General features: G+C 45.5%; 1 protein-coding gene, 2 long non-coding RNA genes and 3 pseudogenes across 6 annotated transcripts, besides 9 other annotated features; 5 read left to right on the top strand and 1 right to left on the bottom strand.

Moving 5' to 3' along the window:
• On the top strand, window positions 11,635-12,100 carry PPIAP88 (peptidylprolyl isomerase A pseudogene 88; annotated as a pseudogene).
• Window positions 13,546-13,715: an enhancer, noted in NCBI's record as "active region_28751". NCBI's record gives its function as "activates an Ori minimal core promoter by ATAC-STARR-seq in GM12878 lymphoblastoid cells {active_cell/tissue: GM12878}" and the evidence as "EXISTENCE:reporter gene assay evidence [ECO:0000049][PMID:35858748]".
• LOC105376206 (uncharacterized) lies at window positions 40,036-50,117 on the bottom strand. Of its 3 annotated transcripts, none has more exons than XR_930223.3 (3): window positions 50,082-50,117; window positions 43,829-43,960; window positions 40,036-40,587 (listed from the first exon to the last, which is right to left on the bottom strand). It is a non-coding gene; the product is annotated as an uncharacterized LOC105376206 (long non-coding RNA). The 3 variants fall into 3 exon arrangements; XR_007061718.1 differs by lacking the exon at window positions 50,082-50,117 and adding an exon at window positions 45,743-46,717; XR_930224.3 differs by lacking the exon at window positions 43,829-43,960.
• Window positions 65,201-65,410: a silencer, noted in NCBI's record as "silent region_20159". NCBI's record gives its function as "represses an Ori minimal core promoter by ATAC-STARR-seq in GM12878 lymphoblastoid cells {active_cell/tissue: GM12878}" and the evidence as "EXISTENCE:reporter gene assay evidence [ECO:0000049][PMID:35858748]".
• Window positions 65,482-70,399, top strand: KLF4 (KLF transcription factor 4). Of its 2 annotated transcripts, NM_004235.6 has the most exons (5): window positions 65,482-66,083; window positions 66,201-66,321; window positions 66,984-67,956; window positions 68,059-68,223; window positions 69,325-70,399. In NM_004235.6, exons 1-5 carry the CDS (start codon window positions 66,079-66,081, stop codon window positions 69,498-69,500), a joined length of 1,440 nt encoding a protein of 479 aa, NP_004226.3. In that variant the 5' UTR covers window positions 65,482-66,078; the 3' UTR covers window positions 69,501-70,399. The 2 variants fall into 2 exon arrangements, with proteins under 2 accessions (NP_004226.3, NP_001300981.1); NM_001314052.2 differs by having other exon boundaries at window positions 66,984-68,223.
• Window positions 65,770-65,969: a silencer, noted in NCBI's record as "fragment chr9:110251563-110251762 (GRCh37/hg19 assembly coordinates)". NCBI's record gives its function as "represses an EF-1alpha promoter that drives an FKBP-Casp9 reporter gene in an ReSE screen in both phorbol 12-myristate 13-acetate-treated (for megakaryocytic differentiation) and untreated K562 erythroleukemia cells {active_cell/tissue: K562 | K562(+PMA)}" and the evidence as "EXISTENCE:reporter gene assay evidence [ECO:0000049][PMID:32094911]".
• Window positions 66,621-66,670: a silencer, noted in NCBI's record as "silent region_20158". NCBI's record gives its function as "represses an Ori minimal core promoter by ATAC-STARR-seq in GM12878 lymphoblastoid cells {active_cell/tissue: GM12878}" and the evidence as "EXISTENCE:reporter gene assay evidence [ECO:0000049][PMID:35858748]".
• Window positions 80,113-80,214, top strand: RNU6-492P (RNA, U6 small nuclear 492, pseudogene; annotated as a pseudogene).
• Window positions 88,398-88,897: an enhancer, noted in NCBI's record as "H3K4me1 hESC enhancer chr9:110228635-110229134 (GRCh37/hg19 assembly coordinates)". NCBI's record gives its function as "activates a minimal SCP1, AML or CMV promoter by ChIP-STARR-seq in primed H9 embryonic stem cells {active_cell/tissue: H9 hESC(primed)}" and the evidence as "EXISTENCE:reporter gene assay evidence [ECO:0000049][PMID:30033119]".
• Window positions 88,666-134,967, top strand: LINC01509 (long intergenic non-protein coding RNA 1509). Its single transcript, NR_121581.1, has 8 exons — window positions 88,666-88,783; window positions 100,278-100,439; window positions 106,790-106,873; window positions 108,683-108,771; window positions 124,350-124,536; window positions 126,832-126,959; window positions 127,916-127,970; window positions 134,831-134,967. It is a non-coding gene; the product is annotated as a long intergenic non-protein coding RNA 1509 (long non-coding RNA).
• Window positions 89,400-89,579: a silencer, noted in NCBI's record as "silent region_20157". NCBI's record gives its function as "represses an Ori minimal core promoter by ATAC-STARR-seq in GM12878 lymphoblastoid cells {active_cell/tissue: GM12878}" and the evidence as "EXISTENCE:reporter gene assay evidence [ECO:0000049][PMID:35858748]".
• Window positions 94,784-95,285: an enhancer, noted in NCBI's record as "NANOG-H3K27ac hESC enhancer chr9:110222247-110222748 (GRCh37/hg19 assembly coordinates)". NCBI's record gives its function as "activates a minimal SCP1, AML or CMV promoter by ChIP-STARR-seq in naive H9 embryonic stem cells {active_cell/tissue: H9 hESC(naive)}" and the evidence as "EXISTENCE:reporter gene assay evidence [ECO:0000049][PMID:30033119]".
• Window positions 96,813-97,309, top strand: HMGN2P32 (high mobility group nucleosomal binding domain 2 pseudogene 32; annotated as a pseudogene).
• Window positions 116,382-117,052: an enhancer, noted in NCBI's record as "NANOG-H3K27ac hESC enhancer chr9:110200480-110201150 (GRCh37/hg19 assembly coordinates)". NCBI's record gives its function as "activates a minimal SCP1, AML or CMV promoter by ChIP-STARR-seq in naive H9 embryonic stem cells {active_cell/tissue: H9 hESC(naive)}" and the evidence as "EXISTENCE:reporter gene assay evidence [ECO:0000049][PMID:30033119]".
• Window positions 117,723-118,393: an enhancer, noted in NCBI's record as "H3K27ac hESC enhancer chr9:110199139-110199809 (GRCh37/hg19 assembly coordinates)". NCBI's record gives its function as "activates a minimal SCP1, AML or CMV promoter by ChIP-STARR-seq in primed H9 embryonic stem cells {active_cell/tissue: H9 hESC(primed)}" and the evidence as "EXISTENCE:reporter gene assay evidence [ECO:0000049][PMID:30033119]".
• Window positions 134,968-139,396: the final 4,429 nt, after the last annotated feature.

The raw sequence follows: 139,396 nt of genomic DNA, 5'->3' as shown, positions 1-139,396 counted from the left end.
TTCACATTAACCCCATCTCCTCTGTTACCCCACAATCTCCCTTTACCTCCCCTCATAGAGGGTGCTCATGGCTTGCAAATCCGTAGCTTCCAGAGGGCTGGGGAGAGCACTCTGATGACCAGACCAATGCTGCTTCACCCAGGAAAAGCCCTATTGTAAGTTATGACTAGGGTAGGGATGGATTTCCTTTGGAGCCAAAGATGAAGCATTAGCAAGAGTCTGCTTTCAATGAGAGTCTGCAGTGTAAGGGAATTTTTTTCTTTTTCTTTTTTTTAATTACAGAACTTACTTTTCTTTTAAAAAAGAATTCAGAGCTAGCACAGGAAAACAGTGAGGTTTCAAAAGTACTTCAGCCTTGACAAAGCCCTTCACATAGTTTTGATTTTTGTTTGTTTTTTGATATGCAGTTTTACTCTGCCTCCCAGGCTGAAGTGCAGTGGCGCAATCTCAGCTCACTGCAACCTCTGCCTCCCGGGTTCAAGGGATTCTTGTGCCTCAACCTCCCGAGTATCTGGGATTACAGCGCGTGCCACCACACTTGGCTAAATTTTGTATTTTTAGTAGAAACGGGGTTTCGCCATGTTGGCCAGACTGGTCTCGAACTCCTGACCTCAAGTGATCCACCCGCCTTGGTCTCCCAAAATGCTGAGATTACAGGCATGAGCCACCGTGCCTGGCCTTAGTTTTCTTTTTGAGCTCCACAAGACCCTTCTAAGAAGGGTTTCTACTTTGGCTGCACAATAGAATCACCTGGAGAGTTTTTAGAACTCTTGATTTCTAAAGCCGGATCCCAGAACAATTACATAAGAATCATGGGGATGAAGTGGGTCTGAGCCCCAGGTGATTCCAATATCAGCCCAGGTAAAAACAAGTGCTCCAAGGTCTTAGCCTCATTTTGCCAAGGCAGGAGGCTCCAGAGGGGTGAAATAAGTTGGCCCCAGATCTCAAGCTTGTGAAAGTGAATTTCAAAACCAGGTCCTCTCTTCACTCTCTGTGTTCTTCCAGATGTGGCTCTTATGGCCACTGTAAAAAGTAGTAACTAATATGTACAGTTGTTCCCTAGTATCTGAGAGGAATACATTTCAAGATCCCCAGTGGATGCCTGAAACCACGGATAGTACCTTATATAAAACCATGATTTTTCTTTTTAAAAAAATGTTTGCTGGGCAAGATGGCTCACGCCTGTAATCCCAACACTTTGGGAAGCTGAGGCAGGAGGACTGCTTGAGCCCAGGAGTTCAAGACCAGTCTGGGCAACACAGGGAGACCCTGTCTATATAAAAAGTTAAAAAATTAGCTGGGTGTGGTAGCTTATGCCTGTAGTCCCAGTTACTTGGGAGGCCAAGGTGGGAGGATCACTTGAGCCTGGGAGGTCAAGGCTGAAGTGGGCCATGATCACACCACTGCACTCCAGCTTGAGTGACAGAATGAGACCGTTTCAAAAAAAAAAAAATAGAGATAGGGTCTGTGTCATCCTGGCTGGAGTGCAGTGGCATGATCAGAGCTCACTATAACCTCAAATTCCTGGGCTAAACATTTCTCCTGCCTCAGCCTTCTAAGTAGCTAGAACCACAGGTGTGTGCTGCCATGCCCAGATAATTTTTTTTTTTTATAGACACGGGGTTTTGCTATATTGCCCAGGCTGATCTTGAACTCCGGGGCTCAAGTAGTCCTCCTGCCTTGGCCTCCCAAAGTGCTGCGATTACACACATCAGCCACTGTGTGGGCCCTATACTATGGCTTTTTGATCTGAAACCTCTATTATTATACCCATTTTACTAATACAGACCCAAAGCTCAGGGCAGTAAACACACCTAGGAATTGTTGGGGTTTGAACTCTGGTTTGTCTGAAAATATAGTCTATGTTCTTCATCATCATGCTGTACCTTCTCAATTTTTTTTTTTTTTTTTGAGACGGAGTCTTCCTCTGTGGTAGGCTGGAGTACAGTGGCCTGATCTCAGCTCACTGCAACCTCCGCCTCCTGGGTTCCAGTGATTCCCCAGTCTCAACCTCTAGAGTAGCTGGGATTACAGGCAACTACCAGCACATCCGGCTAATTTTTGTATGTTTTTTTTTTTAGTAGAGATGGGGTTTCGCCATGTTGGCCAGGCTGGTCTTGAACTCCTGACCTCAGGTGATCCACCTGCCTCGGCCTCCCAAAGTACTGGGATTACAGGCATGAGCCATGGCGCCCGGCCTCCTCAAATATTTTTGAATATCTGATAACATCCCTGTAACTTGATCATGTGTTCAGGCAATGAGTCTAAGAAGAGAATATTTAATCAAAAACAATTTTTTTTTTTAATTTTTAGAGATAAAGTTTCACTATGCTGCTCAAACTGGTCTTGAACTCCTGGCCTCCAGCAATCCTCTCATCTTAGCCTCCCAAAATGCTGGGATTACAGAGAAGAGAACATTTAAATATGACTTGTTTTTTTCACCTTCATCATTCCTTAGACAGCTTCTTCCATCTAGAAGTGGAAGAGCAGTATAGAGAAGAGGATATAGTTGTATATAATTTGTCATAAGTATATGACGTATAAGTTATTATTTATACTTATGGTATATATATATGTATCATAAACCACTGGACTCCTCATTCCATCATACATTCCTCTTCCCTTCCAAACATACCAAGCAATTTTTCACACTTATTATGTCATTTAATAGACATAATAGGCCTATAAAGTAGTTTCTAAAATGTCTGTTTCCCAGGTGAAGAAACTCAGCCCTAGAGGACCAAATGATACAACTAATGTCATCAGTGACGGAGCCTGGATGGCCTCAAGCCAATCTGCCTCCAGAGCTCAAGAGCTGAGATATGCCTTTCTCCCTGCACAACCGTGACCTTACACCCTCAACCTGTCATCAGAACTAAGGAAATTCTGTTTTAACCAGGAGAAACAATTATTTGGGTATAGGTTAAATGCATAATTATACATGTATTTTGAGTAGAAGTAGATGGTTTAGAGGTACAAAGATCAAGAATATTTTGGCATAGAGATGAACCAAAAGTTGAGCCTTCTACACTGGCTGATGTCAGCTGAAAGCTGAGCCTAAGGGGATAAAAGGAAGGAAAGACCTACACCTCAATGGCAACTTTTTTTTTTTTTTAAAGAAACAGAGTCTTGCTCTGTCACCCAGACTGGAGTGCAGTGGTTCAATCTTGGCTCACTGCAACCTCCGCCTCCCGGGTTCAGGTGAGTCTCCTGCCTCTCTGCCTCCCAAGTAGCTGGGATTACAGGAGTGCACCACCACACCCTGTTAAGTTTTGTATTTTTAGTAGAGATGGAGTTTCACCATGTTGGCCAGGCTGGTCTCAAACTCCTGACCTCAGGTGATCCACCTGCCTCAGCCTCCCAAAGTGCTGGGATTATAGGCATAAGCCACCACACCCGGCTTAATATTTTATAAACAACAAAAAAAGTTCCTTTGCTTGAATCCAAACATAGTTTTGAGACCATGCGTGGTGGCTCATACCTATAGTCCCACTTTGGGAAGCTGATAGGAAGATCACTTGAGGCCAGGAGCTGGGGACCAGCCTGGGCAACATGGCGAGACCCTGTCTCTACAAAAAGTTAAAAAATTAGCCAGGTGTGGTGTCATGTGCCTGTAGTCCTAGCTATCTGGGATGCTGAAGTGGGAGGATCACGTGGGGGTCGAGGCTGCAGTGAGCCATGATGGCACCACTGCACTCCAGCTTGGGCAACAGAGTAAGACCCTGTCTCAAAAAACAAAGAAATATGGCCAGGTGTGGTGGCTCACGCCTGTAATTCCAGCACTTAGGGAGGCCGAGGGCAATCGGATCACTTGAGGCCAGGAGTTCCATGGCCCATCCTGTTCCATGCCTCATGCAGCTGCATCTATCTGCAATGCCTTTTTTATTTTTTTTTTGTCTCGCTCTATCGCCCAGGCTGGAGTGCAGTGGTGTGATCTCGGCTCACTGCAAGCTCCGCCTCCCGGGTTCACACCATTCTCCTGCCTCAGCCTCCCGAGTAGCTGGGTCTACAGGCACCCACCACCATGCCCAGCTAAATTTTTGTATTTTTAGTGGAGACGGGGTTTCACTGTGTTAGCCAGGATGGTCTCAATCTCCTGACCTGGTGATCCGCCTGCCTCAGCCTCCCAAAGTGCTGGGATTACAGGCGTGAGCCACCGTGCCCGGCCTCTACCTGCAATGCCTTTCTTCCCTCCTCAGCCTCCAATGAGCCTGCTCAAAAGTCAGCTCTGGTCACACGGGAATCCCATCCCAAAACCAGAGTGCATCTTTTACCCCTCGCTCTCACAACACATATGGGTTGAGTATCCCTCATTTGAAATGCTTGAGACCAGAAGTGTTTTGGATTTAAGATTTGGGAATATTTGCATACACATAATGAGATATCTTGGGGATGAGACCCAAGTCTAAACACAAAATTCATTTATGTTTCATATACACCTTATACACATAGCCTATGGCAATTCTATACAAAATTTTTAACAATTTTGTGCAAGAAATAGTTTTGACTGCGACCTATCATATTAGGTCAGGTGTGGAATTTTCCACTTGTGGTGTTACGATGGCACTCAAAAAGTTTCTGATCTTGGCCAGGCATGGTCGCTCACACCTGTAATCCTAGCACTTCGGGAGGCCAAGACGGGTGGATCACCTGAGGTCAGGAGCTCGAGACCAGCCAGGCCAACGTGGCAAAACCCCATCTCTACGAAAAATACAAAAATTACAGGTGGCGCATGCCTGTAATCCCAGCTACTCAGGAGGCTGAGGCAGGAGAATTGCATGAATCCAGGAGGAAGAGGTTGCAGTGAGCTGAGATTGTGCCACTGCCCTGTACCCTGGGCGACAGAGCGAGCCTCCATCTCAAAAAAAAAAAAAAAAAAGTTTCAGATTTTGAATTTTTGAATTAAGGATGCTCAAATTATACTATATTTTATTGAGATCACTGCTTTCCACCTCCCCCAGTATGCTTGGCATTTTCAGGGCAGAGATTTATATCTTACTGTTTATGTATCCCAAGCATCTGGCATGGTACCTCCTACATACGGAGTGACATCAGAATTTTGAAGAATATGGCCAGCACAGTGGCTCACACCTGCAAACCCAGCACTTTGGGAGGCTGAGGCAGGCAGATCACCTGAGGTCAGGAGTTCGAGACCAGCCTGGCCAACATAGTGAAATTTCATCTCTACTAAAAATGCAAAAATTGGCCGGGCATGGTGGCGGGTGCCTGTAATCCCAACTACTCAGGAGGCTAAGGCAGGAGAATCACTTGAACCCAGGAGGCAGAGGTTGCAGTGAGCTGAGATCGGGCCACTACACTCCAGCCTGGGTGACAGAGCAAGACTCCATCTCCAAAAAAAAAAAAAAAAAAAAAAGTTTTAAGAATAAATGAATGTTGTCCACACCTCAATTCTTAAAAGCTTATACTTATGTGTAGCCTCTGCCTATAAGAATTAAGCCTGGGTGTGGTGGCTCACTCCTGTAATGCCAGTACTTTGGGAGGCCAAAGTGGGAGGATTGCTTGAGGCCAGGAGTATGTGACCAGCCTGGGTAATATAGTGAGACCCTGTCTCTACAAAAGAAAACAACAATAATGATAAAATAATACAGATTTTTTTCAAGAAAGTTAATGTTTGTAATGGGTCCCTTAATTTGCACAGAACTTCAAATTAAATTATTCCAATCTTTGGAGTGACCCTCAGGGTATTATTATGACCTTTCCCAGATGAGAGAAACAATAGCCAAAAGTTACACTGTCAAAACTGGTGGAACTGGGATCCTGGCATTTTGGCCCTCCCTTCTCCACTGCAATGCCAGCCCCCGAGATGGCATGTACAAATCTACGTTATCTGTTATTTTTCACATGCTGCCAGCATGTCACAAATCCAGTCTAAATAAAATGTACAACTTCCTCTTGCTACCACAGCTCACCCTCCAGCTAGGATTTCTAATTTGCTGTCACCAACAGTATCCATTCCTGGACTGTGCTCATGCCTTTTCCATAAACCAGGACCATCTCTGGGAATCTGCTCTCCTTCTACCCAAGCCCAAAGCAAGTCTTGGGAAGGGGAAGGTCACAAATCCACCTGTTAGAGAAGGGAGTTTCTAGTTCAAAAAAAGTTCTTCCTCTACATCTCTAGGCATAAGAACCCTATTCCAGTCTCAAGCTACCTCCAAGAAAAGTGGCTCATCCAATTGGCCCTGTTAATTATGCCCAGGAGATGATCCTGGAATTGTGTTTGTGAACATTAAAATCCTAATGAAACGCACTAGGAAGCTTGGCATTTAAAGGATTCCTGCTAGCAATGAGTAAGCCACAGTGAAGATTCCTTCTGGAAGGGGAGTAACTGACCCCAGAGTAATTGTCCTGTTCATCTTATTGATACCTAATGGGTTGACTTAAAGAAGCGCTCACCAGCTCCTACTTCCGGGCCTGGAATTCTTGGAAATGTGGTCTTTCCGGGCTCCCCAATGCTTGGCATTGGAGCCTCGTTTCCTCATTCTGCTTCCCTTTCCTCCTGAAACTGTTTATAGACCTGAGGTCCCGCTTGTGAGCTGAGGAAGGGCTGAGGGCCCTCAGTGAGTTGTCCACCTTTGGGAAAACGAAGACACAGGGTGAGCAAAGCAATGTGCTAAATGACAAATAGTTAAAGATTTGTCTAGATTTCACAATGGCTCTGTGTCTTATATCACTTTCATTTTTATGTCGGAAACAGGATTCAGTGCCTCTTACTCACGGTTGCATCATTGATGACAGAGAGACATTGTGTTTCTTGGCAGAGGCTGGCCCTTACAGATGAACTGGGGAGAGGGGGCTCATGCTGGGCCTGAAACGTACTTTAGGAAGCCTTTTTCTCTCCCCTGTTGGAGACACTTCCTCACATTTCTCTCAACAATGGGTTCTAAGCCCCTCCACCCCTTCCTCAAACTAACAGCCTCATGCACCCCAAACAGGCTCATTCACCCTGAGCAAAGAAGACCCCATCCTACAGTCCCAGTGTTCCTCATCCACACTTCTGGGCCTGCCTCCCTTCTTCCTTTCACCTAAGTCTGCCACCTCCCCATCCATCTGCCCAGGAGCATCACACTAACCAACAACTCCTCTCCCTAAGGTGTCTGCAATCAACTCTTTCCACCAGCCCTTCCTGTCAACATCCAAACATGCCCAGGTTTCTCACACTGAAAAATTAAAAAATAAGTAATCCTTTCACCCGACTTCCCCTCCAGTTATGGCCTTAGCTCTCCCTGCACAGCTTCAAAACTGGCATCAGGCCCATCCTACTCCCAAAACAGTTCTTAACAAGGTCACTGTGATCTTTGGTTGATCAAACCCAGTTGTCAGTCTGGTTTCCTTCCTCCTTCCTCCTTACAGCTGATGCTCACTTCGTCCTCCCGAGCTTTTCTTGCCCACTAACTGCTCCCACAGGTTCCCAGCTTCAGCAGGCTCCTGGCCCCCATGGGCAGGACTGGGAGAAGTTCTCCCTGTAGACAGACCGGCCCTTGAGAAGCCACATTACAGTCTTGAAGGGTCCTATGTTATGGTCATGTGATCTAAAAATTAGTACTTTAATAGAGAAAGACTCCAAGTCCCCATCAATAATAGTTCCTATTTTCCAAAATTCCAGGAATGACTCCAGCCTCCATTAGATGGACGCAATCTTTCTTTAGAAATGCTAAAATTGTGGAGGGCCTTGATCTAGTCAGCTGTTCTGTCTTTACCAGAGATTTGCATATCTCTGGTTTCATCCTAGTTGATAGTTCCTTTCTTAGAAGGCAACCTCATTTAAAGTGGCTAAAATATGCTGTTGCCCTTGGGTATCAACAACAAAGAGTCCTGTAACTGACATGAGACCATCCGCAAGAAGTTCCTGATTCTTCATCTACTGACTAACCCCTGCCCTTGCCCCCTCCTCTGGTTCCTCCTCAGAGGCCTCCTAAAAGCCTTCCCATCCTGTAAGCCCCCAACCCCATTATGCAGTCAGACAGAACTAATGGTTCCCCTCAGCAGTCCCTCCCAGGATTATAAATTTATCATACTCAAGTATTGATTAGTCTTGACATTCTATTAGGGCCATTTAGGGGCTTATTCTCACATTTATTTTCATTTCAAAACAGTGTTAAAAAGCAATCAATAACTGCCTGATACCTAAACAAACACCCAGACTCATTATGTCAATAACCTGGTAAATGTTTTACTTGCTGGTTTCCAGCTGCCATGAGGAAAGATCCTCCCATTTGCCAGATGCTCAAATGGTGCCTGGAAAACAGATCTATAAGGTGCATTATCCTAGGAGGGAGCACTACAGTAAATCAACAATTTCAGGGTTGCTGAATGTTTCATAGCTATTTTTTGTCAGGGAGGGGGGTAAAGGCATGGTGTACTGGAAAAAGCATGGATTAAACTTGGATTCATAATTCACGGTAAGACTGTAATTCTTACTGTGTCACTTACTAGCTCTGTGTAGTCTCTAGAACTCAGTTTCCTCATCTATACGCAATGGTTAATGCAAATAACAGGATGGAGTGGGCACAGTGGCTCACACCTGTAATCCGAGCACTTTGGAAGGCCAAGGCAGGCGGATCACCTGAGGTCAGGAGTTCGAGACCAGCCTGACCAACACGGTGAAATCCCATCTCTACTAAAAATACAAAAATTAGCCAGGCATGATGGTGGGATCCTGTAGTCCCAGCTACTTGGGAGGCTGAGGCAGGAGAATCGCTTGAACCCAGGAGGCAGAGGTTGCAGTGAGGCAAGATCGTGCCGTTGCACTCCAGCCTCAGTGACAAATAACAGGATGGCCTCCCCTGCTAGGGATTGTTAAGGTAAGAGATATGAAAGCCCTTTGTGTGCTGTTAACTTCATGAGCCTTTTGTGAGCTTCAATGCCCTTGCTCAAATGGGCAGCAGAGTTGCTTTTGGCTGGTATCATGGATGATCTGTGATAGAAGAAAAACTGGAACAGCCAATTAAGCAGCTCAACTTTGCCTTGACCCAGCTGGTCACTTTGGACATAGTATGCCTGCATTACTTCACAGGATTCTTTGGAAGACAGTGACATAGGAAACAGCAAATGGTTTCCAAGGGGCAAGCAAGTCTTGGAGCACTCAATAGTATAAGCCCTTTATGAAGAAGCAAATTAAGGACATTTGTTCTTCTTCTGCCTGGGTAATATCAGCCACAGCAACAAGCACTGACAGAAAAGGAAAAAAAGAAAAGAAAAAGAAAAAAAAAAGAGAGAAACAGTGGAGAAACCATGTCTCTACTAAAAATATAAAAATAAGCGGGGTATGGCGGCGCGCTCCTGTAATCCCAGCTACTTGGGAGGCTGAGGCAGGAGAACTGCTTGAACCCGGGAGGCGGAGGTTGCAGCGAGCCAAGATCCCGCCACTGCTCTCCAGCCTGGGCGACAGAGCAAGACTCCGTCTCAAAGGAAAAAAAACATTTAGTCATCTACTGATAATATGAGCCACCCAACCCAACCCTCATGTGCCCAGTCTGGCAGCAGAAGACCCCTGCAGTCTGACCTTGAACTGGTCACTTCAGTTTCCCGTCCTCTTCATCAGTTCAACTAGGGACACTAAGAGAGCCCTCCTTCGGTGGTTATCTTGTCAGCATCAAGTGAGGTAATACATTTGAAAGAATTTGGTAAATAGTATCTGTTTACAAAGCTGTATGCATGTGAATGATCAACATTATTTACAGTAAGTTTGTGAGATAAATACGAAGGAAACCCGATGATAGTCCATTTTTTGGCCCTACTAGGCAAAGGCAGAAATTTCTGTTTAAGCAGAACCGGGGTGGGTGGGGCCTTCCAGTAACTAATGCAGCCCCAGAGAGAGGGTCTTAGATCAGGATCTAGAGCACAACAGCTTTGGTATTTTGGATTTGAGTCCTGCCTACTGTCAGTGACAATTTACATAATCCTAGGCAATTTATTTAATCTGTTTAAGCCTCCGCGTATCTTCTGTAAAATGAGAATAATAATAGCACATACCTCACAGGGTTGTTATGTTGATTATTTGAGATAATGCACTTAAAACAATTTGCACAATGCCGGCTCAGTACAAAGTTAGATGTACTTTGGGTAGGCTGGAGGAGGAAAAAGGGAGTGGATGTATTAACTGGTAATTTAGTTCTGTTTTGCTCCCTGCCATGGCTTGTTCTCACCTAAGGAAGTATTTAAAAATTACACATATTTGCAAGTACTGGAACATCATATGGAAGATGAGAGTTGGTATTGCTACTTATGGTGGAGAGATAGGGAAGTGATTGCTTTTCCTTTATCTTTTGTCACAATGTTGTTTGCACAAAGGATACAGCTTTGTTTTGTTTTGTTTTAATTTAAAACTAAAATACAAGACTTGCCCTGAAATGTAGTAGCAGTTGGCTCTGAAAATGCCTTAAAGTGGGGAAGTCTTTGAAAGGTAGAGACAGAAATCTGTAGCTTGCAGGAAGAGAAGTCAGAAAGATAATATTAAAGTGATACATTCCCATTGCACTTGAAATATGGGCCAGGCACGGTGGCTTACGCCTGTATTACCAGCACTTTGGAAGGCCGAGGCGGGCGGATCACCTGAGGTCGGGAGTTCGAGACCAGCCTGACCACCATGAAGAAACCCCATCTCTACTAAAAATACAAAAATAGCCAGGTGTGGTGGCACATGCCTGTAATCCCAGCTACTTGGGAAGCTGAGGCAGGAGAATTGCTTAAACCCGGGAGGTGGAGGTTGCGGTGAGCCAAGATCGCGCCACTGCACTCCAGCCTGTGCAGCAAGAGTGAAACTCCATCTCAAAACAAAAGAAAAAAGAAAGAAAGAAAACCTATGAACCTCACTGAGGCCTAAAAGTAGTTCCATGAATATAGAAGATACTCAAGGTAGGACTGAGCTGTTGTTACCTTTCGCCTTCCAGTTGCCTTTCCCCCTGCCTCCTGGGCCAGCAAGCATTCTGGTGTCCAGCTCTCCTGGCCTCTCTCAACACTGCCTGCCATGCTCTGCCAGCTACTTCCGTGTTTGCAACTCAGGTCTCTGCTCATGTTATCTACTTCTAAAATACCTTGGCATTCTATCTCATTATCCTTTTTATTTTCTTTTATTTATTTATTTATTTTTTTTTGAGATGAAGTCTGACTCTTGTTGCCCAGGCTGGAGTGCAATGTCACAACCTCGGCTCACTGCAACCTCCGCCTCCTGGGTTCAAGCAATTCTCCTGCCTCAGCCTCCTGAGTACCTGGGATTACAGGCATGCGCCACCACACCCAGCTAATTTTGTATTTTTAGTAGAGACGGGGTTTTTCCATGTTGGTCAGGCTGGTCTCGAACTCCCAACCTCAGGTGATCTGCCCACTTCGGCCTCCCAAAGTGCTAGGATTACAAGTGTGAGCCACAGTGCCCAGCCCCTTTTTATTTTCTTCGTACGTATACACTGTCACACATTATCTCATTTGCTTACATTTTGCTGTGTTTACCCATTTATTTACGTGTTTGCTTTCTTTAGAATACAGTAGCTCCCCCTTATTGGAGGCTTTGCCTTCTTCAGTTTCAGCTACCGGAGGTCAGCAAAGGTCTGAAAATACTAAATGAAATATTCCAGCTTTGGAGACTTCAGTGCCATCCAGAGCCTCTTGCCACCAGCTATAGTCAACCCCACCATATTCTTTGACATCGTGGTCCACGGGCCACGTCTCCTTCAGGCTGTTTGCAGACAAAATTCCGAAAACAGCAGAAAACTTTCATGCTCTCAACACTGGAGAGAAAGGATTTGGTTATAAGGGTTCCTGAATTCATAGAATTATTCTACAGTTTATGAGTTAGGGTGGTGACTTCACATGCCATAATGACACTGGTGGCAAATTCATCTATGGGGAGAAATTTGATGATGAGAACCTCATCCGGAAGCACAAAGGTCCTGGTATCTTGTCCATGGCAAATGCTGGACCCAACACAAAAGGCTTCCAGTTTTTCATGTGCACCACCAAGACTGAGTGGTCGGATGGCAAGCACGTGGTCTTTGACAAGGTGAAGGACAGCATGGATATCATGGATGCCATGGAGCACTCTTAGTCTAGGAATGGCAAGACCAGCAAGAAGATCCCCATTGCTGGCTAATAAATTTGACTTGTGTTTTATCTTAACCACCAGACCATTCCTTCTGTATTTCAGGTGAGTACCCCTCCACCTCATTTGCTCACACTATCCTCTGATCTTTGTGCTCTCACTGCAGTTCCTGGGTTCCATATCTTCCTTATTGCCTTCCATGTCTAGCTGGATTGCAGAGTTAAGTTTATGATGGTGAAATCAAAGCTAAATAACATAAAAAAAAAAAAAAGGAGAAGAAATATTCAAAGGCCAGGCATGGTGGCTCATGCCTATGATACCAGCACTTTGGAAGGCTGAGGCAAGAGGATCATTTGAGCCCAGGAGTTTCAGACCAGCCTATGCAATAGAGCAAGACCTCATCTTTAAAAACGAACAATAAATAAGTAAATAAATATTTACTTTTTAAAAATAACAAAAAGAAACATTCTGGAAATAATTCATGTTTTAAATTGCACACAATTCTGAGTAGCGTGATGAAATCTCTCACTATCCCACTCTGTCCGGCGAGGACATGAATCATTCCTTTGTCCACTGCATTGACACAGGCTACACACCCATTAGCCACTTAGTAGCTGTCTGCATGATCCATTAGACTGCTGTGGTAACTCAGTGCTTGTGTTCAAGTCATCCTTAATTTACTTAACAATGTCCCCAAAGAGCAAGAATGGTGATGCTGACAGTCTAAATATGCCAAACATAAGCTGTAAAGTGCTTCCTTTAAGTTAGTCTCTTACTGTGCCTAATTTATAAATTACACTTTTATCTTTTTATTTATTTATTTATTTATTTTTGAGACAGAGTCTCACTATGTTGGTCAGGCTGGTCTCAAACTCCAGACTTCAAGTTATCCACCTGCCTCGCCCTCCCAAAGTGCTGGGATTACAGGCGTGAGCCACCACACTTGACCTAGAAGCCACTTAGATCTGATGCCTGGGCTTTAGAGTGGCAGCGGATATAAGAGCAATGGTCCATGTCTTTTCTAAATAAAAAACCAAAAGACAAAATTTAGCTTAAGGGAATGAAAATCTTAGGAAATCTCATAGCTCACTTTGATTTAACCCACATTTACTGGGCCAAGTCCCATAGCAAGATGAACAAGATTCAGAGTGTATTCCTCATAGGGTAAATATGACTAGAATGGGAATCATGAATAAAAAGCAGAATGGGAAAAGAGTAATAAGGTACCAGCAATAAATTCTTCGGGAGCATGGAGCAAAGATTCAGAAGCCCCATCTAAAGTGAACTCTAAGGAGACTTTGGCCTTCCCTTTCTGTCAAGGTGAAAGTGCAACCTGTGAAAAGTGAAATCCACAACAGAAACTGCCCGTGAGGTCATCTTACCAGCCTCCCCTGCTCTCACGGTCAAGATAGCTCCTTAATGTCTGACATCTTTTTCTCAGCATTGCAAACAGTGGCAGGCCTGGGGGCAGATGGGCAAACTGCCTTGCTGTTTGCAGAAAGGAGGACAAGATCTTGAACCACTTAGTTCTTCAAGAGGAACAAGTAGTTCTGACCACATCTTGGGTTGTTCTAGAGGCTGCTAGGAAAGAAATGAAACTTCTGCTTACACTGGCAGGTGAAGGTGAAGCACTGAACTCCAAGAGAAAATACCCTAGTGCCTCTTTTTATTTATTTTTATTTTTATTTGATTTTTATAGAGACAGGGAGTCTCACTACGTTGCTCAGGCTGGTCTTGAACTGCTAGGCTCAAAGGATCCTCCATCCTCGGCTGCCCAAAGTGCTGGAATTACAGGCCTGGGCCACTGTGCCTGGCCAAGTGTCTCCTTTTAGCAATGAGCCTGCTGTTGCAAGGGTTGTGTGCTTATGAGCTTTTGTGGACCCTTTTACAATTAAAAAAAAAAAAAGTCCCTTCTAACCTACCATGTTAGAAGTGCCACTGTTTACACAGCAGAACCTGGAGGTTCATCTCCATGAAGTGGTTTGTGGAAAAGCTAGAGCTGTGGGATCCACATGTCTCGGCTCAGTCCTGTGCCACTCGCTATTTTACTTAAGCAACTCTTTCCCCTTCTGAGCCTCAGTTTCCTCATCTTCCATCTGAGGAACTGGATGAGAGTAGTGTCTTTCAAACTGCAAATTTTGATCCATTCATAAATAATAAAATCAATCTAGTGGGTTGCAACCTTTTCTTTTTTTTGAGATGGAGTCTCGCTCTGTTGCCTAGACTAGAGTGTAATGCCGTGATCTCAGCTCACTGCAACCTCCGCCTGCCAGGTTCAAGTGATTTTCCTGCCTCAGCCTCCTGAGTAGCTGGGATTACAGGCACCCACCATCATGCCTAGCTAATTTTCGTATTTTGTAGAGATGGGGTTTCACCACGTTGGCCAGGCTGGTCTTGAACTCTTGACCTCAGGTGATCCACCTGTCTCGCCCTCCCAAAGTGCTGGGATCACAGGCGTGAGCCTCTGTGCCTGACCTGCAACCATTTTTTTTAAAATGGAGAAATAGAATAGTTTAGAATACAAAATGCCAGGGTGCATTACAGTTAATAAGTATTGTCTTGTGAAATGTTTGTTTTATCCATAAACACATATTACTAACATCAACACAAAATGTATTTTTCACTGTTAGTCATTCTGAAAAAAAAAAAGAAAAGAAAAGAAAAAAAGCTCAAAACATACCATATCGAGTTTTCAGGGCTCTTAAGCAGAGACAGACCAATCAATAGGTTGGCACTACTCCTTGCTTAATTGCCTATTTCCCATTGTTTGCCTGAGGACTGAGCCTGGCTCCAAGTGAACATGCCATTTGGCTTCTCTCTCTAACTGTGGACACAGTGACCTAGAAAAGGAGATGCTCAATGCTGCATTTATTGTCCAGCATGACATCAGCCAGAAAGCATTGTGAAAATAATAATATTATGATTATTGAGTGAAGGCCTGTTATGTGCCAGATTTTGTGTTAAGTGATTTAAATATAGTAAAGTTCATTCTTACAACAAGGTGTCTGTTGTTTAAGGTGTATGTGATTGTCCTCATTTTTCAGAAAAGGAAACTGAGGCACGGAGAAGTTTTGGTGTGGCATTCCAAGGTCATAGAATGGGTAAATGGCCAAGGTAGAATTGGAGCCCTTATCTGTCTGTCTCTAGAGTCCTTTCCATTACACACTTTTTCCAGGCTGAGATGCTTTGCAATAAAGTGGCTTTGAAATAGCAGTTCCCTTCACGTTGTGTAAGTAACCAAGTCCTCCCCTGACTGGCTGTGGCTCTGGCTGTGACCTACAGGTGGTGGAATGGAGTTGGTTTACATTTCTAAGGAAGTAATCAAATTACCTTTCCTGGGCTGGGGGCGTCTCAGAAGGACTGAATTAAACTGAAGGTCTAATCTGGGGACATTCTTTTTTTCTTTTTTGACATGGAGTCTTGCTCTGTCGCCCAGGCTGAAGTGCAGTTCAGCTGTCTCAGCTTACTGCAACCTCTGCCCCCCGGGTTCAAGCGATTCTTCTGCCTCAGCCTCTCAAGTAGCTGGGATTACAGGCATGAGCCACCACGCCCGGCCAGTTTGGGGACATTCTTATTGCACAAAATTTCTTCCAGAACATTTGGTCCTTTGGGATTTCCCCAGATTGCCAACAATTAGACAGAAAATTCCAACTCTCCTTCCCTGGTTGCTTCATAGTATCTACCATTTCCCCCGCCCCCCACCTTACCTATGAGTATACCTCTCTCGTGGGCTGCATTGGTAATACCTTACTATCCAGGGAATCCTGGGTTTTTGGAGTTTTTTAAATTGTTGTTTTAACAAATATAACTTCATTTCACTACTTCTTTGGTGAGGCCACGTCCAACCAATGACGTTGGTTAGTAACTTGTTCAGTGTCCCCAAGAACAGACGATAAAGAGATCAACATATCAACTTTTCTTATATTAGAGGTTTTAGAGATTTTTTAATTCAACATCCAGATTACAATACACCCACTATCCCAGTGTTCTAAGGAAATCAGTCAGGGCTTAAATTAAACTTAAATCTTGTTTCACATTTAAAATACAATTTAGCGCATTAGTTTCATATGTTTCTATTTTCTAGCCTAAAAAACACTAACAGCTCCTTGACCACAGTAGTTGAAATCCTACTTAGCACTCAATAACCAACACAACTTCTCCAACCCCCAGGCAAGGCAAATTCAGTGGTCCTTTGGCACCCACTATGCTTTGCAAAATGTTGAAGGCTTGACTCTCCATCCTTTTCCATCCCCCATTACCTACCCTCCATCCCTGAACTTACCCCAGGGCAGTAGCCACATTGTATTCTTACTTACCCTGATATCTGGCTCCCACACCAATGCAGGATGAGATTCCCTGCATATGTTAAGCCTTCAGTGTATGTTGTCACATTGAATTAATTTTTAAGTTAACTTTGTGTTGAAGTATAAGATGCCTATAGAAAGGCGCACACTGGTGTCTGAATCCTCACAAAGTGAAAGATAACATACATCCAGTACCCCAGAAGCCCTGCACCATAGCCCACCATCCTCAAATGTCATTACTTTCCTAACTTGTAATGCCATAGAGTAGCTTTACTAGTTTATGAACTTGTTATAAATGAAATTACAACATGAACTCTCTTGGTTTGGGTTTACTGCATTAAACACTATGTTGGCCAGCTTTAGCCATGGTTTTGTTTTGTTTTGTTTTGAGATGAAGTCTCGCTTGGTCTCCCAGACTAGAGTGCCGTGGCGCAATCTCTGCTCACTACAACCTCTGACTCCCGGGTTCAAGCAATCCTCCTGCCTCAGCCTCTGGAGTAGCTGGGATTACAGGTACACACCACCATGCCCGGCTAATTTTTGTATTTTTAGTAGAGATGGGATTTCACCATGTTGGCCAGGCTGGTCTCATCTGACCTCGGATGATCCGCCTGCCTCGGCCTCCCAAAGTGCTGGGATGACAGGCGTGAGCCACCGCGCCCGGCCTACACCAGTTATTTATGTATTCATTCTACTGTGGGTGGACATTTGGGTTGTTTCTAATTTGGGGCTCTTATGAATAGAGTTGCTATGAATATTCTTTGTATATTTCTTTCTGTTAGGTATTTACTTAAGAGTACAATTGTTCAGCTTTAGTGGATACTGCCAAATGGTTTTAAAGGTGATTGTGGAAGTTGACAAGCTGATTCTAAAATGTATATGAAAATAGAAAGGGCCAAAAAACATCCAGACAATCTTGAAGAACAAGGCTGCAAGTCTTACAGTACTATGTATTATAAAACTACAGTAATTACGACAGTGTGGTGTTGGCACAAATAAGCCAAAGGATTGGAAGAGAGAATCCGGAAGCAGATTCACAATTATAAGCTACCCGATTTACAATATAGGTGACATTGCAATGCAGACAAGAAAGGACGATGTTTTCAATAAATGGAGCCAGATCGATTGGATAAACAAATTTAAAAAAAAAAAAGCTTAACCACACATTAAAATCAATTCCAGATGGGTTACAGATCTGAATGTTAGAATGTTTAAAAGTAAAACAATAAGGCTTTGTAAATATGTCTATTAAATAGAACATAAAAAGTACTAACCATAAAGAGAAAACTTGATAAATTTAACTACTTTAGAAATGAGAACTGTTCATCAAAGGACACCACTAAGAAATTGAAAACAGCCACGTACGGTGGCTCCCGCCTGTAATCCCAGCACTTTGGGAGGCCGAGGCGGGCAGATCACGAGGTCAAGAAATCGAGGCCATCCTGGTCAACATGGTGAAACCCCGTCTCTACTAAAAAAATACAAACATTAGCTGGGCGTGGTGGCATGTGCCTGTAGTCCCAGCTGCTGGGGAGGCTGAGGCAGGAGAATCACTTGAACCCGGGAGGCAGAGGTTGCAGTGAGCAGAGATCATGCCACTGCACTCCAGCCTGGCGACAAGAGTGAGACTCCGTCTCAAAAAAAAAAAAAAAAAAAAAAAAAAAGATAGACAACCCAATAGAAAAAAAATGGGCAAAAAAGAAAAAGAAGAAAGAGGAGAACAGTGAATGAGCACTTTACACACATACACACACACAGTATATTCAAATGGCCAATAAACATATGAAAAGGTGCATGAGGGAAATGCAAATTAAAACTACCAGGAGATACCTGCACATTCAAGAGTTGAATAAAATGGAATACTCAGTGAGGTAGTGAGGTAGTACTCAGTGTTGGTGAGAATGTAACGTAACTCCTGCTCTCATTTGCTGTTTGGGGAATAAATATTGGTCTGTCCACTGGATTTCTTCTAAGCTGGATTGACTGAAGTCTAGAAAGCAAATTGACAGGATCTACCCAAATTTTCCTCTCTCCCCAGCTCCCAGGGGAGTTGACTGGTGCAGGAGGATAGTGGCTAGGAAGCTCCATAGTTTTTACTACCAAGCAAGTGTACCTCAAGCTATGGGCAGGCATCTCCTTGCTCTCCTAATAGAAACCTCTGTTTATGTCTTTTATTGCTTCTAATCATTTACCCAGGTGTCATCAAACACTCCCTGAGCGATATTCTCTGCTTGACCCTTTGTAAAATTTATGGGCATCATTGGGAGCAAGACTCATTTCTCAGCAGGCTGGGCTCCCGAACTCCTGGAGAGACAAGCAGGCACAGGTTACAAACAACATGTGGTTCTTATCTCATCCAAAGACTCGAAGTTCCTGACTATTAAATCTATCCTCAAAATACATTCCTAGTATTCAGGGTGACACTCATTTTTTTTTTTTTTTTTTACAGGTTCAAGTTCCACAATTGTCCTCCTAGCGGGGCACCATGTAACCCCAGCAGTTTGGGAGGCCAAGGTGGGAGGATCACTTGAGTCCAGGAGCTCAGGACCAGCCTCGGCAACATAGGGAGGCCCTGTCTCTATGTTTTTTTTAAAGGCTGGGGGTTGCCGGGGGAGGAGAAAAAAAATTGTCTTCCTCAAAGGGATCAGCTTACCACTAGAGGTATATGTTGGCACCATTTTTTGTCCACATGATTGGTGAAAAATGTGTCTTGCTTTACTTACGTCTTTGATGACTAACGAAACTAAACTTTCTTTTTTTTAGATGGAGTCTCGCTCTGTCACCAGGCTGGAGTGCAGTGACGCCATCTTGGCTACCTGCAACCTCCACCTCCCGGGTTCAAGCGATTCTCCCGCCTCAGCCTCCCCGGTAGCTGGGACTAGAGGCGCACACCACCACGCCCAGCTAATTTTTGTATTTTTAGTAGAGATGGGGTTTCACCGTGTTGGCCAGGATGGTGTTGATCTCTTGACCTCGTGATCCGCCCACCTCGGCCTCCCAAAGTGCTGGGATTACAGGCGTCAGCCACCGCACCCAGCCGAGACTAAATTTTTAAAATGTATTTGTTGGTCATTTTTATCTCTTTAATTGGTTTCACCTACTTTGTCCACTTTGCTGTTATGTTTTCCTTGTGATTTTGCAAGAATGCTCTATATAGCAAAGATATTAAATTTTCTTCTGTTACATCACAAATATTTTTCCAGTATTTGGTTTTACCCTTTTAACTTTACTTGTGGTGGGTTTTCTTTTTTTAGACATGTGAATTTTAATTGTTTATGGTTTTTTTTTTTTTTTTTTGAGACGGAGTCTCTCTCTGTCACCCAGGCTGGAGTGTAATGGCATGATCTCAGCTCACTGCAACCTCTGCCTCCCAGGTTCAAGCGATTCTCCTGCCTCAGGCTCCCCAGTAGCTGGGATTACAGGTGCGCACCACCATACCTGGCTAATTTTTTTTTTGTATTTTTAGTAGAGATGGGGTTTCACCATGTTAGCCAGGCTGGTCTCGAACTCCTGACCTCAGGTGATCCACCAGCTTCAACCTCTCAAAGTGTTGGGATTACAAGCGTGAGCCACCATGCCCGGCCATTAGCTTTTTATATAGTAAAGCCTGCCAATCTGTTATAACTGATATTTTTGCAAAATCCTTTCTTTTTTTTTTTTTTTGAAACTTTAAAATCCCTCAAACATTGTATATTATACAAGTGAATTCTGATCCTCTTGATGGGCTTATTGGCAGGATTCACGGTAGCGAATATGGGCACTAGGGCCTCCAAACTTTGGACTTGCAGCAACCAGTGTCAGCTGCCAGAAGGATACATGTCATACTGGATGAGGATGTCTTTGATCTCCTTCTTGGAAGCCTCATCGACATATTTCTTTTCTATTTTTCTTTTCTTTTTGAGATAGGGTTTTCTTTTCTTTTTTTGAGATAAGGTTTGGCTCTGTCATCCAGGCTGGAGAGCAGTGGCATGAGCTCAGCTCACTACAAGCTCCGCCTCCTGGGCTCAAGGATCCTCCCATCTCAGCCTCCCAAGTAGCTGGTTCCACTGTCGCGCGCCACCACGGCCGGCTAATTTTTGCATTTTTTTTGTAGAGGGAGGGGGTTTTGCGCTGTTCCCCAGGCTGACCTCAAACTCCTAGGCTCAAGCAATCCACCCGCATCGGCCTCCCAAAGTACTGGGATTACAGGCGTGAGCCCTCACCCGCCCGCATATTTCTGGCAACAGGCCACAAGGGCTTTGGAGATGGACTGACAGATAGTACATATAGGACCCACATGACCATCACCCATCACCCTTCATGAATGTACACACCAACAAATCGCCCCTTGCCCAGAAGCAGCACTGGTTCTAGCAGCTTGTATTGCAGCCTGCCTGGCTCAATTGTCTCCAGGGCCGCCAGTTCACCTTGACCAGGCCATTAGGGCGTTTGCCATGCACCACAGCTGTGGCTTTCTTCTTGTGTCTGAAGACCTAAACAGACTGCAGCCGGCCCTTGGATGGCCTGGCTAGGTAGATTAGAGCTCCCTACCACGCAGCGCCACAACCGGAAAAAGAGCAATTTTTCCAATATGGTTTTATTTTTACTTTTTGTTGAGACAGGGTCTCGCGCTGGTTGCCCAGGGTTGAGTGCAATGGCACCATCTCGGCTCACTGCAGCTTCAGCCTCCCGGGCTCAGGTAATGCCCTCACCTCAACCTCCCAAGTAGCTGGGAATACAGGCACAGGCCACCATGCCCGGCTGGTTTTTTTGTATTTTTTGTAGAGACGAGTTTTCAGCATGTTGCCCAGGCTGGTCTGGAACTCCTGGACTCAAGCAGTCCTCCAGCCTCAGCCTCCCAAAGTGCTGAGATTACAGGCATGAGCCACCACGTCTGGCCTCATTTATTTTTAAATATGTAAATCACCTAGAGTTTACTTTGCACAGGGTCTGAGGTAGGATTCCAATTGTTATGTGTGGGTGCACATAATTTTTTTCCTGAATGGTAGGCAATCATTCCAGCCCCATTTCTTGAATAATGTATACTTCCCCTACTTGTTCCTGTGTATTTCAATAATATACTAATTGGATAGTGAGATTTGGTATCAGAAGGATCTCCCTTAGCACAACAGAAGGACTCCAGCATAGTAGATTGACCCCAGAGTGACCAGACTGGAGGTGTGGAACAGTAGAAGTCTCAGTTGATACAAACCTGTGGGAGAAAAAGTGAATGCCTGAATTACAACAGGCAGTTTGGAGAGGTGAGACGCTGATAGCCTCACTCTTTTCTCTGTTTTCCTATAATCACTTCCTCTAGCGGTCTTTCCCAAATCTGTAAGCCTCCTTCTGTTGTCGATGGAGGAGATAAAGCCCAGTTGTTAATCTTGGGGAACCTGGATTCAGAATGGTTCATTTAAATCTTGACTTAACCACTTACTAACAGACACTTAACCACTTACTAACAGCATTGTAATCTCAAGCAAGTTTCCTTATGGTTCTGGTCTCAATTCTCCCATCTGAGAAATGGGGATAATAGCAATAACTATTGCAGATCATATCAAGGAGGATTTGACCAGCTGGGTACAGTGGCTCACGCCTGTAATCCCATCACTTTGAGAGGCCGAGGGGGGCAGATTGCCTGAAGTCAGGAGTTCGAGACCAGCCTGGCCAACATGGCAAAACCCCGTCTCTACTAAAAATACAAAAATTAGCTGGGTGTGGTGGTGCATGCCTGTAATCCCAGCTACCCAGGAGGCTGAGGCAGGAGAATCGCTGGAACCGAGAGGTGGAGGCTGCAGTGAGCTGAGGTCATACCACTGCACTCCAGCCTGGGCAACACAGCAAGACCCCATCAAAAAAAAAAAAGAGGATATGATCAGCTAATTGTTCATATGAGGCTCTTTTCCTGGTGCCTGGCATGGACTGGTTTTAATTAGTCAATATTGTTATCAGTTTTTTTTTTTTTTTTTTTTTGAGACGGAGTTTCGCTCTGTCACCCAGGCTGGAGCGCAGTGGCGCGATCTCGACTCACTGCAAGCTCCGCCTCCCGGGTTCACGCCATTCTCCTGCCTCAGCCTCCCGAGTAGCTGGGACTACAGGCGCGCGCCACCATGCCCGGCTAATTTTTGTATTTTTAGTAGAGACGGGGTTTCACCGTGTCAGCCAGGATGGTCTCGATCTCCTGACCTCGTGATCCGCCCGTCTCGGCCTCCCAAAGTGCTGTATCAGTTTGTTTTTAAGAAAAGGTATAACCATCACTTTTCTCAATGGAGAAAAACTTGTATCCTACCTTTGGACGGGTGTGGAGGTCTGGGCTTAAAAGAGAGTTTGGGTTGGGTGCGGTGGCTCACACTGGTAATCCAGCACTTTGGGAGGCCGAGGCAGGTGGATCACCTGAGGTCAGGAGTTTGAGTCCAGCCTGGCCAACATGGAGAAACCCCATCTCTACTAAAAATACAAAATTAGCTGGGCATGGTGGCCCACGCCTGTAATCCCAGCTACTCGGAGGCTGAGGCAGCAGAATCGCTTGAACCCGGGAGGTAGAGGTTGCAGGGAGCCGAGACCACCACTCCACTAAACTCTAGGCAACAAGAGCGAAACTCTATCTCAAAAAAACAAAGAGTACATAGAGGGGAGGTGGAAAGGGCAAGGTGACAGAGAGGGATTCCAGGTCAAATGATGGAAGGCACTGATCTAGAAATGTTTTCTCTGGGGCTTGTTTTTTTTTTTTTTTTGAGACAGAGTCTCACTCTGTCGCCCAGGCTGGAGTGCAGTGGCACGATAACGGCTCACTGCAACCTCCACCTCCCAGGTTCAAGCAATTCTCTGCCTCTGCCTCCCAAGCAGCTGGAACTACAGGTGCCCACCACCATGCCCAGCTAATTTTTGTATTTTTAGTAGAGATGAGGTTTCACCATCTTGGCCAGGCTGGTCTTGAACTCCTGACCTGGTGATCCACCCGCCTTAGCCTCCCAAAGTGCTGGGACTACAGGCATGAGCCACCACGCCCAGCGGGGGCTTGTATTCTTTAAGGTGTGCTTATGCAATAAAGCCTGAGAACTAAGGACTACCATTAGTAAAAATAAGTTAGCAGATGAATTGACCCAGCACAATGGCTCATTCCTGTAATCCCAGCACTTTGGGAGGCCAAGGCAGGCAGACCTCTTGAGTTCAGGAGTCTGAGACTAGCCTGGGCAACATGGCACAACCTCGTCTCTACAAAAAATGCAAAGTTAGGTGAGGTGGCTCATGCCTGTAGTCCCAACTAATGGGGGAAAGGATTGGGGGTGGTTTCAGGAGTGAGGAATTGCTGAGGCAGCTGAGGTGGGAGGATCACTTGAGCCTGGGAGGTTAACGCTGCAGTGAGTCAAGATTGCACCACTGCACTCCAGCCTAGGTGACAGAGCAAGACCCTGTCTCAAAAAAAAAAAAAAAAAAAAAAAAAAGCCATGTGTGGTGGCTCAAGCCTGTAATCCCAGCACTTTGGGGGCCAAGGCAGGCAGATCACGAGGTCAGGAGATTGAGACCATCCTGGCTAACACAGTGAAACCCCGTCTCTACTAAAAATACAAAAATTAGCCAGGCGTGGTGGCAGGCGCCTGTAGTCCCAGCTATTCGGGAGGCTGAGGCAGGAGACTGGCGTGAACCTGGGAGGCGGAGCTTGCAGTGAGCCGAGATCGCGCCACTGTACTCCAGCCTGGGCGACAGCGCAAGACTCCGTCTCAAAAAAAAAAAAAAAAAAAAGCAGATTAATTAATAATACCCTATATTATCACCACCCCACACTTAAACACAACTGTTTATTTGTTTATGTAAAGATTTGGTCAAAGATAAAGACACAGGAGACTTTTTTTAAATTTCTCGTATTTTTTAAGGAGTGGGGTAATAGCTATAGTTGATTGACCCACATCTTAAAGGGCACAGTGCTAAGCCCTTTAAAATTTCTCATGTAATACCCCTTCTGTAATAACTCTTGAGGTTGTTATTATCATCCCCAATGTATGGATGAGAAAAGGGAGTTTCCCAGAAATGAGGAAGTCACTTGCATTCAGCCACCATTACTAATGACCTAGATGCAAACCCAAGTCTCTGTGACTCCAGCACCCAAGCTCTAAACCCAATGATGAACACATTGATGTTCAGCTAGAATTTGGAAGCTTGGAAGTACAGCTTGCCAGATGAAAGAAATTATCTCCTGAAACATTTAGTACCTTCTATTTATTTAGAAAATTGTCGACCCAGGCTGGGCACGGTGGCTCACGCCTGTAATCCCAGCACTTTGGGAGGCCAAGGCAGGTGGATCACCTGAGGTCTGGAGTTCGAGACCAGCCTGACCAACATGGAAAAACCCCATCTCTACTAAAAATACAAAATTAGCCAGGCATGGTGGCACATGCCTGTTATCCCAGCTACTCGGGAGGCTGAGGCAAGAGAATCGCTTGAACCCGGGAGGCGGAGGTTGTGGTGAGCCGAGATCCGCCATTGCCCTCCAGCCTGGGCAACAAAGCTAGACTCTATCTCAAAAAAAAAAAAAAAAAAAAAAAAGAGAGAGAGAGAGAATGTTACTGCTAAACACACTGCTTGGAACAGGAGACAACAGAACCCAACATGTGAAATGACAAAGGCTTCAGAATCTGCACAGATTCCCTCATCAGGATCCCCCAAAAGTGATAGCAGCCTTCCCTGGATGGCCTCAAAAAAAAAAAAAAAAGAAAGAAAGAAAATTGTCAGCCCAGTGCAGTGGCTCCCACCTGTAGTCCAAGCAGTTTGGGAGGCTGAGGTGGGTGGATCATCGGAGCTCAGGAGATCGAGACCAGCCTGGGCAACATGGTGAAACCCTGTCTCTACCGAAAATACAAAAAATTAGCTGGGCATGGTGGCACGTACTTGTAGTTCTAGCTACTCGGGAGGCTGAGGTGGAGGATCAGTTGAGCCTGGGAGGCGGAGGTTGCACTGAGCCGAGATTGTGCCACTGCACTCCAGCCTGGGTGACAGAGTGAGGTCATGTCTCAAAAAAAAAAAAAAGAAAGAAAGAAAAGAAAATTGTCTCAGGAAGTCATCTAATCCAGTGTCCTTGCACTGTACTACTGGAGAACCTGGAGCCCAGGAAAGGAGACATGCCCAAGCTGACGATCCATGGAGTTTTCGCATTGAGTCCTGGGTCTCCTGACCCCAGTGCACTGTCTGTAATCTCCATGTGACCTCGAGATCAAAGACCAAGAAGATGAAGAGGAGGATCCTGCTTGGTGAAGGGGAGCCTACACAGTGAAAAAAAAACATTGTTTCTGCCTGAAGAAGCCTGCAGATCAGCAAAGGAGAGAATTCAGGCCCAAATAACAAATGCCAAGAGAAAGAAGGTAAAAACAAAAACAAAACAAAAACCTTTAGGGTCTTTAAAGGGCTTCATCTCTCAGGACAGAATTGGGGAAGACTTCTTGGAGGAGGTTATGGGGGAGCTAGGCCTGCAGTAGAGACCACAGGAAGGTGGAGGGGCACACCTAGAAGGAGTACTAATAACAACTAATATTTATTGACCTGGCTGGGCATGGTGGCTCATGCCTATAATTCCAGCACTTTGGGAGGCTGAGGCAGGTGGATCACTTGAGGTCAGGAGTTCAAGACCAGCCTGGCCAACATGGTGAAACCTCATCTCTACTAAAAATACAAAAATTAGCTGAACATGCTCGCTTGAACTCAGGATGCAGTGGTTGCAGTGAGCCGAGATCGTACCACTGCACTCTAGCCTGGGTGACAGAATGAGATTCTGTCTCAAAAAAAAAAAAAATTATATTGAGCCATAATGTACAGGTTCTATGCTAAATGCTATACAAGTTACAAGTACGAGCTCCTTTAAATCCCATATCAACAGTGTAAGGTAGGTATGATAATTACACCTATTTTTCAGAAAGGGGAAATTGAGACACAGAAGATAAGAGAGTAGTCCAAGGACATGTGGCCAGGCAGTGTCAGATTCCAGAATGAGAATAAAGGCTGGAGCGGAGTGACTCCGGCATTTGGATGCCTGAGGGAGGATTCCGGGTCGGCAAGGGGGCAAGGATGTAGGATGAGGGAGAGGCGATAAGGCACTCTTTGTTGAAGGCAAATCAACTTCCAGCTTTCTCCAGGCTCTTCCCTGACTACCTGGGGCCTCCTACAGCAGGCAAGGAGTACTCAGTTAATGGGGGTCAGGACCCAGACTCACTGGCCTCTGGATGTGCCAAAAGACCTTCCAGAAGCCACCAGCACTAGGTTGAGGAGCCCTGGCTAAAGGGTCATGGAAGCTGTTGGACTCATACTGGAACCACATGTCCAGGCACCTATTCCTGACTGATCTTATACAAGCCGTGGGAGCTCTGTGGGGAAGACCTTGGATCCTAGTACTAGAATCTGGTGCATACTTTCCAAATGCCAATCACAACTATGGCTCGGCCCCCATGAGGACAGTGGGGTTTATGAGTGAGGGCACAGGTTGTGGCAGCAGCCCAAGCCTCGCTCTAACAGCTGAGACCTCAGGCCAGCTCCAGGCCTCAGGACTTCAGTGAGTACCTGAGAGTGATCATCCCGACCTCATGGCTGGTTAGGAGGAATCTGTGAAATCAGATGAATGACAGCCAGTATAATGCCTGGTGCCCATTGGTGTTTAAGAAATGCTAAATTCTTGCAGTTGACTTTGAGGCTTCTCTTCTTCTTGGAGCGGGTTGGGCATGGGATGGGCATGCCCCAGTCCTTGGTTCCTTTTCTTCCCTAAAAACAGATCCATGGGCCTTTTGAGGGTTGAGAATGTTACTGCTTCTCACCTGATAGTGGTGAAGGAAAAAAAAAGAAAGAAAACAAATGCAAATAATTTTTTAAAAAAAAGAAAGAAAAGGCCATGCACAGTGGCGCATGCCTGTAATCCCACCACTTTGGGAGGCCAAGGCAGGTGGATCACTTGAGGTTAGGGGTTCAAGACCAGCCTGCCCAACATGGTGAAACCCCGTCTCCACTAAAAATACAAGAATTAGGCTGGGTGCAGTGGCTCACACTTGTAATCCCAGCACTTTGGGAGGCTGAGATGGGCAGATCACCTGAGGTCAGGAGTTTGAGACCAGCTTGGCCAACACGGCAAAATCCCATCTCTACTAAAAATACAAAAATTAGCTGGGCATGGGGGCACATGCCTGTAATCCCAGCTTCTCAGGAAGCTGAGGCAGGAGAATAGCTGGACCCTGGGAGGCGGAAGTTGCAGTGCTGAGATCACGTCACTGCACTCCAGCCTGGGCAACAAAGCTAGACTCTGTCTCAAAAAAAAGAAAAAAACGGAAGAGAGAGAGAGAGAATGTTACTGCTAAACACTGCTAAGAACAGGAGACAAAGGAACCAACATGTGAAATGACAAAGGCTTCAGAACCTGTACAGATTACCTCATCAGCATCCTCCAAAAGTGATAACAGCCTTCCCTGGGTGGCACCCACTATTTCAAGGGGGCATCTTTCTTCAACTCTCCTCCACCCCAGACCTTCTTGAGATGCTGCTGGAGTTTTTTTCATCCATTACACTCACTGAACATCGACCCAGTGTTGTGGATGTGAGACAACTCAATGGCAAATGGGAAAGCCACTCAAGCGTTCATCAAGGGATGAATGGATAAACAAAATGCAGTGCTCACATACAATGAAATAGTACTCAGCCATGAAAAGGAAGGAACTTCTGACACATGCTACATCATGGATAAACTTTGAAGACATTATGCTAAGGAAATAAGCCTGTCACAAGAGGATTTTACCTATATAAGTAGAGTAGTCAAATCCATAGAGACACAAAGTAGAATAGAGGTTACCAGAAACTGCAGAGAGAAGACAATGAGGAGTTAGTGTTTAATGGGAACCGAATTTCTGTAGGAGAAAATGGAAACGTTCTGGAGATGGATGGTGATGATGGTTGCACAATAATGTTAATGTACTTAATGTCTCTGAACTGCACACTTAAAAGTGGTTAAAATGGGCAGAGCATGGTGACTCACGCCTGTAATCCCAGCACTTTGGGAGGCCAGTGCGGGGGGATCACTGGGTCAGGAGATCAAGACCATCGTGGCCAACGTGGTGAAACCCCGTCTCTACGAAAACACAAAAAAAAAAAAAAAAAAAAAATTAGCCGGGTGTGGTGGCACGTACCTATAGTACCAGCTACTCAGGAGGCTGAGGCAGGGGAATCGCTTGAACTCGGGAGGCGGAGGTTGCGTGAGCCGAGATTGCACCACTGAACTCTAGCCTGGCGTCGGAGCGAGACTCCATCTCAATAAAAAAAAAATTTTTTAAAGTGGTTAAAGTGGTAAATTTTGTGTCATGTATATTTTACCACAATTTTAATAATTAAAAAAAAGGAGGGGATGGGCAAATAGGGGCTTTCCTGCTCCCAGAGCTCTCCCTGTCTAGATTTCTTATCACAAAGCCATGTGATAAGAAATCTGAACAGCCTGGCCAACATGGTGAAACTCCGTCTCTACTAAAAATATAAAAAATTAGCTGGGCATGGTGGCGCGCCTGTAGTCTCAGCTACTCGGGAGGCTGAGATGGGAGAATCACTCGAACCCCGGAGGCGGAGGTTGCAGTGAGCCGAGATTGTGCCACTGCACTCCAGCCTGGGGGACAGAGCGAGACTGTGTCTCAAAAAAAAAAAAACAAACATCTGAACCGTACAGGCAGCTGTGTGTGTCTCAATCTGGTCTTTCTCCCAGCCCAGAGTGTAGAGGGTTCCCTGGAGGCAATGAGTCCTTTCCCTGCTGGGAGGCGGCCAGCCTGGCTGCGTCCATCTCCGTACATACTGGAGAAGTCCCTTCAAAATACAGCTTGTTTGCTCAGTACCCTGGGTCAGTCTGTAATCCCAGCTATCCCAGCACATTGGGAGGATGAGGGGGAAGGATCGCTTGAGCACAGAAGTTCAAGGCTGCAGTGAGCTATGATTGCACCACTGCACTCCAGCCTGGGTGACAGAGTGAGGTTCTGTCTCAAAAAAATTTTGTTGTTGTTGTTGTTGTTGTTGTTGTTTTTGAGACAGAGTCTTGCTCTGTCACCCAGGCTGGAGTGCAGCGGCGTGATCTCGTCTCACTGCAATCTCCGCCTCCCGAGTTCAAGCGATTCTCCTGCCTCAGCCCCCTAAGTAGCTGGGACCACAGGCGTATGCAGCCACGCTTGGCTATTTTTTTTTTTGTATTTTTAGCAGAGATGGGGTTTCACCGTGTTAGCCAGGATGCTCTCAATCTCCTGACCTTGTGATTCGCCTGCCTTGGCCTCCCAAAGTGCTGGGATTACAGGCATGAGCCACCGTGCCCGGCCTAAAAAGAATTTTTTTTTAAGCGACAAAATACAGCCTGTAGACCTGTGGGTCCCAACCGCCCCCCATCCCCAACCCGTCGCAAACCAATCTAACTATCAACTGCTCAGTTAGGGCAGTCGTGGTGGCTCATGACTTTTTTTTTTTTTTTTTTTTTGAGACAGAGTCTCACTCGGTTGCCCAGGCTGGAATGTAGTGCAGTGGTGCCATCTCGGCTCACTCAACCCCCACCTCCTGGGTTCAAGAAATTCTCTTCCTCAGCCTCCTGAGTAGCTGGGATTACAGGCAGGTGCACCACTAGGCCCGGCTAATTTTTGTATTTTTAGTAGAGACGGGGTTTCACTATCTTGACCAGGCTGATCTTGACCTCGTGATCCACCCGCCTTGGCCTCCCAAAGTGCTGGGATTACAGGTGTGAGCCACTGCGCCCAGCCCATGCCTATTATCTCAATGATTTGGGAGGCTGAGGTGAGAGGATTCCCTGAACCTAGAAGTTCAAGACCAGCTTGAACAACATAGCAAAACTCCCACTCCACAAAAAATTTTAAAAATTACCCAGGCATGGTGGCACTGACCTGTGGCCTCAGCTACTTGGGAACCTGAGATGGGAGGATCACTTGAGCCTGGAGTCTGCAGTGACTTATGATGGCGCCACTCTCCTCCATCCTGGACAACAGAGTGAGAACCTGTCTCTGATAAAAAACATTTAGGCCAGGTGCAGTGGCTCACACCTGTAATCCCAGCACTATGGGAGGCTAAGGCGGGTGGATTGCTTGAGCCCAGGAGTTCCAGACCAGCCTGGCCAACATGGTGAAACCCTGTCTCTACTAAAAATACAAAAATTAGCCAGGTGTGGTGGCATGCACCTGTAATCTCAGCTACTTGGGAGGCTGAGGCAGGAGAGTCACTTGAACCCAGGAGGTGGAGGTTGTGGCGAGCCGAGTTCGTATCACTGCACTCCAGCCTGGGTGACGGAGCAAGACTCAGTCTCAAAAAAAAAAAAATTAAAAAGTAAATAAATTTTAAAATTATTTTATAAAACTGCTCAACCAAAATTCACTTCTTCTGCTAAGTGGGCTTTGACCAGAACAGAAACGAATGTTGCAGACAGGGCACTCCTCAAATGACCTGCTGCTGCTCCTGAATTTCCAACCTAGGTAATGACCCTGGTCCTTGTTATTAGGCTCTCTTCTTTTCCTACTACCTTCCTTCTTGAAGTCTCAAATCCAACTTGACCTTTTGTTACCCACTTTTTTTTTGCTTTTGAGACATGGTCTCCCTCTGTCGCCCAGGCTAAACTGGGCAAATGACAAAATACACCTTGTAGACCTGTGGGTCTCAACTCCCCCGCTTTGTCACTGCAACCTCAGCCTCCCAGGTTCAAGTGATTCTCCCACCTCAGCCTCCCGAGTAACTGGGATTACAGGTGCCCACCACCACGCCTGGCTATTGTTTTTGTATTTTTATTTTATTTTATTTTATTGAAATGGAGTCTCGCTCTGTTGACCAGGCTGGAGTGCAGTGGCACGATCTCGGCTCACCGCAACCTCTGCCTCCCGGGTTCAGGCAATTTCCAGCTAATTTTTGTATTTTTAATGGAGACGGGATTTCACCATGTTGGCCAGGCTGATCTCAAACTCCTGACCTCAAGTGATCCGCTGCCTTCGCCTCCCAAAGTGCTGGGATTATAGGCGTGAGCCACCGTGCAGGGCTTTGTTACCCACTTCTAGGGCCCAAGATAGGGAGGACTGAATGGGTGTCCAGGGGTCTGATTCTAATGCTGCCGCTACCTCCTTCTCCAGGCCACTCACAGGTCAGTCATAGGCCAGTCACAAGACCTTTACAGATGGGAGCTTGATAGAGGTGACACTGACATGCCCTGAAGCATTAGGGCAAAGATATGCAGAGCTGAAAAGAGATTGGATAGCTGTCCCAAAACAAAACTAAACTCGACTCAGGATTAATGTATCTAAAGAAGGAATGTGCCCAGGAGTGGCTGGCGGAGGGCAGGAAGGGAAGGGACTTTGTCAGCCTGGGAGTCACAGAAAAAGCAGTTATTTATCTATTTATTTTTTAATTAATTAATTTATTTATTTTTTCGAGATGGAGTCTCGCTCTGTAGCCCAGGCTGAAGTGCAATGGCGTGATCTTCAGCTCACTGTAAGCTCTGCCTCCCAGGTTCAAGTGATTCTCCTGCCTCAGCCTCCCAGATAACTGGGATTACAGGCGCCTGCCACCATGCCTGGCTAATTTTTGTATTTTTAGTAGAGACGGGGTTTCACCATATTGGCCAGGCTGGTCTCTTGGCCAGGCTGGTCTTGATCTCCTGACCTTGTGATTCACAGGCCTTGGCCTCTCAAAGTGCTGGGATTACAGAGTGAGCCACCGCGCCTGGTCACACCTGGCTAATTTTTATGCGTTTTTTAATAGAGACAGGGTTTCGCCATGTTGGCCAGGCTGGTCTCAAACTCCTGACATCAGGTGATCTGCCCACCTTGGCCTCCCAAAGTGCTGGGATTACAGGCGTGAGCCACCATACCCAGCCATATTCATTCATTTATTCAACAAATGATTACTAAACTCTCACCCTATGCTAGGCAGTGTTCTCGGTATGAGGATATAGAGTGAGTAACACATGCAGTTGGAACCCTGACCTTGCAGAGCTTATATTCTAGGGAGGAAGTCAGACAATAAAAAAGATAACCAAATATAGTAAGTTATATGGCAGATGCAGGTAAAAGATACAGAGAAAATAAACTTGGCTGGATGCAGTAGCTCATGCATGTAATCCCAGCACTTTTGGAGGCTGATGCAGGAGGATGGCTTGAGTTCAGGAGTTCAAGACTGGCCTGGGCCAGGCATGGTGGTTCGTGCCTGTAATCCCAGCACTTTGGGAGGCTGAGGTGGGGAGATCACCTGAGGTCAGGAGTTTGAGACCAACCTGGCCAACATGGTGAAACCCCATCTCTACTAAAAATACAAAAATTAGCTGGGCGTGGTGTTACATGGCTGTAATCCCAGCTACTCGAGATGTTGAGGTGGGAGAATTGCTTGAACCCTGGAGGCGGAGGTTGCAGTGAGCCGAGATTGCACCATTACACTCCAGCCTGGGCAACAGAGCAAGACTCCATCTCAAAAAAAAAAAAAAAAGTCATCAAGAGGAATATAGATTTCCAAGTTTGGGGATGAGGAATTCCAATTTTATTTTATTTTATTTTATTTTGAGACAGAGTTTCACTCTTTTTGCCTAGACTGGAGTGCAGTGGTGTGATTTCGGCTCACTGCAACCTCCGCCTCCTGGGTGCAAGCGATTCTCCTGCCTCAGCCTTCCGAATAGCTGCGATTACAGGCATGCGCCACCACAGCAGGCTAATTTTGTATTTCTAGTAGAGACGGGGTTTTTCCATGTTGGTCAGGCTGGTCTTGAGCTCCCAACCTCAGGTTACCCTCCCGCCTTGGCCTCCCAAAGTGCTGTGATTACAGGCATGAGCCACTGTGCCCAGCCAGAATTGCAATTTTTAAAAGGCTGACTATGGCAGAAAGTGGGTACTAAGGAAAGACTTGAAGTTGATGAAATTCACTGTTTGGATGTCTGGGGAAGAATATTCTAGGTAGGGGAACCCACAAAGGCAAAAGATTTGGGGTAGGAGGCCTGGAGCACTGGAGCAACGGTGAAGAAGCCAGTGCTGGACGGGACTTTGCAAGTGGGGAGGAGGAGATGAGGTCAGCAAGGAAACAGGGAGCTAGGTGGTCTAGGGCCTTGCAGGCCACTGCAAAGATTTGGCAAGACCTACGGCAGATCCCACTCCTGTTCAGGGAAGAGGGGTCTTCACCAGTGGATTGGTGGTTGTTGTTGTTGTTGTTGTTTTTGAGACGAGGTCTTGTTCTGTTGCCCAGGCTGGAGTGTAGTGGTACAATCTTAGCTCACTGCAACCTCTGCCTCCCGGGTTCAAGCGATCCTCCTGCCTCAGCCTCTTGAGTAGCTGGGATTATAGGCAGTCGCCACTATGCCTGGCTAATTTTTGTATTTGTAATAGATACGGGGTTTCACCATGTTGGTCAGGCTGGTCTTGAACTCCTGACCTGATGATCCGCCCGCCTTGGCCTCCCAAAGTGCTGGGATTACAGGCGTGAGCCACCATGCCCAGCCACCAGTGGATTTTAAGCCTTCTCCCAATGGCGGGATGTACAGGGCAGGTTGCTTGGGACCGATACCTTTGAACAGTGAAGGCCCATAACTAACCTGCCTGGATTCCAGGCCCACCTGGTAACCTCTAGGTCACACTCTGGCTTCCCAGGGACAGATCTTCTAGAGGGAGAAAACCTGGGCATTGTTCTCACTGTGAAACTTCTCCTTTTTTTAAAATTTTTTAAACACATTTTTTATTAAATAGAGATGGGGTTTCTCAATGTTACCCAAACCAGTCTCAAATTCCCGGCCTCAAGCGATCCTCCTGCCTTGGCCTCCAAAAGTGCTGGGATTACAGGAGTGAGCCACTGTACCCAGCAGGATCATGTTCTTATATATCATATTTCCTTAAATGCAGCCTCCCAACACATTTTTTTTTTTTTGAAGACGGAGTCTTGCTCTGTCACCAGGCTGGAGTGCAGTGGCGTGATCTCAGCTCAATGCAACCTCCACCCCCTGAGTTCAAGTGATTCTCCTGCCTCAGCCTCCCGAGAAGCTGGGACTATAGGCGCACGCCACCATGCCTAGCTAATTTTTGTATTTTTAGTACAGACGGGGTTTCACCATGTTGGTCAGGATGGTCTCGATCTCTTGACCTTGTGATCTGCCCGCCTCGGCCTCTCAAAGTGCTGGGATTACAGGCATGAGCCACTGCACCCAGCTGCCTGCCAATGCATTTTCAAAATTTATTTTAATTGGAAAATAATAATCATATAATAATTACATATATATTTTATATATATATTAGAGACAAGGTCTCTCTGTGTTGCCCAGGCTGGTCTTGATCGCCTGGGCTCAGGCAATCCTCCTGCCTCAGCCTCCCAAAGTGCCAGGATTACAGGCATGAGCTACCATGCCTGGCTGTCATTTCTATATTGCCCTGGACTTCTCTTACATGTCCAAGGCTTCCAGAATGACAGGGCAGTAGCAAGGCTGCACTGTAGAAGGTCATTCGGGAGGAGGTGGAGGCAAGCAAGCAGCACTGGGCCACAGAAGAGGACCTGGTATCCCAAGAGAAAAGAGGACAAGGAGTGGGGTTGCTGTCTGGAAGATAAGAGGTAGATATGAGGTGTTTAAAATCCTCTGTTGTGATATATAGACCAGTGGAACAGAACAGATGCCTCAGAAATAATGTCACACATCTAAACCATCTGATTTTTGACAAACCTGACAAAAACAAGCAATAGGGAAAGGATTCCCTAGTTAATAAATGGTCTTGAGAAAGCTGGCTAGCCATATGAAGAAAACTGAAACTGGACCCCTTCCTTACACCTTATACAAAAATTAACTCAAGATGAATTAAAGACTTAAAGTAAGACCTAAAACCATAAAAACCCTAGAAGAAAACCTAGGCAATACCAATTCAGGACATAGGCATGGGCAAGGACTTCATGACTAAAACACCAAAAGAAATGGCAACAAAAGCCAAAATTGACAAATGGGATCTAATTAAACTAAAGAGCTTCTGCACAGCAAAAGAAACTACCATCAGAGTGAACAGGCAACCTACAGAATGGGAGAAAATTTTTGCAATCTATCCATCTGACAAAGGGCTAATATCCAGAATCTACAAAGAACTTAAACAAATTTCAAGAAAAAAACAACCCCATCAAAAAGTGGGCGAAGGATATGAATGGACACTTCGCAAAAGAAGACATTTATGAGACAAACAGACAGATGAAAAAATGCACATCATCACTAGTCATTAGAGAAATACAAATCAAAACCACAGTGAGATACTATCTCACGACAGTTAGAATAACGATCATTAAAAAGTCAGGAAACAACAAATGCTGGAGAGGATGTGGAGAAATAGGAACGCTTTTACACTGTTGGTGGGAGTGTAAATTATTTCAACCATTGTGGAAGACAATGTGGCGATTCCTCAAGGACCTAGAACCAGAAATACCATTTGACCCAGCAATCCCATTACTGGGTATATACCCAAAGGATTATAAATCATTCTGCTATAAAGACACATGCATGTGTATGTTTATTGCAGCAGTGTTCAAAATAGCAAAGATGTGGAAGCAACCCAAATGCTCTTCAATGATAGACTGGATAAAGAAAATGTGGCACATATACACCATGGAATATTATGCAGCCATAATAAAGGATGAGTTCGTGTCCTTCACAGGGACATGGATAAAGCTGGGAATCGTCATTCTCAGCAAACTAACAAAGGAACAGAAAACCAAACACCGCATGTTCTCACTCATAAGTGGAAGTTGAACAATGAGAACACATGGACACAGGGAGGGGAACATCACACACCGGGGGTTCTGGGGAGGGATAGCATTAGCGGGGCTAGGGGAGGGATAGCATTAGGAGAAATACCTAATATAGATGATGGGTTGATGGGTGCAGCAAACCACCATGGCATGTGTACACCTATGTAACGAACCTGAACATTCTGCACATGTATCCCGGAACTTAAAGTACAGTAAACAAACAAACAAAATGCTAAAGCAGAAAAATAAATAAATAAAATATCAAAAAAAAATCCTCTGTTGTTCAGCAGGATCAAGCTGAGACTATGAACTTCAGAGCACAAAACCTTGGCCTTTAGAAGTGTGTTTTTATGTATGGGTAAACCTCTGGGTTCCATGTCCAAAAACAGCAATGAATATTGTGTTCTGTACTCTGTCTCCGGTTGCCCCACTCTCCCTCAGTGAAGCTCCAGCTGGAAAAGGGACTTTCTTTTATGAAGAAAGAGAGAAGGTGAAACAGTTATAACCTAAGGAAAGTAATTATACATCAGGCCAGAAACACCCCACTGTGTTTCCAAGTGAATGTAATTTTGTTTGAACAAGTTGAACTAAAATTTATTTTGGCTGATCTTGAATTTGCAGAACACACACACACAAATACACACAAACGTTCACATGGGAAAAAAAAAAAAAAAGAAGAAAGACCTCATTTCTTGCTGTTGTATTTTAAGTTTAGGTAAATGTAGGAGGCTGTACTCAAGCCCTGGCTCTTACTTGGCTACCCAGAGCCTCACCCTGTGCACAGAGGAGTGTGTCAAAACTGGGGCAGGTTCTGGTCAGCCAAGATGTTGGACATCACAAGGAATAGAACAGACAGGAGAAGAAGGCTTCAGTACTTCCTAGAAAGAGCTCTAGATTCGCAGAGAGGGGAATCAGGAGCTTGCTGAGTGATCTTGATAAGTCGCTTAACCTCTCTAAGCTTCAGGCGTAAACTAGAGTCTGTGAAACCCTCCCTATGGGCAGAAGTGGCAGTGTGCATTTAACAATCCAGATGGCAGGAGAACCGCAACAAGGGTACTGCCATAAGTTCCTGGTGGGCTTGGGGGAAGGTACCCAAAGTTAACCCTTTAGTAGCTGAATCATAGGGAGGACCAGGGCACTCCAGGAGAGGAGCCAGTGTGGTGGGGGACACTCGGTGGTCGCAGGACAGTGGCTATTTACCAACTACTACAATGTTGACATAATATTGCAGCAGCAGTTTCAATGGCACAGCTTATGCCAGTGTGTTCACATGAATGGCACTTTATGGGCTTTCTGCAAAGATTAAGTGAGATAACGCAGATGAATGAATGAGTGGGTGAATGAGTGAATGGGCATCTTGGACTGTGCTCATAAGTCAAGAATGCACTTAAAAACATTTTATTGAATATCTACATTATGCCTGTTTTCATGCCAGACGCTGAGGATGAAAACTCCTTGGGGCAGTACGTGATAGATGGGAAGGGCATTGCCAGTGGAGGTCACGGTATGAATAAAGAAAGGCTCAGAGGTAAAAACAAAAGTGAGCAAAAGCAAGCAAACAATAACCACAAGCAGACAAACAAATAAAAAGCAGCCTGCCTTGCTCAAGAAGCCACAAGGTGTCATGGTGCTCAGCATAAAGTTTGAGATCGGAAAGAGCAAGAGACGGAGTCATGGAGGCATAATAAAGACCAGTCTTGCTAAGAGTTGAATGCTGCCATAGAGGGGCACCAAGGATGGGCAGTGACAGGTTATTTGCTAACTAAAATAATCAAGGCTGGGCGCGGTGGCTCACGCCTGTAATCCCAGCACTTTGGGAGGCTGAGGTGGGAGGATCACCTGACGTTGGGAGTTCAAGACCAGCCTGAAAAACATGGAGAAACCTCATCTCTACTAAAAATACAAAATTGGCGGGGCATGGTGGTGTATGCCTGTAATCCCAGCTACTCAGGAGGCTGAGGCAGGAGAATCGCTTGAACCCAGGAGGCGGAAGTTGCGGTGAGCCGAGATTGCGCCATTGCCCTCCAGCCTGGGCAACAAGAGCGAAACTCCGTCTCAAAAAAAAAAAAAAAAAAATCACTTCGGCAGCAGTGTGGAAAATGGTTCCCAGGCAGGGAGGCTGTTTAGGGAATATTGCAATAATCCAGGTTAATGAAGATGAAACAAAAAATAAATTGGCAGAATAAATTCAAAATATGGAGTATTATTGGTTTTGTTTTTGGGGTTTTTTTTAGACAAAGTCTATCACCCAGGCTGGAATGCAGTGGCGCAGTCTTGGCTCACTGCAGCCTTGACCTCCTGGGCTCAAGCGATCCTCCCTCCTCAGCCTCCCAGTAGCTGAGACTACAGGCCCATGCCACCATGCCTGGCTAATTTTTTTTTTTTTTTGAGGCGGAGTTTCACACTTGTCACCCAGGCTGGAGTGCAATGGTGTGATCTTAGCTCACCACAACCTCCGCCTTCCAGATTCAAGTGATTCTCCTGCCTCAGCCTCCTGAGTAGCTGGGATTACAGGCACCCGCCACCACGCCTGGCTAATTTTTGTATTTTTAGTACAGACGGGGTTTCACCATGTTGCCCAAGCTGGTCTTGAACTCTAGACCTCAGGTGATCTGATGCCTGGCTAATTTTTGTATGTTTTCTAGAGACAGGGTTTCACTGTGTTGCCCAGGCTGGTCTCAAACTCTTGGACTCAGGCAATTCTCCTGCCTTGGCCTCCCAAAGTGCTGGGGTTACAAGCATGAGCCACACACCTGGCCAATTTTGTTTTGTTTTTAAGTGGAAGAGTGAGAGAAAGACAACTAGGGTCAAAACTAGGTCAGTGAACACAGGGCTAGAGAGAAAGTGACATATTTAAGAAATATTTAGAAAGGAAGATCAGTACAACTGGAAGATTATTTATTTATTTATTTATTTATCTGAGACCGAGTTTCACTCTTGTCACCCAGGCTGGAGTGCAATGGCATGACCTCAGCTCACTGCAACCTCTACCTCCTGGATTCAAGTGATTCTCCTGCCTCAGCCTCTCAAGTAGCTGCAACTACAGGTGCCCATCACCATGCCCAGCTAGTTTTTGTATTTTTAGTAGAGATGGGGTTTCACCATGTTGGCCAGGCTGGTCTCGAACTCCTGACCTCAGTGATCCACTAGCCTTGGCCTCCCAAAATGCTGGGATTACAGGAGTGAGCCACCACACCCAGCCTGGAAGATTATTTAAATAAGAGGTATAAGGGAGAAAGAGTAGTCAAGAGGAATGCCCAGGTTTCTGGAGTGAGTAACCCAGAGGTGACAGTGCTACTAAGATCAGAAACTGAGGGCCCCAAGATGGTTTGGTGTAAAAATATTAGGAACATGTTAAGCTGGAGGAATCTCTGGGACATCTAGTACCTGAGGCTGACCCTCGCCCTGCAACATTAACAACAACAACAAAAATGTGTTTGCTATGAAAGAACAGGAATCGGAGGTCCAGGTTTGAGTCCTAACTTTACAACTAACCAACTGTGGACCATGGACAAATCAGTTAACCTTTCTGGGCCTCAGATTTCTTCTACTTTTCAAATGTCCATGATGCTCAAGCCAAGAGTTTTCAACGGAAATAAATAGTATATTAGCAATCTTGTTCTATTTCCACCATCTCTTATTTGGTATCCATTTATGTGAATCAAGACTGATGTAAAACATGTTTCTTTTCATTGTCATACTTCACAGTGTAAAACTGAGAAACAGAGTGGGAGAGAAACAAGAGATGCTGAATTCTTCCTACACATGATACAATAAAGTTAAATAATGTGGGGTTTTAGTTGTTCTCTACAAGAGAGCTTGATTCAATAGCGTGGTTAGAAAGCTCTACATTGGGCCTCTCTCTTTCTCTGCAAGGGCAATGAGATATGTACTTTCTCAAGGGCACCAGCCAACCGCCCTACATCAGTCATTCTCTCTAATGAAGCTCACTCCATTCGGACCCCATTTTCTTGTACACAATTCATTTTATTAAATGGCTGCAGCTGCAGTTAGGGGTGGTAGAATCCAGGCATGTTTTTGGGTTCGAGATGTGTACTGTGTGATTTTTCAAATACTTTGGGTTTGGCAAAAGCCAAGACACATTCTGTCAAGTTCTTTTTCCCCTTCGTTTTTAAGCCCGTGTGCATTCAAGAGAAATATGGTCCATCTGATTTTCATTCATTTTCGCTTAACTCAACAAAAAGTTGTCTCAGAAGAGCTAGAAAATGTCCAAGCAGCAAATCTAGCCTCTTTAATGGAAGCCTTGTTAGAATGTCTTTCTCTCAACCCCAGACAGCTTGACATTCTCCAAACAGGCCAAGCCTTTTCATTTCTCTGTGTCTTTGTACTTGCTCCCTAAACCTGGAATGATGGCCTTGCCCTTTACTCTCTTCTCTCTCTATTGACTCCTACTCCTCCAATTCCAGCCCAAAGGCTTTCTCCTTTGTGAAGGCTTTCCCCATTGCCCAACTTGCAAATTCAGCCCTCTGGCCCTCCACATCCGCAGGTTCTGAATCCCTGTGGATGGAAAATATTCAGTGGGAAAAAACAATTAAGAAAACCAACACAACAACAAAAAATAAGGCAAATAAAAACCAAGACACTGTTAACAACTAGATAGCATTTACAATGTATTAGGCATGATAAGTAACCTACAGATAATTTTTTCTTTTTCTTTCTTTCTTTCTTTCTTTATTTTTGAGACAGGGCCTTGCTCTGTCACCCAGGCTAGAGTGCAGTGGTGCAATCTCAGGTCACTGCAACCTCCACCTCCCTGGTTCAAGTGATCCTCCCACCTCAGCCTCCCAAGTAGGTGAAACTACAGGCACACACCCGGCAAATTTTTTGTATTTTTTGTAGAGACAGCAGGGGGAGGGGTCACACCATATTGCCCAGGCTGGTCTCGAACTCCTGCGCTCAAGAGATCACCTCGGCCTCCCGAAGTGCTAGGATTACAAATGTGAGCCATCGCACCCGGCAGAGATAATTTTTTAGAAACAACAACAACAAAAAAATACGACAATTAAAAGTAATACAAATAAAAGAATACAGTATAACAAACACAGCATTTACATTGTATTAGGTATTGTAAGTAGTCTAGAGATGGTTTAAATTATTCAGGAGGATATGCACAGGTTATATGCAAATACTATGTCATTTTATATAAGGAACTTGAGCATCCAATCTCCCGTGAATATGAAAGGACAGCTGTAATTGCATGATCCTCTTGAGATCCTTTATACTTCACTTGTAGTGCTAACTAGTTCCTGATTCCATTCTGCTTTGGGTTACAGACAGTTGTTGAACTAGGTTAGCCAAGCCCTCACTGATGTCTGCTTCAGTGTTAAGCCCTTGACCTTAATTAAAGGCCTTCACAAGAAAGGGCAGACAAAAATTGGCAATTGTGGTAAGGCTGTTGCCAAAAACATTAATTATTGTGTCTATCAATGTCCCTCTGTGGGCTTACAGGTGAGAAGTGAGCTTAAGGTTTAAGGACCAAAATAGCAATGAACTTCTTCCTTTCTGATAATGAGAGCTACGGAACTTAGCTTGTTCCCTTTTTGTCTTGGCTGCCAGGAAGCTAAGTTGCTAAGATGTGATGCTCAATCATAGCAACTATATCACATGCTAGTTTCCTTCTTTTTTTAATGACTTAATGACTTGGTTTTCTATTTCTATACTATTAACTTTATAATGGAAAAAAAACATATTCTTCACTGTGAGTCACTTCAAATAGTTTGTAGAGTGGCAGAGTAAAGTAAAAATATGAAGAAGCTATTCATGCTGGCTTCATCTGCAGAACAGTTCTTTGACATTTCATAAACTGTTTGAATTTCTTTCTTTCTTTCTTCCTTTCTTTTTTTTTTTGAGACGGAGTCTCACTCTGTCCCCAGGCTGGAGTGCAGTGGCACGATCTCGGCTCACTGCAACCTCTGCCTCCAGGGTTCAAGGAATTCTCCTGCCTCAGCCTCCTGAGTAGCTGGGACTACAGGCACCTACCACTATGCCCGGCTAAGTTTTTTTGTAGTTTTAGTAAAGACGGTGTTTCACTGTGTTAGCCAGGATGGTCTCAGTCTCCTGACCTTGTGATCTACCCGCCTTGGCCTCCCAAAGTGCTGGGATTACAGGCGTGAGCCACCGCGCCCAGCCAACCGTTTGAATTTCTTAGTGTCTATATTAGTTAAAACAAAAGTAATTTTTTAAATGTAACCATTTATAATTCTGACTCTCCCAGGAAGGAGCTAAAAGCTTTCTTTCTTTTCTTTTTCTTTTTCTTTTCTTTTTTTCTTTTTCTTTTTTTTTTTTGAGACGATGTCTTCCTCTGTCACTCAGGCTGGAGTGCAATGGCACCATCTTGGCTCACTGCAACCTCCGCCTCCTGGGTTCAAGCAATTTTCCTGCCTCAGCCTCCTGAGTAGCTGGGACTACAGGCACCTCCCACCCCACCCAGCTAATTTTTGTATTATTAAAAAATATGATATGTTGGTCAGGCTGGTGTCAAACCCCTGACCTCAAGTGATCTGCCTGCCTCAGCCTCCCAAAGTGCTGGGATTACAGGCATGAGCCGCTGCACCCAGCCTTTTTTCCTTTTTTCTTTTTCTTTTCTTTCTTCTTCTTTTTTTTTTTTTTTTGAGAGGAGTTTCACTTTTGTTGCACAGGCTGAAGTACAATGTTGAGGTCTCAGCTCACTGCAACCTCTCCACTTCCCTGGTTCAAGTGATTCTCCTGCCTCAGCCTCCTAAGTAGCTGAGATTACAGGCATGCACCACCACGCCCAGCTAATTTTTTGTATTTCAGAGAGACGGGGTTTCACTGTGTTGGTCAGACTAGTCTCAAACTCCTGACCTCAGGTGTTCCGCCCACCTCAGCCTCCCAAAGTGCTGGGATAACAGGCATGTGCCAGCACCCCTGGCCTTTTATTTATTTATTTTTGAGACAATATCTCACTCTGTCACCCAGGTTGGAGTGCAGTGGTGTGATCACAGCTCACTGCAGTCTCGATCTCCCAAGGCTCGGGTGATCCTCCTCTCTCAATCCCCTTAGTAGCTGGAACTACAGGTGCATGCGACCATGTCCAGCTAATTTTTGTATATTTATTTATTTATTTTATTTTATTTTTGAGATGGAGTCTCACTCTATTGCCCAGGCTGGAGTGAGTGGCGCGATCTCGGCTCACTGCAACCTCTGCCTCCCAGGTTCAAGCGATTCTCCTGCCTTAGCCTCCTGAGTAGCTGATATTACAGGTGCACACCACCACACCCGGCTAATATTTGTATTTTTAGTAGAGACAAAGTTTCACCATGTTGGACAGGCTGGTCTCAAACTCCTGACCTCAAGTGATGTGCCTGCCTCAGTTTCCCAAAATAGTAGGATTACAGGCATGAGCCACTGTGCCTGGCAGCTATAAGCATCTTGATAGTACAGCTTATACCATTTATACTTATCTCTGGATCTCCCATCATACAGCAGAGTACCTTCTACATAACTGGCATTCTGAAAATATCTGTTAAATGGATGGGGAAAAAAGTCCACCCAAGTGAATGCACTCCATTAGAAGCCAAAGAGAGTCCCAGGCTTCAAATCAAATAATTCTAAATTCAAACCCATCTCTGGCTGGTCACACAGCACTAAGAGGGGCAGTCACTTGGATCTATCTGAGCCCCCTTTCTTTATCTGTAAAATAGGGCTTTATCTACTACTGTTTTAGAGTTGTTTCGAGGATTAATTCAGAGAAGACATGCTTAATATTGCAAATTACCTTCCTTTTAATTAAAAGCGTTCACAGCGAGGAAAAACAGGCAACTGACCACCACAAGCTGCACCGCTGGAGAGCATGGGAGGAGGTACACAGTGGGTTGTCATTAGTATGGACAATGCATTTTTTTCAGCACTAAAGAAATTGGACAAAATAAGATGAAAAGAGAGTCTCAGCCCAAAGGCAGAAAGATACAATGGTCTTTATCTGCTAGTTATACAAACCAGCTGTTTAGATTGAAAAGATTTTGCTCAATCACTAAATATAATACATAAGTGATGGAAAAAAATAATGAATTTTTGTTTTTTACCATCTATATTGTCCTAGAGTTGTCGTAGAATTTTTTTTTCTTTTTTGAGATGGGGTCTCGCTATGTTGGTCTTGAACATGTGGTCCCAAGTGATTCTCCTGCCTTGCTCTCCCAAAATGCTGAGATTACAGGTGTGAACCACCATTCCCGGTATAATTTTTTTTTGATCAAGGAATACAAATACCACTGATGGGACTCAAGGTGATTTGATGTGGTACACAGGGAAATATTTATTATTTTAATTGTTATGCATTTATTATTTATGCTTTACAAAACATTGAGCTAGCATATCCAAACTGCAATATTACACATATTATTATTAAATATGCTTTAAAGTTTCAAAATATTTTTTAAATATGTGGATTTAAAGAAAAATATTATCATAATATGACTAATCAACACACCTGTGCCAAAAAACTGAACATAGTTCTAGGATCACGGAAGTGGTGGAAAAGACAGCTTTAACATGTGGGTCTTTTTTTTTTTTTTTTGAGACGGAGTCTCGCTCTGTCGCCCAGGCTGGAGTACAGTGGCGGGATCTCCGCTCACTGCAAGCTCCGCCTCCCGGGTTCACGCCATTCTCCTGCCTCAGTCTCCAGAGTAGCTGGGACTACAGGCGCCCGCCACCGTGCCCGGCTAATTTTTTGTATTTTTAGTAGAGACGGGGTTTCACCGTGCTAGCCAGGATGGTCTCGATCTCCTGACTTCGTGATCCACCCGCCTCGGCCTCCCAAAGTGCTGGGATTACAGGCGTGAGCCACCGCGCCCAGCCAACATGTGGGTCTTGAGCAACTATTTGATTTAAGAGAAGTTGTGACCCTGGGCCCCTCCATTTCTGTTTCCAAATGTCTTTTCAAAAGATTTACTTATTCTACCTACACACTCTATGCTGGCCCCCCCTGGATTTTATCCTGGTCCACCTGCATACCCTATACTCTCCCATCTCCGTGGCTTATTTGTGCTGAATTTTTTGCCTGGACACCCCTCCTCTTCCCTATCTGCCAGGCGCACCCCAAGCAGAACCAATCCCCTGTGCCCTCTGGGCTCCTAGGCGTCCTTGCACACCCCTCTTGCTAGTATCACCTTGGCACCTTGTATTACAGTTTCTTTCAGGGTGTGTCTCCTAGGCAATGTCTTGTTTATCTCTGTGCCCTGAGTTCCTAGCTGGGGGCGTTACATGATTTTAAAAAAATCATGGAGACCATATTAGATTTAGAAATACAAGGGTACAAATGCTTGTCTTAATCATTTATCAGCACTCAGAGATCACAGAGAGAACATGACTTTCCTCTTCCCAGTACTCTCCTTATTAACCCTAACTAGGTTAGTTTTCCCTATGATAAGCTTTGCTACACTGTGCATCCTCCCTCAAAGCAGTGATTGCAGTCTGGTTTTGCTTTTGTGATTATTTGATTAATGTCTTTCTTCTGACAGTAGACTATAAGCTCCTTGTGAGTAGGGATCACATCTATCTTTGTTCGCCATTGATGTTCCGAATGCCCAACCCTGAGCCAGACACATAGCTCGTGCTCCCCAAATATCACACACGTGCGCACGCACACACACACACACACACACACACCCAGAGTTGGTCTTCTAGCTCTTACATTGTTGTAGAGATCATTGCGGAGGCAGATGGTTGAACACAGAGACCTGTGTAAACTTTCCTGTTTGTTTTTCAGGTGGATTACAGTGGAAACACGATGTTGGCCAACCAGAAAGGGAGAAATTCAAAATGGTAAACGGAGCACTCTCACTTGCAGGGCTCTCTGAAGCCTTGACAAACAACACAGAGCCAAAATAAATTTTTTAAAAGTATATCCCAGCAAAGGCATATTGACCTTGTCCTTTCAAGAATTTCCCCAACCATTAGGAAGAAAACCCTTAAGGATGGAAATTTGAAGGGGACTGAGGCAACCAGGTAATATATTATATACGCTGACAGCTTCTTAGAACTGGGAGAACACTGAGACAACGGAAACAAAGGAGAAGCAATCTGTGTTATACTAAAATAAAGGCAAAGCCACTCTAAGAACTGCTTTTGTTTAAGCAGACAACAGATTTTTTTTTTTTTTTTAAGGATCAAAGCTACTTTACAAGCTCAATTTTCAGAAGAGTTGCAAGAAGAGCTAAGGAGATAGAATGTCTCAGCCTTGAGAGCCAGCTCGTCCACTGCTCTTTACCTTTCTAATGTGAGAATATCTAGACCGGGCCACTGCTCATGCCTATAATCCCAGCACTTTGGGAGGCCGAGATGGAAGGATCATTTAAGTCCAGGAAGAAAACATTTTAATAGAATATCTAGGCGAAAGCCTTCCACCCCAAATCAAGAACTGACCTAGCCATCCTCATGAATCCTGACACTCTGGAGCCACAAAGACTGCCTTCTCTCCCTCCTCTTGCTACAAATAAAGAGCTTAGCCATGATGGGCTATGTCACAACCACACTTTCAGGAAGGTCCAGAGCTGAGATTAAGTATCCCCCACCTGTCCTGTGTCTAGGTATGAGAGTCAGCACCTTTTATATGTTGGGTCCAAGTGCACAAATGACTATCTTTCTTTTTTGAGACAGTCTCGCTCTGTCACCCAGGCTGGAGTGCAGTGGCGCGGTCTTGGCTCGCTGCAACCTTGGAGGCCTCCTGAGTTGAAGAGATTCTCCTGCCACAGCCTCCCAAGTAGCTGGGATTACATGCACCCGCCACCACGCCCAGCTAATTTTTGTATTTTTAGTAGAGACAGGGTTTCACCATGTTGGCCAGGCTGGTCTCGAAACTCCTCACCTCAGGTGATCCACCCGCCTGGGCCTCCCAAAGTGCTGGGATTACAGACGTCAGCCACTGCACCCTGCCAAGAGTGACAATTTTAACGTTGTATTGGATTTGTGTATGAGAGCCTCAATCCATTCTGCATACTGTGTCTCTACAGTGAAGTCACAGCCTCAAAGGTGTACTTAATCTTTGTCTGAGAGTCACCAACCCACCTGTGGACTTTAATCACATATCAAAGTCAATTTTTGAACTTTCTTTTTTTTTTTTTTTTGAGATAGAGTCTTGCTCTGTCACCCAGGCTAGAGTGCAGTGGCGCCATCTCAGCTCACTGCAACCTCTGCCTCCCAAGTTCAAGTGATTCTCCTGCCTCAGCCTCCTGAGTAGCTGGGATTACAACCATGTGCCACCACACCGGCTAATTTTGTTTTTTCTTGTATTTTTAGTAGAGACAGGGTTTCACCATGTCGGTCAGGCTGGTCTGGAACTCCTGACCTCATGATCCGCCCACCTTGGCCTCCCAAAGTGCCAGGATTACAGGCGTGAGCCACCATGCCTGGCCACGAGTGACAATCTTAACGGTGGATTGGATTTGCGTATGAGAGCCTCAATCCATTCTGCACACTGTGTCTCTATAGTGAAGTCACAGCCTCAAAAGTCTACTTAATCTTTGTCTGAGAGTCACCAAACCACCTATGGACTTTAATCACATATCAAAGTCAATTTTCAGCTTTCATCTGCCTTCGTGTAGAAGATTCAGAACCTCAACAGGTTCTGAACAGAGCAAACAGCAGACCTAAGCCTCCAAGTGTGTGGTAGCCAAGCTCAGACTAGAGCCCAGGCCTTCCACCTCCGCAGCCAGGCCCTGTCCCTGCCTAGCCTGCTCTGTGGCTAGACAAGACCAAACGTTAAGCCTCTACCTCCCCACAACCAGCATGCCAGGCAAAGCTGACTGGCTGCAAGCTTCGCCTTCAGATCAACCGTTTTCACTCCACATACGCTCTTCTATGGTTTATTATCTCTTAGTGGCTTTTCATCCCCACAGGCATTCCTGAGAAATCTGCAAATAGTAGCAACTTGGAAAACAAGTAGTGAGTCTGTTGGTACTATCTTTTCTTCAATATTAACTTGTTTACAGGCAGCCTAAACGGATTGTGCTGCATTGGTCTTGAACACCAAGACAACAGTATTTTGGCTGGCCCCAAGCTCTTTGAGGGCAAGAACTATGTCTGATTTATTGGTGAGACCCTGGTGCCAAGGTACCTGTCTGGCTTATAGTAGGATAACAAAATAAGAGGCTGTCCGAAACTCACACAAAATTTGAAATTGAAGCCAGGGAGAACTGGGTGAGAATCCTTAAGCAGAAGGTTACAAAGTTACCTAATCTCTGTGGGCCTCAATTATTCTCATAATTATTCTCATATAAAATAAAACAGGCATTCAGGCGCGGTGGCTCATGCCTGTAATCCCAGCACTTTGGGAGGGCGAGGCGGGCGGATCATGAGGTGAAGCATTTGAGACCAGCCTGACCAACATGGTGAAACCCCCATCTCTACTAAAAATACAAAAATTAGCCGGGTGTGGTGGCACATGCCTGTAATCCCAGCTACTCAGAAGGCTGAGGCAGGAGAATTGCTTGAACCTGAGAGGCGGAGGTTGCAGTGAGCCGAGATCGTGCCACTGCACTCTAGCCTGAGCGACAGAGCGAGACTCCATCTCAGAAAAATAAATAAAATAAAATAAAATAATACAGGCCAGGTGCAGTGGCTCACACCTGTAATAGCACTTTAGGAGGCCTAGGCAGGAGGACTGCTTGAAGCTAGGAGTTTGAGACTAGCCTGGGAAACAAAGCAAGACTCTGCCTCTACAAAAAATTGAAAAATTAGCCAGGCATGGTGGCACGCACCTGTAGTCCCAGCTACTTGGGAGGCTGAGGTGGGGGGATCCCTTGAGTCCAAGAATTTGAGGTTACAATGAGCTATGATTGTGCCCACTGTGCTCCAGCCTGGGCAACAGAGCAAGACCCTGCCTCTTAAAAATAAAATAAATAGGCTGGGCACGGTGGCTCACACCTGTAATCCCAGCACTTCAGGAGGCTGAGGCGTCTGAGACCAGCCTGACCAACACGGTGAAACCCCGTCGCTACTAAATACAAAATTAGCTGGGCATGGTGGCGTGTGCCTGTAATCCCAGCTACTCAGGAGGCTGAGGCAGGAGAATCGCTTGAACCCAGGAGGAGGGGGTTGCAGTGAGCTAAGATCACACCACTGCACCCAGCCTGGGCAACAGAGCAAGATTCTGTCTCAAAAAATAATAATAATAAAATAAAATAAACAGGCCAGGTGCGGTGGCTCATGCCTGTAATCCCAGCACTTTGGGAGGCAGATCACCTGAGGTCAGGAGTTCAAGACCAGCATGGCCAACGTGGCGAAACCCTGTCTCTACTAAAAAATACGAAAATTAGCTGGGTGTGGTGGTGGGCACCTGTAGTCCCAGCTACTCAGGAGGCTGAGGCAGGGAGAATTGCTTGAACCCGGGAGACGGAGGTTGCAGTGAGCCGAGATTGTGCCACTGCACTCCAGCCTGGGCAACAGAGTGAGACTCCGTCTCAAAAATAAATAAATAAAAATAAAAATAAAATAAATAATAAATAAAAGTAAATAAAGTCCAGGCGCAACGGCTCCTGCCTGTCATCCCAGCACTTTGGGAGGCCGAGGTGGGCGGATTGTCTGAGCTCAGGAGTTTGAGACCAGCCTGAGCAACACGGTGAAACCCCGTCCGTCTCTACTAAAACACAAAAACTTAGCCAGGTGTGGCAGCATGCACCTGTAGTCCCAGCTACTCGGGAGGCTGAGGCAGGAGAATCGCTTGAACCCAGGATGTAGAGTTCGCACAGTGAGCTGAGATTGCGCCATTGCACTCCAGCCTGGGCAACAGAGCAAGACTCCATCTCCAAAAAAAAGGAAATAAAATAAAATAATACAAATACCACCTACCTTATAGAATTGCTATGAGAACAGAATGAGATAACAATGTATATGGAGCACCAGGCAAAGTCATAGCCCTGACAATGACCATGTCCCCCGTCAATGTTAATGCAATGAAAGGATGAAGTCAAAGTCAGAGTTGTTCTTTTCTAGGAGACGAGCAAGAAATAAAAAGAAGCAACGAATGCAATTACCCAGCCTGTGAGTGGTCAGTGTTTCTTTTGCTACTTGTTGTCTGAGCTTACAGCCTTCTTTTAAAGCTGGTCCTGCCTCGTCTCCCAGCTTTTGCTTCATCTTTCTGTGAAGTCATAACTCTGGGCTGACTCTGTCTATTGACACAGAGAGGCTGTGAGTCACAAATTCAACAGGATGACTTTGCTGCAGGGTGATTGACTGGAAAATGTTCCCTCATCTGAAAAAATCTTTTTTTCAAGCAAATGGACATGCTTATTTTTGCAGCATGGAGTGCAGGCTCTTTATTTATTTGATATTGGTTTCTTGACATTCAAGTTGACCAAGGGAGGGCTCACGATAGTCATAATTTTGCCTTGTGAAGTGATATATACTTTCCCCCTCCCTCCCCTTCTCCCTTCCTGCTGACTATTATATCTAAAACAAACAGTCCCAGCACAATAGTTAGATTGCACTTGAATTTGGTGTTTACTTGACATTTACACACTGGCCATGCTGGACAGCTCAGTCATTCCAGAACAGGGCCCGGCCAGCAAGGATTGTGTTCTCCTTGTGCTCAACCCTGAGCAGGACAAGATCCTGAGACAGCTAGACAGCGTCTTGAGAAAGTGTTTTTGCTGACTCTTATGCCTGAATTACTCTTACACCTGAGTAAGTGTATGTTAGGGGAGAGGAGGGTATCAGAATGTCTTCAGTCTTGCCAGAAAATCTCTCCCTTACCCACGTGGGGCAAACTGGTGGTACCACTCTGCCTCTTCTTAAATCCAACTCGAACACTGCCCAGTGCTAAATCTCCTCAGGACTGGCTGGAGATTACTAATTTGATCAATTTCATCTCCAGTTCTTTCATTTCCTCCTCTGTGTGATAGAATTAATAAACTTTAGGCCAGGCACAGTGAATCACGCCTGTGATCTCAGCACTTTGGGAGGCTGAGGTAGAAGGATTGCTTGAGGCCAGGAGTTTGAGACCAGCCTGAGCAACACTGCGAGACCCCATCTCTACAAAAAACTTTTTGAAAGTAGCCAGGCTTAATGGTGGCTTCCTGAAGTCCTAGTTGCTCAGGAAGCTGAAAGGGGAGGATCACTTGAGCCTAGGTATTTGAGGTTGCAGTGAGCTATGATCATGCCACTGCACTCCAGCCTAGGCAATGGAGTGAGACCTTGACTCTAAAAATTAATAAAATAATAATAATAATACCTACTTTGCAGGATTATTTTGGGTATAACATATGCAAAGTATATGGGGAAGTTTCAGGCTTTTTAAAGGTTCTCTAAAAGTGTTGGTTCTCGGCTGGGCGCGGTGGCTCACGCCTGTAATCCCAGCACTTTGGGAGGCCAAGGCGGGTGGATCACGAGGTCAGGAGTTTGAGACCAGCCTGGCCAACACAGTGAAACCCTGTCTCTACTAAAAATACAAAAAATTAGCCGGGCATGGTGGCGGGCGCCTGTAATCCCAGCTGCTCAGGAGGCTGAGGCAAGAGAATGGCTTGAACCCAGGAGGCGGAGGTTGCAGTGAGACGACATTGTGCCATTGTACTCCAGACTGGGTGACAGAGAGAGACTCCGTTTCAAAAAAAAAAAAAGTTGGTTTTCACCCTCTTCTGAGGTCCATGCTTCTGGTTTCAAAAGGTAGATGGGCTCATAAAAGTAAAGTGTCAGGGCCAGGTGCGGTGGCTCACGCCGGTAATCCCAACAGTTTGCGGAAGCTGAGGCAGGTGGATCACCTGAGGTCAGGAGTTCCAGACTACAGGGTGCCTGTAATCTCAGCTATTAGGGAGGCTGAGGCAGGAGAATTGCTTGAACTCGGGCAATAGAGGTTGCAGTGAGCCGAGACAAAGCCACCACACTCCAGCCTTGGCGATAGAGACTCTGTCTCAAAAAAAAAAATCAATAAATCAATACATGTGTATTTTAAATAAAATCCGCAGCCTGCCTCTCCAGATATGACCACAATTCAGTTTGAAGTATAAGTCTTCACATTTTTTATACATATGTGAAAATAATAAAATTTATTTATTTATTTATTTACATAGGGCCTTGCTTTGTTGCCTGGGTTGGACTGTAGTGGCATGCTCATGGCTCACTGCAGCCTCGACCTCCTGGGTTCAAGTGGTCCTCCCACCTCAATCTCCTGAGTAGCTGGGACCACAGGTTCTTGCCATCACATCTGGTTCATTACTTTTTGTAGAGATGAGTTCTCACTATGTTACCCACACTGGTCTGGAACTCCTGAACTCAAGGGATCCTCCCACCTTGGCCTCTCAAAGTGCTGGGATTACAGTTATGTGCCACCATGTCCAGCCCAATCTCCTTTCGATGGACATTTAGATTGTTTCCAACTTTTCATTACTACAGAATTTCCATGTGTACTCTTATTCACTTATTTCCTTAGGCTCAATTCATAGAAATTGATTTACATTTCAACCATTTCAAATTGTTCCTCAAAAAATTTACATCAGTTTACATTCTCATCAGCAAGATATCAACATGTTGGTTTCCTTACGTACTAACCAGTACCGAATATTATGATCTTAATCTTTCAAATGTTAACATCTACATAATCAGCTTTTGGCTGGTGAAACTTTCATGGCAGTTAGTTTGCACTTCCTTGAAACTCTGAAGATATGGAAATTGTACATTATTAGAATATAATTGGAAGCCTCCACTTTGCACAGATGAAAGGGGCCTAGGGAACAGAGGTAACTTACCCATGCCACACATTGGCAGAGCTGGGACAAGAAAACACAAGTCCTAACTCCTAGTCAAGTCCAAGCCTCCTTCCCTGCATCAGACAGCAATGACACAGGAAACCCTGACACATCACTTCTTTTTTTTTTTTTTTGAGACAGTTTCGCTCTTGTCGCCCAGACTGGGGTGCAATGGCATGATCTTGGCTCACCGGGTTCTAACGATTCTTCTGCCTCAGGCTCCCAAGTAGTTGGGATTACAGGTGCCCACCACCATGCCCGGCTTAATTTTTGTATTTTTAGTAGAGACGGAGTTTCACCATGTTGGCCAGGTTGGTCTCGAACTCCTGACCTCATGATCCACCTGTCTTGGCCTCCTAAAGTGCTGGGATTACAGGCGTGAGCGACCATGCCCAGCCGTATTGATTTATTTTTTTTAAAATAAGCACGCATTTTGAAACCAGAAAAAAAAATGTACATTTAAAAAATGAAATAACAGACCGGGTGCGGTGGCTCATGCCCGTAATCCTAGCACTTTGGGAGGCCAAGGCGGGCGGATTGTATGAGCTCAGGAGTTCGAGACCAGCCTGGCCAACATATAGTGAAACCCCGTCTCTGCTAAAAAATGCAAAAATTAGTTGGGCGCGCCAGGTGCAGTGGCTCACGCCTGTAATCCCAGCACTTTGGGAGGCCAAGGCGGGCGGATCACCTGAGGTTGGGAGTTTGAGACCAGCCTAACCAACATGGAGAAACCCCGTCTCTACTAAAAATACAAAAAAATTAGCCGGGCATGGTGGCCCATGCTTGTAATCCCAGCTATTCTGGAGGCTGAGGCAGAAGAATCGCTTGAACCCAGGAGGCAGAGGTTGCGGTGAGCCGAGATCAAGCCATTGCACTCCAACCTGGGCAACAAAAGTGAAACTCTTTCTCAAAACAAACAAACAAACAAACAAACAAAAAAATTAGCTGGGCATGGCGGCACATGCCTGTAGTCCCAGCTACTTGGGAAGCTGAGGAAGAAGAATCACTTGAACCCGGGAGGCGGAGGTTGTAGTGAGTCGAGATCGTGCCACTGCACTCCAGCCTAAGCGACAGAGTGAGACTCCCTCTCAAAAAAAAAAAAAAAAAAATTAGCCAGGCATGGTGGCGCGTGCCTGTAATTTCAGCTATGAGCGAAGCTGAGGCAGGAGAATTGCTTGAACCTGGGAGGTGGAGGTTGCAGCGAGCTGAGCTCATGCCACTGCACTCTAGCCTGGGCGACAGAGTGAGACTCCATCTCAAATAAATAAATAAAATTATATATATATATATATCTCAAGCAGTTACACAATCCATCCATCCATCCACCCATACGTACATACAGGCCCCAAGATTCCTCACTAGCCCTGTTCAGCTGGGTGACTGCTTTTCCCCCAGCCTGGACAGAAGGTTAGAGGTTTACTCTCTGGGGAACTCGATCCAGGGGCTCTGAACTCAGAGAAGCCAGGCACAGCTGAGGATAGGTTACTCAGAGAGCAGTCATACAGCAGGCTTCCTCCTCTGGGTGGGCTCCAGGAGACACTGGCTAACTCCCTTACTTAGCTGCACAATCCTGGGCTGGATTTAAGCACTCTATACTGCAGTTTATTTGGTTGTTTTTATTTTATTTTTATTTTTATTAATTTATTTTTTTGAGATGGAGTCTCCCTCTGTCACCCAGGCTGAAGTGCAGTGGCATGACCTTGGCTCGATGCAGCCTCCGCCTCCCAGGTTCAAGCGATTCTCTGCCTCAATCCCAAGTAGCTGGGATTATAGGTGCACACCATCACGCCCGGCTAATTTTGTTCGTTTTGTTTTGTTTTGAGAAGGAGTTTCGCTCTTGTTGCCCAGGCTGGAGTGCAATGGCGCGATCTCAGCCCACTGCAACCTCCGCCTCCTGGGTTCAAGTGATTCTTCTGCCTCAGCCTCCTGAGTTGCTGGGATTAGAGGCGCCCGCCGCCATGCCCAGCTAATTTTTTGTATTTTTAGTAGAGACAGGGTTTCACCATGTTGACCAGGCTGGTCGCAAACTCCTGACCTCAGGCGATCTACCCACTTCGGCCTTCCAAAGTGCTGGGATTACAGGCATGAGCTACCATGCCTAGCTAATATTGCAGTTTTTTTAAAACTGTAAAATGGGGTTTATGTATTAAACAAGTATGTATTGAGCACCTATTATGTGCCAGCAAACTGTATTACATTCTGTAATAAAAATAAGTCAGTTACTTCCTGCTGACAGGTCAAAAAAAAAAAAGTAAGTCAGCCAGGTGAGGTGGCCCACGCCTGTAACCCCAGCACTTTGGGAGGCTGAGGCAAGAGGATTGCTTGAGCCCAGGAGTTCAAGACCAACCTAGGCAACACAGTGAGACCCTGTCTCTACAAAAAAATTTAAAAATAAGCTGGGTGTGGTAGTACATGTCTGTGGTCCCAGCTACTAAGCATGGTGAGATAGGAGGATTGCTTGAGCCAGGGAGTTCGAGGCTGCAGTGAGCCATCATTGCGCCACTGCACTCCAGCCTGGCTAACAGAGCAAGACCTTATCTCAAGCAACAAAACAAAATAAAACAAAAACTTATGATTAAAAAGAAAGTAATGGCTGGTCACAGTGGCTCACGCCTGTAATCCCAACACTTTGGGAGGCTGAGGCAGGGGGATCACCTGAGGTCAGGAGTTTGAGACCAGGCTGACCAACATGGTAAAACACTGTCTCTACTAAAAATACAAAAATTAGTCGGGATGGGCCGGGCGCGGTGGCTCACGCCTGTAATCCCAGCACTTTGGGAGGCCGAGGCGGGCGGATCACGAGGTCAGGAGATCGAGACCATCCCGGCTAAAACGGTGAAACCCCGTCTCTACTAAAAATACAAAAAAATTAGCGGGGCGTAGTGGCGGGCGCCTGTGGTCCCAGCTACTTGGGAGGCTGAGGCAGGAGAATGGCGTGAACCCGGGAGGCGGAGCTTGCAGTGAGCCGAGATCCCGCCACTGCACTCCAGCCTGGGCGACAGAGCGAGACTCCGTCTCAAAAAAAAAAAAAAAAAAAAAAAAAAAAAATTAGTCGGGCATGGTGGCATGCGCCTGTAATCTCAGCTACCCAGGAGGCTGAGGCAGGAGAATCACTGGAACCCGAGGGGCAGAGGCTGCAGTGAGCCGAGATTGCGCCACTGCACTCTAGCCTGGGCTACAGAGCAAGACTCTGTCTCAAAAAAAAAAAAAAAATTAGCTGGGCAGGGTGGCGCGTCCTCTAGTCCCGGCTACTCAAGAGGCTGAGGCGGGAGAACCGCTTGAACCTGGGAGGCAGAGGTTGCTGTGAGCCGAGATCACACCACTACACTCCAGCCTGGGCAACAAGAGTGAGACTCTGTCTCAAAATAATAATAATAATAAATAAAAATAACATAAAAAATAAAAAGAAAGTCATACAACTGTGATATATCAGTTTTTAAAATATACACACACAAAAAGAGTATATTTTAAAATATACACACACAGGCAGCGTCTCTGCCCCCTGAAGCCTGCATTCTAGCAGCAATGGCAGCACCAACCTCAGAGAAGTAATGTGAAGACAAGTAACTTAATGCATGAAAGTACTTATCGCAGTTACCTGGTACAGCGTCTGAGAGCAGTGATGTTAATGAATTTGAAGGTCCCTGCTCCCTCCTTTTCCTGGAGGGAGAACCCAGCAGACCCTTTCAGTACCCTTCTAGGAAAGACAAGGTTAGAACTTTGCTAACACTGTCAATGACTATAGAATTCTTCAATGTTGAATTTGACTTTGAAATTATCTTTCGTCCAACCTAACTCTTGACTGGCTTATCAAGGGTCAAGGTCACTGTCTTTAGGGATTTGACATAGCCACAAAAGGCCTTTGCAAGTCATGGAGTGACCCTAGGAAGTGAGATTCCCAGGTTAATGTATACCTTCCCTACTTAAAACAGTGTCTTTGTGAGATTTTCTGTGAGCCTGGTCTTTGGTTGTGGATCTGTAGTGACACTGAAATATTTTGGGGAAAGAAAATACTGTGACAAAGCATTTCACTCTTCAAACCAAGATATTATATCATCTTCCAGTGCTGAATACTGCAGGACCAATTTGAAGTTATCAAAGGGGGATTAACTGTGTAAGGTTTCACTGGTAGAGGGGACACACTAACATTAATGCCAGTATCTCACTTAATGCTCACACTGGCCTTGGAAGCAGGTACATTCGTAGACCCATTTTGCAGACAAGGAAAGTACAGTGCAACTAGATGATGTAGCTTGTCCAAGGTCACCTGGCTTGTAAGATGCAACTCAGGGCCTGGAGTCCAAACCCTTGCGTGGCAGATCCTACCTATGCCCCCAGAGTCTGTGCACTATTCATCCCTGTCATTTCTTCTCCCACAGCCCAGAGAATTCTGTCAAGTTCTCCTCCTTAATTGAGTTACGGCAAGATGGCTCTAAGAATTAAAGTCAGACAAGGACACTCTAATCTGCACTCAGATAGACCAAAGATATTGTCTTGTCTTTAAAGAAACCCAAATGAGCTTCTTTTCAAATGGAAAACTGAGTTTGCTGAATGAAACATCAGAACATTGAAATTCAACACTTTGCTCTGAGAACTGTTAGGTAAATGTAGCAACCAGAAAAATTCATCAATAACTGACACCATAGACCAAGTTCACTCTTTCACTAGATTACCTTTTTTATTATCAATGATAATGCTGGGAATTCTTCTAAGATTAGGTAACTATTCCAGGGGCTTCCCCCTTTAAGAAGCTTCTGGTCATCCCTGGATATAAGAGGAGTTTGCATCTAGATTCGAGTTTGAATAAGGCATCACACACTGTATGAGATATTTAGTTGCTGCCAGAACATTCGTTTGGCTTTTTTTTTTTTTTTTTTCCTCCACATTGGCACTCGCTAGCCCCCTTCCCACTAGCCAGGACATTAAAATTGATTAACAAACACAATGTTTGTGAAAAAAAAGTCAACTACAGGGTAATAAAATGCATTCTTAATTTTTTTTTAAATCATTTCCCTGGCTCAAAGTACATAATTTCAAATTGGCAAAAATAAGCTCCCCTCTTGTCCAGCCCACAAACTGAAAGAGAATTAAACACAGAATTGTTTTTTTCTTGTTTGCATTTCTCAGGGTGTGAAGCATTCATTTTTGTACCTTCAACATTCCTACATTTTCCATAAAACAAAAATGTTACCTCCAATCCAATCTAAACCTAGGGACTTTGTTTTCCTCAGAAGAACGACGTTGTCTTAGTCTAAGAATCTGAGGCACTGAGGCTTTTAAATAAAGGAAGTAGACTCTTGGTTCTCTTTTCAGAGATAATTCTCCCCCAGGGGAAGCAGGCAAAACTTGGTGAACCAAGTGAAGAAGAAAATTCCAGCAACAGGTTTTTCTCTGCCCACTGACTTCTTTGCTGGTTCATTTAAGTACTTTTATTCTTTCATTAAAATTTAAATACTTTTAAAATTTGCTAGTTCATTTACTTTTAAATGTGTTTCAAATGCATATAGTATTGGAGTCATGCTCTACGAAGATGGTAAATGCTAGCCTGCAATTTCTTTTATTAAGGAAAATATTACTGAGATGCCCCTCACTCTTACAAAATGTTTTGTTAAGGGAAATACTACTGAGATGTACCTCACTCTTACAAAATATTTCTTTTTTTATTTTTGAGGCGGAGTCTTGCTCTGTTGCCCAGGCTGGAGTGCAGTGGTGCGATCTTGGCTCACTGCAACCTCCGTCTCCTGGGTTCAAGCTGTTCTCTTGACTCAGCTTCCCAAGTAACTGGGACTACAGGCATGCGCCACCACGCCCAGCTAATTTTTGTATTTTTTAGTAGAGATGGGGTTTCGCTATATGTTGGCCAGTCTGGTCTTGAACTCCTGACCTTGTGATTCACCCACCTCGGTCTCCCAAAGTGTTGAGATTACAGGTGTGAGCCATTAAAAAATATTTCTCTCTGCTTAAACAGACATTTAAAAATAAGCAACCTGGCCGGGTGTGGTGACTCATTTATTTATTAAAAAATAAATAAATACATAAATAAATAAAGTAAAAAAAATCAGCAACCTAAAAAGAGGGATTTTTTTTGTATCCTTTTTAATATCTCAGAACAAGTTGAGGACACTGAAAAGCTGAATTTAATATATTGCAGTCAGAATATTTCAAAAGTCTTGAAAATAATTTCATTAATTTTAGATTTTATTTTTAAATAGCTTAAAGGATGTATTGGGCCTAAGTTTTTTGAGCTAAGAATGTAACTTAAGTGATCAAACCTAAGGGTTCACGAAAAAGATTCTAATGAAATTTCTGAGAATTGATTTTTAAATGTCTGTGATTCATTTTCTGCTCTAAAAACTTCAACCCTTAAGGTTTGGGTTTTGAAAGGCAATGAATTTGGCTGCAGAAAAGAGTGGACTCTTTCTCCATTTGGTTTTGGTTTGGATTTTGGTTATTTTTGTTTGTGTTTTCAAGTTTGTTTTATTACAATGCCTTGGCCAGCACTGTTCTATTACTTTGTCCAACTGTTTTTGAGAGTACAGAGTTATGAAGGATTTTATTTCCTTCATAACTTTCTTTGAAAAGTTTTCCTTCATAGAACTTTTCAAAGAAAGAGATGAAGTGGTGAAGAAAGAGAAGGGATGGAAAATGAAGTACCAAACCAATGACCCTCTCAACTAGAGAGAAATGCTATTGACAAGGACCAGGTCCCCTGACTCCCTCCCTGCCTCTACCCCATTAATAGTTTACCAAGTCAGTTTTGCTCTCTTCATTCATTCTACAATTAATGGTCATTGGGCATTTGTCCTGAAGATGCCATAGGGGAACAGGAGCTACAAACAACCAGATCATGCAAGTCCACTGGGTAAACATCCTAGCAGTCATTACACAGCTTTGTTAGAGCTCAGAGAAAAAAGGACTGGCTTAAAAGGGAACTCATAGACCAAGGAACAATTAAGAGGGACTTTTTGGAGTTTGGGTACGATGAGGGCCCTGAGGGGAGAAAGGGCATTTCAGACAGGAAAAACAGCTGATGAAAATACACATCCTGTATTCAGGGATTTGAGAGAACATCCAGTTAAGAGTTTAGAGAGGGTGAGGTCAGTCTCTAGAGAAGATTCTGGAAAGTTTGTCTAGGGCCAGAGTAGTAAGTGTTGGGTACATCAAGCCAAACAGTTTGGTTTTATTCCTCTAGGCAAAGTGGAGCTGTTGAAAGACTGGCTGGTGGGGAGGTGAGTAGAGACAGAACTGTGGTGGTCTGTTAGCAAAATGGATTAGATCTAGCTGGAGAATGCCAGTGGGGCTCTGAGGGAGGAGACAAGAGGACTATTTGGAGTGTACAGACATAATTAAATCTGTAAATGAGGCTGGGCACAGTGGCTTACGTGTGTAATCCCAGCACTTTGAGAGGTCGAGGTGGGTGGATGGCTTAAACACAGGAGTTTGAGACCAGCCTGGCCAACATGACGAAATCTCTATCAAAATAAAAAAAAAAAAAAAAGAATCAGTGCCACAAGATACTCGCTACTCGGGAGGCTAAGGTGGGAGGATCGCTTGAGCCCGGGCAGTGGAGGTTACAGTGAGCCAAGATAGTGCCATTGCACTCCAACCTGGGCAATAGAATGAGACCCGTCTCAAAACAACAACAACAACAACAAAAAGCTGTAAATGAGGCAAGCTTAAACCAAAGCAGCCCGAGAGTAGTAAAAAGATAGTGGGGATATTTAGGAATGGAAATGGCTGAGTTTTGTAGATGTCTGGATGCTCAGGTCAAAGAAAATAAGGCAGGAGTTGAAGAAAATCTAGGTTTCTGTCTTAGAAACCGGGGAGAGAATGACGAAATTTTAAATCTGGGTGTGTTGCGGTTCTTGATAAGAAAGAGGATTAATGAGTCTACAGTGGATGCTGAAAGATGAGCTTCCTGCTAATGGATTATTCAAAAAGAAAAAACACATTAAATATGCATTATTCATTCACTCAACAAACACTTACAGGGCATTACCATGTGCTAGGTAGGCACTATAATAGGACTTGGGGATATAGCAGTGAACAAAACAGTAGCCTCAGCCTCATCATGTTTATGATACCCTGGGGAATACTGATGATAGTAATAGCTACTATGTGTTGAGTGTTAAGTCTGTGCTAAATACTTTACTTTAGATTATCTGATTTGATCCTCATCACTCTAAGAAGTAGGCATTATTAATATCCCCATTTTACAGAAGAGGAAACAGGCAAAGTGCAAAGTGAGGTCAGTAACTTGCCCAGCTAGAAAGCAGCAGAGTCATGTTGGGAAACACAGAGTCAAAGCCTACTTTCCTAACCTCTAAAGTCTACACAAGACAGAGGGTAAAAAGAGGCTGGCATTCTTATGGTTTTAGGTCTAACATTTAAGTCTTTAATCCATCTTGAATTAATTTTTGTATAAGGTGTAAGGAAGGGATCCAGTTTCGGCTTTCTACATATGGCTAGCCAGTTTTCCCAGCACCGTTTATTAAATAGGGAATCCTTTCCCCATTGCTTGTTTTTGTCAGGTTTGTCAAAGATCAGATAGTTGTAGATACGCGGCATTATTTCTGAGGGCTCTGTTCTGTTCCATTGGTCTATAATGAGAACACATGGACACAGGAAGGGGAACATCACACACTGGGGACTGTTGTGGGCGGGGGGGAGGGGGGAGGGATAGCATTAGGAGATATACCTAATGCTAAATGACGAGTTAATGGGTGCAGCACACCAACATGGCACATGTATACATATGTAACAAACCTGCACGTTGTGCACATGTACCCTAGAATTTAAAGTATAATAATAATAAAATTTAAAAAAAAAAGAGGCTGGAGTTCACAAGGAGATGAGGGTGGAGACTGAGAAAAGCTTTGCCACCTTGTGAAAGCTGCAAGCTCCTTTTACAGTTATTTATTAGCAGGGATTTCATTTCAAAGCAATTCGGGTACTTAAAATCTATCTCTTGTTTTCACTTTTTTAAAAAGCAGTTTTTCAGGCAGGGCGCAGTGGCTCATGCCTGTAATCCCAGCACTTTGGGAGGCGGAGGCGGGTGGATCGCCCGAGCTCAGGAGTTGGAGACCACCCTGGGCAACATGGTGAAACCCCCATCTCTACTAAAATACAAAAAATTAGCTGGGCATGGTGGAACGCGCCTGTAGTCTCAGCTACTCTGGAGGCTGAGGCATGAGAACTGCTTCCACCTCCACCCTGGAAGTGGAGGTTGCAGTGAGCCAAGATCACGCCACTGCACTCCAGCTTGGGCTACAGAGTGAGATTCTGTCTCAAAAAAAAAAAAAAGTTTTTTTTTTTTTGAGTTTTTCTTGAGTCCTGCGGCAGTTATGCAGAGACACCCAGCCAGGGTGCAGCCAGGTCACGGGGTGCTCTATGTGTCCAGACCCCATACCCAGTTATGGGTGCTGAATCTTTCATTTGAAACATGGATGCAGCTTCTTCAGTCTATCACACCCCTCCATGGCTCCACATTAATCCCCTAGCACTAATGGTGTTCATCACATCTTCTGACAACTAATGCAGTTTGTGCTGGAAAAAAAATTATTTTATAACTCCAAGGACATTAATAATTAACTTCTAGTCCACAAAACTAGTAATATCAGTTTGCTGAAATAAAGTCACCAGTGAGTGTTTCATTCTTCTTTAAAGGGTGTCTTCTATTATTATTATTCTACAGTGCAATTTAGTCATCAAAGGTTTACTCAGCCTCATGTTTATAAATTATATAGGGCAAGGATTTAAGTCTTCTGGCCCTACCTGTTCTGAAGACAGGGAGGGCCATAACCTTGTTGTCATACAGGGCACCTGCCTTGAGAGATGATTTGTGAACTTGAAGTTTCTTGCTTCTTTTAGAAATCTGGGGTGAATATACAGATTTCCCTTTGTGACGCAATCAGAGGAATAACCAGCTAGTTGCCTGCCACGAAGAGAGACTGGCTTTTATCCTTCAGAAGGCCGGTTGGAAACAAGTTCATCTTTTTCAATCGAGTTTCAGAATCTTGTCTTGATTATGTGACATAATAATGGTGGCTTTCCAATTCTTCTGTGCAATATTGTTTTTTCATTGTGGTGGTTACAGATAGTTTTTTTTTTGAGGGGGAAGGGCTACTGCCTTAGAGAAATAAAAGTAAAGCAGAAATAATCTAGTGTGCTGCCTACCTAAGTTGGAAATTCCAAGTCCTGACCCACGTTTACATCCCAAGGGAGATGGCTGCCAATCAAGGGCTCATCCACTGTTCATCCAGGGTGAGGGACTTTGGCTTTCCTGAAAAAGTGGTGAGTTTCCCATGCAGCCCTCAAATCACAGCATCCCAAGATGTTGCCATCACAATTAAAGGAGTAGGGGAGGAAGTGGCAGGTGTCTTCCTTTTTTGGTTCCTCCGTTTGAAAAGGGCTTAAAGTAAAAATCAGAGTTAAAGTAACTGGCCTGATCCTATATAGGGGGGTGGGGTTGAACTCCTCGAGGTCATAGGAAGGAGGACCTCGGTTTCCCTGCCAAAACACTCTCATCCCCCAGCTGCAACCCTGGCAGCCCTTGGCCAGAGCCAAGCTAGAGGATGGAAGTCACACTCAAGGGCGTCCGACTCTGGATCTTAGAGGGATTCCTGGCGTTGGCAGGGAGGGCCGAGTCAATTCATTCGGGGCGAGATGCATTCCAAGAATGCTTCTGTGGTCGGCGAGGAGTGGAAAAATCAGGTATCACAAATATTCTGAGGAAACCTAATAGGTACCAGAATCGCAGGGTTCAAACAGGTGACAACGACAAAGGACATTGGCAACTAGAACTCAAAAAGGGGTGAGCGCACTCTCTGCCCGGTGCCCGAGCTTCCACCACTTTCCCCAGTGTCCCCTCTCTTCTCTTTCCTAGGTTGACACCAGCCTAAGCGCCAGCGTTCGCCGGTGAGGGGGCTCCGTGGAGAGGGGGGCGGAGTCCCGCGCCGAACGCCGGAATCCAAAGTAAACACCTCGCCAAACCTACGTTTAGAAAGTGATACCGAACACCACATTCACGTTTTAAAAAAAAATACTGTTTGCTAAGAAGATGAGAGCAAAACATTTCCCAGCTGGAAAATTACTGATCACAAACCAAGGGGAGAGTGGGGGTGGGGGAGGCAGCGTTATAAGATTGAAGTAAAGATCGCCGTTTCCTATTCCCTTCCCGGTGGGCAAGGACGCCTGCGGCGGGCTCGGTGTGCACTTTTTGAGAGCTAGGATCCCACCGCATCGCTCCACTTCCTGGCACATGGTCACTTCCCAGGGAAGTCCCTTTAGGGGGGCCTGACCTACCCGGAGCCTGAGCCGAAGGAACGAGTTGTCCTTTGACCTTTACTGGCCATTTCACCTCTTTATGACTCAATTTCTCATCCATAAAGTGGAAAGGAGAGTGCGTGGCTTGAAAAGTCATCAGTGAGTGTTTAATTCTTCTTTAATGGGTGTCTTCTATTATTATTATTATTCTACAGTGCAATTTAGTCATCAAATATTACAGGCAGTGGCTCACGCCTGTAATCCCAGCACTTCGGGAGGCCGAGGCAGGCTGATCACTTGAGGTCAGGTGTTCGAGACCTGCCTGGCCAACATGGTGAAACCCCGTCTCCACGAAAAATACAAAAATTAGCCGGCGTCGTGGCGCACGCCTGTAATCCCCGCTACTCGGGAGGCTGACGCAGGAGAATCGCTTGGACGCAGGAGGCGGAGGTTGCACTGAGCTGAGATCGTGCCACTGCATTCCAGCTTGGGCGACACAGCGAGACTCTGTCTCACAAAAAAAAAAAAAAGAAAGAAAAAAAAAGGAAAGGGCTTCGAGATGGCTGGTTGAAAACTGTCTCCGCGCCTCACAGTCCCTCTTCTCTCCCTTATGCCTCTGAGTAAATCTTGAGCCCTTTCACTCCCTTTCTCGCTATTTAAAGTATCAAAACCATAACTCCCCATTCGTGCCTCTTTCCGCCTGTTCCCGGCGGAACACTCCTCTGGCCTTCTCTTGAGGCTCCCAGTTCACGCTGCACAGTGCTGGGCACTGCCTCCTCTCCACACCCCTAGCGCCCCCCACCCCTCAGCAGAAGGGCCCGCGAGGAACCGTGCGAGGTCAGGCCGAGCGCCGGCACCGCCACCGGCACTGGCGCTGAGCGACGAGAGCGGACTCCTGCGAGCGCAGAGAGGGAGGGGGAGATGGAGGGCTGGATGAGTCACGCGGATAATCGCGCTCTTCTCCAGCGCGCAGACAGCGCGGCAAGCGCGTATGCTAGCAGGGGTGCGGACGCGTGACCGTGCCGCCCGCTGACCCCACCAGTCTTCGCGGGCTTCGAACCCAGGGAGCCGACAATGGCGGTGAGTACGGCCCTGGTCGCGCAGCGACCGAACCTGCGCCCGGTTCCTCGCGCCCCGCGCTGGGGCGGACGCCGCCGCCGCCGCCGACACCACTGCCGCCGGCGTCAGCTCGGCTCCAGCCCGCCAGCTGCCTGGCTGGCGTCACGGCCCGGCCCAGCCCCGCCCGCGCCCCTCCTTCCCCTCCCCCGCCCCCACGTGCGCCGAGTTTGTTGATTTAGCTGCCATAGCAACGATGGAAGGGAGCCTCGGGGGGGGCGGAGAGAAGAAAGGGAGGGGCGGGGCATGGGAGAAGGCGGAGGAAAAGGCTGTAGCGAAGGAAGTTATAAGTAAGGAACGCGCGCCGGCGGCCGGCAGTTTCCCGACCAGAGAGAACGAACGTGTCTGCGGGCGCGCGGGGAGCAGAGGCGGTGGCGGGCGGCGGCGGCACCGGGAGCCGCCGAGTGACCCTCCCCCGCCCCTCTGGCCCCCCACCCTCCCACCCGCCCGTGGCCCGCGCCCATGGCCGCGCGCGCTCCACACAACTCACCGGAGTCCGCGCCTTGCGCCGCCGACCAGTTCGCAGCTCCGCGCCACGGCAGCCAGTCTCACCTGGCGGCACCGCCCGCCCACCGCCCCGGCCACAGCCCCTGCGCCCACGGCAGCACTCGAGGCGACCGCGACAGTGGTGGGGGACGCTGCTGAGTGGAAGAGAGCGCAGCCCGGCCACCGGACCTACTTACTCGCCTTGCTGATTGTCTATTTTTGCGTTTACAACTTTTCTAAGAACTTTTGTATACAAAGGAACTTTTTAAAAAAGACGCTTCCAAGTTATATTTAATCCAAAGAAGAAGGATCTCGGCCAATTTGGGGTTTTGGGTTTTGGCTTCGTTTCTTCTCTTCGTTGACTTTGGGGTTCAGGTGCCCCAGCTGCTTCGGGCTGCCGAGGACCTTCTGGGCCCCCACATTAATGAGGTAGGTGAGGCGCGCGGCGCTGGGAGCAGGGAGGGGTGAGGACCGGTGGGACGCGCCGGAACGACGGCCGAAAGCCGCCCCTGACTCTCCTGTCTCCGCTCCCTGCCTTGCTCGCAGGCAGCCACCTGGCGAGTCTGACATGGCTGTCAGCGACGCGCTGCTCCCATCTTTCTCCACGTTCGCGTCTGGCCCGGCGGGAAGGGAGAAGACACTGCGTCAAGCAGGTGCCCCGAATAACGTGAGTATCGCTCCGGGCCGCCGGGAACGCCCGGTGGGTTTTCGTGGGTGTGGTGGGGGCGGGCGGAGCCTTGGGGTCACCAAGAGCCACTGAACGAGGGTAAGGAGCGGCCACCGCGCGGACTCCGCAACCTTCCCGGGATAGCTTCCGTGTCCTTGGCTCAGCTGTGTATGCCCGTGGTGCGAGCACTGCGGAGCCGCCTGGGGCGCAAGCCGGGTCTTCACCAGTCCCCGGGCGCGCTGTCGGTAGGGCGGGCGCTCTCGGGCCACCGGGCGGGAGGTGGCCGCGTCCCCAGACACTGGCTGGGCCAGAGTGAGTTTAGCGCGTAGGCGGCCCCGTGGCGAGAGCGCACCGAGAGAGCCTCGGTGTGCCAATTCCGGGGACGTCCACGGGACCTGGAGGGGGAGGGACCAGCCGCGGCGCTCGCTCACACGCAATTGGGCAGACAGGACATAACACCCGCAATACAGACGCATCACCTCTTCTTCGACCCGGGAGTGGGCCGAGATTGCAGCGCTGGCGCCCTGGGTTCCCGGGTGCTTCCTGCCTGACCAGTCCCCATGTCTGGGCGGTGCAGTCGCGCGTGGCCCGCCAGCACGTCAGTATGTCGGGTGGCAACAGGGGACCACCACTGACAGGTCTCTCCCGCCCTGTCCCCGCAGCGCTGGCGGGAGGAGCTCTCCCACATGAAGCGACTTCCCCCAGTGCTTCCCGGCCGCCCCTATGACCTGGCGGCGGCGACCGTGGCCACAGACCTGGAGAGCGGCGGAGCCGGTGCGGCTTGCGGCGGTAGCAACCTGGCGCCCCTACCTCGGAGAGAGACCGAGGAGTTCAACGATCTCCTGGACCTGGACTTTATTCTCTCCAATTCGCTGACCCATCCTCCGGAGTCAGTGGCCGCCACCGTGTCCTCGTCAGCGTCAGCCTCCTCTTCGTCGTCGCCGTCGAGCAGCGGCCCTGCCAGCGCGCCCTCCACCTGCAGCTTCACCTATCCGATCCGGGCCGGGAACGACCCGGGCGTGGCGCCGGGCGGCACGGGCGGAGGCCTCCTCTATGGCAGGGAGTCCGCTCCCCCTCCGACGGCTCCCTTCAACCTGGCGGACATCAACGACGTGAGCCCCTCGGGCGGCTTCGTGGCCGAGCTCCTGCGGCCAGAATTGGACCCGGTGTACATTCCGCCGCAGCAGCCGCAGCCGCCAGGTGGCGGGCTGATGGGCAAGTTCGTGCTGAAGGCGTCGCTGAGCGCCCCTGGCAGCGAGTACGGCAGCCCGTCGGTCATCAGCGTCAGCAAAGGCAGCCCTGACGGCAGCCACCCGGTGGTGGTGGCGCCCTACAACGGCGGGCCGCCGCGCACGTGCCCCAAGATCAAGCAGGAGGCGGTCTCTTCGTGCACCCACTTGGGCGCTGGACCCCCTCTCAGCAATGGCCACCGGCCGGCTGCACACGACTTCCCCCTGGGGCGGCAGCTCCCCAGCAGGACTACCCCGACCCTGGGTCTTGAGGAAGTGCTGAGCAGCAGGGACTGTCACCCTGCCCTGCCGCTTCCTCCCGGCTTCCATCCCCACCCGGGGCCCAATTACCCATCCTTCCTGCCCGATCAGATGCAGCCGCAAGTCCCGCCGCTCCATTACCAAGGTCAGTCCCGGGGATTTGTAGCTCGGGCTGGGGAGCCCTGTGTGTGCTGGCCCCACTTCGGGACACACGGGATGATGCTCACCCCACCTTCTTCACCCCTAGAGCTCATGCCACCCGGTTCCTGCATGCCAGAGGAGCCCAAGCCAAAGAGGGGAAGACGATCGTGGCCCCGGAAAAGGACCGCCACCCACACTTGTGATTACGCGGGCTGCGGCAAAACCTACACAAAGAGTTCCCATCTCAAGGCACACCTGCGAACCCACACAGGTAGGGGGACAAACTGCAGAAGGGAGGGGGGTTAGCTTCCAGCCCCATAGGCTACCAGTGGACACTCCTCAGTGCCTCCTTGACTTCCCAGGTTAGCTTCCAGCCCCATAGGCTACCAGTGGACACTCCTCAGTGCCTCCTTGGCTTCCCAGGGCAGTCTATCGCCTTGATCTCCGGGATCACTGGAGAGAACAGCAAACCGGCGCCTACTTTTCTGCCCAGGAGCCTTTTGCTTGATGGATGGTATCTGTGTTTGAATGTGCAATTTTGTTAGGCTTTTAAAAGGCAGGAGATTCCCCGCGGTCTGTGGGCCTCTCCTAGCTTGGCATTATAATCAAGAAATTATACTTTGCTATGCAAAAGCATGATGGCTTTTTTAAAAAAATCGTTTTTTAATGTTCCCTTCCCAGGTTCACCCTCCCTTTTTGTTATTTTGAATTCTGGTCGTAACAATTCGGTCTTACTTTTTTATTTTTTATTTTTTGTTCGTTTTGATTTACATTTTTATTTTTTTTCCCCCACAAGCAGAAGGTTTTATTTTAAATTCCAAGAATATGATGGTCAAAATTGCTGGGAAGATTCTGATTTAGGGTTGTCACTGCAGAGCATTTCCATGTCAATGTAAGTAGGTACCCAAAGTCGTTTAGGTGCAGCATTCAGTAACGTAAAGGTAAAGAAAAAAAAAGTAGCCACCTGTGGCTTTTTATCCCCAGTCGTAGTAGGAATAAGATTGCATGGTTTGGGCACACTACCAATCACAATTTCCAAATTTCATTTCCACCACTGAGATGCCTTGACTCAAATGAAACATTAGTATAGGTTTAGGTGGTGTTTGTGTGTTTTTGGTGAAACATTAGTATAGGTGTAGGTGGTGGTTGTGTGCTTAACTGACCCCCTAAAAACAAGACCAAATACTTAAGCACGGAATGTATTTCTGTTTATGATATGGAATTCAATACACCCCTTCAGTGGTATAAAGACATTCCTGGATTTCTTTAGGATAGGGTCAGAGTTGGTTTACTATCTGGCCTTCAGTTTTTAAAAGGGGCGATTCTTTGATATAGCAATAGCGTCAATTTTTTTTTTCTTTTACCTTTACAGGTGAGAAACCTTACCACTGTGACTGGGACGGCTGTGGATGGAAATTCGCCCGCTCAGATGAACTGACCAGGCACTACCGTAAACACACGGGGCACCGCCCGTTCCAGTGCCAAAAATGCGACCGAGCATTTTCCAGGTCGGACCACCTCGCCTTACACATGAAGAGGCATTTTTAAATCCCAGACAGTGGATATGACCCACACTGCCAGAAGAGAATTCAGTATTTTTTACTTTTCACACTGTCTTCCCGATGAGGGAAGGAGCCCAGCCAGAAAGCACTACAATCATGGTCAAGTTCCCAACTGAGTCATCTTGTGAGTGGATAATCAGGAAAAATGAGGAATCCAAAAGACAAAAATCAAAGAACAGATGGGGTCTGTGACTGGATCTTCTATCATTCCAATTCTAAATCCGACTTGAATATTCCTGGACTTACAAAATGCCAAGGGGGTGACTGGAAGTTGTGGATATCAGGGTATAAATTATATCCGTGAGTTGGGGGAGGGAAGACCAGAATTCCCTTGAATTGTGTATTGATGCAATATAAGCATAAAAGATCACCTTGTATTCTCTTTACCTTCTAAAAGCCATTATTATGATGTTAGAAGAAGAGGAAGAAATTCAGGTACAGAAAACATGTTTAAATAGCCTAAATGATGGTGCTTGGTGAGTCTTGGTTCTAAAGGTACCAAACAAGGAAGCCAAAGTTTTCAAACTGCTGCATACTTTGACAAGGAAAATCTATATTTGTCTTCCGATCAACATTTATGACCTAAGTCAGGTAATATACCTGGTTTACTTCTTTAGCATTTTTATGCAGACAGTCTGTTATGCACTGTGGTTTCAGATGTGCAATAATTTGTACAATGGTTTATTCCCAAGTATGCCTTAAGCAGAACAAATGTGTTTTTCTATATAGTTCCTTGCCTTAATAAATATGTAATATAAATTTAAGCAAACGTCTATTTTGTATATTTGTAAACTACAAAGTAAAATGAACATTTTGTGGAGTTTGTATTTTGCATACTCAAGGTGAGAATTAAGTTTTAAATAAACCTATAATATTTTATCTGAATAATGTTTTTTATTGTTTTGTTTTCCTCCTGGAAAAATATGAACAGTGTTTGGTTTAAACACACCGGGTTAATAAGGCATGTAAGAAGCACGCACAAAAAAGCCAACTTTATGTCAACAAATTAAAATACCTTTTTTTATTAAAAAAAAACTATTTAGTTTTACCATAAATACTATCAATATAGGGCTGAGAACTCTTGATTATTGTACGTTTAAAAATTACAAGATTAAAAACCCAGTTCAGGTTTGCTCTTTCCAAATGTACGTAAAGCTACGTGAAAGCAGTTTCCTTACCTATGATTTTCCCAGTAGAAACAGCTTAATCATCCTTAAATTTGCTCAGTTTAGTATGAAAATATTTATGAAATATATACATTTCAGTTTCATATTTGAAAAAAATCTTTATGGTTTGTCTTTTAAAGTAAATAAAAATAAAAAAGTTTTCTGTGGAGGCCTGTCCCAGCACCCCTCACATCTGAGTAACAAAAGAACCTTCCTACAGCAGACAACCCTAAGAACGTAGTTCCACAGTGCCCTCCTGAGGATTAAAGGGTTCATTTATGCTTGGTGTGTGTTAAAGATACATCACTTCTACTAGTTACAGCCTTAAAGAGGTCAGAACCAAAGTTTCTGGCAGATTGTTTTAAAGCTAAATCAGTTCCCCTGACTGAAGGTGGGAAAACAAACTGAAATAAAATAATTTAAAAATTATTCAAATTCATAAAACTAAGTGTAAAGTAAGATGGTGTTATGGTAAGTTTGTAGCGTTTATATTAGAAGTTTTAATATTAAAACTCAAAACTGCCCTGTTAGAATCTGAAGTTCTTGAGATGGGTGCCTGAAAGATTGAAATTCATTTGGGGCTATCGCAAAATGGAAAAAGCATTTGTGACACTTGTTGACACCTTATATACTTGTAATAGTGATGTGGGTGACTAAACATCATCAAGGGGACAGAGCTCACTGCTCACTGGCATTTTTTTTAGAGTGCTTATTAACTATTGATTGTATCTAGTGTCCAGAGGTGCGTTTGTACCATGGGTACATGTAATAAATGAAATAAAAAATGGATGTTTATAAGAGGCTTATGGTAGATCAGCACAAGGTATTTTCTTTGGCTTTTGAGAGTCCACCATGACTGGAAAGCATAGCATGTGTCTCTGCTTAAAAGAAAACAGGTGCATCAATAGGATGGAATTTTATGTGGCCAAGAACATATTCAAAGCATATTTAATGACATGGAAAAATGCTCATAGTAATGTTAAGTGGAAAAAGCAGGATATAAGACTATCAACAGTACCAATTCAACTGTGTACATTTAAGTGTATGTGTGCTTTGAAGGAGAGAGAGAGAAACAAAAGGAAATTAAGAGAAAACCCTAGAAGGAACTGCCAAAATATTCATACTGGTTTTCTCAGTTTTAATTTTCTTTTCTTTTTTTTTGAGATGGATTCTTGCTTGTCACCAAGGCTGGAGTGCAGTGGTGTGATCTCGGCTCACTGCAATCTCCACTTCACAGGTTCAAACGATTCTCCTGCCTCAGCCTCCTGAGTAGCTGGGATTACAGGCGCCCACCACCACACCCGACGAATTTTTGTATATTCAGTAGAGACAGGGTCTCACCATGTTGGCCAGGCTGGTTTCGAACTGCTGACCTCAAGTGATCCGTCCACCTAGGCCTCCCAAAGTGCTGGGATTACAGGCATAAGCCACCGTGCCCAGCCTAAATTTTCTTTTTTGAAGTTTTCAAATATTCTAAAACAGCTATAGTAAGTTTGAAAAACTTTTTCATAAGAATGAAGATATAAAGAACAATTAAAATTATTTAAACAAAAAGCCCTCATTAGAACACATTATTCTGTAAATTATGTTTAGATTTCTTTAAGTTTAAATTTCTTAAATTTCTGTTAAATTGTGGTTGGTTGCTTTTGTAATCCACCTCTGTTATACAGAATCTTTTGGCACACGGTGTATGAAAATGACTGAAAAATGCCATCTTTATATTTGCTAAGTGCATATTATCTCGAATAGAAGAAACATGCATAAACTATCAAGAATTTTAAATTTATTTAAAATTTTCTGATGTCATAGATTAACATTCCTCTACGTTAACTTTTTCTTTATTCTTAATTTTTATTTAATTCTTTTTCTTCAGCTTTTAAGTTCAGGGTACATGTGCAGGATGTGAAGGTTTGTTACATAGGCAAACATGTGCCATGGTGGTTTGTTGCACCTAGATATTAAACCCAGCATCCATTAGCTATTCTAACTGATGCTCCCTCTCCCCAACCCCTATTTTTTTAATTTTTAATTTAATTTTAAAAAATTTTATAGAGGCAGGGTCTCACTATGTCGCCCAGGTTTGGTCTCGAACTCCTGAGCTCAAGCAATCCTCCTGCCTCGGCCTCCCAAAGTGCTGGGATTACAGGCATGAGCCATAGCACCCAGCCTACATTAACTTTTTCTAGCCTGAAAAAGAAAGCTTCAATATCTAAAATGAATGAGGAAGATTTCCCAAAACTGTGACCAAACAAAATACTATTCGACATACGCCAATAGCTAAATTATTTACTCTGGGACCTATCAGCTGTGGGCTCCTAGGTGTGCTGTCATTATGGTGTTACAGAGCCGTTTATACACTATACAATAAAGAGTACCTAATAATTGTGATGCCTGCTTATTATATTTTCCTTATGACACTTAATTTTACTGTTTCTTATTTTAACTTGTGTGCCTACACACACAAAGGATTAACAATGATGTTTCCTACACACATCAACAGACTTTCAGTCCACCTATTTTCCAGCAAAATGTCTCTTCTGATAAAATTCTTTCTGCCTGAAAACGTATTTGACTCTTGCTATCCTGTTTCAGTTTGTAAAACAAAACAGATGCTTTCACTATCTCAAGTAGGATGGTCATGAGGAATATTTCTTTTTCTTCCAAAAATTGTTCCAGGCCGGGTGTGGTGGCTCACACCTGTAATCCCAACACTTTGTGAGGTTGAGGTGGGAGGACTGCTTGAGGCCAAGAGTTTGAGAGCAGCCTGGGAAACATAGCAAGACCTCATCTCTATCAAAAAAAAAAAAATCAATGAAAAAGTGTTACAATTTTTAGAAACATGAAATGCTCTTCACAGTTGGAGATTGATAATTTTTACATATAATTTATTTCCATATAAGGAAGCCCAGGGGAGGTAGTCTTTATGCTACAGAAGCAAGTCCACAGAGAAAATATTAAAACAAGCAGTGGTGGTACCTGTTGTACTTCAACAAATGGGAGTATCTAAATTTAGCAGCCTGTATCAGCCACCTGTCCTATTAAATGTTCTGGCTTCTGAAGCTCCATTCAACACAACATACATACATAGATGGATTTGTAGCCTAGATACTCCCTCACCCACTCTTGTCCATTTATTTCCCTGTCTCTCATACAGACATGAATGCCACCCAGTCCCACATAAACCCTTTTACTTTATGTATTATTCTTATCATTTTATTCATGATTTTATTACATATTGCGTTTTATCTATTTGTTTTACTTCTTTGTATTTTCGTAGCACCTTCTACAGGCTATTGTATAGTGACATGTTTTTATAGTGCTAAACCGAAGCTATGTCTGCCTCCTAAAGGTTGTTTATGAAACTATCATTCATTGTTCACACGCAGAGTCATTCAATAATATTTCATATAAAACCTCCAAGACCAGTCTATATAATGAATGCTGTAAAAAATATCATGGAATGTTCTACCTGTGGGGGGGAGGAAAACCACAAACTACTGTTAAAGTTAGAATACTGCATGAAAATAAAAACTTTTTTTCTACATTAAATGAAACTAAAATGAAAGTTGGAAAGTTTCCCTTTGGAAAACTTTATCTTAAACAGCAAGGTGAATCTTGAGTAAATTTCTCACCATCTCCTGAAAAACTAATAAATTCTTAAATCCATTTGAAGAACCTGGTGCTTTACTCCCCTGGTCACAGTCAAAACAGAGGGAAAGCAACTGCTAAAATGTTAGCATACACAGAAAAATCTTTCAGGCTGGAATCAAGGCTACCACAGCCAGTTAACTTAGCTGGGGAGGAACGGGTGCATGGGGTTGAAATATTAGTCAAACTGCTTCTCTGGAGTCATGTGCATCTGGAGCCCATCTTTTTAATTGTTTTCCACGGTGCCCTTGATATAATATACTTTTTTAAATTGCTTCGGTCTTCTCGACACCCTAGATGAGTCAGCATGTTGCAATCATTCGCCCAAATGTCTTTCTCCACTTGGTCTTTTTTTTTTTTTTTTTTTTTTGAGACGTTGCTCTGTCGCCCAGGCTGCAGTGCTGTGGCGCAATCTCTGCTCACTGCAACCCTCCGCCACCTGGGTTCAAGCCATTCTCCTGCCTCGGCCTCCAGAGTAGCTGGGACTACAGGCAAGCACCAACACGCCAGGCTAATTTTGCATTTTTAGTAGAGACGGGGTTTCGCCATGTTGGCCAGTTCTCGAACTCCTGACCTCAAGTGATCCTCCCGCCTCGGTCCCCCAAAGTGCTGGGATTACAGGTGTGAGCCACCACGCGCGGCCTCCACTTGTTCTTAAAGGAAAGGAGGAAATAAACAAATTCAATTTAATAACAGCAAAAAGTAAATTCACAGTTAGAAATCCCTTTGACATCTCACCTGAGGATACCTAACACAACATTTTTCTTTTTTTTTTTTTTTTTTTTGGTATTATTAGTAGAGATGGGGTTTCACCATGTTGGCCAGGCTGTTCTTGAATTCCTGACCTCAAGTAATCCACCTGCCTCGGCCTCCCAAAGGGTTGAGATTACAGGCGTGAGCCACCGTGCCGGGCCTGCTTTTGTTTTTTGTAAAGACAGGGTCTCCCTATGTTGCCAAGGCTGGTTATGTTTCTTTTCATGTCCATTTTACATGTTATAATAATATAATCTAAGTAGAGCAGGAAACAAGAAAGTTAGGTTTTTAGATAGAGAGAGAGGACCAGAAGGTCAAGTGGGGCTATAATTCCTGTCTCACGTATAATATTTGAATCTGTACTAACTGGCACTGGATCAATATATTACTAAATAGTGTCCAAATCCCCATGATACAAAACCAATGCACTCAGGTGCTATACCTATATATCCATTTAAAAGCTTAAAGAGCAAATAACTTTATGGAGAAATTGGAGAAACCCTGAATACACTTGCTGAGAGACCAGGAGATGGTAATTGGTACAAACTATGAAAGAATAATGTCTTAGACATGACAAATAGAAGAGATTTTATCTGTAAGGACAAGCATGCTTCTTGCCTGCTCCAGGTCACTTTTTGTTGGTGTATAACAATCCCTTCTGCACAGCTCTATGAGGCTTACAAAGTACTTACACCCTACATTACCTCAATCTTACAAAGTAGGGATGGGATTTTCCTCTCCCATCTCCAGTATGCGGATGAAGAAACTCAGGTTCCCTTTACAGGTTAGCATTTTGCTGTCACTTCTCATTCTTGCTGACATACTCAAAGCACTTCTTTTCTAATACCTTTGTTTCAGTCTGCTGGGCAGGTAGGGCTACAGGTATAAAGGATCCACCCCAATTCAAAAGGATTTGCTAACGTCCAGGTTCTTCCAGTAAACCTGTTTAAGAGTCAAAAGCCTCAGACTTTCTGTCTCCCTATCAATGTACTATCTCCTTTGTCAAAGTAGACAGATAGGGAAGGCAGAGTTTCCTGCAGATGTTTCTTCAGCTGGGGCCACTATGCCATGTACACAGTTCATACTTTTTGTTCTGAAGTTCTTGTTTCTGGCCTCACCTCTGGCCCAGCACATAGCTCTCCTGGTCAAATAGATCTGGTCAAGCCCTTCCCCTATTCTGTAACTTCCCATGGTCCCCAGTGCTTAGTGGATATAGATTTAACATGGTCTCTTCCCTATTTGTGGCTTCCAGCTGCTTGTTCAAGATCCTATCTAGGGCCGGGTGTGGTGGCTTATGCCTGTAATCCCAATACTTTGGGAGGCCAAGGAGGGCGGATCACGAGGTCAGGAGTTCGAAACCAGCCTGGCCAACATGGCGAAACCCCGGCTCTACTAAAAATACAAAAACTAGCCAGGCGTGGTGGAAGGAGCCTGTAATTCCAGCTACTCGGGAGTCTGAGGCAGAAGAATCGATTGAACCCAGGAGGTGGAGGTTACAGTGAGCTGAGATTGTGCCATTGCACTCCAGTCCGGGTGACAAGAGCAAGACTCCGTCTCAAAAAAAAAAAAAAATTAGCTGGGCATGGTGGCAGGAGCCTGTTATCCCAGCTACTTGGGAGGCTGAAGTAGGAGTATTGCTTGAACCCGAGGTGGAGGTGGCAGTGGGCTGAGATCATGCCACTGCACTCCAGCCTGGGCGACAAGAGTGAAACTCCGTCTCAACAACAACAATAACAAAAGACCCTATCTAGTTCCTCCTTAGATAAACCTGCCATGCTCAACAACTTCTGGTCCTCCAGTGCACATGGCTGTTTCAGCATTTGAAACTTGCCTGCAGATACTGGTCTCCACTGCTTCTGGAAAGACCCCTACTACCCTGACAAAAGCCTATATGTCTCTTAAAAGCCCAGCTCTTAAGAATACACCTCCATTCTATTTAGATCTTGCATTAAACCCTTATTCGTGTGTATTACAAGGTTATGTGGGGTTTTTCTGTGTATTTTGTTTGTTTGTTTGAGACAAGGTCTTGCTCTGTTGCCCAGGCTGAAGGGCAGTGGTGCAAACATGGCTCACAGCAACCTCAAACTGCTGAGCTCAAATGATCCTCCCATCTCAGCCTCCTGAGGAGCTGGAACCACAGGCATGTGCCACTACTTCTGGTTAATTTCATTATTATTTTTCTGTATAGATGGGGTCTCACTATATTGCCCAGGCTGGTCTCTTAACTCCTGGCCTCAAACGATCCTCCTGCTTTGGCCTCCCAAAGTACTGGGATTACAGGTGTGAGCCACTGCACCCAGTCTATTATAAGGTCTTATGGGTCTGGCTTCCCCTAAAGACATGAGCTTCTGGAGGGCACTAGGAGGTTTCTTGATGTGTCCTTGAATACCCTCAGTTACTAAACTTAATTGAATAAAAGTAATCATTGACTGAATATTTAGCCAAAATCCTGGGTTATCCAAGGAAAGGATAAAATATCTCCTTTCCCCAAATTTTGGCATCCTGGAGGACAGGCCCAGTGGTCTCTCAATTGCTTCCTGTAGGTCGCCTGACATCCATCTGCCTTCCTCAACACACAACAAACCCCTCAAATGAACAAAACTCTTTCCAGAGTCAATCCCACACTTTGGGAGGCCGAAGTGGGTGGATCACTTGAGATCAGGAGTTCTAGACCAGCGTGGCCAACATGGTGAAACCCCATCCCTATTGAAAATACAAAAATTAGCCGGGCATGGTGGCCTGCACCTGTAATCCCAGCTACTTAGGAGGCTGAGACAAGAGAATTGCTTGATCCTGGGAGGCAGAGGTTGCAGTCAGCTGAGATCACGCCACTGCACTCCAGCCTGGGTGACAGAGTGAGACTCTGTCTCAAAATCCTGGCATCTCCTTTTTGTGAACTCTTCCTTGCCATGTAATTCTCTGCATTGACTCTGGAAAGAGTTTTGTTCATTTGAGGGGTTTGTTGTGTGTTGGGGAAGACAGATGGATGTCAGGTGACCTACAGGAAGCAATTAAGAGACCACTGGGCATGTCCTCCAGGATGCCAAAATTTGGGGAAAGGAGATTTTTTTTTTTTTGAGACAGAGTCTTGCTCAGTTGCCCAGGCTGGAGTGCAGTGGTGCCATCTCAGCTCACTGCAAGTTCCACCTCCCCGGTTCACGCCATTCTCCTGCCTCAGCCTCCCAAGTATCTGGGACTACAGGCACCTGCCACCATGCCTGGCTAATTTTTTTTGTATTTTTAGTAGAGACGGGGTTTCACCGTGTTAGCCTGGATGGTCTCGATTTCCTGACCTCGTGATCCACCTGCCTCAGCCTCCCAAAGTGCTGGGATTACAGGCATGAGCCACTGCACCCAGCAGGGAAAGGAGATATTTTATCCTTTTTTTGGATGACCCATTGGGCCTCCTTTCAAGAAAAAAGGTATGTGTACCATGGACATATGACAAATAATGAAGGCTAAAAAAAAAAAGAAAAAAATTGCACTTTAAAAGCTTAGGCCAGGCACGGTGGCTCACGCCTGTAATCCCAGCACTTTGGGAGGCCGAGGCAGGTGAATCACTTGAGGTCAGGAGTTCAAGACCAGGCTGACCAACATGGTGAAACCCCATCTCTACTAAAAATACAAAAATCACCTGGGCGTGGTGGTGGGCACCTGTAATCCCAGCTACTCAGGAGGCTGAGTCAGGAGACTCGCTTGAAACCGGGAGGCGGAGGTTGCAGTGAGCCAAGATCGTGCCACTGCACTGCAGCCTGGGCAACAGAGCGAGACTCCATCTCAAAAAAATAATAATAAAATAAAATAAAAGCTAAAAGAGGGTACTTTCCTGACCTCATGATCCACCCGCCTCGGCCTCCCAAAGTGCTGCGATTATAGGCGTGAGCCACCATACCAGCTAAAAGAGGGTACTTTCTACTCTAGGATATTGAGTGGGCCAGTCTGCCCAAACAGGAAGGTTTAGCTTTGGGTGCTGTGAAACCCTCCCATTTGGTTTGCTCCAATTCAAGCTTGAGACTCTTCTAGTTTGCCTGGATGACAGTAGTTTTCTGACCTCTGAATACATCTAAATAAACTCACTCTGACAGTGCGCGGAATTGACCATTGCCCTGCCTTTGAGGCACTGTTACCGCCTCACCTAGGAATGGGTAACATTGCAAGGACTGAAGCTGTAAAATTACGTAGGTAGCTCACAACTATAATGCCAATACTTTGGGAGGCAGAGGTGGGAGGATCACTTGAAACCAGGAGTTCAAAACCATCCTGGTCAATATAGGGAGACTCTGTCTCTCCAAAAAATAAAAAATAAAATAAAAAAATAACAAAATTAGCCAGGAGTGGTGGCATGTTCCTGTGGTTCTGGCTCCTCAAGAGGCTGAGGTGGGAAGATCCCTTGAGCCCAGGAGGCTGAGGCTGCAGTGAGCTATGATTGTTTTACTGCACTCCAACCTGGGTGACAGAGCAAGACCCTGTCTCAAAAATAAAATAAAATTACGTAAGACGTTTGAAAAGGAAAGCATCTTCAAGACCATTTAACTCAAGGAAAAGACCCAGATAAAGGACTTGTGACCTTGCCCAAGGTCACATCAAGTTGACATCTGAGGAACCAGCACCTAGATCTGATTTACTTAACAGGCCAATCATCCATGGCTTCATCCTAACAGCCCAAGGGAAGCTTAGAGGAATCAAGATGATCAAAAACATCTTGCTGGCTGGGTGTGGTGGCTCATGCCTGTAAGCCCAACACTTTGGGAGGCCAAGGTGGGTGGATCACTTCAGATCAGGAGTTCCAGACCGGCGTGGCCAACATGGCGAAGCCCTATCTCTATTGAAAATACAAAAATTAGCCGGGCATGGTGTCGTGCACCAGTAATCCCAGCTACTTAGGAGGCTGAGGCAAGATAATTGCTTGAACCTGGGAGGCAGAGGTTGCAGTGAGCTGAGATCATGCCACTGCACTCCAGCCTGGGTGACAGAGTGAGACTGTCTCAAAAACAAAACAAAACCAACCAACCAACCAAACAAAAAACACCATGCTCACCTCGGCAGCACATATCCTAAAATTGGAAAAATACAGAGATTAGCATGGCCCCTGCGCAAGGATGACATGCAAATTCGTGAAGTGTTCCATATTTTTCTGTTCTTGCACAGGCTCTTAAGCAACATGGAAATAAGGTTGATGGAAAATAAACATCAGTTTCTAAACAAACAAACAAAGAAACAACAACAAAACAAAAAACACCATGCAGAAAAGATGGCTTTCAGAGGAAAGTTCTGTTTTTTTGTTTTTTTTCCTTTTTTTGAGATGGGGGATGAGGTCTCACCCTGTCACCCAGGCTGAGTGGTGCAATCACAGCACACTGCAGCCTCAACCGCCTGGGCTCAAGAGATTCTCCCTCTCAGCCCCCCAAGTAGCTGAGACCACAGACATGCACCACCATACCTGGCTAATTTTTTTAAAAAATTATTTTGTAGAGACAAGGGTATCCCTATGTTGCCCAGGCTGGTCTCTAACTCCTGGGCTTAAGGGCCTCGACCTCTCAAAGTGCTAGGATTACAGGCATGAGCCACAGTGCCTGGCCCTGGAAAGTTCTAAATTCAATGTAATGTTGTGCTCTAACATCCAAAAAAGTATTTTACTGTGCTTTATCATCCTTCTGTATAGTGCTCTGTTACCGGCCAGCTAGGACAGGACTACTCACTGGTCACTGTGTTCCCTCTAGAGAGAACATAGGAACCATTCCCTCAAAATGTGATAGTATCATTCTGGCTTTGTTCCACTTTCTCTTTCCATGCAATTGATTCAAACACATGTAATCAATTCAAGGATCTACTTTACTAGCCACTGTGCAAAGGGCAGGAGAAGCAAAGATGAGTAAGAATCTGTAAATATGGCCAGTCGCAGTGGCTCACACCTGTAATCCCAGCGCTTTGGGAGGCCGAGGCGGGTGGATCACCTGAGGTCAGAGGTTCGAGACCAGCCTGGTCAACATGATGAGACCCTATCTGTACTTAAAATACAAAAATGAGCTGAGTGTGGTGGTGGGCACCTGTAATCGCAGCTACTTGGGAGGCCGAGGCAGGAGAATCACTTGAACCCAGAAAGTAGAGGTTGCAGTGAGCTGAGATCATGCCACTGCACTCCAGCCTGGGTGACAGAGTGAGACTCAGTCTCAAAAAAAAAAAAAAAAAAGAATACGCAGGTTTACAGATACTGTTTCCTCCTGCAACTGCTCTGCAAAGGGCATAAAGTGTAAGTTAAATGAAAATCAGCTTTCTAGCCCCAGTAAAAAAATTGTTACCTTTCTTAAAAAAGTGATACATGATTCTTTGCAAGACTCAACCATGTTAACTACAACCACATATACCATTCTCCCCCCTACAATTTTCTTGATTGCTTCTTCTTCTTCTTCTTATTTTGAGACTTTGTCTTGCTCTGTTGCCCAAGCTGGATTGTAGTGGCGCAATCGCAGCTCACTCCTACCTCTGCCTCCTGGGTTCAAGCAATTCTCTGCCTCCACCTCCCGAGTAGCTGGGATTAGAGGTGCCCACCACGGCCAGCTAATTTTTTTGTATTTTTCGTAGAGACAGGGTTTCACCATCTTGGCCAGGCTGATCTTGAACTCCTGACCTCATGATCCACCCACCTTGGCCTCCCATAATGCTGGGATTACAGGTGTGAGCCACCGTGCCCGGCCGATTGCTTATTATTTTTTAGATACATTTAACTTGTTTATCGGGTGCATGTTAAGGCATATTAAGATGTGTTTTTCAGATTCAGCATGAAGGTTTTGGCCCTATTCAAAAATATCACAAAATTCTGTTGGAATTAATAATTTGGTCAGAATGGGTCTTAATTTTCAAACCAAGACACCTTGGGTTGCTATGGATTGGAAACTGCATATCTAGACCACGAGAACACGTGATTTTGTTTTAAGCACAATTAACTTTACAGCGAGAGAGCATAACTGACATCACATATAGCTCTCGCTGTGCCAAAGCCCACAGAAAGAGAAGAGGCTTTGCCTAGGGGATTCTTTGCATTAACGACTTTGTTAGACAAAGCCACTCTGGCATGGGAATTGGATTTGCAATTTGGGTCTTTGTAAAAGGATTAGATGATCTCTATTGTTTAATGTTTGGATCTCAATTTGCATTTGGAAACACATGACCCCATTGGAGGTTTAGTTCTCTTTTATTTTCATGTTCTTGTTCTGATACACAAATGATACTATTTGTTAAAAAGTTGATAAAACTGCTTGGTCGAATGGTTGTACTGATTAGGAAGTGTGATACGTTGATCTTCTCTGTGAATGGTGGAGTCTACCTGGGCTCCAGCAAAACCGAGCCAGTAATCTATTTGCCAACTGACAAACAACTCATAGGGTAGAGGTCTGCACGTTTCATTGATTTCCTTAATTAGAATGCATGGCTCTTTGTTAGAGAAAGAAAGCACACAGAGATATGGTCAGACAGTGGATCTGCAGAAGGAATGAAAGAGAAAAGCCTCTGACTGCCTGGGGACATATTTGAACACTCCTGTTCAATGTCTTTGTTTATAAATAAAGGTTTGAGAAAATGTATTTTAGGTTTCAGATAACAATACTCTCAGCTGTACACGATGTTTAACTACTTGTCCTTTGGTAAACTTTTTTTTTTTTTTTATATGGAGTAGGAGTCTTGCTCTGTTGCCCAGGCTGGAGTGCAGTGGCGTGATTTTGACTCACTGCAACCTCCGCCTCCCGGGTTCAAGTGATTCTCCTGCCTCAGCCTCCCGAGTAGCTGGAATTACAGGTGCCCACCACCATGCCTGGCTAATTTTTGTATTTTTAGTAGAGATGAGATTTTGCTATGTTGGTCAGCCTGTTCTCGAACCCCTGACCTCAGATAATCCGCCAGCCTCGGCCTCCCAAAGTGCTGGGATTACAAGGGTGAGCCACCACACCCAGCCCTGATAAACATTTTTTTTTTTTTTGAGGCAGAGTTTTGCTTTTGTTGCCCAGGCTGGAGTGCAATGGTGCAATCTCGGCTTACCACAACCTCTGCCTCCCGGGTTCAAGCGATTCTCCTGCCTCAGCCTCCCAAGTAGCTGGGAATACAGGCATCTGCCACCACACCCAGCTAATTTTGTATTTCTAGTAGAGACAGGGTTTCTCCATGTTGGTGAGGCTCATCTCGAACTCCTGACCTCAGGTGATCCACCCGCCTCAGCCTCCCAAAGTGGTGGGATTACAGGCGTGAGCCACCAAGTCCAGCGTGGTAAACATTTTTAATTAACATTTGCTTTGAGAACCTTCTCAGATTGGCCACATAAAGCCTGGAATAGAAACTGCGTGAGGAGGGACAATTTTTCAGAGTGTGGGTTTAGGTCACGTGGTTTATTTGTTTGTTTTCTTTTTAACGCTTCAGATTCTTGCTCCTTTATCTTTGTCATTGACCACAGGAAAACATTTTTTGCATGTCAGGATGAATGTACTGGGAAACATAAACTTGGAGTTGCTGGTTGATTGAGCTAGAGGTAGAATAGAAAAAGGCATTCACATTCATTGAACACATATGGTATGCCAAGAACTCTGCTAGATGTTTAGGAATTTGTTATTATATAACACCGAGGCTCAGAGGAGTCAAGTGACATGTCCAAGGTCACAGAGCTGTCATTGGAACCCAGATGTGCCGGATTGCAAGCCCAGGCTCCTACTGCCATATCACACCATTTCTCAGATAAAGTAAAGCTAACTTCTGCTTTATCTGCTCCTTACCTCCTTGGGATGTGTGTTTGATTTTTTCTTCTAAACAAGGGTTGTATTTGGTGCACGTGAAGCTATATGGGCAAGATTGGCCTAACCCATCCCTTTTCTAATACAGGCAAGTAATCTTTTTTTTTTTTTTTTTTTTTTTTTTTTTTTTTTTTTGAGATGGAGTCTTGCTCTGTCGCCCCGGCTGGAGTACAGTGGCGGGATCTCGGCTCACTGCAAGCTCCGCCTCCCGGGTTCACGCCATTCTCCTGCCTCAGTCTCCTGAGTAGCTGGGACTACAGGCGCCCGCCACAGCACCTGGCTAATTTTTTTGTATTTTTAGTAGAGACAGGGTTTCACTGTGTTAGCCAGGATGGTCTCGATCTCCTGACCTCGTGATCCGCCCGCCTCGGCCTCCCAAAGTGCTGGGATTACAGGCGTGAGCCACCGTGCCCGGCTAATTTTTTCATATTTTTAGTAGAGAAGGGGTTTCACCGTGTTAGCCAGGATGGTCTCAATCTCCTGACCTCATGATCCGCCTGCCTTGGCCTCCCAAAGTGCTGGGATTACAGGCGTGAGCCACCGCGCCCGGCAAGGCAAGGAATCCTATCTGTGGCTCGATTAAAAATACACCACATTCTTCTAGGATCCAGTTTGGATAGTGACTTAAGAAAAGGCAATAGTTTTCTGCATGATAGCATCCCCACAACCGCTATAAAATCACCAAGAGTAAATAGGTCATTGCCTTTCTTCCCGGGTATTTCACTCACGGATTTCAAAGCATTTTACGCATGTATTCAATCTATTGAAACAAAAACTAGCAGCCCTTTTTATAGTTGGGCCAATTGGAAGTACTCCGAAGAAAGAATCTTTTCTGAAGTTCACACACTCTGAGGCCTCCTTAAATGGAGAACACGGGAGAGGAAGTTCACCCCAGGAGCGGCACATTCGAGTATTGTGCTTAGAGCCCACATTCTCAGCCATGGCCCATGGGAAACACTCCTGCTTCTTTGCCCATCTTCCAAAATGCTTTGCCAACATTCTCCTAATGCTACCAATATTTAAAGATAATTTCTTTCCCCTAAACAGGATCTCAGCCTAAAATAGATCTGGGTCTATGTCACTGGGCATGAACAAATGACTCAGAGAGCCATTTCAGATCTCAGAAGCAAGGAAGGCTCTTTGGAGCACCAGAGCATAGTCTGGGAACAAATGAGTGACAGAGCTGAAAGGTGTTCCGAAGATCATTTTATTTCTTTTTTCTCTTTTTGAGATGGAGTCTCACTGTGTCGCTCAGGCTGGAGTACAGTGACACAATCTTGGCTCACTGCAAACTCTGCCCCCTAGGTTCAAGTGATTCTCCTGCCTTAGCCTCCCAAGTATCTGAGATTACAGTGCCCGCCACCATGCCTGGCTAATTTTTGTATTTTTAGTAGAGCTGGGGTTTCACCATGTTGGCCAGGCTGGTCTCGAACTCCTGTCTGCAAGTGATCTACTTGCCTTGGCCTCTCAAAGTGCTGGGATTACAGGCATGAGCCACTGTGCCCAACCCCAAAGAATATTTTATTTCAAGGCTGCTTTGCACAAATGAGGAAGATGAGACCTCACATTCCCAACAGCTAGGCCACTGCAGAACTTCATTCCAACCTAACACTTCCTGACCCTCATCCTCCGCCTGCACATGAGGTCATAGAAGCAAGACCTAGGGGGTCTCCTAACCAAGACGCAAGTGGTAGGTAAGCAGGCAGGTTGTTATGAGTGGGTATGTTTAGCATCAGGGATAGCAGAAGAAAAATGAGTCTCTCCTAGAAAATGTGTTGATTTGGACTATTTTCTACATGTGTTGGGTTTTGTTTATTTTGTTTAGTTGTTGTTTCACTTTTCTCCTTTAGCTCATTCACGTCATCTGCTAGGTTTATATATATCCCATTCTCTCTGCCCAACAGTAGGGCATTGGTTATATAAGTTCTGACATCCCTAGAATGGACTCCTATGTGCCATTAAAATTATCTAGTAAACAATAATAAGGGCCCGGAGCGGTGGCTCATGCCTGTAATCCCAGCACTTTGGGAGGCCAAGTGGGGCAGATCACCTGAGGTCAGGAGTTCGAGACCAGCCTGGGCAACATGGTGAAACCCCGTCTCTACTTAAAATACAAAAATTAGCTGGGGGCAGTGGCAGGGTGCCTGTAATCCCAGCTACTCGGGAGGCTGAGGCACGAGAATCGCTTGAACCTGGGAGGTGGAGGTTGCAGTGAGCCAAGATCATGCCATTGCACTCCAGCCTGGGCGACAAAAGCGAGACTCTGTCTCCAAAAACAAACAAACAATAATAAATAAGGGCCAACATTTAGGAAGGTTTACTCCATGCTGTCTCTGTACTCAGCATTTCACAGGCATTTTTTTTCATTCAGTCCCGACAATAATCCTATAAGGTAGTCATGACTGTTCTCATTTTAGGGACGAGGCATCTGAGGCAAAAAGAACTTAGGTAACCTGCCTTGAGTCACAAAACAAGCAGGTGATGGAGCTGGAATTTAAACCTGATTCTACTCAGACCCATATTCTTGAGCCACCTGCTCATTATATGCAGAAGAATGTTCAGAAGTTAACGGGGAGGGGGCAGGGTGAAGGGGAGGAGCTTAGTACTATCCAACTTGGTAAAATACATTTATGTTTACGTGTTGGGGGGTATATATGCACTCAGAAAATTCTAGAAGGGCCACTTAAATGCCAATTCCTTGAAGCAGCCTTTTCTGACTATACTAAAAGAGCCCTCCCACCTTGCTCATGTTGTTATCTCTTTAACCTGCTTGATGTTGTCTCATGACACTTACGATTACCTGAACTGTAACATATACTGGATCTATTTATTCTCTAGCTTCCCTCTAGAATGAGGAGGAGGACAATGCCTAGGAAACTACCTGGCACATAGTAGGTGTTCAATAAACATTGTTGATTTGAAAGACTGAACCAAACCCTTGATGTTGGTTGCTGTTGTCCTCCTCCACCCCGCAACCACTGCCAAATGGGAACAACTTAGATTATTATCATTATTATTATTTTTATAAGGCAGCTTCCTGAGCCAGAGTAGGCTCAGACAGACTCCCAATTTAGATTCCTGATCTTAAATGGATTGAAAGTTTTTCTTCATGTTTCGTTAAAAATATTCCAAGTGGAAAAAAAAAAAGAAAAAAGACTGGGTGCAGTGGCTCATGCCTGTAATCCCAGCACTTTGGGAGGCTGAGGCAGGCAGATTATCTGAAGTCAGGAGTGTGAGACCAGCCTGGCCAACATGGTGAAACCCCATCTCTACTAAAAATACAAAAATTAGCTGGGCGTGGTGGCAGGCACCTGCAATCCCAGCTACTCAGGAGGCTGAGTCAGGAGAATCTCTTCAACCTGGCATCGGAGTGGTGGGGTCAGGGTAGGGGTGTCGGGGGTGGGGGCATTGAAATGAGCTGAAATCACACCACTGCACTCCAACCTGGGTGACAGAGAGACTCTGTCTTAAAAAAAAAAAAAAAGCCAAGCATGATGGCTCACTCCTGTGATCCCAGGGAGGCCAAGGCAGGAGGATCACTTAAGGCTAGGAGTTCAAGGCCATCCTGGGCAAATTTGTGAGACCCTGTCTCTACAACAACAAAAATCAAGAACTTAAAATGGTCCACTTTAAAGTGCAAAAAGGTAATCTCCCCCTTCCTGGACAGAGGCTTCTCTAGAGCAGAAAGTTCTTTTGATTGCAAAAGAGAAGACCATTGGAAATCTGCTTAGATAAACTTGCTTTGAGTCAAAAGTGAATCATTAATGTTTCAACTGCTAATCCACTTAGCGTCCTATTCACCCAGATGGCTGTTTTGAGCACTCACATCATGCTTTTTTAGAAAGATAAAAGTTTCCAGTCACCAGAGATTCAATTGAGCAAGGGTAAAAGACAATTGATGGTAGATGAAGAGATTGAAGTTTCTGAGATGAGTGAACAAACACTTATCTGGTCAATGTGAAAATGAATGAAACATTTGAAATGAACTGATATGAGTTGGTTGGGTTTTATCCCTATAATAAACTCTTTCCTTTGCCCTCCAAAAAGGATTAGGTCTTCTGCGAATGAGAGTTATAACCAACTCATCTCTGTCCTCAAGCCATATGGCCTTGACCTTTCTTAGTGACGGCCTAGTCACTTTAAACCATGGGTGGCTGTTGGAGATTTTTCTTGTTTGCAGCCAAGTCCTTCTGAAGGGTGACTTTGGCCCCATCAGCAGCTTCAGGAGCCATCTAAAAGCCAGGAGCAATGCATCCCTGCATTCCCTGAAGCCAAGGGGCTGCTCTGGCTGGCTTCCTTCCCTCTTCCCCGAACAGAACCAAGCTCCTATAGAAAATTCATAAATTCTTGGCAGGAAAGAAATCCTCCCATTGGAAGGAACAGATGTTGTACGAGTAACTTTTGCCATTATGCTATTCCTAATATCATAGTTTTAAAGTGTGGGGGGATGTTAACTTTTTTACAAATGTCAACATGTTCTGGGCAGTTTTTCCATCTCCATCTGTGGCATGCACATCACCAATCCTTCTGCTGCCCCTTTTTAAAATTTTCCAGGGAGTAGTTGGAAATTGGAAATATATTAAAAAGTGAAGGCGGAAAATTCAATTCAACAATATGCTAATGTATATCCTAATGGAGAAAGTAATATGCTGTTTCCCTCCCGTTGTAAATGTCAGAAATATTCTTTCTCGTCGCCTTAGAACTTGGAATGGTGTACAGACTTCTAACAAAGTAATTATGACCAATTAACAATCAGAGACTATTGCTGTTACCAGAATTCCCAGAGTGAGTAAAACCCCCCTTCTAAAGAAAGCCTCCATCCTGCTTCACATTCAAGGGGCTTCTAGGCCATTTGCACTTCGTTTACACCTCATTAAACTGCCCACATTATATGCCTGGGTCCCAGGTGACTGTGGGAAAAGATCAAGGTCAGTGGATGCCGCATCTACCCTCCGAGTAACCTTAAAAAGGGTGACTGCACCTCTACTGGTGCTAGCTGGGGTCCCCTCCCTGGGGACAGCGATGCCCGCTTGCGGCGGCTTCTGCGAGGGCCAGAGCGCCCGCTGGCTGTGGCCGGGCCCAGAACACGCCTGATCGCTTTTGGGTTCAAAGTCAGAATCGGGTGAGCGGTCTGGGTGGGATGGGGTGGAGTGGGGTGTGGAATCGCTGCGCAGAAGCAGAGGAAGGTGACAGCGGGGGCGGGGCGAGGAAGCAGCGGAGCCAGATTTAAGTGCGCCGCCGGATCGTCCCGCAGTTTCCGTTCTCAGGCCAGGTTTCCCCCCTTCCGCCAGGTCGTAGCCAAACCAGTCCCCAGATCCGTGTGGGGCCTAGTGTCGGAACCCGCACCCCAGAATAGCTCGTTCTTGAAGCTCCGTGCTCAAGTGGAGGTGCAAATGGGAGCGCTCGCGGGGTGGGGCGCGGCTCGGGGGGCACCCATATCCAGAGCCGATCCCATCCCGCGCCCTTACCCAGTCCCAGTGGGCCCCTGTGCGGCTTCCCCCGCATCCTCTCTGGGAGGCCAGTCCGCTCTCCCAGGCGCGGCTAGGGGCGCGAGGGACTCAGGAGAGCGTGGCCACCCCTCTGCGCCCGGAGCTAGAGGCGGGCGCAGCGCCCGCGCGGTCTGCAGTGCCCCCCACCGGACGGCCCGGCACAGGACGGCTCCGGACCTGGCTACCCGCTCCGCGCCGCCTTTGCTGGAGGGAGCCGGCGCCCCTCCTCTTCCTCCCTGTTGAAGCTACCAAAGTTGTGAAATTTACAATCAAGTCAAGGAGAATACGCTGGCGCTGTCACTGCCTGGCTTCCAGCTCCCGGGGACTGTGGACTTCTAGGCTTCCCTTTGGCTAACGTGAAAATAGACGGGACAAGGTCATGTAACCATTAAGTGGGAATGTGCAATAACGTGTCTGCTACATGACAAATACTCGCTAAAAGACGGACATCGTTATGATTACTCGCTGGCTAGGCTTTGGCTTCTCTGGAGTCTGCTCCTCTGTGGCAGATAGGGATGGTTTCTACCTTTCCTTTGAGGTAGAAAAGGAACCTGAGCACCCAGCTGGGGTCCAGTCTTGCAGTGCCACTAACTCCATCTATGGCTGTGGCCTCAGCTGTCTCCTTTTTGAACCTAAATATTCTCATTGCAAAATGGGAGTAATCATACTCCACCCACAGAGTTGCTACAAGATGAGAAATGAAGGACTCCTTATTCGGGGCAAACTCACTCCCACTGTCAGCTGGCGGGTCCCAGACCACCTGTATCTGTAGCACGTAGCAGGTGCAGTGCATAACATTTGACCCTACTCACAGGCGGCGCTCTTTTCTTTTTAATTTATTTTTGTAGAGAGAGGGTCTCCCTTTATTGCCCAGGTTGGTCTCAAATTCCTGGCCTCAACCAAGCCTCCCACTTCAGTTTCTGAAAGTGCTAGAATTACAGGAGTGAGCCACGACGCTCAGGGTCCTTTTTCCTGAAACACATAGTAGGTACTCAATGCAAGTCTCACCCACCCACAGCAGCTAGCCCATCTAGGGTGCCTTTTGCAGCCCTGTCTGTGACCAGGAAGCCTGGGCTGTGGGAGGTTTTAACTGTTGGGATTCTTCTTCCTTCTCTCCCCTTGACACCCCTTCCACAAATGCCTGGGATCCTTTCTGGAAATTGGTGATGTTAGAAATAATAACACACAGTCCTGAGACATAGTGCAATGGAATGCACAGTCAGAGGACCTGACTGTCAAGGGCAGCCCTGCTAGTTAGTTCCTGGCTATCTTTCTCCTGCAACCTCTCTGAACTCCAGTAACCTTATCTTTCTTTCTTTTCTTTTCTTTCTTTTCTTTTTTTTTTTTTTTTTTTTTTTGATACAGAGTCTCACTCTGTCACCCAGGCTGGAGGGCAGTGGCATGATCCTGGCTCACTGCAACCTCCGCCTCCTAGGTTCAAGTGACTCTCCTGCCTCAGCCTTCTGATAGCTGGGACTACAGGCACCCACCACCATGCCTGGCTAATTTTTGTATTTTTAGTTGAGACGAGGTTTCGCCGTGTTGGCCAGGCTGGTCTCAAACTCCTGACCTCAGGTGATCCGCCTGCTTCAGCCTGCCAAAGTGCTGGGATTACAGGCGTGAGCCACTGCGCCCAGCCCAGTAAACTTATCTTTCTTTTTCTTTTCTTTTTTTTTTTTTTTTTTTGGAGACAGAGTCTCACTCTGTCGCTCAGGCTGGAGTGCAGTGGTGTGATCTTGGCTCACTGCAACCTCCCACTCCCGGGTTCAAGCGACTCTTGTGCCTCAGCCTCCTGAGTACCTAGGATTACAGGCGCCCACCACTATGCTCAGCTAATGTTTTTGAATTTCTGGTAGAGACGGGGTTTCACCATGTTGGCCAGGCTGGTCTTGAACTCCTGACCTCAGGTGATCCGCCTGCCTTGGCCTCCCCAAAGTGCTGGGATTACAGGCGTGAGCCACTGCTCCCGGCCGTAATACAATATTTTATGCCAGCAATCCAAATTTTGGGACTGTGTGATAAGGCACCAGCAACTTTGAGGTCCCATACTGGTAACTTCTCAAGATCTCTAATATGATGAACTTTAAGTGAGAAAAAAAAAATACAGAAAACCAGTGTTCAATATTTACATGGCCTCACCAGTCACAGTGCACTTCTGTGTACATTATATCCATTTAATTGTCAGCCCATTTTCCAGATGAACCTCAAAGAGGTAGAGCGACTTTGGACACAGTGCTCATCTCTACAACACAGAGTCTTCTCTCAATTCAGCCTTATCTCTATGCTGTTAGACAAAGATGCTGGGTTGGGTGCAGTGGCTCATGCCTGTAATCCCAGCATTTTGAGAGGCTGAAGCAAAAGAATCACTTGAGCCCAGGAGTTCATGACCAGTCTGGGCAACATAGCAAGACCCCATCTCTATTTATTTATTTTTTAATTTTAATTTTTTTTTTTTTTTTTTGAGACAGAGTCTCACTCTCTCGCCCAGGCTGGAGTGCAGTGGCATGATCTCGGCTCACTGCCACCTCCACTTCCCGGGTTCAAGCGATTCTCCTGCCTCTGCCTCCTGAGTAGCTGGGACTACAGGCACATGATGCCACCACACCCAGCTAATTTTTGCATTTTTAGTAGAGACAGGGTTTCACCACGTTGGCCAGGATGGTCTTGATCTCCTAAACTCGTGATCTACCCACCTCGGCCTCCCAAAGTGCTGGGATTATAGGCAAGAGCCACCAAGCTCAGCCTATTTATTTAAAAATAAAATTAAAAAAAGATGCTGCTTTCCTAGGTATGACAAAGTGGGACTTTTCACCGGCCATCTGAGCAAGCGTTCTTTGAGACTCTTTGGAAATGATAGGACACAAACTTTATTAATACAGAACATTGAACAAATTAGAGAGTGTTTACATATTATGACAAGGCATGCAGCAGGCTGTTACTTTACCAAAACTATTCATTATGGGGCCGTTTGTTTAAAGGTTGCCCTGGTGGCTTGGAGACAGTGCCTTTTGCTCTCTGACTCACAGGAAGCAAAAATAAGTTACTATCAGGTGATGAGCATACTTAGAAGCCAAACTAAAAATGAGAGGGTTTATCATCCTCTGGCGTAAAGCAGTCGGCTCCACTTTCAAACTGGTAAATGCCAGGCAGTTGAAAATGTAATATTTTATTTGTGTGATACATATTGTGTGTGTGTGTGTGTGTGTGTGTGTGTGTGTGTGTCTGTTTTTTGTTTGTTTTTAAGATGGAGTCTCGTTCTGTTGCCCAGGCTAGAGTGTAGTGGCATGATCTCGGCTCACTGTAACCTCTGCCTCCGGGTTCAAACAATTCTCTGCCTCAGCCTCCTGAGTAGCTGGGATTATAGGTGTCCACCACCACACCTGGCTAACTTTTGTTTTTTTTTTTAGTAGAGACCGGGTTTCACCATCTTGGCCAGGCTGGTCTTGAACTCCTGACCTCATGATCCACCCGCCTTGGCCTCCCAAAGTGCTGGGATTACAGGCGTGAGCCACAGTGCCCAGCCTGTGTGTGTTTTTAAAAAAGCTCTTTACTAAGCATTTGCTAATTACAGTATGCTAATTTCTGTGTTTGGAAACACGCGAAGGGATATGATATAATCTCTGTCACCAAATGGTCCGCAGTCTGATAGGAGAGACAACTATATAAATGTGTCTAGTAGTCACCTCATTTGTAAAGTGGGAACAACCATAGGACCCCTTTGTGGGGAACTTCTGAGGACAAGCCATGAAAAGCATGGGTGAGAAACAGTTGTTGGAAGCCTGAGCCAAAACAGGCTCTTACATAGGTAGGGCTTGCATTAGCCCCTTTTTCACATGAAGAAACTGAGGCTCTGAGAGGGGAAGAGATTTGCTGATTCACAGCACAGCCAGCATTCAAATTTAGATCTGATCCTTCTCTTCCCACCACATTACATTCAAAGTTTATGTTGACCAGGCTGGTCTTGAACTCCTGAGCTCAAGCGATCCTCCCACCTCCCAAAGTGCTGAGATTACAGGCATGAGCCACCACGCACAGCCCAATAAACAGTTTTATTTTTTGTTTTTTGCTTTATTAGCTTTATTGAGATATATGTACATCTAGATTGTATATTTAATGTATACAAACTGATGAGTTTAGATATACCCATGATTTCATTACCACAATCAAAGTAATAAACATATCCATCTCTCAAAATGTTTTCTTGTATCCCTTTCTGTGTGTGTAGTTTGTGGACTTAACATGAAATCTTAACATGAGATCTTAACAAATTTTTAAGTGCACAATGCCATATTGTTAACTGCAGGCGCTATGTTATACAACAGTTCTCTAGAACTTACTCATCTTGGGTAACAAAAATTTTATACCCATTAAGCAACAATTCCCCATTTCTTTCTTCCTCCAACCCCTTACAACCACCATTTTACTCTATGCTTTTATGAGTTTAACTATTTTAGATACCTCGTATAATTGAGATCATGTAAAATGTGCCTTTCTGTGGCTGGTTTATTTCACTTGCGTAAGTGAAACTAGCTCTTTATCAGATAAATAGTTTTCTTTTCTTTTCTTTTTCCTTGAGCCTCAGCATTTCTACTTTTTTATGGCTTCTGTCTTTTGGTTGACTTTTTTCATTTTAGTTTTGTATTGCTTTCATGGTATTATTTAGTGTTCTATCTACGTTCTCTTGTAGCTCACTGAGCTGCTTTAAGATGATTATTTTGAGCCAGACGTGGTGGCTTACACCTGTAATCCCAGCACTTTTGGAGGCCGAGGCAGGTGGATCACTTGAGGTCAGGAGTTCGAGACCAGCCTGGCCAAAATGGTGAAACTTTGTCTCTACTAAAAATACAAAAATTAGCTGGACGTGGTGGCGCATGCCTGTAATCCCAGCTACTCGGGAAGCTGAAGCAGGAGAATCGCTTGAACCCAGGAGGCAGAGATTGCAGTGAGCTGAGATCCTGTCACTGCACTCCAGCCTGGGTGACAAAGCCAGACTCCGTCTCAAAAAAAAAAAAATTATTTTGAATATTTGTCAGACAATTCACAGATCTCCATTTCTTTAGGGTTGGTTGCTGGAGATTTATATCATTCCTTTGGTGATGTCATATTTCCCTGATTCTTTGTGTTCCTTGTAGTTTTGCATTCCTGTCTGCACATCTGAAGAAGTAACCACCTCTTTCAGTCTTTGTACATTAGGCAGGGATAGACCTTCACCAATCCATCCAGTTAGAGATTCTGGGAATCTCTCAGATCTTTTCTGTGTGTGTGCCTACTTTACTCCTCTCTCTCTGTCTCCTGCTGGAGAAGTCTCAGGATTGTGCGCCTCCTCCTGATCCTGCAGTGCTCTGCCAGGTGCTGAGAGCTGTCCAATTTTTTTCCCTGGGGTTATGCACAGAGATGCTGGTTGTTGGGTGCAAGCTCTCCCTCCTGAAAGAGAAGTCTCAGGACTGTGTGCTTTCTCCCAGTCCCACAGAGCTGAGCTGGCTGCTGAGATCCGCTCTGGCTGTAGATATCTGTGCTGGCTGCTAATATTCATATCAGCTGCTGAGACCCACAGGCCAGTTGCTGAGATTTGTGAGCTGGCTGTTGAGATTTACATGTAGGCCTCTGAGAGTCCCACCCCTTTTGTTTGTTCTTAGCTGCCGGAGACATTCTAACTATGTTGATTCCCTCAGACTCTAGGTGAGATAAGACAGAATTGGGTCTTCAGCTCTATGGGGCATTGACCCAGAGACTCTACTCTGCCAATTAGCAAGTAGTGCTTAAACCAGCAAGGTGGCTTTGAAGTTTGCTTAGATAACAGAGCTATTATGACTTTATTTACAACATGAATCCTGAAGTCTCTAAATATGTAATGTCATAACTCATCACATATCATCTGCTTGCTTTGGTGACAGAATAAGAAAACGGCAGACTTAGGTCAAATCTCTGCTCAGTCACAGATTAGCCATGGGACCTTGTGGAACTCACTGAACCTTTGAACCTTTTTTTTTTTTTTTTTTTTAGATGAAGTCTTGCTCTGTCACCCAGGTTGGAGTGCGGTGGCACGATCTCAGCTTACTGCAGCCTCTACCTCCCAGGTTCAAGCAATTCTCCCAACTCAGTCTCCCGAGTAGCTGGGATTACAGGTGCATGCCACCACGTATGGCTAATTTTTTTTAGTAGAGACGGGGTTTCATCATGTTGGCCAGGCTGGTCTCGAACTCCTGGCCTCAGGTGATCTGCCCTCTTCGGCCTCCCAAAGTGCTGGGATTACAGGCATGAGCCACTGTGCCCAGCTTGAACCACTCTGAACCTTATGTTTACCCTTTTTTAAATGGGCGGTTGGAAGGACACAAGGAAGCAACCAATGGGAAGTGTCTCTGCACACTTACATGTTATGAATATGAGTTTTGATGTACATTTGAGAAGCCCTACTTGACCCTTTCCAGCTCCTCCCAAACACTGGCCTCCAAAGATCCATGGTGCTTACTCCCCTCTTCATGGTGCTATGGTTAAATAAATTTGAAACTGGAAGCCTAGACTCAAGTGGAGATAAAGCCAAGGTTAAGGGTGAGACTTTGGTTTAGATTATTTAACCTAGCAAAGCCTCAGTGTCATCATCTGTAAAATGAAGACAATAGGGCTTGTTAAAGTTAAGATCATTAATAAGAATTAAATGGGATACTGCTTATAAGTGTTTAAAACAGTGTCTACCTCATAGGAAGCATTTCATAAACACTAGCTATTTTTATCATTATTATTAACTAGGTCACATTTCCAGGGTATTGGGACAAGGAGTACAAGCCGAGGTACAGTTCCTAAATAATGCTGATAATGTCATCTCTAAGAAGAGATTGTTGGAGTGAAGTTCCTAGGGCCTCTGATGCTTGATGATTTCCAGCTTTAGCTCATCTACTCACTGGCCCATGGTCTTAGAGTCTAAGGCAAGTCCCTTCCCCTGTTTACACCTTAGTTCCCCCATTCCTTCACTAGTCATTTAAAAGAATTGATCTAGGTCTTTAAGAGCACCAAGCATGCTCTTTGCTATAACTTGGGGGACCTCAAAAAAATTTGTCATTATACTTCTATTCTATTTCAATTCCTTGCCCTGAACGTGGAAAAGAATCCATATTAATTTCACTCCCCATGGCTGCAAGTTGAAAGTTCCAAGGGGCCACATCTGGCACGTTGAGATGAGTTCCAGACAGTCAAAACTTAATATAAATTGACTGACAAATTTGGAATATGGATGGTACGTAAGACAAAAGTCCCATATCAATGTAAATGTATGAAATGATAAGTGAAGTTGAATGAAGTTGGATATTCCTATCTTTTGTAAATGCACACTGAAGTATTTAGGGGTGAAAGGCCATGATGCCTGTAACTTACCCTCAAACAGAGTACAATCTTAGCAATAGGTGAATCTGGGTAAAGGATATATGGGTGACTTATACTATTTGTGCTTTTGCAAGTTAAAAATTATTTCCAAATAAAAATTTAAAAATAAAAACCTAGGAGCAGTGTGAAGAAGAAGAGGCAAGAACAACCCCTGGACCGACCAAAGCCCTGTGCCCTTGCATCCCATACCCAGCACCCACATCCTGCTGCCATTGTCACCACCATGCCCAAGAGAAAGGGTGAAGGGGATGCTAAAGGAGATAAATCCAAAGTTAAGGACGAACCACAGAGAAAATCCACGAAGTTGTCTGCTAAACCTGCTCCTCCAAAGCCAGAGCCCAAGCTTAAAAAGGCCCCTGCAAAGAAGGGAGAGAAGGTACCCAAAGGATAAAGGGAAAAGCTGATGCTGGCAAGGAGGGGAATAACCCTGCAGAAAATGGAGATGCCAAATCAGACCAGGCACAGAAAACTGAAGGTGCTAGAGACGCCAAGTGTACTGTCTGTATTTTTGATAACTTGTGTACTTCTGCTGACTGTACAGTTTGAAATACTATTTTTTTTGTTTTTTTGTTTTTTTTTTTTTTTTGAGACAGATGTCTCTAGACTCAAAGCCTGGCTCTCACATATACTGGCTGGGCAACCTTGAGCAAGCTATTTAATGTGTGAGCCCTTAGAGGTTAATTAAACCTTATCTAGTAACTATTCGTGACTGAAATGAAAGATACGGCATAAAAGTCTGTCAAGTGATTGGCGGCCTGAATAGGATTTGCATACTCCTCGGAACTCAGTGTTTTATAATGAAGTATTTGCCCAGGCTGGAGTGCAGTGGCACGATTTTGGCTCACTGCAAGCTCCGCCTCCTGGGTTCAAGCCATTCTCCTGCCTCAGCCTCCCGAGTAGCTGGGACTACAGGCGCCCACCACACCTGGCTAAATTTTTTGTATTTTTAGTAGAGACGGGGTTTCACCATATTAGCCAGGATGGTCTCGATCTCCTGACCTCATGATTCGCCCACCTTGGCCTCCCAAAATGCTAGGATTACAGGCGTGAGCCACCGCGCCCAGCCCTTTGAAATACTATTTTTATCAAGTTTTATAAAAATGCAGAATTTTGTTTTCCTTTTTTTTTCTTTTTCTTTTTTGAGACGGAGTCTCACTCTGTCGCCCGGCTGGAGTGCAGTGGCATGATCTCGGCTCACTGCAGCCTCCACCTCCCAGGTTCAAGCGATTCTCCTGCCTCGGCCTCCCAAGTGGCTGGGATTACAGGTGCCCGCCACTCCGTTCAGCTAATTTTTTGTATTTTTAGTAGGGATGGGGTTTCACCATGTTGACCAGGCTGGTCTCAAACCCCTGACCTTGTGGTTCACCCGCCTTGGCCTCCCAAAGTGCTGGGATTACAGGCGTAAGCCACCACTCCCAGCCAACCTTACTTTTTTTTTTTTTTTTTGAGGCAGAGTCTTGCTCTATCACCCAGGCTGGAGTGCAACGGCGCAATCCTGGCTCACTGCAACCTCCGCCTCCCGGGTTCAAGTGATTCTCCTGCCTCAGCCTCCCGAGTAGCTGGGATTATAGGTGCCCACTACCTCGTCCTGCTAAGTTTTTTGTATTTTCAATAGAGACGGGTTTCACCAGGTTACCCAGGCTGGTCTTGAACTCCTGACCTCAGCTGATCCACCTGCCTCGGCCTCCCAAAGTGCTGGGATTACAGCTGTGAGCCACCATGCCCGGCCTTTTTTTTTTTTTTTTTTTGAAGCTATGCTGTGAGCACATGGAACACTTCATTGTTGTTTTGGGGGGACGGGGCATATGTCACTGATAGAATGTCTCTGAAGCTGGATTGATGTGGGGAAAACACATTTCCCTTCTAGGTTTGAGAGAGTTCCTCTTGGCTCCCAGGAGGAGGGACTCCCTGACTTTGACACACTTGGCCACCTTGGCACAAAAGCCTTGTGGTATGAAAAAACAAATTCATTTTTATGTCCTCTTCTCCCTTTCCATCTTTCAGCATAGACTTAGCTCCCTTAAGCCCAGACATCTGTTGGGACCTTACCCTGAGTCATTGGTTGCCAGTGTGTCAGGCAATCTGGACTTTCCAGTGATGCCACTGAGATGGCACCCCTCAAAAGAACCATGGTTCCATCTCTAGCTTGTGGCTCTTCAGATAAATTCTGCCATTTTCATTTCACTTCCTGAAAATCAGGATTGGCTCGTGAAAAGTTGTTAAACAACATGCTAAATGTGAAATGCCAACCCTCACTCTAAACTTTCCCTGTTCAGGGCATCAGTTGAAGACTTCATCGGGCTTTATAGTGGCTTCCTGATTTTTGGCAGCCCATTGAAGAAAGGAGTTTGAAGGTTGTTATATACTGTTAACGATTGTCTACCCATGTCCTGTCTGAAATACCATGGTTGTTTATAGAAAGTTTCTGTAATAAAGCTGGACACAGTCTGAAAGCATAACAAAACAAAACGAAAAACAAACAAAAACCTAGTAAGGGACAAGGAAGTCACGACTTTCTTGTTAATCCTTCCTCAACTAACATGAGCACTATAAAGCAAATAGATGAGGTTCTGGAGCAAAAGTTCCCAAGCAAATACTTCATTATAAAACACTGAGTTCCGAGGAATATGCAAATCCTATTCAGGCCGCCAATCACTTGACAGGCTTTTATGCCATATCTTTCATTTCAGCCACGAGTAGTTACTAGATAAGGTTTAATTAACCTCTAGGGGCTCACACATTAAATAGCTTGCTCAAGGTTGCCCAGCCAATATATGTCAAAGCCAGGCTTTGAGTCTCAAGACACCAGTCTCCAAACCCTGTGCTCTTTTCTCCCCCACCCCCAACCCTGTGCCAACATGGGCCCTGCCCTGGGGGAATTTACAGTTTACAGGGGACAGTACATACCTATATAAAAAGAGAGGCCAGCACTTGCATGTAAATCATGTATGGGGTTGTAGAAGCAGCTGTAAAAATAATGGCATCATTACAGAAGATTAAAACGAAATCAATTTCAGCCACAGTACAGGCTTTGTGTGCTTTCAGCATGGACTCCACAGACTGTATCTGCAGTTAAAAGGAAACCCCCAGGTGTTTTATTAACAATGTGTTTCAAAATCATATAAACATAAGGAAAGAAATATGCTGGCATTTATTACCGTATTTACCTTTTCATATTGTTTCTTTCTTTCTTCCTTTTTTTTTTTTTTGAGACAGAGTCTCGCTCTGTCGCCAGGTAGGAGTGCAGTGGCGTGATCTCGCCTCACCGCAACCTCCGCCTCCTGGGTTCAAGCGATTCTCTTGCCTCAGCCGCCTGAGTAGCTGGGACTACAGGTGCGCACCACCACACCCGGCTAATTTTTGTATTTTTGGTAGAGACGGGGTTTCACCACATTGGCCAGAATGGTCTCGATCTCTTGACCTCATGATCTGCCCACCTCAGCCTCCCAAAGTGCTGGGATTATAGGCGTGAGCCACTACGCCTGGCTGTTTTTACATCTTTTCTCCCCAAACATTGTTATATTGCCACAACTTATATGGTTTTGTCTCCTCCTAGGTTTCCTGCAACCTCACTGGGCATTTTCAGAATGATCTGTACAAGCGTTGACTGAATGATTGATTCCAAGTTCCCCCTTCCTAGGATTTCAGACCTCCTCTTGACAAGTGATGAATGGGCCATCTTAATCTTGTTTGGATCAGAAAGGACCATACAATTGAGGTAAGAGGGGAGCTGGTTTCTTCAGTGTGACAGAGACAACACCCTGTCCGTTCAGGTCCCCTCACCAAAAGCTTTTTTTTTTTTGAGATGGAGTTTCACTCTGTTGCCCGGGATGGAGTGCAGTGGCACCATCTCTGCTCACTGCAACCTCCACCTCCCAGGTTCAAGCAATTCTCCTGCCTCAGCCTCCCGAGTAGCTGGGGCTACAAGTGTGCGCCACCATGCCCAGCTGATTTTTGTATTTTTAGCAGAGGTGGGATTTCACCATGTTGGCCAGGCTGCTCTCAAACTCCTGGCCTCAAGCAATCACCTGCCTCAGCCTCCCAAAGTGCTGGGATTTTAGGTGTGAGCCGCCATGCCCAGCCACCAGAGCTCTTATTTTTTATTTATGTTTTTTTTTTGAGATGGAGTTTTGCTCTTGTTGCCCAGGCTAGAGTGCAGTGGTGCGATCTTAACTCACCGCAACCTCCATCTCCCAGATTCAAGCAATTCTCCTGCCTCAGCCTCCCACATAGCTGGGATTACAGGTTTGCGCCACCACATCTGGCTAATTTTGTATTTTTTGTAGAGACGGGGTTTTACCATGTTGCCCAGGCTTGTCTCGAACTCCTGAGCTCAGGTGATCTGCCTGCCTTGGCCTCCTCTCATTGTATTTTGTGTACACAATACTCCCTACAAGGTCTGGAACTGCCTATGACCTCCTCAGATGAGCAACCAAGAACAATTGTCTGTCTGAAACAGCCTTCACGTGGTGGTGACGGTAGCTCAGAGCAGCAATCTCCTTCCTATTCCTCGTTGTTTCCCAACCAGTGAAAACTGATAATATAACATTGCCCAATTATATGCCTATAATGTGTCTGTATCGTGTGCTCATATGTGCACTTGTATAAAGCCAGGTGTTCATGGGGCCAGACATACATTATATGCCCATATTGGTGTTTATATATGTACAATTGTATAATATGTAGATTATAGGCACATAGATATTATGAAAGAATGGCACGAACACGAGTAGAAACTGGAGTTTAAATGCTTTTCTCCAGCCCCACAGTAGGTCAAGCAAAGCTCTTGAGGGACCACTGCTCCAAACTAGTGACGTACAGTGTGGCAGGCAGGATCACCAGCACTCAGATTGCCTGAAGGCAATATTAAAAATGCACATTCATAACTACCTCCCTCACCCCATCAGAACCTCCGCAGAGAGCCAGAAATCAGTATTTAAAAGATGCCCCCAGGTGATTCATAAACTTAGACATTTTAGTAGGTTTTCAAGACCTTAGGTCTAAACCTGGCTTATATATCCCTGGTCACTTATCTTCTCTGAGCCTCAATGTGTTCATTTGTAAATGAAGATAACAAGACCCATTCTCAAGGGAGATGTATGTAAAGATGCCTATCATGCACTGTTTTTCAAACATTAGAAAAATGTGGCCTATAGTAAGAAATACATTTTATATCACCACTAGTATAAACATATATCTGTCCATGTATATATATAACTGCAATAAATTCTATACAACAATACTCTCAAGCCGTGGCTCCTGCCTCTAATCCCAGCACTTTCGGGAGGCTGAGGCAGGCGGATCATGAAGTCAGGAGTTTGAGACCAGCCTGGTCAGCATGGTGAAACCCCGTCTGTATTAAAAATACAAAAATTAGATGGACGTGGTGGCACATGCCTGTAATCCCAGCTACTTGGGAAGCTGAGGCAGGAGAATTGCTTGAATCTGGGAGGCGAAGGTTGCAGTGAGCTGAGATCGTGCCACTGCACTCCAGCCTGGGCAACAAAGTGAGACTCCATATCAGAAACAAACAAACAAACAAACAAACCCAGAAACAATACTCTCACCCTTTCTATGGGCGGTGCCCCCTGAGAATTTCTGATTTATTCTATTCTGATTCATTTAAGGAAAAAACACTGCTAGGGATCCTGGGTGACTTTTCTGAGTAATAGCTGGCCTTTGTAAAGTTCTTGTGCATACGTGACTTCACTGTAGTTTGGATCTTCACAATAACCCAGTGAGGTGAGAGGTAAAAAGTGGAAGTTCAGAGGGGAAAGAGGGATCTATGGATCTGAGACTGGGATCTATTTTGTTTTTTTGAGACATAGCCTCACTGTTGCCCAGGCTGGAGTACAGTGGTGAGATGACTCACTGCCACCTCCTGGGTTCAAGCAATTCTCCTGCCTCAGCCACCTGAGCAGCTGTGATTACAGGCATGCACCATTATGACCGGCTAATATTTATATTTTTAATAGAGATGTTGTTTCATCATGTTGGCCAGACTGATCTCGAACTCCTCACGTCTAGTGATCCGTCTGCCTTGACCTACCAAAGTGCTGGTATTACAGGCATGAGCCACTGTGCCCAGCTGGGACTGAGGTCTTACCCTGGGCCTGTATTGCTCTATGCTGTCCCCCAGTGTCACCCCAGCCATGCCTCCCAAACTGGTCCTACAGGGCTTCTTGGAGACTGAGTGAGACTAGGGCCATTTTCATTTTTGAGGGCCCTGTTTTTTTGTTTTTTGTTTTTAGAGGGAGGTAGTGCCAAAAGGGGGAGAACTATTATATTATATTTCACAAATTAATGCCCTGAACATACAAACACATCAACTGCAATGACTACACATGTACTCTCATTGGGAGATGATGTCAGAAGCCTAGGTTTAAGACCATTCATGATGTGGGACCCTGTATCAATAACCCTCGTGTGTCCCTCCCCCTTGATTGTTGAGGGGTCCTCATGGCCAAACTTGTTTCACATAAATTTAGCTGAATGGAGGTTGTAGGTGAACATGCTGGAGTGGGTTCCCTGGAGGGTGAGGATGGAAGCCAGCTGTCTACGATCCAAGGTAGAAGAGAAGATAAAGAAGGAGAGTGAATGAGTATAAAAATGCTTTCCCAAAGCGTGGCTCTGAAAGGCAGGTGGAACCAGGGTTAGTAATAGCATGAGTTGCTTAAAGGAGTACTGAGATAAGACAAGATTGAGCATGTAGGAAATGATAAGATGATCTGTCTAATAGACAAGGCTGAATTTAAAGACACAGAAGAAATTAAAGTGTGGAAAGATGGGAAAACATGAAGACACAGACCATGAGAAATCAGTGTCTTATATAAAAAGGCACTTTCTTTTTCTCCAGAATCAAATGTAATAGGTGAACTTCATCACTGAGCCACCAAATAATATGTGAGGGAAAATGTCTTCTTATAAGATTTTCATAAGGTCAATCTGCAGAGGACTTTAAGAAAAATATAAAATGTGTGGATCATGTCCTCCAGGTTTATCTATGTTGTTGCAAATGGCAGGCTCTCCTTTTAAAAGGCTGAATAATATTCCATTGTGTGTATAGGTGTGTATAGATGTGTGTGTGTGTATGTGTGTGTATATACATAAAACAATTTCTTTTTTTCTTTTTTTCCTGAGATGGAGTTTCACTCTTGTTGCCCAGGCTGGAGTGCAATGGTGTGACCTTGGCTCACTGCAACCTCTGCCTCCCTGGTTCAAGCGATTCTACTGCCTCAGCCTCCCACGTAACGGGGATTACAGGCATGTGCCACCACCCACCACGTCCCCCACACCCCAGCTAATTTTTGTATTTTTAGTAGAGACAGGATTTTACCATGTTGGTCAGGCTGGTCTGAAACTCCTGACCTCAGGTGATCCACCCACCTCAGCCTCCCAAAGTGCTAGGATTACAGGTATGAGCCACCACCATCGCTCCTAGCGGACCACAATTTCTTTATTCATTCATCCATCACTGGACACATAGGTTGTTTCTATAATTTGGCTATTGTGAATAATGTTGCAATGAACATGGAAGTGCAGATATCTCTATGAGGTGCTGATTTCATTCCCTTTGGTATATATCCAACAGAGGGATTGCTACACAGGTAAACCTGGAGGACATTATGCTAAGTGAAACAAGACAGGCTGCATAACAAAAAGACTGCATGATCTCAAGTATAAGTAAATCTTTTAAAAAGTCAAATACATGCCAGCCAGGTGTGGTGGCACACGCCTGTAATCCCAGCTACTGGGGTGGCTGAGGCAGGAGAATCGCTTGGACATGGGAGGCAGAGGTTGCAGTGAGCCGAGATCATATCATTGCACTCCAGCCTGGGCAATAAGAGGGAAACTCCATCAGACAAAAAAAAAAAAAAAAAAGTCAAATGCAGGCCAGGCTAGGTGGCTCACTCCCATAATCCCAGCACTTTGGGAGGCCGAGGCGGGTGGATCACTTGAGGTCAGAAGTTCGAGACCACCCTGGCCAACATGGTGAAAACCCATCTCTACTAAAAATACAAACATTAGCCAGGCGTGATGGTGCGTGCCTATGACAGAGTGAGACTCCATCTCAAAAAAAAGAAAAAAAGTCAAATACATAAAAACAGAGTAGAACATGGTGGTTACCAGGAGCAGGGAGGGGAAGAAAAAGGCAGAAGTGGGTCAAATGGTATGAACTTGCAGTTATGTACTAAGTCTAGAGCTCTAATATGCTTCATGAGGACTATAGTTAATAATATCGTATCGTAGGCCGAGCGCGGTGGCTCATTCTTGTAATCTCAGCACTTTGGGAGGCTGAGGCGGGTGGATCACTTGAGGTCAGGAGTTCGAGACGAGCCTGGCCAACATGGCGAAACCCCATCTCTACTAAAAATACTAAAAATTAGCTGGGTGTGGTGGCATGTGCCTGTAATTCCAGTTACTCAGGAGGCTAAGACAGGAGAATTGCTGGAACCTGGGAGGTGGAGGTTGCAGTGAGCCCAGATTGCACCACTGCACTCCAGCCTGGGCAACGGTGCGAGACTCCGTCTCTAAATAAATAAATAAATAAAACTGTATTATATACTGAAAATTTGCTAAAAAGTAAATTTTAGGTGCTCCTACCACACGCACATGCATGCAACACACCCAAACACACACACTCACAAAGATAACTATGAAAGATGATAGTGCTGGGCGAGGTGGCTCACTCCTGTAATCCCAGCACTTTGGGAGGCTGAGGTGGGAGATCACGAGGTCAAGAGATCGAGATCATCCTGGCCAACATGGTGAAACCCCGTCTCTACTAAAAATATAAAAATTAGCTGGGTGTGGTGGCACACGCCTGTAGTCCCATCTACTGGGAGGCTGAGGCAGGAGAATCACTTGAATCCAGGAGGCGGAGGTTGCAGTGAGCCAGGATCGCCCCACTGCACTCCAGCCTGGTGACAGAGCAAGACTCCATCTCAAAAAAAAAAAAAAAAAAAAAGAAAGATGATGGATAGGATATTTTCATGACAGTAGTAATTAGTTCACATTTATATGTGTATCATATCTATATCATATATATCATCATATTATATACTTTATTTATATCTTTTTACATTTTTTTGAGACAGGGTCTCACTCTGTCACCCAGGCTGGCGTGCAATGGTGCAATCTCAGCTCACTGCAGCTTCCACCTCCTCGGCTCAAGCGATTCTCATGCTTCAGCCTCACGAGTAGCTGGGATTATAGGTGCCCGCCACCACGCCTGGCTAATTTTTGTATTTTTAGTAGAGACGGGGTTTCGCCACTTGGGCCAGGCTGGTCTCGAACTCCTGGCCTCAGGTGATCCACCCGCCTGAGCCTCCCAAAGTGCTAGAATTACAGGTGTGATCCACCATGCCCAGCCTACGTAATATACTTTAAATATATAGTTTTAATAATAAAATCAATAGATTAAGTAGACTTAAGAGACATATCAAATTTTTTAAAAAAGAAAAATTATTATTATATTTAGAGATGCCTAACTGGATGACGAATGCGAGAAAGTGAGTGTTGAAGAAGTGAGAACCTAGCTGGGCATGGTGGCATGTGCCTGTGGTCCCGGCTACATGGGAGGCTGAGGCAGGAGGATTGCTTGAGCCCAGGAGGTTGAGGCTGCAGTGAATCATGATTGTACCACCACACTCCAGCCTGGGTTAGAGGGTGAGACCCTGTCTCAAAACATAAAATAAAATGACAAAATAAATAAAAGTGAGAACAACAGTTACTTTTGGAGGAGGATTGGAGCCATGATTGGGATGGGGTTGGTAGATGGTTACTGGGATGACTAGTAAATTCCCTCCCTCCCTCCCTCCCTCCCTCCCTTCCTTCCCTCCTTCCCTTCCTTTCTAAATTAGAGATGGGTCTAGCTACCTTGCTCAGGCTGGTCTCAAACACGAGGCCTCAGGCGATCCTTCTGCCTCAACCTTTCAAAGTACTGGGATTACAGGCATTAGCCGCTGTGCCTGGCCAAAGTTCTATTTCCTGATTGGAGTGGTGATTAAAAAGAGATGTGCCTCATAATAATTCACTAAGCTAGATTTCTGTGGTTTTGTTTCTCAGCTTTAGACAAGACTAAAAATATCAAAAGTAGCACTCTGCAATTTTATGTGCATGTGGCTTGAAGCTCTGACAACAACACAAAAGGTAAGGAGCCAATGACTGTGGTACTTCAAACCCTAGCACATTTACAGCTGTCTTTCCTCCTCACAATACCACCAGGAAGGAGAATTTGTAGCCTGACATAAGAGAAATAACAAAGGACTTGGAATCAGGTAGTCCTGGGCTAAAGTCAGCTGTCTACACTTTTGACTGGTTGCCTTCTATTTCATAGCTGTGCAATGTTGTGCAAGTTGGCCAATCCCACAGAGCTTCAATTTCCTCATGTATCAAATAGGGATAATGAATTGTGTGGATTAGATAAGTGTGTGCAATGTACACAGTAGATGCTCAAGTGATGCTATTATCATAATTGTTTTTATGAGTCAAAGAACAGGTTGACCAGGTTCTAGGACCTGGAAACTGTGTGTGAATCTGCTGCCATGTGGGCTCATTGTTCTGATTATTCCCATAGTTGTTCTAAACTCCAAACAAGGGTCTGTTCTCCTGCTGCTGGCTGCCTTCCCACGAAAGACAGGCCCAAGCAGGGAAGCAATGGGTCATGCTTTTGAGTGCTGGAAGCATGTGACCCTCTTTGAGATGTCTTTCCTTGCACATCAAATGATACAATCGATAGTCAATGAATGTTAGGGAATCAATGAGTCACACTTTCAGTGACAAAGGCAGTGATAAAAACTCCTTCATTGACTATTCCTTTCCCATCTGGGGTTCTGAAATTGGGTGGCACTGGTTCATCTGCTGGAAGCCTTCTGCTCTCCTAGGTCCAGCTTCAGCCAACACGGCCGACACCACCAGCACTCACTCTACTTCTCTAAAGACAAGTCTGGGTGTCATCCTCCTCCTCCTCCAGGGGCATTTGGCAATGTCTGGAGACATTTTTGGTTGTCATAGCTTGGAGGATGCTACTGGCATGTAATAGGTAGAGATTAGGGATGCGGCTAAACATGCTACATCACACAAGACAGCTCCCCACAGCAAGGAATTATCTGGCCTCAAATGTCAATAGGGCCAAGGTTGAGAAATCCTGATCTAGAGGGAAGTGGGCAAAGAGACTTGGAGCCCACAACCTCCAGGTCCCGCCCAGGTGCCTTGGTATGCGTCCAGTTCACAGACAGCATACTTGAGGCCACAGGTAGTCATATGACTTGCCCACAGTCATGTAGGTGTCAGGATGATGGTTTTCTGATTCAAAGCCTCGTTCTAGGTTAGAAATCTGCCTCCTCAAGGCTTCCTGATAATTGAGGTCTAGATCTTCAAAGTACAGCCTGAGCCACAGGAAAGAAGTCCTGGCTTTCTCTGGCCTTGTGACCTGTTCATAGCACAGCCTTTCAGTGGCTGTCTCTCCACGACTCTGAGATGATCCAGCCTGAGTCAGGCATGCAAACCCTTCCAAGTTCGGGTCCTGTTCAGTCCCCTGTCCTCACATCCCAGTTCCCTTTTGCTCTTTTTTTTTTTTTTTTTTTTTTTTTGAGACGGAGTCTTGCTCTGTCACCCAGGCTGGAGTGCAGTGGCACAATTTCGGCTCACTGCAACCTCCGCCTCCCAAGTTCAAGTGATTCTCCTACATCAGCCTCCCTAGTAGCTGGGATTACAGGCGCCCGCCACCACGCCCAGCTAATTTTTTTTTGTATTTTCATTAGAGACGGGGTTTCGCCATGCTGGCCAAGCTGGTTTCAAACTCCTGACCTCAGGTGAACTGCCTGCCTCGGCCTCCCAAACTGCTGGGATTACGGGCATGAGCCACCACTCCTGCCCACCCTCTTGCCGTTTCCCGCTGCTTTCTCAACAGCCCCATCACCCCCACACTCTTACTCATCGCTGTGCCTTTGTTTACAGATTCCCAAATGTGGTACTCATTCTACCTGGATATACCAGAGGATTTTGTGGGAATAAAAGGATGACTGTTTTTTCACTTGAATAATTAGGTATTTATTTATTTATTTATTTATTCATTTATTTTTGAGATGGCGTTTCACTCTTGTCACCCAGGCTGGAGTGCAATGGTGCAATCTCGGCTCACTGCAAACTCTGCCTCCTGGGTTCAAGCAATTCTCCTGCCTCAGCCTCCTAAGTAGCTGGGATTTCAGGCGCCCGCCACCATGCCTGGCTAATTTTGTATTTTTAGTAGAGATGGGGTTTCTCCATGCTGGTCAGACTGGTCTCAAACTCCTGACCTCAGGTGATCCTCCTGCCTCGGCCTCCCAAAGTGCTAGGATTACAGGAGTGAGCTACCGTGCCCAGCTAGGTATTTATTTTAATGTATATTAGAAAAAAGCAGCAAGCAAACCCATGATGTGCTATGTGGGTTTTTTTGTTTGTTTTTGTTTTTTTTTTTGAGACGATGTTTTGCTCTTGTCGCCCAGGCTGGAGTGCAGTGGCGTGATCTCGGCTCACAGCAACCTCCGCCTCCTGGGTTCAAGCAATTCTCCTGCCTCAGACTCCTGAGGATTACAGATGCCCGCCACCACACCTGGCTTTAGTAGAGATGGGGTTTCTCCATGTTGGTTAGGCTGGTCTTGAACTCCTGACCTCAGGTGATCCATCACCTCGGCCTCCCAAAGTGTCGGGATTACAGGAGTGAGCCACCACACCCAACCTACTATGTCTTTTTTATTTAATTATATTTAAATTTTAAATATAGTCCAATACGAATATTACATAAATATCGTATAGGTGGCAATCTTATGGAGTGAAAATCATGAAGGTGGATGTGTAGACATGAAGTCTATCTTCACTTAAGCTCTTTCCCTAGGTTAATGTCCTTCTCCCTGCCTGACCTCTGTGTATCCTCACTCACTGTACCCCATGCCTGGCTAATGGCCACTCATCCTTGAGCTGAGTAGCTCAGGCTTTCATTCCTCTAGAAGCTTCTCTTACCAATACCCAGCACTCCTACCCCAGGCTGGGTCAGGTGTCTCCTCTGCGAATCGTTGGAGGAAGGACACATAGCTAAGTTAATTCAGAAATAAGACTGCCTACTATAAAGCCATACTGAGTGGAGGCTCTGAAGAGCTACAGTTGTTGAACTTGCAAGACATGGAGCACTGCTTTCTTTCTTTTCTTTTTTTTTCAGATGGAGTCTAGCTCCGTCGTCTAGGCTGGAGTGCAGTGGCGTGATCTCAGCTTACTGCAACCTCCGCCTCCCGGGTTCAAGTGATTCTCCTGCCTCAGCCTCCTGAGTAGCTGGGATTACAGGCACCCACCACTACACCTGGCTAATTTATTGTATTTTCAGTAGAGACAGGGTTTCATCATGTTGGCCGGGCTAGTCTTGAACTCTTGACGTTGTGATTCACCCACCTCAGCCTCCCAAAGTGCTGGGATTACAGGCATGAGCCACCGCGCCCGGCCGGAGCACTGCTTTTCTACTGTGAAGTTTTTATTTCCCATTCAGCTCAGCCTGAGAAACAAGCTTCTGACCCCAGTCTTAGTAACAAGCCAGGGCATGAGAGCAATGCAACTTCATCCCTGGACAGAAACTAAGCACCATGTAGTTTCCTATACCAACCCGTCACTATGTGCCAGGAAGTCTCTGACTTTGGGACTGGAAGACGTGGAGCTGTTTGAGTTTGGCCAAAATAGTTTCCCTCTCTGAGCTTCGGTTTCCCTATTTGTAAAATGAAAGGAATGAGCCCTACTCACCTCCTAAGGTGGCCGTGAGTTTTGAGCTGAGTGAATGGACGTGGAAGCACTTTGGAAATCATGAAGCACTTTTGAGTGAATGGAAGGGGTTGTTGTTTTTAAGCACTTAAATGAGAACAGCCTGATACTGTGGGGTTTTCAGTGCGATGCTGTGTAACCAGAATAACCGGAGTGCGTGTTTGTGCATCTTTACCCACATGCATACACACACCCTGACTACAGAATGTGGCTTTAGGCCTCTTTTGAGATGCTGCGAGGTACAGCACACACAGGCAGCTCACGGAGGATATTAGGGCTTTGGGGTTTCGAAGGGCAAAGCCTGAGAGGAGAGATGTATGATCAAAATCAAGAAACAATTTCTTTCCTTCAGACATTCAACAGCTCCTGCTTGAGCAGCACCACTGTGCCAGGCTCTGGCAACGTTGGAGATAAAGGATGTGTCTCTGTTCTCAAAAGGATCGATTCCAGCAGGGAGAACCTACATGTGAATAAGTCACTCCATGCAAGGTGTATCTGGGATTACAGGTGTGCGCCAGCACTCAGCAACACACGGTGCTGCAGAAACCCTAAGATTTAACTCCAACTTCTGGAGAAGAGCTCACTGCAAGACAGATGAGAAAGAGGTTGTTTTAAGATGAAGAAAAGGAATGATACTTGATTCATCATCTTATACATGATTCACAAGAAAAATATAATGTCTTTATTTTTCAGAGGGTTTTTTAAAATTAAGAGATGGGATCTTGCTACGTTGCCCAGGCTGTAGTGCTGTGGCTATTCACAGGCATGGTCATAGCTCACTACTGTCTTGAACTCCTGGGCTCAAGCCATCCTCTTACCTCAGCCTCCCATGTAGCAGGGACTACAGGTGCCTGTGACCACATCTAGTTTTCCAGTGGGTTTTAAAATGACCTAAGTGTTTGAGGAGAGGAACAGGCTGGCACTGAGAGGCATGACTAAATTGTGAGCCCTCCTTGAGGACTGGAGCTGTGTCTTATATTCCCAGCATAAAGCCCAGTGTGAAGCAGCACACTCTGCATAGTGGTCAAAGCAGCTGATAAATATAAGGTCAATATCAGGACACTCTGACAGCCTCACACAGCCAACAAACACTGACTTGCCAAGTCCTGTGCAGGGCACTGGGGGTGGGAGGGTATGGGAGGATGCACACTAGCTAGAAGTCAAGAAGTCAGACTGCAAACAGTCACTCGATAGTGGGTTGGCGGAAGTGTAACAGTGTGATGGTGCCTTCACCTGGGCAGAGAGCAACAGGGGGCCCTGCACAGAAGACAACATCTGCCAGTGATGAAACCAGCTCCACCCCTGCCAACCGTGGCCTCCTCTACAGCACATACCTGGGGCCACCATCCAAGGCCCAGAGGAGCCAGGAGCTAATTGCATGGCTTTGCTCTACTTGATATTTCTGGGTTCCTACATTTCACACCTGTCCCAACACTTTGAGCTCCTCTAGAGCAAGGACCAATTCTTTATCTCCAAATCTCTGGAACATAGAGGAACTGAGAATGGGTGCTGAATGAATGAAAGATTGAAACAGTATTACATATCTAATAGAATTGCTCCAGTGACCTTGTTGTATTCTCAAGAGTTACAAGGGGGCCGAGCACGGTGGTTCGTGCCTGTAATCCCAGCACTTTGGGAGGCTGAGAAGGGCAGATCACTTGAGGTCAGGAGTTCAAGGCCACCCTGACCAATATGGTGAAACCTCATCTCTACTAAAAATACAAACATTAGCTGGGCGTGGTAGCGCACACCTGTAATCCCAGCTACTGGGGAGGCTGAGGCAGGAGAATTGCTTGAATCCAGGGGGTGGAGGTTGCAGTGAAATGAGATCGTGCCACTGCACTCCAGCCTGGGCAACAGAGTGAGACCCCATCTCAAAAAGAAAAAAGTTACGAGGGGCTGCAATTTAGATCTCACTCATTTAATTCATTTGAGCATTTCTACTAGAGTCCTCTACACTAAAAAAAAAAAAAAAAATTGTGGCCGGGCATGGTATAATCCAAGCACTTTGGGAGGATGAGGTGGGAGGATCACTTGAGGCTAGGAGTTCGAGACCAACCTAAGTAACGTGGCAAGACACTGTCTCTATTTAAAATTTAAAAAAATAAAAAATAAAATTAAAATAAATAAATAAATTAGTATTAGGAGGCAATATAAATATAATGCATACAAAAGTTACATGTACTACATATGTAAGTTGAGTATATATGCTTTTAGATAAAAAATATATAAATTATATGTTTTTATATAATAAAAGATGAATACATATAAATCACTACCCAAGTTAAGGATTAGAACATTCCTAGTGTTATTGCATCCACTGGGGTGAGTCCTTCCTAACTCATCCCTCGAAGACCACCCCAGACTACCCCCCATGGCCCCATGTGTTTGCATTCCCTTTATTTTATAATGGGTTTACTCCAAGTGTATTTGTAAGAAAACAATCTATTATTTTATTTATTATTATTATTATTTTTTTTTTTTTTGGAGACGGAGTCTCGTCTGTGGTCCAGGCTGGAATGCAGTGGCGTGGTCTCGGCTCACTGCAACCTCCGCCTCCCAGGTTCAAGGGATTCTCCTGCTCAGCCTCCCCGGTAGTTGGGACTACAGGCATGGGCCACCACGCCCGGATAATTTTTATATTTTTAGTAGAGATGGGGTTTTGTCATGTTGGCCAGGCTGGTCTTGAATTCCCGACCTCAGGTGATCTGTCTGCCTTGGCCTCCCAAAGTGCTGGGATTACAGGCATGAGCCACTGCGCCCGGCCTTTTTAGCTTGTTTTGAGCTTTATAAAAAAAGGCATTATATTCTAATGTTCTAAAGTTTTATTGAGGTATAATCGATATATCAAAAATTGCAAATATTTAATGTGTACATCTGTGTGAGTTTGGACATATGCCTATACCTGTGATACCATCACAACTAAGGTTCTGAACATATCCAACACTTCCAAATACTTCCTTGTATTCTTTTTTTTCCCTTTCTGTGTGTAGTAAGAACACTTAAACATGAAATCTCCCTGCCTAACATAAAGTGCACAACACCATGTTGTTAACTTTACGTGCTGTGTTGTACTACAGATCTCTAGAATTTATTCATCTGGCATAACCAAAAGTTTATACCCATCGAGCAAAAATTCTTTATTTCCCCTTCCACCAGCCCCTGGCAGCCACTGTTCTTCTATGAGTTTGACTATTTTAGATGCCTCATATAAGCGAGATCATGCAGAGTTTTTTCTCCCTCCCTCCCTCCTTCCCTTCCTTTCTTTTCTTTCTTGACAAGGTTTCACTCCCATCACCCAGGCTGGAGGGCAATGGCACAGTCTTCACTCTCTGTAGCCTCCGCCTCCCAGGCTCAAGCAATTTTCCTGCCTCAGCCTCCCAGTGGCTGGGACAGTATTTGTCTTTCTATAGCTGGCTTATTTCACTTAGCATAAAGTCCTCCAACATAATGTCATCTACGTTGTCACAAATCGTAGAATTTCCTTTTCTTTAAGGCTGAATAATACTTCATTGTGTGCAGCTTGTTTTCTTTACTTATTATTTCCATGTTATTGAATGTGGCTTTAATTCATTCATGTTCACTTCTGTGTAGTATTCCACTGTGTGAATAGACAAAAAAATCTTTTTTTTTTTTTTTTCTGAGATGGATTCTCCCTCTGTCGCTCAGGCTGGAGTGCAATGGCGCAATCTCGGCTCACTGCAACTTCTGCCTCCTGGGTTCAAGTGATTCTCCTGCCTCAGCCTCTCAAGTAGCTGGGAATACAGGCACCCACCATCATGCTTGGCTAATTTTTGTATTTTTGTGGAGAGCGGTTTCTCCATGTTAGCCAGGCTGATCTTGAACTCCTAACTTCAGGTGATCCACCCACCTCAGCCTCCCAAAGCGTTGGGATTACAGGCGTGAGCCACCACAACCAGCCAAAAAAATCTTATTTATTTGTTGGTAGACATTATGCTTATTTGTAGTTTTTTTTTTTTGACCATTATTTACAATTCTGCTATGAACATTCTTATGTATATCTCCTGGTGCACAGGAGCAGGGCTTTATCTAGGGTATAGATCTCAAGAAGTTTATTGCTGGATGGTAAGATCTGTGAATGTTCAGATGTATCTTGGCCTGGCATTCAGAGGTATCCGTGACCTGGCCTAGGATACCCTCCCACCTGGCTCCCACATCCCTAGCCAAGCCCACTCCCCTGTGTGCCATTTCCGGAACTCTGATTCACCCTGCACTTCCATGTCTCTAGGACTTTAACCATGCTCTAGTCTCCTGCCTGGAATGCCTCCCTGCCCCTCTTCCCTCTCCTTTCCTCTTTTAAAGTCTGGCTCAAAGCCCCTCCTCCCTGCCTGATAGTCTCTTCTGTGCCTTTGCACACTTTGTTTGTGTTTGGGGAGGAAAGATCCAGTGCTAAGCCCCGGCTTTATTATCTCCTGGCATTGTGACTCTAGAGAGCTTTGTTTAATCTCTCTGAACCTCAGGTCCACATGCCACATGTAGAAGGGAAATGCTGCAACTTATTGTACTGAGGCTGGGCTTACTTTTTTTTTTTTTTTTAACAAGCATCCCTCAATTAATAAAATGAGGTGTCACACTGTGGTTAAGATCATATGCTTTGGGATTAGATCATCCTGGGCTTGAGGATTAAATGAGACAACGTATATAAATGATTTAGCACGATGCCTAGCCCACAGAAAATTTCCAGTAATTTCTGGCTGTTATTCATACTCATACCCTTCTACAGGAGTCACTATTTTTTTTTTTTTTTTTTTTTTTTTGAGACAGAGTCTTGCTCTGATGCCTAGGCTAGAGTGCAATGGTGTGATCTTGGCTCACTGCAAACTCCGCCTTCCGGGTTCAAGCGATTCTCCTGCCTCAGCCTCCAGAGTAGCTGGGATTACAGGCCCCCGCCACTGTGCCCAGCTAATTTTTGTATTTTTTAGTAGAGACGGGGTTTCACCATCTTGGCCAGGCTGGTCTTGAACTCCTGACCTCATGATCCACCCACCTCGGCCTCCCAAAGGCTGGGATTACAGGCGTGAGCCACCCAGCCCGGCCAGGAGTCACTATTTTTATCCCAAATTTACCGACAAGAAAACTGAGGCACAGAGCAATTGTATAGCCTGTCCACGGTATATAAAAGCTAGGATTTGAACCTGGGTTCCTTGACAAGCCCAAGCCCCTAACTACTTCTCATAATCACAGTTTGAAGATAAAAGGCTAAAAGGAAAGTATGAAAGGAAGTATCTTCTCCTTTTCTGTCTTCTGGATATTTGGCCAAACCACTGTGACCTGTGCCTAGGTCTATATTTTATCTCTTTGCAAATAAAAACTCCCAGATAGAAAAGCCTGGCCATGTATGCATGTGGCATCTAGTGCTTTCTTGGTATAGTGGGGGACAAAGGATGTATTTAAATGACCAAAATGGTTCACTTAGGGGAAATCTTCTAAGAGCCATTGCCTTTCTCTGTCCCTCTCTCTCTCTTTTTGTTTTTTGTTTTTTTTTTTTTGAGACAGAGTCTTGCTCTGTTGCCCAGGCTGGAGTGCAGTGGTGCAATCTCTGCTCACTGCAACCCTGTCTCCCAGGTTTAAGTGGTTCTCCTGCCTCAGCCTCCCAAGTAGCCGGGATTATAGGCATATGCCACCACGCCCAGCTAATTTTTGTGTTTTTAGTAAAGACGGGGTTTTGCCATGTTGCCCAGGCTGGTCTCGAACTCCTGACCTCAGATGATCTGCCTGCCTCAGCCTCCCAAAGTGCTGGGATTACACAAAGTGCTGGGCCATTGTACCTGGCCTCTGACCCCTCTGTTGTCTAAAATACAAGCTTATAAAGTAGTAAACGAATACTAAACATGTTTTCTGATCACTATCAGCTGTCTGGTGAATCATGCAGCTCCTTGAAATGAGGTATAAACACGGACTATCTTGACAGTGAAAAGATTAGGTTAGTTTCGGTTTTCAAGTGGTAAACTGGCAAACACAGGCCTTTGGACCACTTAGGTCTTTTGAAGAATAAACACCCTGCCCTACACCTCTTTGGCCTTTTCATCCAGGTACCCCCAAGCACTTTTCAACAGGATTTGGCATTCATCCATGGGTGTTTCAACCCATGGACAGGTGCTGGGTAGAGGGATGAAGGGGTGCTGGGAATCCTGCCTTGGGCTGTTTGTCCCTGGAGTAAACAGCATTCCTTTGGGAGGAGGGTAGAGTGAGGGAGCAATTGGCATGCAGATGGAGAAGGGCTGGGAAGGGAAACAGAGTTGTCCTGAGTGTTCCCAAAGGTCAGAACAACGATGCAAACTTGGGTTCCATATCAAGAGGTCCTTTCTGCATAAGTACCATGCCCTAACCAAGCGCCACTGGAGCTCCTCAAGAGGAAATTTCTAACAAGTCAGCACTGCTTGGTGGCAGAGGGAGCTCCCTATTTCTAGAGAAATGTGAGCAGTCACTTCATGAGGGTGACACAGTGAGCTGTCCGGCAGCCTGGAGGCAACATCAGGGACTCCTTGGCCTACACAGAGGCTCTGACCGTATCACTCCCTTAAACCAGTGTCCCTTGACCTAAAAGCCCAGGGCTCTCCACCCCAAACCAAACTGCCTCCTGGTTCCCGACTTCCAAGTTTGTCACTCTCCAAAAGTCAAGAATTTTTTTGTTTTTAAAACATTTTTTATTTGTGGTAAAATATATGTAACATAAAAATTTATCATTTAATCATTTTTCTGTTTTAATTTATTTTTCTTTTCTTTTTTTTTTTTCAGCCAGCATCTCACTGTATCACACAGGCTGGAGTGCAGTGGCACCATCACAGTTCACTGCATTCTTGACCCCCTGGGCTCAAGTGATCCTCCCACCGCAGCCTCCCGAGTCACTTTAACCATTTTTTTTTTTTTTGACAGAATCTCACTCTGTCGCCCAGGCTGGAGTGTAGTGGCATGATCTCGGCTCACTGCAACTTCTGCCTCCCGGGCTCAAGTGATTCTTGTGCCTCATCCTCCTGAGTAGAAGGGACTACAGTCACGTGTCACCACACCTGGCTAATTTTTTTGTATTTTTGGTAGAGACTGGGGTTTCACCATGTTGGCCAGGCTGGTCTTGAACTCCAGACCTCAGGTGATCTGCCCACCTTCGCCTCCCAAAGTGCTGGGATTACAGGCGAGAGCCACTGCACCCAGTTGCTTTAGTCATTTTTATTTTTATTTTTTGAGACAGTCCCTATAGCCCAGGCTGGAGTACAGTGGCGCAATCCTGGCTCACTGCAACCTCCGCCTCCCGGGTTCAAGTGATATTCATGCCTCAGTCTCCCAAGTAGCTGGGATTACAGGTGTGTGCCACCATACCCAGCTAATTGTTGTATTTTTAGTAGAAATAGGGTTTTGCCACGTTTGCCAGGCTGGTCTCAAACTCCTGACTGCAGGTAATCCACCCGTGTCGGCCTCCCAAAGTGCTCGGATTACAGGCGTGAGGTACCACACTTGACCTTTTAGTCATTTTTAATGTACAGTTTAGTGACATTAAATACATTCACATCGTTGTGCAACAGTCACCACGACTGTTTTTTTTTTTTTGAGACGGAGTCTCACACTGTCGCCCGGGCTAGAGTGCAGTGGCGCCATCTTGGCTCACTACAACCTCCACCTCCCAGGTTCAAGCGATTCTCCTGCCTCAGCCTCCAAAGTAGCTGGGATTACAGGTGCCCACCACCACGCCCAGCTAATTTTTTGTATTTTCAGTAGAGACAGGTTTTCACTATGTTGGCCAGGCTGGTCTCGAACGCCTGACCTCCTGATCCACCTGCCTGGGCCTCCCAAAGTGCTGGGATTACAGGCGTGAGCCACCGCGCCCGGCCTAACAGTTGATCTTTTCTGTTGTTGTTTTTATTGATATCACTATCCTAAGGGATGCAAGGTGATATCTCCTCATGGTTGTGAAGCTACTAAGTCTTAGTCACCTCTTGTTCAGGTCCTCCAAGAAGCAGATGCTAAGATGGGTTTAAACACACAGGGATTTCATTAGGACAAATGCCTGTGAGAGAAAACCAGGAGGGAGTAGTGGGAAGTTGAGGGAGCTCCAGGGGTGGGAAAGGGAAATAAGTTGTCTGTAGAGTTGTCGCAAGAGGCAGACCGCAGGTGGATGCAATTCTGTCCCAAAGTGAAGGCAATAAGGGAGGAAGCGTGGGTAGAGGAATCCTAGGCTGCCATTCAGTCTAAAGAAAGTTCAGCAGGTGTGTTGGGGAGTCCCTGAACCAGTGGCACCTATCACAGGAGTCCAGCATCTCTAGGAACAGGGCTGCTGTGGATTGCCTGCCACACTCAGTCAAACCAAGAAGCAGCCTGTGGGAAGTGTGGCTGGTACAAAAACAGTGATAGATTTCACGGCAGCCTCTGGGTCGGGTATGGTTAACTACTCTTCTTGTAGTTGCACTCCTCATGGCTGCATACCTGTGTCACACGGGGGGACTATTTAAGGTGTTGTGGGCTTATTTTCTTTTTTGGTAATCTGTATATATTCAAAGCTAGTTAGCAGACATCTGAAACATACTAAGTGCTCAACAATTATTTGTAAACAAAAGATTGCACTTCTGGCTTCAATGTGTCTCCTAAATGTTTTCACTCACTTAGAGAGTGGTAACCTTTTTATCTCTAAAAACGCACATATGATACTGTGTTTGTTTGTTTGTTTGTTTTTTGAGACAGAGCCTTGCTTTGTCAATCAGGCTGGAGGGCAGTGCATGGCTCACTGCAGCCTCAACATTCCAGACTCAAGCAATCCTCCTACTTCAGCCTCCTGAGTAGCTGGGACTACAGACGTGCACAACCACACCTGGTTAATTTTTTTAATTTTTGTAGAGATGAGATCTCACTACGTTGCCCAGGCTAGTCTTGAATTCCTGGGCTCAAGTGATCCTCCCACATGAGCCTCCCAAAATGCCTGTGAACCACTGTGCCTGGCCATATGATACTTTTGTTTTCCCCCAAAAGCATATGCTACCATATACTCTAAGGTGTTTTCCTTTCTGTGTGATTGCTGAAGAAGACAGCTGTTTAACAATGGAACACTTTCTATCTAACTAGCTGTCCTCCTTAGTCAGAAATGTGGGGGATTTTAGTTTTCTTTTTGCATAATCATCAGAAAATCCTCACCCAATATTGTTTGACTTGGGATTCAAATCCAAGACTAGTGGAATCCTCCAGCTTGGACAATCTGTCTCTCTCCTTGCAACCCACCTCCAGAAGCTGGTATTTGTATCTAAGGAGAGGATATATATGAAGAGTCTTGCTCACGGCAAACTCCTGCAAAGGATTTTGTTACTGTGAAGAACAGGGTAGTCCTATGTTGACGCTGAACCTGAACATTCAGAATTTTCTTGAGCCCCAAGGTAGTACCGCACACCTCACAGAAAAGTTGATGAGCAAAGGTGTTCTGTTTTGTGTTCTTCCCCCACTAATTCATATGTCAAAGGAAGTCCCTTGCCCTCCCAAAAGCACCCCACTCCTCTCTAAGGAGAATGGCCCAGTCCTTTCCCGAGTCCACACAGGGGAGGTGATAGCATTGCTTTCATGGAAATTACGAAGTGCAGGCAGGGTGCGGTGGCTCATGCCTGTAATCCCAGGACTTTGGGAGGCTGAGGCAGGCGGATCACCTGAGGTCGGGAGTTTGAGATCAGCCTGACCAACATGGTGAAACCCCCGTCTCTACTAAAAATGCAAAAATTAGCCAGGCGTGGTGACAGGCGCCTATAATCCCAGTTGCTCATGAGGCTGAGGCAGAAGAATCACTTGAACCCGGGAGGTGGAGGTTCCAGTGAGCTGAGATTGCGCCACTGCACTCCAACCTGGGTGACAAGAGCGAGATTCCATCTCAAAACAAAACAAAAAAAAATTACAAAGTGCAAAATTTTTTAAATCTTCGCCTTAATACTTTTTTATTTTGTTTTATTTTGAATGATCAGCCTTTGTGACCCCCTCCTTTTTTGTCCCCCAACTTAAGATGTATGAAAGCCTTCTGTCTCCCTGGGAGTGCTGGAGTCAGCCAGGGCTTGCCTGTACACTGACTTGGACCAGTTGAATAAAAGTGCACACTTAAAAAAAAAAATCATATGTCAAATTCACATGTCACTAATTCATATGTCCAACTCCTAACCTCAGTACCTGAGAATGTGACCTTCTTTGGAAACAGCATTGTTGCAGGTATAATTTGTTAAGTGAAATGAGGTGATACTGGAGTAGGGTGGCCCCTAATCCAGTATGACTGGTGTTCTTATAAAAGGGAGATTTGGGGCCAGGCGCGGTGGCTCATGCCTGTAATCCCAGCACTTTGGGAGGCCGAGGCGGGCGGATCACGAGGTCAGGAGATTGAGACCATCCTGGCTAACACGGTGAAACCCCGTCTCTACTAAAAATACAAAAAAAATTATCCAGGCATGGTGGCGGGTACCTGTAGTCCCAGCTATTCAGGAGGCTGAGGCAGGAGAATGGCGTGAACCTGGGAGGTGGAGCTTGCAGTAAGCCAAGATCAGGCCACTGCACTCCAGCCTGGGTGACAGAGTGAGACTCCATCTAAAAAAAAATTAAATAAATAAATAAATAAAATAAAAGGGAGATTTGGACACAGGCATGCACACAGGGAGAATGCCATGTGAAGATGAAATTGTGGTGATGCTTCTACAAGTCAAGGAACAGCAAAGGTTACCAGACAACTGCCAGGAGCAAGGGGAGAGGCATGGAACAGATTCTTCCTTACAGCCCTCAGAAGGAACCAACCCTGTCAACACCTTGATCTTGTACTTCTAGTCTCCAGAGTTGTCAGACAATAAATTTCTGTTGTTTAGGGCACTCAGGTAGCAGTACAGTCATGCATCCCTTAAGAGTGGGGATATTTTCTTTCTTTCTATCTCTCTCTCTTTCTTTCTTTCTTTCTCTCTCTTTCTTCTTTCTTTCTTTCCTTCCTTCCTTTTCTTTTTTTTTTTTTTTTTTTGACGGAATTTTGCTCTCATTGCCCAGGCTGGAGTGCAATGGCAAGATCTTGGCTCACTGCAACCTCTGCCGCCTGGGTTCAAGTGATTCTCCTTCCTCAGCTTCCCAAGTAGCTAGGATTACAGGCATGCACCACCACACTCTGGTAGTTTTGTATTTTTAGTAGAGATGGGGTTTCACCATGTTGGTCAGGCTGGTCTCAAACTCCTGACCTCAGGCGATCCATCCACCTCGGCCTCCCAAAGTGCTGGGATTACAGGCATGAGCCACCGTGCCCGGCCAAGAGTGGGGATATTTTCTGAGAAATGCATTGTTAGGCGATCTTGTCATTGAAGCATCATAGAGTGTACTTACACAAACCTAGCTGATAGAGCCTACTATAAACCTAGGCTATATCGCATAGCCTAGCGCTCCTAGGCTACAAACCTGGACAGCATGTTACCATACTGAATTATGTGCGCAACTGTAACACAATGGTAAGTATTTGTGTATTTAAACCTATCTAAACATACAAAAGGGACAGTCAAAACACAGTATTATAAACTTACAGGCATTGTATATGGGGATCATTGTTGAGCGAAACCTTATTATGTGGCACATGACTATCTTTTGTCACAGCAGCCTGAGAAAACTAATATAGAAGGAGAGGAAGAAACCAGATTAACATGATAAGCACGTGGGATATTTGCTTTTCAAGGGGCTCTCTCCCACTATATGATTGCATTGCAGAAAATGATGTTACTAGGAAAAAAATAGTTGCTTATGGGGAGATTATTCTATGTGGCAATACACAAATGTTTTCAAACAGCTGGTACCTTGTAAAAGGAGGCTTCTGTAAACAGGATATTCCTGTTGGCATGGGACTGCATATTTGTTTAAAAAAAAAAGTGCCCTGTTTCTGCAACAGTCAACCCATAGAAACAAGGAAATATAACTCGAGAAATTAGAGACCGCATGCATCACAGAAAATCCCCTGAACATGAAGTGTAGACAAGGCCAGCCGAAGAGTGACAAAAGATGCCTGGCAAACATAGAAGCTTGCCCTTTGAAATGTTTGATGTTTTCCTGGAAAAGTCACAGTCAGGTGCATTTAAAAAGGAAAAAGCACAGAACATCAAAGCTGGAAAGGGGCTTAATCTAATCCATCTACTGAATTTGACTGGTTGAGAAAACTGAGGCCCAGAGAGGGGAAGGGATTTGTCCAAGGTCACACAGCAGTAAGTGGCTGCTGGGAGTCCTGAACCGAGCTTTTCTTTCTTTTTCTTTCTTTTTTTTTTTTTTGAGGCAGAGTCTCGCTCTGTCGCAGAGGCTGGAATGCAGTGGCGCTATCTTGGCTCACTGCAAGCTCCACCTCCTGGGTTCATGCCATTCTCCTGCCTCAGCCTCCCGAGTAGCTGGGACTACAGGCGCCCGCCACCACGCCCGGCTAATTTTTTTTGTATTTTTAGTAGAGACGGGGTTTCACCGTGTTAGCCAGGATGGTCTTGATCTCCTGACCTCATGATCCGCCCTCCTCGGCCTCCCAAAGCGCTGGGATTACAGGCGTGAGCTACCGTGCCCGGCCTCTTTTTTTTTTTTTGAGATGGAGTCTCACTCTGTCACCAGACTGCAGTGCAGTGGCGCAATCTTGATTCACTGCAACCTCTGCCTCCCAGGTACAAGTGATTCTCCTGCCTCAGCCTCCTGAGTAGCTGGGACTACAGGCGCACGCCACCACACCCAGCTAAGTTTTGTATTTTTAGTAGAGATGGGGTTTCACATGTTGGTGATGGTCTCGATCTCTTGACCTCATGATCTGCCTACCTTGGCCTCCCAAAGTGCTGGGATTACAGGCGTGCGCCACTGCACCTGGCCGAACTCAGCTTTTCTTACTCCAAGTCAGTGATCCTTCCCGGCCTGCCATCCTTTCCTCTTTCATTATTTCACATCTCTCCCTTTGGCTGGTTCCTGAGTTGAGTCCATGAAAAAAAAACCTCTACCTAACAAGTAAGTTCTCACCACTATTCCTATTGTCCCCGGGATTTTTGCAGGGCTGGCTTTATGCTGTCTTCAACTGGCCTGCGAGTGTCTGAGAATTATTCAGCGTTATGTCAGGGAAGCCGATGGTCAGGATGACATTCTTCTTTACTGCCTGATGTATCATGGGAAAAACTGAATGCATGGGAAAGTCCTCCCTTCCTGGCTCTCTCTGTCCCCATGAATATTTCCAAAGAGACTCTTTCACCTTCAGTGACAAGAGGGAGAGGAGGGGATTGGGAGGCAACTATCTAGCAGTATCCAGCAGACATAACACAGACACTGCATACTCACACCCACCTAGACGTGCACACACGACACACACATACCCGGAACACACACCCACCCAACACACACACTGAGCACTCACAACACATATGCCTACAGCACACATAGCCTCAAAGCACCTGAAATAATGGGGCAGGCTCCTAAAGAATCTAGACTGTGGGGAAATGCGGAGTGCTGGAGAGAGAATGGGTTTCACCCGGGTTTGAATCTGGCTGCATCCTAACCTTGGTCTGGTTCCTGAACTTCTCTGAGCTTTGATGTGAACACCTGATCCCAAGGCTGTGAGGAGTATGTGAAGAGGTGAAGCACATAAAGTATTTGCTCCTGGGCTCACTACTTACTGCCCACTCAGTGGTGGTCCAGGTTGCTCTTTTACAGGAACTGCTGCTTGTCTGAGTTTCTGATTTCTCCCTACTCCTGGGACTCTGGCTAGTGGGATCTGACAGACTAGTGGTGAAAGCCTCCTAACTAGTCTTTTGGCCTCCATTTTCTCCTCCCCACCCCACCTGTCCTCCAAAGTGATCTTGCAGAACTGCTAGTCTTTTTGTATTCTTCCCTCCACAAGAACCTCCTTTAGACGTCCTTCACTTCCAGGATCCAGTCCAAACTCCTGGGCTTGGCACATGAACCCTCCATCATCTGGCACCTGGCAGCCCACATGCTGGAGCCTCACGGATTTGCTCATCGCCCTCTGAACACCTGTGGCCTTCTCACTCCTCTGTGTCTTTGCACATCCTTTCCCCAACCTCATGGTAGGTCCTTTCTCCTCCTCTTGATCCAGCTCAGTGGTTCTCATAGTGCAGCCCCTGGGCCAGAGAAGCAGCATCACCAGGGAGCTTGTTAGAAATGCCAATGTGGGCTGGGCACAGTGGCTCCCGCCTGTAATCCCAGCACTATGGGAGGCTGAGACAGGCGGATCACCTGAGATCAGGAGTTTGAGACCAGCCTGGCCAACATGGTGAAACCCCATCTCTACAAAAATTAGTCTGGGTGGTGGCGGGCACTTGTAATCCCAGCCACTCAGGAGGCTGAGGCAGGAGAATCACTTGAACCTGGGAGGTGGAGGTTGCAGTGAGCTAAGGTCACGCCACTGCCCTCCAGCCTGGGCGACGGAGTGAGACTCCGTCTCAAAAAAAAAGAAAGAAAAGAAATGCCAACGTTGGGCCCCATCTTAAACCTACTGAATCAGAAACACTGGGCATGGGGACCAGCCACTTGTGTTCGAACAGGCTCTCCAGGTGCTGCTGATGAGACTCACTGACTAGTGAAAGTACTCTCAACCATGCTTGGGGGTTGTTTTTTTTTTTTACAACATTTTCCCAACTCCTTGTTGCCTTTGCAGAGATAGTTATTCTTTCCCCAAAGCCCTTCAAAGTGTTCACAGAATTCCAAACACCCCTCATCGCACTTAGTGAGTTCTGTGCTTGTTAATGTTGTCTCTATACATTTATGTTCCCACCATTAACCCAGGGAGCTTGTCACACCTGTGTCTGCCCTGATGTCCAGCGTAGGACCTAAAACATGTGACAAAAGTGCCCATGAATATTAGTGTTCTGAAGATTTGCAGAACTTTGATTTGCCTATGCTTACAGAGCTCATCAAACTCTATAACCCTGGGTCAAGTTCAGTAAAGTGGGCAGACAAGTCCTCTGAGAGAGTTTATTTGTAAACTCTGCCTCTCTACCTTCCCCCCAATCAGTCCATATCCCCCAAACCCCAACTGCTAGGAAGTCCTTAAAATCTCATTTTTATTCAAGTGCTTTTGCACTCTATTCCCTAATAGATCTGTGCCAGTCTTTAAAATTTTAGTTTTTTTTTCTTTTTTTAAAGATGGAGTCTCACTCTGTCGCCCAGGCTGGAGTGCAGTGGCGCAATCTCGGTTCACTGCCACCTCCTCCTCCCAGGTTCAAGTGATTCTCCTGCCTCAGCCTCCCAGATAGCTGGGATTACAGGCACCCGCCACCACGCCTGGCTAATTTTTTGTATATTTAGTAGAGACAGGGTTTCACTATGTTGGCCAGGCTGGTCTCAAACTCCTGACCTCGTGATCCACCCACCTTGGCCTCCCAAAGTGCTGGGATTACAGGTGTGAGCCACTGCGCCCAGCCTAATTTTTGTATTTTTAGTAGAGACAGGGTTTCACCAGTTTTTAATTATAGTAAAATAAACGTAAAATTTACCATCATAACTATTTTTTTTAATTTTTTTGAAAGGGAGTCTCACTCTGTTGCCCAGGCTGGAGTGCAGTGGCGTGATCTTGGCTCACTGCAAGCTCTGCCTCCCGGGTTCATGCCATTCTCCTGCCTCAGCCTCCCGAGTAGCTGGGACTACAGGCACCCACCACTACGCCCGGCTAATTTTTTTGTATTTTTAGTAGAGACGGGGTTTCACCGTGTTAGCCAGGATGGTCTGGATCTCCTGACCTTGTGATCCGCCCACCTCGGCCTCCCAAAGAGCTGGGATTACAGGCGTGAGCCACCACGCCCGGCCCAACTATTTTTAAGTTTCAGTAGTTTTAAGTATATTCATTCTGTGCCAGTTTTAATGGGGGAAAAGATAAAGACTTAAATTACTTGAAAACAAGTAAAACTGCCAATCCAAGAATATTCACCACATCTATACTGAGACTTGGAACTCCCCAAGAGGTATGCATGCTCATCTTTGAGAGTAATAATAGTGACAGCTAATGTTCATTGAAGGCTCACTATGTTCCAGGCACTATGCTCAATTATTTCAAACATATTTTATTTAATATTGATGTCAGCTCTAGGAGGCAAATATGATTACTAGCTCCATATTGTAGAAGGCGAAACCAACATATAGAGAAACAGAGTAGCTTGCTAATCCACAGCTGTGGATCTCTGGATTCAGATCTCAGAGCCACCATGCCGAGGCATCTTGCCCTACCTAGAGCCCCATTCCCAGCACACTGGAGATACCGACATCTCTTGAGGGCAGGGCAGTCCCTTTTGCCTTCTGGATCCATTCTTAGGTAGGTTACCTTTGCCTCTGTGAGCTATAAATGACCCATGCAACTTTCTCTCCAGCCAGGCCATTGCATTGTGATCCAGGCTCAGTCTTCGTTCTGCTTCGTGGCATCACAGTCCCTTATTTGAAACTGAACCAGGACTGCAGTCTTCGACTTTGACATCAAATTTGACACCTCAGTGGCCCAGTACGTGTTGCTTTCCTTACTGAGCCTCAGCTTTCTCATTTGTAAAGTGGGAATAATAGGCCAGGTGTAGTGGCACACACCTGTAATCCTGGCACTTTGGGAGGTCGAGGCAGGCTAATCACTTGAGCTCAGGAGCTTGAGACTGGCCTGGGTAACATGGCAAACACCATCTCTACAAAAAAATACAAAAATTAGCTGGGCATGGTGGAGCATGCCTGTACTCCCAGCTACTTGGGAGGCTGAGGTGGGAGAATCACCTGAGCCCAGGAGGTCAAGGCTGCAATGAACTGTGATTGTGCCACTACACTCCAGCCTGGGTGACAGAGTGAGACCCTGTCTCAAAAAAAAAAAAAAAAGTGGGAATAATACAAGCCCACAATCCCTGACTTAAAACTCTCTAGGCCAGGCCAGGCGCAGTGGCTCACGCCTGTAATCCCAGCACTTTGGGAGGCCAAAGTGGGCAGATCATGAGGTCAAGAGATTGAGACCATCCTGGCCAACATGGTGAAATCCCGTCTCTACTAAAAATACAAAAATTAGCTGGGCCTGGTGGCGCATGCCTATAGTCCCAGCTACTCAGGAGGCTGAAGCAGGAGAATCACTTGAATCCAGGAGGCGGAGGTTGCAGTGAGCAGAGATCATGCCACTGCACTCCAGCCTGGCAACAAAGCCAGACTCCGTCTCAAAAAAACAAAACAAAACAAACCAACAAACAAAAAAACCTCTCCAGGCCAGATATGTCTCAATTCAGAATGTTTTGGATTTTAGAAAGGCAGCAAGTACATGTATATAAATTACACAACACCCAACTGGAGTCTAGGGCAGCCCGCAAATATCAAACACATTAGTGTTTTTCACAGCAAAAGTATTACTATTCACACTGAGTGGGATACTCATGTTATTATAAATTAGGTTTCACCACCAAATAAGTTACAAAAGTGTTTCCACTTTTTCAGAGCTTTCAGAAACTTGGAATTGCAGACATTATGGATTTGGACCTGCCCTCAGAAGGTTACTATGAGGACTAAATACATTCAAAGTACATGCAAGTACTTTTTAGTAGAGGCTATGGTCCATTGGAGGTACAGAAGGCACTTAATAAGAGGTCACACTCTTCTCTTCTTCCTTCCGTTTCCAAATCCTACACTTTTCTCAGGCCCCTTCCACACTGTCTTCTTTATTTATTTATTTTCTTTGAGACAGCGTGTCACTCTGTTGCCCAGGCTGGAGTGCAGTGGCGTGATCATGGCTCACTGCAGCCTTGACCTCCTTGGGCTCAGGTGATCCTCCCACCTCAGCCTCCCCAGTAGCTGGGACTTCAGGTGTGCACCACCACACCCAGCTAATTTTTGTATTTTTAGTAGAGACGGAGTTTTGTCACGCTGGGCAGACTGGTCTCAAACTCCTGGCTTCAGGTGATCTGCCCACCTCGGCCTCCCAAAGTGCTGGGATTACAGGCATGAGCAACTGTGCCCCACCCAGACTGTTTTCTTTTTCTTTGACTTTTCCTGTTTATGACCCACCTCGTCAACGTGCTCTTCTCAAACCAAGACTTGCTTTCTTTTTTCCTTTGTTTTTTCTTTTGAGATGGAGTCTCACTTTGTCGCCCAGGCTGGAGTGCAGTGGCACGATCTTGGCTCCCAAGTTCAAGCTATTCTCTTGCTTCAGCCTCTGGAGCAGCTGGGATTACGGGCGTGCACCATCTCGCCTGGCTAGTTTTTGTATTTTTAATAGAGACGGGGTTCCACCGTGTTGACCAGGCTGGTCTCGAACTCCTAACCTCAAATGATCCCCCTGCCTCGGCCTCCCAAAGCGCTGAGATTACAGGCACGAGCAACCGCGACTGGCCAAGGCTTGCTTTCTTCATATCCTCCTAATCGTACTCTGTCCAGGGCATACGTAGTCATTTGGTTTCGTCTTGCAGCTTTGGAAATGCAGCTTGTACATTCCTTGGTGAGCTGGCTGTGCCATATCATTAGGGCTGTTTGAGGTAAGCTACTCCTCAAGCTGGATGCTTTCTTGCAAAAGCGTTGTCAAACACAATCCAGGGATAGTTTTCCTAGAAAGATGAGTATGACCCCCTTCCAGGGATAGTTTTTCTAGAAAGATGAGTATGACCCCCTCCCTACCAGAAAGCCCACCCCAAACAGCCTTCTCTTGCTAACAAGTGGCTGAGGGAGGGTGAACTAACAGGTGAGGAACCATCTGGGCCAATCTCTTACTCCTCTAGCAATCGGCCAACTCTAGGTCCCTCCAGGGTCCTCCAGTAGTGAAGCGTTGTCACACTGTTTTGGGGATGCCATTGGAAAGCACAGAAATATGGAGAGGGCAGAGGCGAGGCGTCCATTGTTGTTGCCTTTATGACGGTATTGCGCTATGGAATGAGAAAGTCCCTTCCCTGAGCTAAGCCATTATTATGTGGGTCCTATTCTGGCCACAGACACCACGTGAGTAGTCAGGCCTCAGCTGTTATTTCAGCCTCAGGGATGAAAACATCCGAACAGTGGAATCTTTTTTTGTTCCTGGCTCCAGTCTCGGAACCCACAGACTTTGGATTCACCGTAGTCTCCACCTATCCCCATATCAAGCGGATGGGCTTCCCGAGTCTCAGCTACCCGCTCTTTCCTTTGTCTCTGGCCTGCTCTGCGGGCACTTTCCCACAAGGCCTGGGACCCTGGAGAACCTAAGTCATCGCTCGAGGGAGAGTTTACTGGGTTCAGGGTGAGGCTGGTGGAAGGAACATCGTGGTGGTACGCCTGGGGTCTCCACGGGGAAGAGGACAAGGGGGACTTCCAGGAGCTTCAGCGGCAGCCAACGCTGCGAGCCTCATCTGCGTGCGCCCCTCGTGGCGCTCGCGGGAACTGCGGGCCGACGTCCCCTGTTTCTCTCGTTGATTTCGCCAGCTCTGATGAGGCCGGAGCGGGCCTCTTCAGAGGAATGTAGACTGTTTGCACCCGAAAACCAAAACCGTGTCCAAGGGGCGGGGCCGGCCTGCTGGCATCTAGAATGGGGCCTGGCAGAGTGGGCCCGGGAGGTGGCTCCAGGCCCAGGGCCAGCCACGCTGCTTTCCCACGTGCACAGGCGTTGGCTTCCTCTGAACCAGACTCTGGGGGGAGGGAAGAAGCCTCCGCCGGGAAGGAGAGCTGGGGGCTTTCCCTTCTGTGTGCAGCGACCTGCGCCAGGAGGCAGCGTCGCCAAAGAGTACAAGGAGAGCTTTCGCCTCTGAGATTCCAAGAACTAGCTGGGATGTTCTGAATCATTAGAATCCATTAGTTCTGACCCCTGACTTAAAACCCTCCCAAGGCTCCTAGGACCACCCACACTGGCCTGCCCAATGCTAGCCACTAGGTACCTGCATGTGGCCACTGAGCGCTTGAAATGTGCTCCTACCCACACCAGACTTTGAAGATTTAGTAGGAAACAAAAAAAGGTAAATGTCATTAATTTTTTTTTTTGTCTCTTGGCTTAATAAAACATAATAAAATCAGGCCGGGTGTGGTTACTCACGCTTGTAATCCCAGCACTTTGGGAGGCTGAGGCGGGTGGATCACCTGAGGTCAGGAGTTCGAGACCAGTCTGGCCAAAATGGTGAAACCCCGTCTCTATTAAAAAGGCAAAAATGTGCTGGGCGTGGTGGCGCACGCCTGTAATCCCAGCTACTCAGGAGGCTGAGGCAGGAGAATCACTTGAACCTGGGAGGCGGAGGTTGCAGTGAGCCCAGATCATGCCACTGTACTCCAGCCTGGGCAACAAAGCAAGACTCCGTCTCAAAAAATAATAATAATAATAATAATAATAATAAAATAAAAAATTAAACATATTAAAATTAATTTTACCAGTTTCTTTTTGTTTTTAAAATGTGCTGCTAGAAAATTTAAAATGATGCCCATGACTCACACTGTATTTGTTAGACAGAGCTATTCCAGACGTTCTCCAATGGGCCAGGCTTCATTCCTGCCTCAGGGCCTTTGCAGTTGTTTTTCTCTCTGCGCGCAATGCTTTTCTTTCAGCATGACTTTCTTTTTTCTTTCTTTCCTTTTTTGTGAGACATGGTCTCACTCTGTTGCCCAAGCTGGAAGTGCAGTGGTGCAATCATGGCTCACTGCAGCCTCGAATCCCCATGCTCAGGTGATCCTCCCACCTCAGCCTCCTGAGTAGCTGCGACTATGGGTACCTGCCACCACGCCCAGCTATTTTTTTGTATTTTTTTGTAGGGACAGGATATTGCCATGTTGCCCAGGCTGGTCTCAAACTCTTGAGCTCAAGTGAGCCACCTGCTTCGTTCTCCCAAAGTGTTAGGGTTGTAGGCATGAGCCACTGCACCCAACCAGCTTCCTTCTTTCGTATCATGCAGATCTCAACTCAAATTTCTCATACCTGGCTACTAACTAAACAGTCCCACTCCATCCCTGTTTTGTCATATTATCCAGTTTTATTGCCCTAATAGCACTTAACAGTCTCTTTATATTTCTTGTCTCTCCCCGTCCCCACCCAGCCCCACTTTCTTCGTCCTTAGAATGTAAAATCCTTGAGAGCCCAGGCCTTGAACATCCTGTTCACTGTGGGCTCCCCAGTGCTCATAGTAAATATTTGTTGAATGAATGTTGAAAGTCTCCTCCAAGGGGTTGACTCCTTCAAGTGCCTTTGTGACAAAGCCAAAATTCTAATCTGTATGCTTTACGTACCCGTTCTCATGGATCCTCTGTGGTGCCTTTTCGGCTTACCAGTCCTGGCAATGGAAAAGTAAACGTGGCGTACGCCTGACTGCAACAGTCTTTTGTTGGTTTGCTACTGAGCTTCAAGATTAAGGGTTTGGGCTTCGGATACAAGAGGACTCGTCTTGGTCCTGCCAGTCAGTTCTGTGAACCTGTATAGGCGACTGTCCCTCTCAAATCCTCGCATTTGGGCAGGAGATGCTCCCTAAGCATTGATCACCTGCCCAAATGTGAGGATTTGAGTTTAGGATTTAGGTCTCTGCTAAGAGCAATTCATCCTATTTTGCACTCCAAAGCCACTTAGCTGGCATGGCAATGTCTCCATTAATCAACTAGCTAGAGTGCTTGGGGCCAGAAGTGTCCTGGTTAATCTAACTTCCTGGCTACGGATCAATTAACTACGACATCCTTGTTAAAAATATGAAGAGTATATGAATTCATTTTCCAGCTCTAGAAGGCCACTTCACTGAACAAAATTCTCATTCTTAGAAAGTATTATAAGGTGGCATTGTTATTTCCCTCCCAAAATTAAAACTGAGCACACAGGGGCTGAGTCAGAGGGACCCTTTGGGGTTTTCCAGCTGTTAAGCACAGCTGTGTAACTTTAGGCAAGGCATGGCTTTAACCCTCCAGTGTATCCATTGTCTTATGTAGGACATGGGGGAGATATTACTCCACTTCCAGAGAAGTTGCTAGGATGAAAGGACATAACAAATACAAGGTGCTTAGCATAGTGCCCTGCGTGTAACAAGTGCTCAATATTTATTATTATTGTTTGCAATGTCTCTGACCACTGCGATATGACCACCCACCTAATTAAAGGAGGGCAAGTGCTGGGACAGAGCTGTCCTCTGGTTCTGGCCTGCCTCTAACACCCTCTGGGGTCCTGGGCAAGCTCCATCACTTTCTGGCCTCAGTTTTCTCTTGGGCAATATGGGGTAATCTGGTTGATCTCTGATTTTCATGCAGGTGCTGAAAGCCACTGGGCTCTGGGTGCCCTGAGATCTTTTCCTCTGTTGAGCTCGACCCTGAAGGGCCAGGTCCCTCCTCTCCTGGTGAGGCTGGCCCCTTCCAGGGACCTCCCTAGGTGCTGGCTTCCAGCCCAGCCAAACTTGTCAACCAGTATCCCGGTGCAGGAGCTGCACATACTAGCCCCTGTCTAGGAAAAGCTGTCCTGCGACGCCCTCTGGAGGAAGCAGGGCTTCCTTTCCTCTGCCATCACGTGCTCAGTCTGGGCCCCAAGGATTGACCCAGGCCAGGGCTGGAGAAGCAGAAAAAAAGCATCAAGCCTACAAATGCATGCTTACTTGCAGCAGAAATAGACTAATTGCATGGGCGTTTCCCTGGGATCCCTGTCTCCAGGCTTCTCTCATCCATGCCTTTCTAGGCAGCCCACATCAGCCCTTGCTTAAAACTCTCCAAGGTTTCTCATGCCAAGCTCCCTGCAGGACATCCCAGGCCCTCTGGGACAGCAGCTCACGGGCCTCTCCAGCCTCATTTGCCACTGTGACCCATTCTCCAGCACTGATTCATCAATTAGCCCATCACAGGCGTAGCTACAAGATTAGTTTTGAGACTCTCATTCTATATATTTATGTACATCCTCCAAAACTGATAAAACAAGAAAGCCGTCAAGTTGTAATTGATAAATATGTAATTAAATGTCTACAAAATGTAACATGTCAATTGTCTTTGCAACTGGCCTCAACCTTAGGTAGCCATATATAACTCATATTTCCTGTGTGATGTGGGTGAATTTTAATAAGCATGGTATAGTGTGGGGGTGGGGCCTTGGAAAATAACAGTGCCTGGGGCCTCTAAGGTCTAAAGTCGTCCCTGCCCTTCACAACCTCTGCTTTAGCCATCCTGAAACACTGGCTGTTCCTCCCACAGACTCTGCTTTCCCTAGATTCCGGGCCTTTGCACCTGCAGTTCGCCTGTTCTGAATGTCCTCTCTTTCCTCCTCACCCTTCACTCCCTCCCCCTTGCCTGGCTGAGTCCTGTGACAGACATTTCAGGAGCCACTTTGGAAGCTTTTTCTTTTCTTCTTCTTCTTCTTCTTTTATTTTTTTATTTTTTGAGACGGAGTTTCACTCTTGTTGTCCAGGCTAGAGTCTGGTGGCACAGTCTCAGCTCACTGCAACCTCCACCTCCTGGGTTCAAGCGATTCTCCTGCCTCAGCCTCCCGAGGAGCTGGGATTTCAGGCATGCACCACCACGCCCGACTAATTTTGTATTTTTAGTAGAGATGGGGTTTCTCCATGTTGGTCAGGCTGGTCTCAAACTCCTGACCTCAGGTGATCCGCCTGCCTCGGTCTCCCAAAGTGCTGGGATTACAGGCATAAGCCACCACACCTGGCCTTTGGAAGCTTTTTCTAATGTCCAGTGGGACTCCTGCTGTAAGCTCCCTTTCACGCAAGTCTGCAATGAGAATGCAGCAGGAAAGCCTAGTACCAGCATATTTTATCTCCTTGCTTGTTTTTGCACTGGCCCTGACCACCCTGAGGATCAAGGCTGGGTCTGATTCAGCCCTGTATCCTCAGCACTAGGCTCAGTGCCTGGGCCATAGTATCCTCACATTTAATGGGTGGTGGATGGCCAAGGAAATGAGTGATGGATGGATGGGTGGATGGCTGGAAAGCCTCAGCATTAGGGTGTTGGAAAAGAAATTCACCAGAGCACTTTAGTGGTGTGGCTGGTCAGGGCACTGATGTGGCAAGGTTGGAAAAGATGACCTACTGCTCTTTCATTGAGCCCCCTCCTGCTTGCATGCTGCATGTCTACACTGGAACAAAGGCACCAAAGAATCAGCCTCTGGGTAGAATGACATCCCAAGGTTGCAACTGGCAAACCCTAGAATGTGGCTAACTCTAGATATAGGACAATAATCGCAAGTGAAAACACAACAACAAATAAATGGCAAGAGGAAGAAAATAAGCGAGAGAAGAAGCCTTTAGACTAAAAAAGACTAAAGAGACATATTAACCAAACCCCATACGTGGATTTTGCTTGCATCTTGATTGCAACAAACCAACCATTTTTAAAAATTATAATAAAATCAGAGAAATCTAAACAGTGGATGGGATTATACTAATAAATTATTTAATTTTGTAGATGCACGTATGGCATTGTATGTTTTTAATTTTTATCTTTCAGAGCTACCTACTGAAATATTTACAAGTGAAATGATGTGAGATGTGGGATTTGATTCAAAATGATCCTTTATGTATGAAGAGTGGGGCGTGGAGAATGCATGAAGATACAGATAAAATAAACGTGTCTATGGGTTAATACATGCTGTAGCTGGGTACATGGTGGTTTATTATGCTATTCTTTCTAGTTTTGTGTGCATCTGAAATTTTCCATAATAAATACTTTTTAGAAAACTCATGAACCGTTCTGATTCCTGGAGATGCCTTGGTGCGCATGACCATATAATCCTTCTTTGAAGGTGAGGGCTGGAGAAGAAGTCCTGTTGAGGGAGATGGGGAGAGGAGCGGAGGGAGGAGGAGCACTGAAGCACCGAGTTAGCTGCGTCACTGCTTAGCTCCAGATGGGCCACCATTTCTGATCTCCTACAACATGCCAGCCACAGCCCTGAGCACTCTCCACTCCATCATCTCAATTCATCCTGTGGGGAAGGTATTATCATCTTCACAGAGGAGAAAGCTGAGGGTCAGGGAGGTCCCATTGCTTGTCCCAAATCACAGAGCTCAAAAGCGTCCAAGTTCTGCTGGTGGGGGAAGGGCAGTGAAGCAGTGGGACAACAACAACCACCAAAAAGTGCAACAGGAAAATGAAGGAGAATGCCAGGAAAATAAAGACACGGGTTCCATGAACAGTGAAACCAACCCGGCAAGCAGTAGAGGCTGTCCCAGCAGACAATTGAGCAAGAGACCTGAAGAAGTGAGAGTGGATTGAAGCAGGAGAATGAAACATCCCGAAAGACAGGTCACTGGAACTCTTGAAGCAACACCAGATTGTATACAGCAGTTAGCAAACTTTGATGTTGTAGGGTTTTTTGTTTGTTTGTTTGTTTTGTTTTGTTTTTGTTTTTGTTTGAGACGCAGTCTCTCTCTGTTGTCCAGGCTGGAGTGCAGTGGTTCGATCTCAGCTCACTGCAACCTCTGCCTCCCGGATTCAAGCAATCCTACTGCCTCAGCCTCTCAAGAAGCTGGGATTACAGGCACCCACCACCACACCAGGCTAATTTTTATATTTCTGTAGAGATGGGTTTTAGCCATGTTGGCCAGGCTGATCTCGGACTCCTGACCTCAAGTGATCTCCCTGCCTCAGCCTCCCAAATGGCTGGGATTACAGGGGTGAGCCACCGTGCTCAGCCTGGGGAAACTGTTTGAACACATGAATCAATGAATCAGTAAAGGCTAATTTTAGTAGTATATTAAACATTCTTAAAACTCAATGAAATATAGACCAATAATTCAATAGAAAATTGGGCAAAGAACATGGACAAACAAAAGAAAAGGACAATGTCTTAAAAATATATGAAAAGATGCTTATTCTTACACATAAGAGAAATGCTAATTAAACTACAGTGAGACACTATGAGATGTGGGAGAGCTAAAATGCTGAATAATATCCCTGTTGGCAATGGTGTGGGGCCAAAGGCACCCCTATAAACTGTTGTAGGGAGTGTAAATTAGGACAACCTCCATGGAAGATCATCTGCTGTAATTGAAAATGCATACAAGACTGGACATGGTGGCTCATGCCTGTAATCCCAACATTTTGGGAGGCCAAGGTGGGAGGATCACTTGGGTTCAGGAGTTTCAGACCAGCCTGGTCAACATAAGAAGACTTTATTTAAAAACACAAAACTAAACTAAAAAACACTTATTATACCTTGACTATGGAGGAGGTCTAGAGAAAAAAAAATGCATACACACTTTCATGTAAAAGTTCCACTCATAGGAATTTACCCCACGTGACTCAAACATGTATTATCTATCATCTATGTATCTAATTACTATATAATGTAATGCTGCTTATTAATTTTTAAAAGTTTTTTTTTTTTTTTTTTTGAGACAAGGTCTCACTCTGTCACCCAGGCTGGAGTGCAGTGGCTCAATCACAGTTCACTGCAGCCTTGAACGCCTGGGTACAAGTGATCCTCCGAAAGTGCTGGAATTACAGGCATGAGCCATTGTGCCCAGCCTGTGAATAATGTTGCTATAAACATTTTTTAAGCCTAAAAGTATCTCTAAGCTTTAGTTATTGATTGAGATTAATTCACATGTGATAAAATTCACCCCTTTAAAGTATAAAATCCAGTGGGTTTTAGCGGATCTACAGAGGGGGTAACCATCACTGTTAGCTAATTTCAGGACATTTTCATAACCCCAAAAAGAAACCCTGTGCCCATTAGCGGTCACACCCCATAGCCCCTTTCCCCAGCTGCTGGCAACTACTAATCTACTTTCTGTCTTTATGGATTTACCTATTCTGGGCATTTCACATAAATGAAATAATATAACATGTAGCCTTTGTGTCTGGATTGTTTCACTTAACATAATGCTTTCAAGTTTCCTATGTTGTAGCATGCATCAGTACCTCATTCCCTTTTAATGCTGAATAATATTCCATTGTATGGACATGCCACATTTTCTTTCTCTATTCATCAGTTGGTAGACATTTGGGTTATTTTCACTTTTTGGCTATTATGAATAATGTTGATATAAACATTTTATTAACATGTGCTTTCAGTTTTCTTGAATATATATCTAGGAATAGAATTTGTGGGTCATATGGTAACTCTAGATCTAACCTTTTATTTATTTTATTTTATTTTATTTTGAGACAGAGTTTCGCTCTCGTTGGCCAGGCTGGAATGCAATGGTGCAATCTCGGCTCTCTGCAACCTCCACCTCCCGGGTTCAAATGATTCTCCTGTCTCGGCCTCCCGAGTAGCTGAGATTACAGGTGCATGCCACCAGGACCAGCTAATTTTTGTATTTTTAGTAGAGACGGGGTTTCATCATATTGGTCAGGCTGGTCTTGAACTCCTGATCTCAGGTGATCCTCCCACCTTGGCCTCCCAAAGTGCTGGGATTGTAGGTGTGAGCCACTGTGCCCAGCCTCTTTTTTTTTTTGTTTTTTTGTTTTTTTGAGACAGAGTTTCCCTCTTGTTGCCCAGGCAAGAGTGCAATGGCACAATCTCCACTCACTGCAACTTTCACCTCCTGGGTTCAAGCAATTCTCCTGGCTCAGCCTCCCGAGTAGCTAGGAATACAGGTGCCAGCCACCACACCCAGCTAATTTTTGTATTTTTAGTAGAGATGGGGTTTCACCATGTTGGCCAGCCTGGTCTCGAACTCCTGACCTCAGATGATCCGCCTGCCTTAGCCTCTCAAAGTGCTGAGATTGCAGGTGTGAGCTACCATGCCCGGCCTCTAGATGTAACCTTTTGAGAAACTGCAAAATTGTTTTATTCCCACCAGCCATCTATGAGGGTTTCAATTTTTCCACATCCTCTCCAACACTTATTATTGTCCAAGTTTTTTATTATAGCCATCCTAGTGGGTGTGATGTGGTATTTTATTGTGATTTTGATTTGCATTTCCTTAATGACTAATGACATTGAGCTTCTTTTTAATGTTATCAGTGCCCATTTGTATATTTGTTTGGGAAAATGTCTATTCAAATCCTTTGCCCATTTAATAATTAGGTTGTCTTTTTGACTGTTGAGTTTTAAGAGTTCTTTATATATTCTAGTACTAGAATCTTATCATGTAAGATCGTATATGATATACAAATATTTTCTTCCATTCTGTGTGCTGTCTTTTTACTTTCTTGATAACGTCTTTTGAACCACAAAAGTTTTTAACTTGACGAGGTCCAACTTACCTACTTTTTTATTGGTTACTTATGTTCTTGGTGTCATATTTTTAAAATTATTACTTAATCCAAGTTCATAAAGATTTATGCCTATGTTTTCTTCTAAGCATTTAAGTTTTTGCTCTTACGTTTAGATCTTTGGTCAATTTTGAGTTACTTTTATACATATGTTGTGAAGTAGAGGTCCAAATTTATTCTTTTTGTTTGTTTGTTTTGTTTGTTTGTTTGTTTGTTTTGAGACAGAGTTTCACTCTTGTTGCCCAGGCTGGAGTACAGTGGCATGATCTCGGCTCACTGCAACCTCCGCCTCCCGGGTTCAAGCAATTCTCCTGCCTCAGCCTCCTGAGTAGCTGAGATTACAGGCACCTGCCACAAAGCCCGGCTAATTTTTGTATTTTTAGAAGAGATGGGGTTTCACAATGTTGGCCAGGCTGGTCTCGAACTCCTGACCTCAGGTGATCCTCCCACTTCAGCCTCCCAAAGTGTTGGGGTTACAGGCGTGAGCCACCGTTCCCAGCCCCAAATTCATTCTTTTGCTGTTTACTTACTTTAACTTTTAGAATCAACCTGTATACAAAATATGGAAGACTTAATTATAATTACTTCACTCAGAGATAAAGTGCTCAATCTAAAAATACAGAAGTAAAAGTGCCTCAGTAGCAGTGAGTGCACCTACTGGGCAGATCCTGACTGCTAATACCATTCTTCAGTATGAGCAGTCAGGGCTGCTTGGAGAAATGTTTGATTCTAGGACTGGGGCCGGAATATATAAGATGAGCCTGGAGCATCTTGTAGTGCCAGAAAGTAAGGAAGTGCTCAAATTTGTGCAACAACTTTGTTGGGGATATGTCAAATGGATACAGGAAG

The sequence above is a fragment of the Homo sapiens genome, chromosome 9, assembly GCF_000001405.40.
Source record: "Homo sapiens chromosome 9, GRCh38.p14 Primary Assembly".
NCBI classification, from domain to species: Eukaryota; Metazoa; Chordata; class Mammalia; order Primates; family Hominidae; genus Homo; species Homo sapiens.
This window is presented reverse-complemented; position numbering and strand designations above follow the sequence as displayed.

Excerpts from the sequence above, each read along its gene's own strand:
- KLF4 (NM_001314052.2), top strand. Across the intron at positions 66,322-66,983 it reads AAGCAGGTGCCCCGAATAAC|CGCTGGCGGGAGGAGCTCTC; the intron begins GTGAGTATCGCT and ends CTGTCCCCGCAG. Across the intron at positions 68,224-69,324 it reads ACACCTGCGAACCCACACAG|GTGAGAAACCTTACCACTGT; the intron begins GTAGGGGGACAA and ends TTACCTTTACAG.